Source organism: Glycine soja, chromosome 15 (genome assembly GCF_004193775.1).
Source record: "Glycine soja cultivar W05 chromosome 15, ASM419377v2, whole genome shotgun sequence".
In the NCBI taxonomy this organism is placed as follows: domain Eukaryota; kingdom Viridiplantae; phylum Streptophyta; class Magnoliopsida; order Fabales; family Fabaceae; genus Glycine; species Glycine soja.
In genome coordinates, this window is record NC_041016.1 from 45967136 (window position 1) to 46111314 (window position 144179).

Below are 144179 nucleotides of genomic sequence, written 5' to 3' on the forward strand. Positions count from 1 at the left end.
AGACCATGCTATGTACTCGTGATTGGTCCCTCTCTTCCCTTCGAAGCTTGAGCTCATTGTTGCTGCCCCACAAAGCTCCACGGAATTTGTCTCGGCCATGCTCTTCCTTGTGAGCCCTCTTGGTTTCTTGTTCAAGGGCTCTTGCGATAGCTGCATTTTCTTCTCGTAACTCGGCACACTCTTTCCAGACGTCTATAGCAACTAACTTGAATTTTTCTTTGGCAAGTCTTGCCTTTCCTAGTTCTGTTTTTAGAGCTCGGACTTCTTCATCCTCTTCCGGAGCTTCCAAGTTCTCCTCGTTGATAATTTTCAACTTGGAGAGCCAATCTAACCCTCGTGTGCGAACTTTCAACCATTCATGATAACCACCGATGATGCCATTACGGATGCCCCTAAGTTCTTTATCTTTTATTAACGGGCTTTCCCACGCCTTGTGGACTTTTTGTACAATCTTGAAACTTTGCGCGCCGAAATCTCTCACAAGGAAAAGAGAGAGGCTCTCTTCTGTCGGTGCTCCCCTCATGGGGTACCCTAACTGTCTTATAGCAAGTGCGGGATTGTAGTTAATACAACCCCTCGTCCCTATCAACGGAATGTTTGGGTAGTCCCCACATGAGAAGAGAACTCCCTCATTTCCTTCCTTCCATCGAGGAAACTAGTTGATTGTTCTGCCTCCTATCTAGCCAAGTATTGGTCCCAATCTACTCTTCTCTTTTTGACACACGAGCGATGAATTTGGAGCGGACATGGGTGCCTTATGTCTTGTTGGAATAGGAGCGAAACCAACCATACACAGAGCGGGTAAGCAGCAGATGATCCGTGCGCTACTCTTCTCGCACCTTCGGTCAAATGTATCAAATAAGTCCGCCAAGATAGCTACCACCGGGCTCTCTTTGCTATGGTGATATGCAAGGAACGCATCAATCACGGCTAGATCCACCAAACCGTCCATGTTTGGAAAGAGGACAACCCCAAAGATTAGCAAAGCTAATACGTCCGCAAATGGGACGCACTCCTCTTGATTCGCCATATCTCTTGCCTTGCCTTCCAAGTACTTCCGTGGTAAGCCCACTACGTCATTTCGAGTTTGCTTTACACGATCCAACTCTCTTGCCGAATCCCTGACCACAACTGCAATCTTGCTCAAGGAGGGAAGAAACCCGGAGAAAAGATACGGTCTTCTTCCCCCAAGAGGACATCCTAGAATCTCCTCAAATTCTTCAACAGTCGGTACTATTTGGAAGTCCCCAAACGTGAAGCACCTCAATGGCTGGTCATAGTATTGGGTGAGGGATACAACGGTTTCCGTGAATACCTTCGCTATGGTCAAATCTAAAATCTTTCCGTACGTTTTGCGGAAGGCTTGCATCTGGAGGGGTCCCATCAACCGCCCCAACTCCTTAAGGCTGGTGACATCTAGGCCCTTAATCTTGACTTAATAGAATCTTTTTCCGGTTTGGTTTGTTCCCATCATTTTCCTAAAAAGGGGTGAATCAAGGCTCCGATATGAATGATGCAAGGCACATGTATGAAACGAAGAGAAGAAAAACAAGTGGTAGTTCACATATACGAGAGTCCGAAAAAGATCCACCTTTTTAATACTACATTTTAGGCATTGCGGCGCCCCAACATATGCGTTAAAAAGTGGCGTGCTACTCTAAAGAGACAAGATATCACTAGATATATAGCAAAACTATAATTTGTGATATTCGCAGAAGAATGCATGAAAACAAATGGTACAGAGCGTGCTTGCTCCATGCCCCTATTTGGGGACCTATAGGATAATATCTAGGGGTCTCTCTAATAACTACTCCCAACGATCCATATCTCACATGGCTGTTCTCTAGAGGTATCATCACCCAAGATAATAATATTGCGGCGGTATGGAATACCAGCGACAACACATTATAAAGAGGGAAAGCTCTAGACGAGATTTCACTATTATCAAGCAAGTCAGAGACCTAGCATGACCATAGATCCACCTCCACTCCTTAGATTTCCATGAACCCGGGTGTAAGGCCCCTTTTTACTCAAACCCGTGGGTGCTTAAAATGCGGTGTAAAAAATGTGAAAAAGACATCATTTATTATTTTTACACAGTTCTAAAAACGCACACACAAAGTTTCATAATTCCACTATTTCCTAAAAATAGGCCTAACTCACTTAAAAAAGTTTCCAGTGGAGTCGCCAACTGTCGCAACCTAACCTTTTGCGGGAGGGCGACGCGAGGGCTCACAGGTGCATCTTCCATGGGAGGAAAATGCACGAAGTCGCCACCAACGTTTATTGAGAGGAAAACGTTAGAAAAACCAAAGGAAACCGGTCATAAAGAATATTCCAGATTCGGGAGCTATGTTTACGCTTGAGGAAGGTATTAGCACCTCTCACGTTTGTCCCAAAGGACAACAACCTTAGATTTAGAATTGTGTGAAATCATGTATCTTAAACTTTTGTCTCTTTTTATTTTTTTGAGGTCGACAAAAGCGGGGATTTTGCTCTTACGTATCCTCCATTAAAGAGGAAATCGGACCTACGTAGTTCTCGCGAAAAGCAGTAAAGTGATGTGTTGATTTTATGCTTTTGAATGGTCCATGTTAACCGATAAAAGCAAAGAGGACCGTTTAAGGCATTGGACCTTAAAACGGTTTTCAATGATTTTTGCGGACAAAGCTTGATTTGTGAGTTGATTTTAGCCTTAGTTTCACTTTGGTTATTAGTCAATTCATTCAAGGAAACTTCCAAAGAAAAATGTCCGATCGATTTTTTTTTATTATTTTATTTAAAGATATTTTGATTATTTTATTATTATTTTTCCCTTTTTTGGTTTAACCGAGGTTATAGCGTGAACGATCGGTTAGATTTTGTTTTAACAGTGATTAAACGAGATTACAACGCAAATGATCGGTTGAACTTCATTTCATCATTTATTAGGCGAGAAAACGACTTAAACGATCGGTTAAAACTCGTTAAAAATGAAAGAAAAGAAACTAAAATTGAACGAAATAAAGATCAAAGCCAAAAAAAAACAAGAAATGAATTAAAAGTCTCGGATTTGGAAACTTACCCGTTGAAGAACGAAGAACGGATGAAGAACGGTGAAGAACAGAGGAAAACCTTCACGGATTTGCTTACGGAAACATCTCGAAAGCGTTACAGAAGCACCTCGGCTTGGAATTTCTTCACGAAAATAATTTTTTTCACCCAAAACAGCTGAAATGTATAGCCAGGGGGATCAGGGACCCTTAGAACAACCCATTTTTGCCTTTTTATAAGAAAAAGGGGGAGGAGGTTGCCGCCCAAGCGAGCTGGGTTGCTTCCTCCAGAAGCAATCCAGCTTCGAAAAACACTCAGGAATGCCCAATTCAAAATTTCAAAATTGCTATTTGCACCCCCCCCCATTTATATAAGTTCACCCCCTTCTTTCGTAATTTACAAAAAAGTTACGGAAGCCTATAGGACTTGATTTTCTTCTTTTTTTTCTCTTCCTTCTCACCCATATCAAGTGAAATATGCTTATTTAGGATTATGGAAATTTTACGGAAGCATTACGGGGGTCCCTAAAGCTCTGGAAGCCATTTTTTAACAAAACAGTGGAGGTGGTTGCCACCCAGCTCGCCCAGGCGAGCTAGGTTGCTTCCACCTGAAGCAAGAAAATGCCCAGAAACCTCTAGAAGGGCCCAAATTTGAAAATTGCTACTTGCACCCCCCCCATTTTACTAAATACACCCCCCTTTGCCCTTTTTTTGCTGATTCTTTTCCCATAACATTACGGAACCTCACGAATTATGTAACGATACTTGTTTTCTTTCCATAATGTCACGAAACTTTATAGATTACGCAACCATCCCCTCTTGAGCTTTTAGAATGTTACGGAACTTTACAGATTGTGCAATAATGATTCCTTTCGACTCCCGACATGTCACGGAACTTCACGGATTGCTTAACAATGGTTGTCAAGTTCCTTGAAGTGGTCAAGCGAAGGTTGCATGCCATCAAACAATGGTCCCCGAACGAAATTAGGGTATGACACATGTCTATTTCCAACTAGTCCAAACGTTATTCTTTATAGAGATCAATCCAAAATGCAATACAAACATTGCACACAAAATGAACATCAACTTTATTTCTGCAGAAAATCCAAATAATACAAATATCTGAAAAACATAAGATATAAAACATAAATAGGACTCCCACTAAACTAAGGTACTATTAGGAACTACACCCATATGAGCAGTGTGCTCATGAAAAACTCTAGGTACCAAACCTTTAGTAAGTGGATCAGCTAGCATGGAATCAGTCCCTATATGTTCTATGCAAATCTGCTTATTTTGAACTCTTTCCTTCATAACCAGAAACTTGATGTCAATGAATTTTGACTTGGTTGTACTCCTATTGTTGTTGGAGTAAAGAACTGCAGATTTATTGTCACAATAGATTTTCAATGGTCTTTCAATGCCATCAACCACACGCAAACTAGTGACAAAGTTTCACAGCCATATCCCGTGATTAGATGCCTCAAAACAAGCAATGAACTTCGCAGCCATGATTGAAGAAGCTACAAGAGTCTGTTTAGCAGACTTCCAAGAGATAGCTCCTCCAGCCAACATATATATGTATCCATAAGTGGAGCATTTGTTGTCTTGACATCCAGCAAAATCAGAGTCTGAGTACCCGATGATCTCCAAATTGTCAGACTTCTGATAAGTGAGCATGTAGCCTTTTGTTCTCTTCAAGTAATGCATTACGCGTTTCACTGCCTTCCAATGCTGAAATCCAGGATCACTCAAGTATCTGCCGAGAACTCCTACGAAAAATGCTATGTCGGGACGAGTACAAACTTGAGCATACATCAAACTTCCTACTACTGACGCATAGGGGATCTTCTGCATCTCAGTTCTTTCAAGGTCACTATTGGGGCATTGTTTGAGACTGAATTTGTCTCTTTTAGCTATAGGGGTATCTCCTGGTTTACTATCTTTCATGCCAAATCTATCAAGTACTTTATCGATATAGCTCTCTTGTGACAACCTTAGGATACCTAGAGAGCGATCTCATAGTATCTTAATACCTAACACAAAAGAAGCTTTCCCCAAGATCTTTCATTTCGAAATTTTTCATTAGAAATATCTTGGTCTACTGTAAGAAGCCTATATCTCTGCTAGCAAGCAGTATATCATCGACATATAATACCAAGAATATGTATTTACTCCCACGGAACTTATGATATACACAATCATCAACTACATTTTCCTCAAAACCATATGAGGTAATGACTTGATGGAACTTGTTATATCATTGACGGGAAGCCTGTTTGAGACCATAGATGGATTTCTTTAGTTTGCATACCATGGACTTTGAGTCACCCAACACAAAGTTTTCTGGTTGCACCATATAAATCGTTTCTTCAATGCCACCATTTAGAAACGCAGTCTTGACATCCATCTGATGTAGCTCTAAGTCAAAATGAGCTACCAGTTCCATTATAGTTCTAAAGGAATCCTTGGAAGATACTGGAGAAAAGGTTTCTTTATAGTCAATGCCTTCCTTCTGAGTAAAGCCTGTAGCAACTAGACGAGCCTTATATCTCTTGATATTACCCTCTGAATCCTTCTTGGTTTTAAATATCCATTTACAACCAATAGGTTTCACACCTTTAGGCAATTCGACTAGATCCCATACTTCATTGTCATTCATAGACTACATCTCATCTTTCATGGCGTCAATCCATTTTTGAGAGTTAGAACTGCGCATAGCTTGACAGAAGTTGATTGGATCATCCTCTGTTAAACCAACACCATCCTCATGTTCTTGGAGAAATATAATATAATCATTTGAGATTGCACTTCTCCTCTCTCTAATGGATCTCCTTAATGGCACTTTTTGAGGTTGTTGAGGTTTCTCTAAAGGTATTTGAGGGAGAACCTCATTGTTGTCTTATTCTGGAACAATGTCAACAGTTTGAACATTGTTTTCTATTGCTGGAGTTGTGTCTTGAACAGTAATAGGTACGAGGACTTGATCACTATAAGTAACAGGTTCTTCCTCAAAGACAACATTCCTTATGTTCTCTTCCTTCCCAAACTCAACTTCCTCAAGAAATCTCGCATTTCCCATCTTGAAAAAGGATCTTAAGGTGGGATTGTAAAATTTATAGCCCCGAAATCGTTCAGCATAGCCAACAAAATAGCAGCTAATTGTTCTTGAGTCCAGCTTTCTTTCATATGGCCTATAAGGTCGTGCCTCAACTGAACAACCCCAAATGTGCAAATGTTTAATGCTTGGCCTTTTACCAATCCAAAGTTCATAAGGGGTTTTATTAACTGTTTTACTTGGCACCCTATTAAGGATGTAAATTGCAGTCTTTAAGGCTTCTCCTCAAAGTGACTATGGCAAAGAGGAATGACTAATCATACTTCTCACCATATCCTTAAGAGTTCGGTTTCTTCGTTCTGCTACACCATTCATGCTGGGTTTGCCCGGCATAGTGTATTGTGGAACAATTCCACACTCTTTGAGGAAAAGTGCAAAAAGTCCTGGACGTTGTTCTCCTGATCCATCATATCTGCCATAGTACTCACCACCACGATCAGATTTGACAACCTTATTTTCTTTCCAAGTTGAAGTTCAACCTCAGCCTTGAAAGTCTTAAAAACGTCTAGGGATTGAGATTTCTCATGTATCAAGTATAGGTAACCGTATCTAGAGTAGTCATCTATGAACATAATGAAATATTGTTGTCCATTCCAAGAAGTTGTAGGAAAAGGACCACAAATGTCTTTTTACACTAGTTCTAAGATGTCTTTAGCTCTTTCGACACCTAATTTCCTTATGTTTGTTCGTTTTCTCTTTATTTGCAGTATTTCATTATAGGAAATAACAACATCAAGCATGTAAAGATTATCAATTAAAGAACCAGAACCAACCATATTTGAATTTTGGTAGAGACTAACTTTATTATTTCCAAATGAACAAGAAAATCCGAATTTTTCCATACTAGAAATAGAAATCAAATTCCGTCTAAAAGACGGTACAACAAAAGTCTCAAATAAATCAAAATAAAATCCAGTTTTTAATTGTAATCTAAAAGTTCCAATAGCTTCCACTGCAACCTTCTTGCCATCACCCACAAAGATGAATCTTTCATCATCACTTGGTAGTCGGCTCCACAGGCAACCCTGCATAGTCATACTTATGTGAGTAGTAGCACCAGAATCTACCCACCAAGTATCTTTAGGTACAAAAGCCAAATTAACTTCTGAACAAACTAGAGTAAGAAATTTACCTTTCTTCACACGCCATGCGGCATACTTGGGAAACTCTTTCTTCATGTGTCCCAACTTCTTGCAGAAGTAACAGGTAAATTTCTCATCCTTATTTTGCTTCTTTTGCTGAGAAGTCCCTTCCGCAACACCCTTAGTCTTCTTCCTTTTCTTATTTTGAGAGGTCGAAGTCAAGTGAGCACTTTCAGTCCTATCTCTCTGCAGCCTCTCCTCCTCTTGCACACAGTGAGATATAAGCTCATTGAGGGACCATTTGTCCTTCTGAGTGTTATAGCTCACTTTGAATTGCCCAAAGTGTGCAGGAAGCGAGATCAAAACCAAGTGCATGAGCAAGTCTTCACCAAGCTCTAACTTAAGTGACTTGAGTTTTGATGCGAGATTGGACATCTCCATAATGTACTCCCTTATGTTTCCTTTGCCTTTATACTTCATGGAGATGAGTTTGGCCAAAAGGTTACTTGTCTCCGCCTTTTCATTTTTGGTAAAGTATTGCTCAATTTCGTCAAGGAATTTCTTTGCACTTTGACCCTCAGAAATAGAGCCCCGAAACACCTCTAGAATAGAGCGCTTCGTGATCATAAGACACATTCGGTTGGACCAATCCCACTTCTCAATTTTTACCTCATTAGAGGTTTTCGGAGTGGAAATGGGTCGTTCCGTCCTCAATGCCAAGTCCAAATCCATACAGCCAAGAACAATTTCTACGGCTTCCTTCTATACCTTAAAATTTGTCCCATTCAACATTGGGATAGAATTCACTTGGGCAATAATATTTGTAGCACTGGTAATATTAACCAAACAGAGAATAAAAAAAAAGCATGTTCACAAATAATCAAGCAAGTCATATAAATTATATATAACAAGACATGCAAGTATTTCCTATAACATATCCATCACAAGATACCTAGCACAACATTAATTCTAATCTTTGGACAGAGAAATTAATTTGTAATTGGTACTCTCAACGCAATGATCAAATATTGACAATTAGTTCTGACAAATAATAGCTTTTCTTTGGACCGACTATTATTCTCATGAAAAGAAAAAACTTAATAATTGTCACATATTTATCATCGCATGCATGTTATTATTTGGCCAAATTGTGTCTTCCTTTGGGCCGAGCACAATTCACATAAATAATTTCATACTAACATCCATGCAATTTAATTAAATCAATTTACACAATAGAGGTTACTTTGACAACATAATGGTTCAACCAATTTAATTAAAATTATTGGACACACAATCGAAAGGAAATGATCTGTAATGGTTAAATTTGCACTCAATTGTGATAGCAGTAAATGTTTGAAAAATAACATCATGGTAAACTAATTACGCACCCGAAACAAACATACCATGGTACCATCACAAATTATACTAACCACATGAATATCATGAATTATCAGTTTATCACTGTTTCATAAAAACAGTTGGCCAAAAAAAATAATAAATTATTCATATAAGACAAAAGACCATTGTCTTATTAATGATTCATATAAACAAAAATATATATTTATGAAATTGTGTCACGTACTAAATGCTAATGCCGGATACGTAGAACCTTTATCCCAAATAGAAAAATATGCTAGCAAACATGACACAAACAAAAAAAAATGTACAACCCTTTAAATCAAATGCAGAGGCCTTTTATTAATTCGTAAGAAGAGAAAAACTTTATGGCCATAACACATAAATTTAGGGGTTTTACAATTTTATTGATCAAAATAGTTTCTCCCCAAAATAAAATTAGGATTCATATAACCAAAAAAAAATCTAGATATAATACATATCAAACAACAGCTTTAAATCTCAATAATCTAATAGTAATGGTGGCTCTGATACTACTTGTTGGGAATTTTCAATAAACCTTATAAAATACCAAATGAGCACCAAAACACATTACGTTAGATTATCAAGAGGTTTTAAGGAATACCTGGATCCATGGAACTTGATTAACACATAGCAGAATCTGAAAGTGGTCACGAACAATTGGTTTAATGACCTTCCTCAACCAAATCACCTTCTTCCTTATGGGACTTTCGTTTTCTCTTTAGATGGGGAGAGGAGAAACTGTTTGTTGATTTGGTATATTGGGGACCATAATCATGCCTTATGTTTTAAATCTATTAGGGTTCTCATTATCTCATAATGGGCCAAACTGGTTTCCGCTCATTAAGCCCATATCAATTATCTGTTGGCAGTCTAATGGGTTCACTTAAATATATCACTTTATATTGAACCCATTTAAATGTATATAACTAATATAAATGTTATAATATAATATGTAGCCCATATTAATTAATTAGGAATTATAAAATTCCTAACAGTTGATTCGTTCATATTAATCAATAGTTTATGAATATCTTTCTACACATTTGCCAAAGACTAAACTTAAAACAACTTAGCACATTAAACATAAAGATCATAAAGACAGGAGCCCAAATTAATTGTCCACGAAGTGAAGGAGTAACTAAAACCAGAAACCTTAACACCATAGCAACTAAAAGCTTTTACATGCATGTGCACACCATATTTACTATACTCCGATCAACTGATGCATTCTATTTGATTGAAAAGATAATGTATGCTACTCTTCTAATATAGTCTACAACTATAAAAAATAATCGAATCGGAAATATTGCTTAAGTCATTCAAATCAAGTCATTTTGAATCTCAACATTAGTATCATGCATCTATATGTGTGAAATACAAGCAGAAATACACATGGTAATGCATAACACAACAAAACATTAAAAGAAAACATGCTTTATAAAGCCAACCAAGGTACAAATGTATACATTTTTTGTGAAACAATTTCAAATTTATAAAACATATATAACCGAATAAAAAAGCATGGTGGAATAATCTGACCACATGCACAACACGGACCACACATTATTTTAGAAAACAAGTGGTAAGGAAAAATAATAAAGCACTGTTAATAAAACCGTGGGTGCACTAAGATACCAACGGAGTCATGACAAAAGGAACACACACAGATTTTGAATATTAGAAAACTCAAATTATAGGGCATTTCACCAAACATACAGCTGCAATCCATCTGGCAAAAAAAAGAGTAGATAATGCAACTTGCAGACAAAAAATAAATAAAAGAAAAATGTTTTTCTCTTTGTCATTTACAGAAAAGAAAAAAGAGACACCTGGGTCAATTTTACAGAATAAAAATGCATATTGAAAGGTAGAACAGAGAAAAAAACATGAGACTATAAATTAGAGAGAAAACATGAGTGAGAAAAACAAAGAAAAAAAATTATAGGTAATGAATTTCAAATCCTCCCCAATATTTATTAACGCACACTATTGGTGTAGCTTCGGCCTTGTGATCGGGACTTGCTGCACCAGCAATCTATGCATCCTAAATGGTGTATTCTCTAGGATCAGCGAGAGGCTCCAACATGTGGACAGAAGAGAGGGATTTAGTGAAGAAGGCAATATTGTGGTGGTGTAGAGGTGGCAGCCCAATGGCAGAGTGGGATCGATGAAGAAAGGGAGAAGGAAGCTTCCTAGAATGAAAAATGGAAATGCAGAAATGAGGTGAGGTTGCTCTACATGCAGTTGGAATTGAAACACAAAAATCAGCTGGGGATGTAATAAAAACGCAAAAATGATATTTGGTTGGTGTTGCATGTTAACGTGCAAAAGCTTCCTTGCCCGACGATGCGACCTCATAGGTATGGAGGTGCAGAGGTAGGTACCTCTGACTTAGGAAGAAATCGTAATTGTGATTTTTCAAATTTGAAATTAAAAAAAAAAAAAGCCTAGAGTAAAGCAAAGTTAAAAGCACGTTCACAAACGAAGGATGATTATTTTATTGCCAAAAAATATGTGAGAACATGTGTGCTAAGTGGTCATTCTTTTATTATAGTATGTAGATTTCATCAACATAAAATATAATTTTATTCTAGAACATGGTCAACAACGTACAAGGTCATTTTGTTCTATATAGATAGACAAATTAAAAAAATGGAAATCTTCTAAATATCAGTTTGTTGAAAGGGTGAGGAACTCTTGTTATGCGAGAGCATGTGGACCCCATGCCACGTGTAAATCCCAGGTACCTGAGCGAGTTTGGATTCCACCATTTGGAGCACATCAATCCATATATAACTCCTATGGTCAAATTAAACATCACACATTTGAAGACTCCAAAAAATAGATCCAAAAACAGTCTTATATATTTAAAATAAAAATATTTCTTCTAAACATATATATATATATATATATATATATATATATATATATATATATATATATATATATATATATATATATTAGTGATTTAAAAGATGATATATAGAATACATATCTTTTAATTAGTTTAATATAGCATAATGTCAATTACAAGCATATATACTTGAAATAAATAGAGACGATCGATGATGAGATTTTGCTTACAGTCTAACACATTATCCAAGTCATATGAAAAGTTTTGCCCTCCGTGCCAATAAACAGCTTCAAAATAGACAAAACATAACAATTAAAATCAATGCAAACAATCTCATCACATAAAATTGAAGAAACTCTTTGCAAACAAAGTTTAGATTTTCTTATGTGACATTATACTAACTAGTGAAAATTTAGCCCTTAATTTAAATCTACAGAGAGATCGAGAATTTAAATAATAGAAGAAAAAAAATTATGGAGATTTGATGGTATGGACATTTTCACTCAAAAGAATCTAAGTAAAAATTATACGAGACCTTCATTCCCCAATGCATACCTTCATGAAAACCAAAGAAAATAAAGAGTGAAGTAGTAATATAATCAAACTACTTCATAAAATGCCAAGTAGTTCTGTTGCAAAAATGTGTCCTTACTTACTTTTCAATAATTAGAAAGTGCTTGAATAACAATTAAAAATTTAATTTGGATACAATGAAAAGTTTATGTAGTATAATAAATTTAACAATGCACAATGATACTAATTTGGTGAGTAAGTCTAGAGAAAGTTTAGTTAATTGTTCTTATGAATTTGAAAATATTACTTGAAATACACAAATAGTCTCATGAATGGATGGGCTTCCACAATGCTAAGAAATAAGAGTAAAAACATCACTACTTTACCACAATGACGATGATGATCTCCTGTCTTGTATTATATTATTGCATGCAACTTATTCTTTATCATTGCATATTTTAATTTATTTTCTTTCATTACAAAATGAAAGGTTGAGAAGAGTTTTTTTTTTTAACACATTACTAGTTAGCTTTTGTAGTTGATCTAAGTTGCGTTTACATAGCAAAAAAAAGTTTAGAGAATACATTGGAAGACTCTTGAGCCTTTGTTCTCAATGATCAAGTTGGTAATATCAGAGAGAAGGTCTTGATGCTTTCTTCAATAATTGACAATCCATTTTAGAATACAACGGTTTTCCTAAATATATGATAGAGGCTTCACATCAATAATGTGGACTTATCATTTGCTAAAAGTATTAGGATTCCATGCATGAAAAATTACCACCATATACATCTTGAATACATGTAGCCATTTGCATTTGACTTTTTGCTTAAAAAACTAATTTTCTGTCAAGATGTCCCATATGTGCAATATAATCTTGCCAAAGAAAAATCATATTTTTGTTATATTTTGTTTTCAAAAAGAAAATTTCGTATATAATATTATGCATAAATTAATATGGAGATTGTTGTGTTTATCTTCTTTTTTTTTTCAAATTCTTGTATGTTGAGTAGAATGAATGAATGGCTAGAGATCAATTGGTCATAGGAAAAAGTCAAATGTATTATGATAAAAATCCTAAGGACATTAAACATGACTTTACTTAGCCTAAAGATCCAATTTTGCACACTAAATAAACATGGAGATATACTCACCTCTAGAAGTTCTATATGCAAGTTTATTATTTCTATTTTAATTTATTGTCCAAAATTCAGTCTTCAACATCAGCAAAGTCATGTTTACATCTTTAGGATTTTTATCATAGTATATTTGACTTTTTCCGATTAAGTCATAGATCTTGAGCCATTCTCTTTTTTATTTAGCATGAAAGATTTTGAAAAATCAAAAAATAATTAAACACAATCTCCATATAGATTCATGCATAATATTTTATACGAAAGTTTCTATTTGCATATAAGCTAAAAAGAAAAATATGAATAATCGGAATAAAAGCTTTTATATATACTATGCAAAAATAGGCACGAAGTGCCTAACTGTCTTTTATGGTTTTTTTAATAAACAAAGATAATGAACTGTTTAAGTTTAGGTAGTTACAAAAATAAAATAATAATTTATAAAAACAATTATAAAGACAAAATAATAATTTATAAATATAATTATAAAAAATGAGATAAAAATATGTTCACCAAGACATCCTATAACTATACATTATTATTTAATTATGAATCGTTTGTTTCACTTGCATATAATGAATTACCTTAAAAATTATAACAATAATTTTTAATTAATCAATAGTATACAATGTTTTAATATATATATATATATATATATATATATATATATAAATTAAAATAAGAAAATATCACAAGTTGGACCTACTTGAGTTTAATGGAGTACATGCCATATGTGGTGATAGATGTGACAGCTTTGAAAGTGTAAGAATGTAAGTAGCTTTGATTTTTTTAATTTCCAACTATTTTACAGGCTGACTATAAACACTGGCTAGTGGCTGAAATTGGACTGCCTCCGTTGGAAGAATGGAGAGAGAATATGATAAACAATGCTTTAAGAACTTTATTGGAATGAATGAAAAGTACAGAGATGAATGGGATGATATTTATTGGGATGCCATCATTCATAGTGCTCCGGCTGCAGAAAAATAAAGATGTACATTTTCCCTGCGAGATATTTCCTTTGATTCTTCAATAAATGGGCATATTAGTGAGAATCAATCATTGAGTTTAAGTTAAGTGCTACAAGTGTGAGAAATCTTAGTTTTTTTAAAATTGTTATAGTATTATATGAAGTATTCATCATTTTATTCACAATATATATATATATATATATATAAATTATTAAAAAAATATTTTTATTTATCATAAAGTATATTAGTTAAATATTTACTCATTTTTCACGTAAGTATATGTATTCGTTGATTTATTAATAATATAAGTCATATTTCTTATAGGAAAATTATCTTTTAAATTGTGAGCAGTGTCATCAAATATAATTACTACTTAAATACTATAAAAAATATATTTTTTAAAAAAAATTATAATATTATTAATTAAAATTAAATTACTTATTATTTCTATTGGTGTTTATAAATTAATTAATTTTATATAAAAAAATTATAGGAATTAATTGTTGATTTAGGTTGTCTCAAGAATATAGTTTGAAATATTTAAAAATTGAAATTGAAATAGGTTAACTCAAGAACTTGAAACTGAAAAAGAACTAAAGAAAAGAGTGAAAAGAAAAACTTGAACGGTGAGGGCTTGGATTTTCTCGAAAATAAAATGGAAAGAAAACGATTAAGAAAAGAAAAGAAAATTAAAGGAGTTGCAAAAAATTTCAGGTGGGTGGTAGTACTTTTATAGCATGTTAGAATTTATGGTTCAAAAGTGAGAATTGAGAGAAAAGAGTATAAAGCTGAAAAATAGGCTTGTATTAAAAATGAGAAAGGTTTAGTACAAATGGATTATAGCAAGCTTCACGCATTCACTCATACAGTCAAGATCTGGCGGCTAATTTTTTATTTTATTTTATTAATGAAATAAAGTTGAGGAATGCAGGAAATTCAATTTCATTTTTATGAAGATGGGAAAGGTAGGCAAGAATAAAGACACCGATCCCAACTAAGTTGGCACTGGTAACTTGGTACAGCACCGCAAGACCTCTGAAATAAGATTAATAAAAAAACAAGAGTCATACAAAACTCAAAACTATGGGGGACCAAATCAAACCCATGAAGTGAAATAAACTCAAAACTATACCTATCACTTAGATCTTCATCTTTGGCATATTTTCTCTCTTCTTTTACCAACGAGGACAGAGTTTGAGGGAAGGAGAGTTAGTGAAAAAAGAAGAAGAGGGCAAAGCCATCATGTCAAATCTGGAAAAAGCAACCATGAAAAAAAGGAGGAAGGGGAGTGGATCTTAGATCTGAAAAAAGAAACCATGTTGAGGGCGAAGCTGTATCTCTCGACGGTGGCATCGATAGGGAGAAGATCAAGTGGTTGTCCTCGGAGTCGCAATTGTCAGAGAATAACTCTTTGGCCAAAGATGGGAGGACATGGAGTGGATCTGAAAAAGTCTAGAGTACAATAAAACGACGTCATTTTCTTTGTTTTTTTTTTAAGAAAAATAATCCAACCTATATAAATAGTAGCACCACAGGTTACACGTAGAATGACATATTACACTCCTTCGTGTCTAGTAAGATGAGGGAGCTAATAACTTAGTAAAAATCATCCTCAATTGTTCTCGTCGAGGTGCTTGACATTAATGTAGTTTTGTTGATGACATGTCAGAGTGTAAGAAACGTACACTACTAGAAAAATGATTTTTTACGACGTTGGTATAACATCGGTTAATGAAAAATAGTCTTAGAAAGAAATGGGATGGTATTTCTGTAAATAAATACAATCATTCTACAACGGTTTTGCAAAAACCGTCTTAGAATGGTTTTCATTCCACAACAGTTTTTTGAAAACCATCTTAGTAGAAGGCTAACCATGTTTCTTTCTAAGACGGTTTTTTTTATTAAAAAAAAAACCATCTTAGAAGATTGTCTGCTATTTTTTAATATTTGAACATGTGTCCCTCTAGCTACTCTCTCACACTCTCTAGTTAGAATGTGTATTCTCACTCTCCAAAGACCAAACCCTAAACAAACTTTGAAACCCACTTTCTTCCTCCCAAAGTCTTCATCGTTGCTACAATGGCGGAGCTAAAACTCTCTAAGAGTCGCGATCTGACCCACATAGAGCGCATAGAGCACTAGCACATTCGCAACCTTGGCCTAGACTCCTCCCTGGAGTCGTGTGCCGTCTTGGATTGCATGGTCGGGCAAACCACACAATTGTCTTGGTCGGCTAGCCCGGCACCGACAAGACCGCCATCGCCATGGACAAGGCCAAGTCACCAGGACACAGAGGGCTTTTGATTTGGACTTGGAATGAGGAGTGGTAAATTCATGACGGAGGTCTCCCAATCGGCGATGCCGTCACAGAGGGAGTGGCGGCAGAGGACAATGGGGGATATCCCAAGAAGAAGAGCACAATGAAGCTTAGTAGGATAAACGGCCAAAAGAGGAGCTTGGTGATCAATAATGAGAACCGTATTCGGTGAATGCTCATTCGTTTATCCACCATTGTCGATTCTCGAACAGAGAAAAGAAGAAAGACATAAAATAGATAGGTGGTATGATGCATGTCGATAGCCTCTTTCTAAGTACAGTTATGGGTTTTGTTTCATTTTGGATATCAGATATTAACACACCTCAACTATTATGGTAATTTCTCTTACCAGTTCGCTCCCAATGTAAATTCCATGTTTTTTTTTAGGTTAGGTTAGGCACTTCTTATCCTGTTATCCAAAGAGAAAAAATGCATCGGAAAAAGAAGATAAAGATAAAGTAAAAGCGTGGTTTGAAAAAGGGGGAGTCAATCTCAAACCAGGAAGCACCATTTTGGGATTGGGATGCGGTTGATCTAGGATAGGATAGGATAGGATTGATTGTTGCATGTTCCAATCGCATCTGATTCGCTTTTCTTTCTTTTGGTTTGTATTTATTTGCAAGAACTTATGGCCTAATTTTCCTAGTCAAATAATAAATAAAAACTTAAATAAGTAGTGTGATTCTGATTGTCTTTTCTTCTTCATGATAAATAGGGTAGTACTGGGCAAGTTGGTCAAAGAAATGGTCAAAGGGAAGCTAGTGGTAAGCTTCTCTTCCATTATGTAATGAGGTAGTATTATATTGTTAATTTGACCCAAGGATACTCATCACTAGCCATAGCATTAGTTCTGCCAGAATCAAGTCGTTTAGTTGCTTGTGAAAGACATGCCAAATCTCTTGATGTTGCCAAGAAGTATTATCAGCTAGCTGGTGTTTCACATAAGGTATATGTTGCTTATATGCTTTTGATTTGAAAAGGTTCTAAATTTTTTTTTATCTCTTTGGAATATATCGGCTCATTTTATATTATAATTATGCACTGCCTATATTTTTTGATGTTTTTACATAATTGACTCTAGGTGGATGTAAAACTTGGACTTGCAATGGATTCTCTTGAATCTTTAATTCTAAATGGTGAAAGAGGAAGGTATGTGGATTTTCTCATTTTCGACATCACAATGATAAATTATTTGATATTCACATTTTGTTGTTGTGGATAGGAACTCTTCCACATTCAGAAGGTTGAAATTGTTATTGGTTAGTCTGTTATTGGGTATTATAGAGTTTGTCTTTGTTTCCTTAGCAAAAAAACTTCATTGTAATGTAAAACCTTCTAACTAGTTTGGCATTGCAAGACAGTTGATGCAAAGAATTAAAATCTTTGGAAAAATGAATGTCAACTTGATAGTATTCAAGAGTTAATAACATCTTTGCATGCCTACTATGTATCGTTTGGCATTTTGAGATGCAATTAATGGCATCGTTGTTTCATTTATTTAATTCCTTAGTAATAGTATGTACAAGCACGTTTAGCCAAATAAATGAAGATTAATGCAATTCCTTCATTACTAAGTGAGCAACCATTGCTCTTTTGTATGTAGCTTCTGGAATATATACAAGTTGATCTCAATTACGCCTGGATGAATGTCACAACCAAGGAAGATGGTGAGAACAAATGACAAAAAGGAAGAGGTTCCTGGTAGAGAGGATTATTAGACCAAGTGTTCTCTTGGTCCATCTCTGATATTCTTAATCAAAATCTATATCAAAATTAGGTTCAATCATCCCACTCATAAAAAGTTTTTCTATAGTCTTTGGATTTTTTTTTATGCTATCCTGTCTTTTCAAATTAAATGAGTGCTTAATTTTTTTCTATTTTTTATTTATTTTATTGAATGTTTGATGAGATGTTTTTCTTTCAAGGCTTACAGAACACTGATCCTAACCCTACAGAAAAGTGGTGGGTTGCAATGGGTCATAGGCATGAAAAACTATTCTAATAACGACATTGGTTTTAGCGTAAACTATCTTTGAAGATCAACAATTCTAAAATGATTTTTACTTGAAAATCGTCTTAGAAAAAAATGTTTTTTTTTTATTTTTTAAAAACCTTTTTTTAAGACGGTTTACTTAAAAAACCGTTGTAGATATAATCTTCAAAGACGGTTCAAAATCATCTTTGTAAGGCCCTTAGAACTGACGTTGAAAATCCGTTATTTTTAGTAGTTGCAAAATACGCTATATTTTAAATTTTGACTCTTTTCAATTCAGAAAACAAACATTTGGAAACCTACATTGTAATATATCGAACTAGCTTATTATTCATTTTTATGTTAGGCTATGCTTGTTCGTTTATTTTACCACAATAAGGTTTTAGTACCAAATATAATTTATTATGTGAGATGAGTTTTAAACTACCAAATTAGTACCATGGTATACATGGTTTGAGAAAAACTAGACTTGACTCTCAAGCAAAGTCTCATATTTAAATGTTGTAGATGAAACATAAAAATTAACCTTACAGAAAGTGGTCAATTTCACAATGAAGATTAATTATAACCAAAGTTAGTGGATACTTCACATCTATAACACATTGACAACAAAAAACTCTATCAAATTAGTATTAAAATTAAAACAACACACGGTTGGTCAGTTGTTAAACAAGCCAAATTTTTAGAGTAAAGGGCAACATTGAAACTCTACAAAATCAATTATTGAAAAATGTGTTAATTATAAGTTATAACCTCTAGGGGTGATGATGAGTCCAAATCAATCCAATAACCTGAAGGATTCAAACGAATTGATGAAGGAGAAATCCAAATTGTATTGATTTGGTTCATATTGAAAGATTGCGAATTCAATAATTTTGGTTCGGGTTTTATCTTGACTTAAACTTGATGGAGATCATGGAAAGTCTTCAAGGAAATAATGAAGAGCTTAGAAGAGAAGAATCTCTAACTGGGCAAGGAGGCCCAACAATAAGGGCAAGAACTAAGAAAAAAAATAGGAGTTGCTTGACAAAGAGATCAACACCTACAAGCTTAGGCTTAAATTGAGAAAGAAGAACCTAAGATGCATTTGATCTGAGGAGAATAATTATGTATCTAACTGTTGTTTTTAGTTAATAACAGCAGGCAGAAATATTAAAGAATGAAATGGAGCATAAAGAAAGAAATTGAGACTGCAAAGGCTTGTTTTATTCTGATATGAAGCAACGTATTTAAAAACATGGAAAAGATAGTAACTGCTAACAAAAAGATAACACCACTAACAGATCATGCCTAGAGAATAGGATCAAAACTGCTTTATCCTATCAGTCAACATGACTTTTATTTTTCCTAAAAAATAGAAAAACAATCTTATCTACTATAGTTTGTTAGACAGTTTCAACAGTCACATCTTAACACTCCTCCTTGACTTTGGAACTGCAAACTCCAAGCTTTTGTCTCAAGTATTCAAATTTGGCTTTTGAAAGTGCCTTGGTCAAAATGTCAGCACTTTGATTCTCTATTTTGCAGTACAGTAACTTCACTTCTCCTTCCCTTTGAACTTCTCTTAGAAGAAAAAGCTTTATCTTGAAGTTCTTAGTTTTGCCATGAAACACTGGATCATTAGCAATTGAGATTGCAGCTTGGTTGTCCACAAAAATTTGTGTGCTTTCTTCTTGTTTCATATGCAAATCTGTCATAATTTTCCTGATCCAAAGAGCTTGATTCACTGCAGCAACAGCAGCTACATACTCTACTTCTGCAGTTGATTGAGCTACAACTTCTTGCTTTTTAGAACACCAAGAAAAGACTCCAGAACCAAAGGAAAAACAATAACCAGAGGTGCTTCTCATGTCATCAATACAACCTGCCCAGTCACTATCAGAATATTCATGGAGCTTAAAATTATGAGAATGAGAGTACATTATACCATAGTCTAAAGTGCCTTTAACATATCTAATAACTCGTTTGGCAGCTTGAAGATGAACTTCACTAGCAAAATGCATGAACCTTGAAAGTATATTTACTGCAAACAAAATGTCAGGTCTGGTTACAGTAAGATATATTAAGCAACCAATCAAGCTTCTGTAATGCATTTCGTCAACTTTATCAACTCCATCATCCTTGCTAAATTTCTCCTTTTGGTTCATTGGAGATGTAGTGCTTTTGCAGTCCTCCATATGAAACTTCTTGAGTATTTCCCTTGCGTACTTCTTTTGGTGAATGAGGATTCCATCATGATCTTGTTTCACCTCCATTCCCAAAAAGAAACTCATCAAGCCAAGATCTGTCATTTCAAATGCTTTAAACATTTCAGCTTTAAACTCCTTTATGAGTTTCTCATCACTTCCTGTCATAAATAAATCATCAACATAGACAGCAATAATGATTAAATTTGCATCTACCAATTTCACATATAATGCAACCTCACTTGGACTTTTGACAAATCCAAGATCTTGAAGATGATCATCTATCCTGTTGTACCAGGCCCTAGGAGCCTATTTAAGACCATATAATGCCTTTTTCAACTTGTAAACTTTTTGCTCCTATCCTTTGATTTGAAACCCCTCGGGTTGCTCTACATAAATCTCCTCCTGCAAGTAACCATTTAGAAAGGCAAATTTTACATCTAAATGATAAACTTTCCACCTTTTATGTGCAATCAAGGCAAGTAGCATTCTAATTGTATCAAGACGTGCAACTGGAGCAAAGGTTTCTGAAAAATCCACTCCAAACAACTGAGCATAGCCTTTCACCACCAACCTGGCCTTGTATTTATTTACAGAACCATCTGGATTAAGTTTGGTTCTATAAACCCATTTTACCCCTATAGGTTGTTTGTGTTGTGGTCTGTCCACTAGCTCCCACGTGTCATTTTTTTCGATCATTTTCAACTCTTCCTTCATAGCATTTATCCACTTGTCATCCTCTTCAGCTTCTTCAAATTCTGCAGGTTCTAGGACAACTATATTACTCTTTTGATAAATCTCAGATAAAGATCTTGTACCTCTGACAGGAATGTCATCTACATCATCATCAAGGAACTGTGGGATTTCTGGCAGCTGCTTCCTTATTGGCTCATCCCAACTCCATTGTTGATCTTCCATAAATTTGACATCTCTACTCACTAGAATTTTCCCATTTTGAGGTTGGAAAATTCTGTAAGCTTTGGAGGTGTTGCAGTATCCAATGAAAACTCCGAGTTCTGCCTTTTTATCAAGTTTGTCCCTTTTAACCTGTGGAACATAAGAGAAACAAACACAACCAAAGATTTTTAGATTTTGTAAATCTGGTTTGTAACTAAACCAGCCTTCAAATGGAGTTTTTTTGTGCAGAACTCTTGTAGGTAGTCTATTCAGCAAAAATACTGCAGTGTTTGCAGCCTTCGCCCAAAGCTCCTTTGGCAACTCCTTTTCATGCAGCATACACCTTGTCATCTCCATGATACTTCTATTTTTTCTCTCACTCACACCATTTTGTTGTGGGGTGTAAGGTACGGTGAATTGGTGCTCAATGCCAGCTTCTTCACAAAATTTATCAAAAACATCATTTTTGTATTCCTTCCTGTTGTCAGACCTTATTGTTTGCAACTTGCAATCACTTTGATTCTCCACCAATGCTTTAAATTTCCAGAAAATATTAGCAACCTCAGTCTTGGATTTAAAGAAATAAATCCAACAAAATCTAGTATAATCATTAATAAATGTAATATAGTATTTATTACCATTTAAAGATGATACTCTCTGAGGTCCCCCAACATCTGTGTGAACTAATTGCAGCTTTTGAGTTGCTCTCCAAGTTGATTGAGGAAATGGTTTGTTGACTAGCTTACCATATTGGCAAGCCACGCAATCGGCTAACTTGTCTTCAAGCACTGACACACCTTTCACCAAGGCATGTTTTTGCATGTATAAAAGTCCAGCAAGATGGAAGTGTCCAAGCCTTTTGTGCCATAGTTCAACATTGGTGGTCATGCTTGAAAAAGCTATTTTCTTCTCCTTCATTAGATTTAGAGCATAGCTTTTATCCCTCGTTTTCACCATGAATACGTCTTTTCCTTTTGCCTCTTTGATCAAGCACCAATTTTTTTCAAATATAACTTTGAAGCCTTTCTCTACAAGCTGAGCAACACTAAGTAGATTTTGATCAATGTCAAGCACATATAAGACATCAGAGATATATTTCAAACCTGTCAAGCTTTCAATAGCAACAGTCCCTTTTCCCTTGACTGAGATGAAATCACCATTTCCAATTTTTACTTTGGAAACAATGGTTTTGTCAAGTTCTTTAAAGAGGTTCAGGTCATTGGCATATGGTTTGTGCAGCCGCTATCTATTAACCATGAATCACTGGAACTATTGCTTGTGGCAAAACATGTTGTGACAAAGAGTTGCTCATCTTCTCGTTCCTCCGCAACCACCTTTGCTTCCTCTAATTTGGACTTGCATATTCGCTCTACATGTCCCATATTGCCACAATTTATGCACTTGACATCTGGCCTCCACCAACATTTTCTTTCAGGGTGATTTGTCTTTTTGCAATGCGGACAAGGAGGAAAGGTCTCACCTTGCTGCTTGTTGGAGCCTTCTGGTTTTTTGTTCCTCCATTTGTTGTTCTTCTTGTCTTTACCAACTTTTGAATTTTGTGCTTTCGTATGAAACGCACCTTGTACCACCTCCTCTTGTCTCATCATTCTTCTATTTTCCTGGGCTTGTAGAGCATTTATGAGTTCTCCCAAAGTGATGGCTGACAGGTCTTTAGACTCCTCCAATGCTGATATCTTCGATTCATACTTCTCGGGTATAGTGACCAGGATTTTTTGCACTATTCTTTCATCAGGAAAGTCCTTCCCAAGAAGCCTCACTCTATTTGCTATGCCTAACAGTCGGTCAGCGTAGCCTTTAATTGTTTCAGTCTCTTTCATGCTCTGCATCTTGAATTCTCTGCCCAAGTTGAGTACTTGCATGCCTTTGGTTCTTTCACAGCCTTGATATTCTGATCTGAGATAATCCTAAATCTGTTTGGCAGACTTGAAGTTCATAATTCTTGTAAAAATAATTTTTGACACAGCAGAGAAAAGGCAATTTTTAGCCTTGGCCTTTTTGGTCTTCCTTTCTCTGTGATTCTTCATCTGAGCCACCGTTGGATTTAAAGGTAGTTAAGGAACATCATAGTTTTCTTCTACTGCCTCCCAAAGATCCAAAGCTTCAAGATGAGCGGTCATCCTTGCAGTCCATAATTCGTACTCCTCACCATCAAAAATTGGTGGTGAACCTACTATGTATGATGTTTCTCCCTCCATTGCGATTTCTCTCAACTCGCAGATCCCTTAAAGATAAAAGCTCTAGATACCAATTTGTTGTTTTTTGTTAATAACAGCAGGCAGAAATATTAAAGAATCAAAGGGAGCATAAAGAAAGAAATTGAGACTGCAAAGGCTTGTTTTATTCTGATATGAAGCAACGTATTTAAAAACATGGAAAAGATAGTAACTGCTAACAAAAAGATAACACCACTAACAAATCATGCCTAGAGAATAGGATCAAAACTGCTTTATCCTATCAGTCAACATGACTTTCATTTTTCCTAAAAAATAGCAAAAAGAATCTTATCTACTATAGTTTGTTAGACAGTTTCAACAGTCACATCTTAACACTAACTATGCGTTTGTAATCTGATTTTTTTTAGATTTTATTTAAGTATTTTAATTGTTCTAATTATAACAAAGGGACTGTTCTGATACTAAAGTCCAACTAGGCTTATTTTGTAATTTGAGCCTTAAGCTTGTTCGGATCTTTGCTTATATTTCTTTAAAATTAAATTAGGTTTAACCATTAGCCAAAACGGAAGACATTAGTTGTTTCCTATAAATACCTTTGTAGTCTCTTGTTTTTGGACAATTGAAATAAGATTTGAATTTCACTCATTTTGTGAGTTTGAGAGTTATGTCTCTTAATTGAACCTTTCTTGTTTTTATTAAAGGCTTTCATACCTTTGTGGCAACTCTTCACCGGACTTATCACTTTCTTTAAAGTATGACATCTTCCCCTAGACTTTTGTTATTCTCCATCTTTTGAATTTAGTTTTTAATTTCTTGTTCTTAGTTTCATGTGCTAAATAATTTAAAGTTTTCATCCTTGAATAACTTTCATTTGTTTACATGTATGTGTGTCAATTTCTTTGATTGAATGTGTCATTATTTTAAGGACTAAGAAAGTTTGTTTTAAATTCTTATTGCTCTTTTCTGTTAATTTTGTTAAACACGAATTCACTCAATGAAGATTCATAAAAGCAATATGACTCCTAACGAAACGAGGATCATATCAGAACCTATCCACTCGATTAAATCATATATTTTTTTCTTTTTATATTTTCATTAACCCTTTACAATTCACGCTAATATGGATTTTGTATTGTCAGTCATTGATGACAATGTGCTCCGTTAAGTGTTTGTATTAATAAATGACAATGTGATTGCAATTTTAGTTTTATTTTTTCGCTACCATTACTCATGACTGATTTAATAATAGTAAATTTATATGCTTTATATATTAAGGCTTTCAGGCAGAAAAATACCAACAATGTATAAATGCAACATGATTGAGATAAAAAAAATATTTGCACCAGAATTGGAGATAGCATATTATGAAAAATATTTTTAGTAAAACTGAAGTAGGATAAAAAAAATTAGAAAAATGCTTTTACCGTAAGTTTGAGAAAGTATTTTAAGATATGTATATACAATAAATAAAAATTATATATATGTTAGGAGGAGAGGGAGGGGGAGAAAACTATACTACTTGATTTTGAGGATCAAAACCTTCAATAAATTTCCATGGCAGAACATCTTTTTCCTAACAATATACGTCAGTTATATATATATATATATATACACACGCGCGCGCAAAAGTAGTAGAGTTTGATATTAATTATATTATTTTTAGTAATTAACACACTCATTTCATCCATCAAGATTTATTTTATTACTAAAAATAATTTTAAAATGTCTCGCATGGATCTCAGCCACATAAAATTGCACAGCTTATAACTCAATTTGGACCCCTGGCATGGGACAGATATTTTGCTCGTTACATAGCATATATGACTATGACTCGAGGTGGTGTTTCAGGCAAATTAAGGCCATGGAAGAGTTCTTCAACCCATTAGGGACTTCACTTTTGGTACCATCAGTTCAAGAGTTGGCTAAACAGAATTTGTCTACCGTTCCACATAGATACATTCAGCCTCAAAATGAAGAAGCTATTAGTATCCCTGAGATTCCAATTATTGACATGCAGAGCTTGCTCTCTGTAGAATCTTGTAGTTCTGAATTAGCCAAGCTTCACCTTGCATGCAAAGAATGGGGATTCTTCCAGGTCTCTTTTCTATCTTTATTCTCCAATTTTTTTATGACACATCTTTCTGTTTGATCCTAGACTCTACACAGTTTACATATACATTACAAAATCACTTAAAAGTTAAAACTATATATAAAATTTAAACATGAAAAAAGTATATGTTCGATTAATTTTCATCATCCATTAAGTATTTGATTATCTATTGAATTTTGAAAAATAGTAGATAGATCGTTAATCATCTATAAAATCAAATGGATGGATTGATTTGTCAACCCTATTAATTGATTTGGTTGTTAATCCCCTTTGTAGCTGATAAACCATGGTGTTAGCTCATCCTTGCTCGAGAAAGTAAAGTTGGAGATTCAAGACTTCTTCAACCTTCCAATGTCAGAGAAAAAAAAGTTTTGGCAAACTCCACAGCATATGGAAGGATTTGGACAAGCATTTGTTGTGAGTGAAGATCAGAAACTTGATTGGGGTGATTTGTTCATTATGACCACTCTTCCAACACAATCGAGAATGCCTCACTTATTTCCACAACTCCCTCTTCCTTTCAGGTTCTACTACATTTTTATATGTTGTATTTTATGTTAGACTAAAATTTTTAACTGTGATATTACAAACTTAAAAAAGAAACATAAATTATACCTTCATGCATTGTCATGAAAAAATTGTCTTGTTTTAGTTCTTTCAAACTCTCACATTCTCTAGTTGATATATCAAATGAATTGGAATTGATGAGCTCACATGTATTATATATAAGCATTTTACCATCAATGTATTCAGTAGTCATTACTATTCATTAGTGGTTATTATCATCTATTAGTAATCAATCAATTTGGCTTCTCAATTTCAAAACTAATGGAGTCTTTCATTTTTCAAAATGTTGAGACCAAAATTATTATATTTTAAATGACAAAAATCACACACTATCTAGACATCTTTTGTTTTCCGTGTTTATATATCAACTTGTTTTCAAGACTTTTAGAATGGCTAGTAAAAAGTAAAAAGCTCACACGCATGAGCTTGGGCATTTGTTGATTTGTTCCTCTTGTGCAAGAGATAATAAATGACCCTTGCAAGATTTCCACTTAATTTGTGATTTATTTAAATTATCTTTTAGATATTATTTTGAATTTAAAATTTAAGATCAAAGCTTACATAAAAACGTTGGTTTTAATGTGCCTGTTTTTTAGTTTCATTGGACTTTCTCTCTATTAATCTCTGGGTCAGTTCTGTTGCCTCTGTTTAACGTGAGATTTTGTTTTCTTTAGAGGCTTGTATGAGATACCACGGCAATATAACTCTTGTAGGACAATGATTATATATGTGCATCATGAAGCCATTCTTTATCAGCTTCATGAACTACAATATATATATATATATATATGTGTGTGTGTGTGGCACATGTGTGTGTCTCAGAGAGCTTGCATGCTTACTAATTAATTGCTTTTTGTCATAATGTAGAGACACTCTAGAACTTTACTCACACAAAATGAAAAATCTAGCCATGGTAATTATTGGCCATATGGGAAAAGCTTTGAATATAGAAGAAATGAAAATAAGAGAGTTATTTGAAGATGGGATACAATTGATGAGGATGAATTATTACCCACCATCTCCTCAACCTGAAAAGGTTATTGGACTCACAAATCATTCAGATGCAACAGCTCTCACTATCCTCTTACAAGTCAATGAAGTAGAAGGGCTACAGATAAGGAAAGATGACATGTGGGTTCCAGTTAGGCCCATGCCAAACGCCTTTGTCGTTAATGTTGGGGATATCTTGGAGGTAAAATAATCCATATTCATTGTGTTTAACTTAATATTATTTGTAGTTTTTCTTTTTTAAATTTAGAAATTCTTCCAATTTTTTTTTAAAAAAAATTGGACTTTTATATATTAAAAATTTTGATTTTTTTTAAAAAAAAGTGTTTTTTAAATTTAATATTATGTTGGGCACTTGTAGTAGAGAGAATATAAGTTCAAAAAAGTTAGATCAAGACTACCTTACGTGGGCACTTGTAGTAGTAGAGAGAATATAATTTCAAGAGGCCTTTACAAAAATTTTTGGAAGGGCATATTTTTAATATAACTTATTGTTTTAGCTTTTAAAACTGTAAAATCTTTTATATATTAAATTTTAGAGAAAAAAGATTCCTGTTTTTTTAGAATAAATACTTAAAGTAAATACTATTTGCTTTATCAAAAAAAATACTAATAACTATATTAAGCAATAACGAGAAGAAAATCATATTATTATTTCTTGCCGATGGAAATTCATAGTTATTATGCATGGGATAAAATTGATTTGGTAAGTTATAGCAATAATTTAAAGATGAGTTTGTGAAGGGATAACACTTGTTATATTGACAATGAATTTGTTTTAAAGTTACTTAAAAAATTAAAAAAAACGATATATATTACCTAAATATTAATCTAAAGTTAATATTAATGATGTAATTTTTGGGAGGGGTTTAAGTGACATATTCTTATTCACATTCTAGCTTGTAATTCTACTTGTTCAATAGCATGTGATATAAACATTCCATTTTATTATAAGCAAACAATGTGCGAACTAAATTTTGGTCACTTAGTTTATCAATAGATCATGTAAAAGATTAAGTAAATTCAAAATCCAAGGGCAAAATAATTTTTTATTTATATTCTTAGAAATGATTTCTTTTCATCTTTTTACTTTTCTATGTGGTTTATCCCAAATGACATTTACTTTTAATTTTTCTTGTTGGTATGTTTTGCATGGAAGATTAATACTAATGGGACATATCGAAGTATTGAACACCGAGCAACGGTGAACTCTGAAAAGGAAAGGCTTTCAATTGCAACATTCTATAGCCCAAGACAAGATGGTGTGATAGGTCCATGGCCAAGTTTGATCACTAAACAAACACCAGCACAATTCAAAAGAATCGGAGTAAAGGAATACTTTAAGAATTTCTTCGCCCGTAAACTTGAAGGAAAGTCTAACAGAGATGCCTTGAGAATAGAGCATCACAACTGAACTTATTAAATTAGAAAAATAAAACAGTTGCATTAATTATAAGTGTCAGAAAAGATATAATGATGACCTAAATAAGGTTATCTGAACCATGTGTGTAGTGCAGTAAAAAAAAGTGAGCCATGTGTGTAGTGCACCATATTACTCTAAAATTACAAAGGGAATGTTGACTACATGTATTGGTTTTTTTATTTTTGTTACAATACATGCATTTTTATTTAGGAGATAATAAAGATTTGTAATCCATAATAATAATAATAATAATAATAAAGCAAACTAAAATGATATCCCATGTGTTTTATGCGTATTACACAATGTGCGTACTCCTCCGTTTGTAAGCATTTCTTTAATATCCCCTTATATAAGGATGTTAAGATACGTTTAATTTTGAGTGAATTACACCTGAGGTTTTGTAAAATTATACAAATATTTTTTTTATCATTACAGTAATCTCCCTTGAAGGAAGTGATTGTGTAATATTTAAGGTGTCACTGTAATGTAATATTTAGAATTTTTTCACAAAATAAAAATACCATTACCCTTTTAAATAATCTTTCATATAAGGTCTAAAATATAATTCTTTTATAAATTCTAAAATGTAAAAAAAAAAAATACAGACTAAGTTTATAAATTAACTTTATTTTACTTTTACTTTTACTTTTATTCTTTGACCTACAAAACCTTTTTTAATTAGTAGGCGAAATTTGGTCATTGATGCAAGTAATGCAAATGATATCTGTATAGTAACTTCAAGACTTCAAGTAGAAAATTGCCTTGATATCTCTTTTTTTAGCTAACAATATCTCCTTTATTTTATTGTTTACTTTTCTAACATTTCATTTTTTTCGTAAATAAATTCAAAAAAAAATTAGTAAAAATAAATAAATATAGAATAAATAATAGGTTGAGTAACTAAGTATAAATGCTATGTTAAGTCAGTGTCTCCTCTTTGCCTCATTTTCGTTTTTCTCTTTTCTCCTCTCAAGATCCTTTTTTTTCGCAGCTCACCAAATCTGTTCCAGAAAAATGGCGATCTCGGACTTATTCACCGTTTGATCGTCGTGAAATTTAAGCACCAGGTTCGCAACCCAATTCCGAACATTCTCACCGTTGGGAATTTCAAAATCATGTCTGAGCTTATAGGAAAACCCTTTACATTGTAGTATTTTATTTTCCCGCAGAAACCCAAAACTATCTTGGTAAAACTATGATTCTGGATTCGTTAACTGTTGGATTGTAGTCAAATTTGGATATGTTGTTCGAAGTTCAATTGCACACACTTTCACCATTGGGATTCGCGAGATAATATTCATGGAGAGAGAAAATGAATCGCATGAAGATAGTACAAATGAAGGCTTCAATCATTTCTCATTCTCTCTAACGTTTGGAAACCCTATCAGAACAATTAGAGGAATCTCAGAAACTTGTTAGAGATGTCTCTATCGCTGTCGAAAGACACATGAGTCCGTTTAGAGGTAAGGGATGAGTTATTCACAATTGGGGATTAGTGAGAACATGTGTAGGGATCCTTAGAGTATTAATTAGAATGAATTTTGGGGTGTTTCCGTCATTTTTTTATTCTATCCTTATAATTATAATTGTGAATTATATATGTTTGATGAACCATTTGATGTCCCAATGAGAAATTGTTGTGAAATTAATATGCTATTGTGTCGAGTGTGAACCCTATAAATCGAGCATTTTTCTAATTAGTATGAATTGATGAAATAAAATAAGGAGAAATTTAGAATGAGATATTGATTTTGTTTTTTCCATGTTTCATGCTTTTTAGGTTTTTTTATATATAGTTTAAAATTAATATCATAATTGAAATTGACCAAAGTGTTCATATAATTATTTAGAATTTGTGCATTGAAAGCTTACTTTGAAATTCGTGGTCCAATATGATGTATGCTAGTTTATATATATATAATTAGTTATATATTTATTTATATTAATATTTTGTGTAAATAATATTGTAGAGTTGTTATAGTATGATTCCAAAAATTATTAAGTGTTGGAGTTTGAGAATATTATGGTTAGATTTGATAAACATGTGTATGTTGTACTTTATGAATATCATTAGGAATGTTATGAGATGTTAAATTGTGGGTATGATAATTGGTTGTGAATAAGTGGATGTGTTTAATACTTGATGTTACAATAATGGTATTGTAAGTTGTGAATTATACAATAATCGGACCAATGTTTGATGCAGAAAGTGTAGGTTCCTAATTAGGAACCAATGTTAAAGAGAAAGTGTAGATTTCCTATTTAGGAACCAGTGTTAAATCGTAGCGCAATTGTGTTGAACGTGTTTAAAACACGAGTGTGAGGTCGTGGGTATTGTATAATTCATGAGCTGTGTCTGCATGCAAAATTATTTTAGGGGTTGGACCTGAATCAGGAGGGAGAGCCCCTAACGGACTCTTCGGAGTGTAGGCCTTGGGAGTCACCGGGTTTGAGTGCTCCTTTAAGCCTATGCTGATCTCATATGGTTGGAGCATTCTCGCAAAACATCGTGACCCTGACTAGTCTCCCTATGATCTTACTTAGTGAGAGTGACCTGACAAACTCATTGTGTGGTGTGTCTTGTTATGTACTCCTAAGCACCCCAGGGTGGTTTTTCACTGACATGGTACCACATTGCATATAGGTTTAAGTCTTAGCATAACTGTCTCATGCGCTTGCGAATTGTTTATTATGAAATTAATGTGTTATTATGTCTTGATCAGAGTGTGTGATTCTTGTGTAATGTGATTGATGATTGAAAAGTGTGATTGATGGTTGAAAAGTGAACTTTGAATGACAAAGTGACAGAATTACGTGAGTTACGTGTAAGTAAGTTTTATTTGGTTTATATGATATGTATATCTAGTTGTCTTGTTTCTCTATTAGTTAGGAATGTGATAACTCACTCCCTGTGTGTTATTTGTGTTTGGATCATGTGATGATCTTGAACTTTGTGTTCGGGAGAGCAGATGATTAGGTGAATCGCTTTAAGGAACCTTATGCTGAAGGACGTTGGGATACAATGCTCTGATAGGATGTGATAGTGGTACATAAGTTTTTATATTAATTGCATGATGTTAGTCTATTTTATTTTATTTCACTGATTTAACAAAATATTTTTGTAAATTTTGACAGCCTTATTTTGAGCCGAATATGTTTTAATAAATTTTAATAGTGAAGTGAATGTGAACCTTTTACCCGTGTGAATTTGGTTAACGATATTTTTATATATTTTGTTTATTTATATATACGTCGGGATAGATGATGTCACAACTTTCATGGTATGTGATAACAGGGAATCTAAAAACATCCATAGTCAAATTTTATTTACCCTTCTTATTTGAGCTAAAGTACATTGGAAGAGCGATTCTTTTGAAATTTTATACTTAATGTTTTGACGATCACTAGCATAGGGGGTGGATTTAGTTCACAAGGTGCATGAATTGCAGAACAAAATAGGCATATCAAACAATCCATACCTTCTTTCAAGGATAGAGAGTGCAAACAATGCACATCTTGGGAGTTATAGTTGGGTAGAAAATGTGAGTTTTTAGATAATGCTCAAAATGTGTTCATCTATCCGGGGATGTGATGATGTAGATTGGAGAGAAGCATCGGCTATTAATAAAAGTGGAGGATTGCTTTGCTTTTGGAGAAAGGATATTTTGGAGGTAAATCATACTTTTATTGGTAGTGGCTTTTTAGGTTTAAAAGGTACTTGGGAAGTAGATGTCCCTTGTACTGTTGTGTTGAACGTGTATGCTCCTTGTGAGATTGAAGGGAAAAGAAGGTTATGAGAACAAATTATTTCTTTAAAAGAATCTATTAAACAAGTTATTTGGTGTGTGATAGGAGATTTTAATTGGATGAGATGTTTGGCGGAAAGGGGAAATGGAAGTAATGTATTGGTTCCGAACTAATGTCTATGCAAAAAGTAAGCTTGGATTTCTTGTTTCTAGTCAATGGATTGTAAAATGGCCGAGGAGCACCCAATATGTGATGGATAGAAGTTATTCAGATTATTGTCCTTTGGTTTTGAAGAATTCTATTATTGATTGAGGCCCTAAACTTTTTAGGGTCCTAAATTGTTGGTTCATGGATGATACTTTAATGGAGATGGTGGATCAATCATGGAATTCTTTCCAAGTACAAGGAAAGGCAGCTTTTGTGCTAAAGGAGAAGTTGAAGCTGTTGAAGATGGAATTAAAAGAGGAACATTGAGACGTTTGGAAACTTGCAACAACAATGTAATGATTCGATGGCAAAAATCAACTTCCCGGATTTGAAGGATAAGCTAGATGTCTTGAGTGAAGAAGAATTGCAAAGGAGGAGGGTTTGTTTGGGAGAGCTTTGGAAAGTCTCGAGACACCATGATTCTCTTACCCAACAAAAAGCTAGAGTGAAGCGGTGTGGGAATGTGACGGAGAGATAAAAGTCTGAGGCCAAATGGGTTAAACTTTAATTTCATTAAGAGACGTTGGGACACTTTGAAGGGGGACATTGTTTCTATATGATGATGGAGTTTCGGGAGAATGGTGTGCTTCCTAGGGGAGGAAATCCTTCTTTTATTGCACTTATTCCTAAGAAAGAAAATCCGCAAGGATTGAATGAATTCCGACCAATTTCTTTGGTTTGATGTATGTACAAGATTATCTCAAAAGTCCTTGCAAGGAGGTTGAAGTTGGTTCTTGATAAAATCATTGATGAGAAGCAAAGAGCATTTATGGGTGGAAGAAATATGTTGGATAATATGTTGGTAGCGAATGAAGAGGTGGATGATGCTAAGAGAAGGAAAAGAAGTTGTTTGATTTTTAAAGTTGTCTTTGAAAAGGCCTATAATTGTGTTTGTTAGGAGTTCTTGTATTATATTGATGGGTAGGATAGGTTTTGGAGAGAGGTGGATCAAATGGATTATAGGATGTATGGAATTTGCGTTTGTTTTTGTGCTTGTTAAGGGAAGTCCTACTATGGAATTTTCACCTCACAGAGGATTAAAACAGTGTGATCCTATTGCATCTATTGTAGCAGAAGGTTTGAGTGAGCTTATGAGGCAGGCTTTGCATAGTAGAATCTTCTCAAGTTACAAGGTGGGAAAACATCAGGTAGAAGTCTCATTGTTGCAATTCGCAGATGACACTTTGTTCTTTGCAGAAGCAAATCCTCATAATGTCTTAGTCATCAAGTCTATGTTGAGGTGATTTGAGTTGGTGTTTGGGTTGAAGGTGAATTTCCACAAAATTTGTGTGGGAGGGCTTGGTGTGGACGGAAACATTTTGAGTACATTTGCTGGTATACTTAACTGTAGAATGATGAGCATACCTTTTGTGTTTCTAGGAATGCTTATTGGGGAAAATCCTAGATAGGAAAGCTTAATCGGTTTTGTTGAAATTCAAAAATAAATTGAGTTGTTGGTGCCAGAAAACACTATCCTTTGGAGGTATGATCACTTTGATAAACTTTGTCCTCTCTTCTCTTCCTTTTTTTTTTCTTTTTTTTTTTAAATTCCAGTGTCAATGGTAAGAAGGATTAATAGGATGCAAATGAATTTTTCGTGGGGAGCGCAATGGTTGAAAGGATAGTAGCTTGAGTAAAATGGGATGGTATTTATAGACCAAATGGGTTCTGCCATGGGGAGGAAGAAGCACTGACTCACCTCATGTTCACATGCCCTTTTTCTGAAAACGTGTGGAATAAGTGCTATCAATGGATGGGTATCCATATGGTCCAACACTTGGACTTGAAGTAGCACTTTCATGAGTTTCATCAACATGGTGGCTGGATGTGTACGAAAAAGCTTCTGATTTGGAAGTCTACGTGGGGAGCAGTGACTTGGACTTTGTGGTGCCATGGAAATTGCATCATTTTCGGGGAGGAAGAGCTAGAATTGGACCTGGTGATGGAACTGATTAAATATCGGTCATGGGCTTGGCTTAATGCAAAGTTAAAAAGGCTTTTGATTTTCCTTCTACGAGTGGTGTTCTAATCCAGCTTGGTGCACTAATTCATTTTGATGGTATTAGAACTTATGTGTCGGTGGTTACTTATTTTATTGAAGCCTTGGTATATCTTTCTCTGTGTCTTGGTGTGATGACATGAAAGTGGAGGGAGCCTAGTAGCATAGCATCTTAAAGGCTTATTCTCCCCGAGATCTCGGTACAGGGATGACTTCATTTTAATGGTGTTGGGATATGCATTATGCTTGGCTTTGTTTTGTTAATTATTTGTTCATTCAGTGCATGGTGGGATTGGAGGGTATACTTAGGATAGTTTCTATTGTTAGTATAATTACTGTATCTGGGACCATGAATCTTATCATGAGTTTTGTGATTATCTGGCTACTTCTGGTACCTATTAATGATATTCTCCTTTGGCTGAGACAAGAAAAAAAAAAAAAAAAAGGAAACCTTAACTGCAGTGTGGTCGGAAATTGCCTTCAAAGCAAAAGCCATTTCCACACTCAGCTGACTTTCTTTGTTTTGTAAAAGGGTGTATGAATATGCCTTCAATGTACCCAAAAAAGTGTATGAAAAGGCAAGAGTGATCATGAGGGGGAAGCTTCTATGAATCATGGGTCTTGAATGTTGATGCTGCAATAGTAGTTGCTCACATGAAGGAAGCTCCTATTGAGTCAATTTGTTTGAATTTATTTATTAAAATAAATGTTAATTTTAATCAAACAAGAAGTTTTTATTTTTTTATTGTGATTATCTCAATTGTTTCTGTTTAAAAAAATGCTTATTTTTAAGAAGTAAATTTTATTGGTTTATTTAAAAGATACTTATTTTAAAGCTGGTTTTTGTAAATTTAAACAAACTCACCCATTATATGGAGGATTTTGTTGAGAGAAGGAAGTGGGTTAAAGTCAAAAAGATGGTTCTTTCACCATGTGTTGAAGACATCGAAGTATCCATGGGCCATGGCTAATGCTCTATTTGAGTTCGTCAGATGCTACAACAGGATTCTCTGATGGTAGGTACCATTATGAAACAAGAGGCGTGCGAAAATTCAGTTGCTTTATACCTAACTTGTCGTGTTTTAACAATTTCTAGTACCCATTGTCAGAAATTTCTGGTACTCATGTTATCTCGTTTACAGCACAAGATCGTGCACAAGGCAATAACTTTTTAAAACTCCGTTTGTCAAATTTATTTAACAAGCATTGAATTACAATTTCAATTTTTTTCCCTTAGATAATATTTGCACTAAGAAAGAGAGAAACAATCAATTTTTTTATTAATCAATTAAATGATGTACATGTAATTACAAGGATGGCAATCTGAAAGCAAAAGTGGAAAATCTTACCAGACCTAAACCCGTCTAAAATTTGATCAAGTTCCTTCCTTCCTCCCAACCCCAGGCATTAGATAAAGCATACTAGTTATTGTATGCATCTCTTTTAAACCTAACAACCTATGACAATCCATACTGAAAGCTCCCTGAATGCCTGTGAGCAGCAACAGCTACTGCTGCAGCACCAACTCCACCAAATTGAGATTGTGCCTGCAGTAGTTTTGCATCAATGGAAGCAACAGGATCATTTAAGTGATCACTCTTTCCCTGTTGGTAGTATGGGTTGGTATTTAGATCAATAGTTGGTCTAGCTGGCATGCTACACTGTTGGGATGGGAGTTGATGTTTGCCTTGGGGGATATTCTTGTATGTTTCTGAAGTAGTTTTTGTGATAGTAGGTTGCTGCACCCTATGGAAACAGTGTGGAGAGACGGCTTGAGGAAGCGTGTTTCGGTAGAAGATCCTTTGGTCATAAGTGTCTTTTAAGGTTCTCCCATTGTCATAGTGCAAAACTGGCCCTACGATTCGACCTGGTTTGGCTGTGGCAAGGAAAGAAAACCATTAGTACCTGGTTTCATATTCAGCTTCACTTTATAGTGCCATATCGATTTATGAGCTTTCCTGAGCCAGTGTAATTCATTTTTGTTTCTTTTCTGTTGTTCCACGCTATTCTTGATTTTAAATTCTAATAACTTTATTGAAAGAGTTAGGCTAGCATCACATTAAATATATAGTTTATACCTGCTGGCACTCTTGGCGGAGGTCGCGAACTCCTTAATTGACTTCCGGAATTTGATTCTACTGATCTCGTAACCTTTGATGCCTCTTCTGCCATATGCTTGTTCTCGTATGAAGTAAAAGATGGTTGTGTACTAGGAGGAATTGTACTAGAGTGAACAGTGGACCTTCAAGAATTAAATGGAAATGATTATATATAACATCCATCAGAAAATATTTACTTAAAAAAAAATCAACAAACTCGACATGCGAACCAACATTAATAGCCAGAAATTAAATATCCTAATTAGAAAGCATTTCATGGTTAGTGCAAGTTAGTCTTACCTTGGAAGGGAGACATGCTTCCTTTCTGGAGGTATCACTGGGCCACTTTTACCATGATTTTCCTCAAGATAAGCAAAGTGCTTTCTGAATTGATCTATTGCACTGCAAGAGACATATTTCCGTAAATAATTAACATTGCATATATACATTATATGTTTATTTATGTTACATAAGTAAAAAAAGAAACAGGAATTACGGTTCAACCTAGGGTAAAGGAAGTGAGTGCCTTCAGTTCCATTCATGTAATCTTTAAGCAACTGGGGATGGTATTCCAATATTTCCCGATATATTAGCTCCCTAACATCATCTTTTGTCACTCGTCTCCTCTCAAACTCAAATTCTAATCTTGAAATTGGCTGACAAGAAGGTTCTCTCTCAACTTTGGCCAAACCCTTAAAGAAGGGATCAGCTAGTGCCTGCCAACAAACATGCAGAATGGTTTCTTTCAGATTTATGTTGAATAAAAAAAGATAACTTTCAATACAGAGATCCTGAAATATACTTCACTAGATACTCCTTAAATGGGGCACAATATATGAAAGTGAAATCATAAATAAACAGATACCTCTTGAGCAGTTGGTCGATCCTTTGGATCAAATGCTAAAAGTCTTTGCAATAGGCGAAGTGCCAATGGATCCGCATTCGGAAATTTCTGTTCAAATGGCACAGGAGATTTCTTCCGCATTTCCATCAAGTACTTCCTTGCCTTGTCATTTCGAACCTGCAGAAATGCAAATGAAATTAATTCCCAAATACTTCCAAAATAGTTTTTCGTGAAAGAAACAGCATTAACAGGCACACATGTATAAGATTAAGTGAAAGATAAACATTAAAGAAGAGTGGTCCTTACTCCTGCAATAGTTTCAGGTGGTGGTGTCCCAAGAAGATCAGTAATCAAATCTAATTGATGCACGACACTTTTACCAGGAAACAGTGGCTTTCCTGTCAACACCTCTGCAAAAATGCATCCAATGCTCCATATATCAATTGCTGGTGTATACTGCAAAAAAGATAGCAACAAAATCAGACTACTAAAACAGAAGGGTAATTACACATCCCAACCAAACCACTTCAGAGAAACAGACAAACTGACACGGTTACCTGAAGGACAGATAAAATCAACTTCCAGGAGAGATCAATAGTCCTCCCTGAACAAGAATTATTATAATCTAGGCATTACTGTTTACTATAAAACACACAAAGCATTTCATACAGAAATAATGGCAACATCTTTACAAGTCAGGCAAGCAAACTACATTTCCAATTTCTCCTTTCTGGGAGAAAAAAAAGATAAACAATGAATATTGCTACCATAAAATTGTGTGAACTTTCAAACTATTCTATGCCCAGCAGCAGCCCAAGTCTAATTTCCTCCACATGCCTACCTAGGCTTTAAGACTCAGGCTGTCCTAAAAAAGCTCTCTTGGAAAAATTCACTAAATTTCCCATCATCAACAATTACTCGACTTTTATATTTCATGCTAGACATCCAACAAGAACATGATACTCAACTCCATAGCTCTAGCATACCCTCAAACCACAAAATATAGTTAGACTTTTCTCCTTCAGATAAAAATTTACAGGGGAATCACCCTTAAATCAATATCACACAAGGCCAATTAAGATTATGATATGCAATGATGATGTCCAGAAAATTAGTATTTATTCAAACACACATCTCAATAATAATGTCAATAGAGTAGCTTGTAACTAAAATAACAGATGCCTCCATAGCAGATAGATGACCTAAATACATAAATTTTAGCCAAACTATACCTTTGAAAAGAAGGAGCCACATAGTTCTGGGGCTCTGTACCATCTTGTAGCAACATAATCCTGCAATATGCACCAAAAGAAAAATTGAAAAACTCACATGCCACTAATTAAATATCAAATATACAGAAACGGTCATAACTTCCAAATTCTCTATTTGCAATTAAGTTTAAAAAAAAAAAAAAAACAGTACCGTCCAAAAAGTTGTTGTTGGGGCATCACTGAATGCAACTCTAGCCAATCCAAAATCACAAACTTTGAGTTTGCAGTTTGCATTTGCCAGTATATTCTTGGGCTTAAGGTCTCTGTGATATACATTAGCTGCAACCACACATAAAGATCATTTTAGAAGCAATTTGGTGCAAAAATTTAGGAAATTACAACAGTGTAACAACAATGCATATCAAGGCCACAAAATGAAAGGGAAAAGACCTGTATGCATATACTTCATTGCACGTAGCATCTGATAAAGAAAAAACTGATGGTGTTCGCGGGTCAAGTCGTCATTAGCTTTGATGACCTGATGGAGATCAGACTCCATAAGCTCAAAGACTACATAAATATCTTTAAACTCCCTCTTTGAAGGCGGCAACATGATCCGCTTAATCTCAACAATATCAGGGTGTCTTAAAAGTCTTAGCAACTTGACTTCCCTGAGGATTCTAATGGCATCAGAGATATGTTCAAAAATATCATGAATCTTCTTAATTGCAACCTTTCCCCCAGTGTGTGTATCGATTGCTGAACAAACAACTCCATAGCTACCCTTCCCAACAACTTCAAGAATCTTGTATCTGTTGGCATCGCCATACTCAGTGAAAAACTCTACCTCCTTCATATCCTGCACATTAATAAATCCCTCAATCTCATACTCAATATATCGCGTACCCACCAATTGAAAATAATCAGAATCAAAGCAAACCACATATGCATATACTAGGTTGACAAAATCATTCAGATATACAAAGCAAGACACGATGTAATTTTACAATTACTACTCCACAAATCATCACTTCAAACAAGACACCCTCATTGAATATAATGCTAATTATACAAATACTCATATGGACTCCAATACATGTAATATTTCTTATAAATACTAACAAGATTCAGTCGCAACATCCACCGTTAATCAACAAAACCAATCCAACAGTGATGCTCATTCAAAATTGAACCCTCCAAACCAAAACCACACGAGATCCACCAACCACAAAAAAAGAAAAACCCCTACTTCACATCTAGAAACCAGAATAAAAACAAAAAGATAAAGTTTTTTTTTACAACAAATGCCTCATCACACTCGGTGATTGACACACTCGGTGATTGACCGTTACATTCACAATCCATCTTTTAAACAAAGTTTCTGTTTTTAATTTTTCCATTTCCTGCCACCCCAGTTTCCAATTTTCAATTTTTTCAACACCTCCGTGCGCCACGTCACCTCACAGCACCGTAACAAATTCTGCAGACAAAAGGGGCAATCATGGAGAAAGAAACAACCTTCTTGAGCTGATCTTGCTGCATCTTCTTTCTTTCTTTCCTTGTCCCTTCTTTTTTTTCTGGGAACAGATCCAACAACACCAAGCAACGTCACCGGCTACCTACCGTGTCACTTCACCCGAAACCCCAGATCGAAGATCGAGCTGCAACTTCAAAATTCAGCACGAAAACAGAAAATTTGAACCGGTTAACCAGGTTCGGAAATGGAGATGAAAACCCTAAGTGAGAAGGAGAATAAATTGGGGGTGTAGCGGGAGCAGAAGGGCTTCACTGCAGAGGATCCGAGCTCAGAGGAGACGCAGAGAGAGAGAGAGAGACGCAGAGAAGGACAATTGAGATGAAGGTGGGTCAAAATGTTCTAATTATATAGTTATATAAATTTATTTATTCGTCTTTTTCTGTCTAAAAAACTGAAAGTATATAACAGTATAATATAGTAATTTCTGTTTAATAATTAGTGGCAGTATTGTGTACCGCGTATATTTCTTAACGACCTCACGCGTATATAACTGGACGAATAAAAATAGGTTATTTATTGAAATTTGAAAGTGAAAAGAATTTTATACTACCGGTACATTATCATCTAAACATAGAAAATGATGCTTTTTTGTGAACTTTTATAGCAATAATAATAGTTGTTATTATCATTTTAGAAATTGTTTATTATATTATTTAAAATTTAATACTTATGCACAGAATATATATATAATAATTTTAAATTATCATTTAATAATAAACTATTTTATAAATTATTTTAAAATATTTATATTATAAGTCAATAAATTTATTATGGTAATATGAAATTTTTTACACTACCGTATAATCCTTTTTTGATATTTTTTCTTTCATATATTAAAAAAAATTATATATTAACTGTGTATAATAAGTTCCCACCATCATCTAATTTTATACTATAAAATTTACTATTTAATTATCGTATTTATGTCAACTTTGTTAAGTTTCAAATTTTATATTCATTTTATACCTAATTGAATACATTCATCTCTTTTTATTACATTCGTTATCATATTAATCATTTTGTTTCTTTTCTTAATCGTGAAGTATATAAATTAAAAATATATGAAATATCACACTATTTTACTTTAAGTAAAAAAATGTGCATAGTTAAAAAGTAAATCATATATATATAACATGTGATAATTTTATGGTTTCAACTATAAATTTTACATTGAAACATATGAAAAGTTAATTTTAAAATAAAACAAATGTCAAATAAGATCCAATTTTTTTATGGAGTTTGCGAAAGCTTATGAATACTAAGTTGTGTAAAAGTGATATTTTTTTATTCACCATTCAAATATTAAGATGAACTTCTATTGATATTTTATTTAAATTATAGTTGTTTTGAATTTAATTAAAAAAACAGGATGAATCTATTACATTATTTCAAAAAGAATTTTTAAAAATAAACAAACAAAAACATCTTAATATTCATTATAGAGCAAATTAGAGCACCCCTCTTTTTTTAACCTACAAAAAGATCCCCTACCTTTATTTTTCCGCTACAATGGTACTCTCTATGTTCCAAACGGAGGTAACTCATTTGATTTAAGGGTCATGTGATTGGCACGGTGTTAACTCCATCTGGTCTAAGGGATATCTTCTTTGATAAAATAAGACACTTTCAACATACCCTTCATTTACCTCTCTTTATTTTTTCTATTCTCCCTTTCTCTTTTTTCATTTTCCTTCTTCTCTGGATTTACAAATTAATCTTCAAAAGTAGATCAGTAAAATCGAAAATGAATCCCCCACCTGCAAAATAAATAAAGCAGAAATAGAGCCTTGCATGCAAGCACAACGGAAACAAAACCCTCTCTATCATCATCAGGATGTACTTGCCAAAGTTCTGCACAAAAGTGAGTAATGTTGACGAAATCTACTCGGAGTTGTGGTGCCAAGTTTGTATTCTCAACAACAATGATAACGTAGATTGATAATCCAAATCTAAAATGACGGAGGGACTTCAAGCATCATGCATAATGTTTGAAAACAGAGGTGCGTATGTAATTAAATTGGGAGTAATTTCGGTTTTCAACTTTTAAAACTAAACATAACTTAACGGCATTATACAAGGGAATGTCAAAAAAATACTTTCAAAAACAGAGAGGTAATTTCGGTTTTCAACTTTTAAAACTAAACAAGGGAGTAATTTCGTTTTATTATATTGTAACGAACCATGATTAAATAACAGATTGTTTATATTGAAAATTAGTTTATTTAATATTTGATTAATTTATCTGCTTGGTTGAATTTAATTTTTGTGTTAAATTATCATCACAACTTTAATTTAAATATTATTTAATAGACTAATGGTATTTTTTGTCCCTATAAATTTTTCATTTTTATGTTTGTTTCCATGCTTTGCAACATAAATTTGATATAATGCTTGTGGAAATTTGTCTAAATTAGATTTAAATAAATAAAATCATGTTAAGAACTGAAATTTTATTAATTTATAATTTATTAGAAATGATTTTATTATAAAATATTTTTATATAGTATTTTTAATTTTATTAAAATTAGTAATATGAATTTTTCATTAGATATAATAGTCATTTATTAAATTGATACGTTAAAAAAATTATTTTATCAAAACTAACTCAGAATATATTTTATTAAGAAGCAAATAAAGCACAAGTTATTTTTAGATGACTTATCAAGACGGCAAAATTAAACACAACTATATAAAAAAAAAACAATTATATATTGTGGGCTTAAATATATTTTTGCTTCCTAATATATATTTGACTTTTGTATCTGGTCTCTGATGAATTTTTTCTTCGAATCAGATCCTTGATATTTGAAAAGTTTTGTTTGAGGTTTATGTCGTTAACCAGGATCCATAGACTGCTTACGTGACTGTAAATCGAACACGTTGACATGCGACGTGTGATGTCGAGTGTACTCATTGTTGAGTGGGATTACACGTAGAAAATCTTTTTTATTTTTAAAAAGTTATTATGACATCGTTTGGATTTAGGTTAAAAAAACTTTAATAAAAAAAAAGCAAACATCATCTTCTTCCTCAACCTCTTTTTTGTCCTCTTCCTCCTCGGCCTAGGCCTCCTCTTACATAGAAACCTTCATTTTGTAACACCTCATTTTTCGTAAAATAAATTAAAATGGATTTTCATTTAAAAATAAATAGAATTTTAGAAAAATGAGGAGGTTTTTATAATTGAATAAATAAGGAGAAATAAATTTATTAAAATAATGATTTGAAGAAAAATAAAAAAAGATATTTTATTTATTCATTTGATAAGAAATAAAATAGAGTTCTTGTTTATAAATAATAAAATAAAAAAATAGAGTAAATAATAAGCTGAGAGTACCCTACGTCTCCCAAAACTCTCTTTTTCCCGTATACACCCAAACTTGTCTTAGTAAAATGACGATCCTGAACTCGTTAACCGTTTGATCATCGTGCATTTTTTAGCATCATGTTCAGAACTCATTTTAGAACATTCTCACCGTTAGAATTTGGGAAAGATTGTCTGGCATGAGAGAAATTCCCTTTGCATTGTAGTTTTCTCTTTTCTCACAGAGACCCAAAACCTATCCCAGTAAAATTACGATCCCAGACTTGTCAACTATTGGATCATTGTGAAATTTGGACACTATTTTCGGAACTCATTTTCACACACCTCCACTGTTGGGATTTGCAAAATAATGTCCATAGAGAGAGAAACGTCCCTCGCACGGAGATAGTAAAATGGAGGTTTCAATCTCTTCTCCTTCTCTCTAATGGTTGGAAACCTTAGCAGAGCAACAAAAGGAAAAGTTTGAGAAATCTCAGGAAATTGCTAGAGATTTCGTTGTTGCTACCGAAATACACACGTGAACCTGCTTAGAGATAAGAGATAAGTTTATCGCTATTGGGGTTAGAATGAACATGTGTAGGGATTTTTAGAGGATTAAATTGGAATATTATTGTGTTTGACGGACCAATTGATGTTCTGATATGAATTGGTTGATAAACTTGAGTGCTCTTGATGTTTTTGTGTTTTTGACCTATGATTTTGATTCATTGATTTTAATATGATTGTGTGGAGTTATGCTGAGGGGTTTTACTCCCCATGTTGTGAGAAACATTTTGTATAAACTATTATATTGAGATTATGAAATTGTGATTCAAATTGTGAGTATGTGACAAATTAAACCTATAATGAATGGTCAAATAAATGTGTATTGACATGTGTGTTATTGAGTTATAAGCTATGAATTGTGCAATCATATAATTGTAAGACCCTTTAAGGGCGACGAGTTTTGGTGCAACGAGTATTGTGATGGAATCTACGGTAGAAACCCGACAAGTTGAATCACTTTAAGGCACGACGAGTTAAAATGATTTTAAAAGCAATTGAGTAGTTGTGTGTATTGCATAGTTCATAGGTAAAGTGTATATGATTTATGAGGCATAATAACATGTTAAATTGAGATTATACCATTGTGATTGAGACCGAGTGTATGTGATAAATTGAGTATGCATTGACTTGTAATATATATGTGCATTGACATGTTGTGTACACTGAGTTGTGAGCTATGAATCACACAATCACATGACTATAAGACCCTTTAAGGGCGACGAGTTAATGCATGACGAGTTTAATCATAAGTGCGATGAGATAAAATTATTTTGAGAACAATTGAGGAGTCTTTTGTTTTGTATAGTTCATAGATATAGTATGTGTGCTAAAATGTTTTTTGGGCTGGACCTAAATCAAGAGAGAGAGGAGTACACCCAGTTTGAGTGCTCTTTTAAGCATGTGTCGATCCCACATGGTTGGAGCATTCTTGCAAAATAGTGTGACCCTTACTGGTCTTCCTATGATTTTACCTAGTGAGAGTGACACTTGACTTACTAGTGTATGGTTTGTCTTGTCATGTACTCCTAGGCGCCCGATGTGATTTTTCACTGGCATGGTACCACATTGCATATAGGATTGAGTCTTAGTGTATCTGTTGCATAACACTTATGTATTGATTGATTTAGTGATATTGTGTTTTGATCCTTGAGTACATAAATGATATGAAAACAAATGAGACGTGTTGTGTTGTGATGTGATGTTACATGACAAAGTGGTGGAATGGCGTGAGCTATGTTTAAGTGAGTTGTATTCCGTTTTATATGATATGTATATTTATATGTTGTCTTGTTTCTCTCTATTAGTTAGGAATGTGATAACTCACTCCCTATGTGTTGTTTGTATTTGAATCCTGTGATGATCTCGAACTTTATGTTCGTGGGAGTAGATGACTAAGTGAATTGCTTCAAGGAACCTTGTGCTGAAGGATGTCAGGACACAATGTTCTGATAAGATGTGATATTGGGACATGAGTTTTGTTTAATTACATAGTCTTTTGAGCCAAAAAGTTTTTGACAAGTTTTATTTGGTAATAGTGAAGTGAATGTGAGCCTTTTACCCTTTTGAAATACTTTTATTTAAATGTGTTTTAAAAACTTTTAATTGATTCTGACTTCTTATTCCTTTTATTATTAGTACATATATGTGTGGGGTAGAGGGTATCACACATTTAAATAACCAAAGAAGAAAAATCCCACATATATACTTATAAGAAGTCATAGCTTTGACAAAAACCATTAAAATCCCTAAAACATAAAAAACTTCGTACCCCATTGCCCGGAGGCTCTTCGCTATGCGAAGGTATGGGGGAGGGATGTTGTACGCAGCCTTACCCTTGCATATGCAAAGAGGCTGTTTCCGGATTCGAACCCATGACCAACAAGTCACCAAGGCACAACTTTACCGCTGCACCAGGGCTCGCCCTCATTAAAATCCCTAAAACATATTAAAGTAAAAACTTATAACAATCTACAAAACATAAACCACCATAACAGTAAACGAGCACTTGATGGACAATCTCTGGCGAAATGCCCAGACTCTCCACAACTGTTGCAGCTTCCTCCACGCCACCGCCTCCTCTTCCACCATCACCGTTGTGTCTAGTTCCCTAGACGTTGGTGTCATCGGGGCCAGGGACATCAACAACCTTGGCACGTCCATCAGATTCATATTCAATGGCGAACTCAATGGACTCTCCTTCAGCGAGGCTTCAAAAACCGTCAAATTTGATCTGAGATTGGTGAAAGAAGAGATCCTCACTGGCATTGTCAGGGGTTACGAATCCAGACCCCTTCTGATCATTGAATCACTTCACCTTCCCAGAAACCATACCATTCATCTTGCACCTCTTTTTTTTCTCCATAATTAATTTTTAAAAATTAAAAAAATTCTTACGTATAATCTCACTCAACAATGAGTATACACGACATCACACAACGTATGTCAACGTGTCTAGTTAACGATCACATAAGCAGATAACGGATCTTGATTAAAAGCAGAGACCTTGGATAAAATTTTTCAAATATTAGAGACTCAATTAAAAAAAATTATCAAAATTTAAATACAAAAATTAAATATATATCAGTAAAAAAACACATTTAAATTTATATTGTATTGTGCAAAGAATTACACTTTTATGCGTCTGTATGTCAACAAGTTAAGAATATACTAATTTATGCGTGCAAGATAACTCACCTAGTCACCGTCCAAAACTCAAATGTTTGAAAATAGTACTAGCTAGTAATAATAATCTATTAATCTTAACATTAATTAGATCCGGTCCACGCATGACCATTTGTAGTTGTCTTCTCATTTTGTATTTTGTAAACACGTTAGGTCAGCTACCATACCTAGCTTGCCCCATAGATTATAAATTATAAACTATAAATAAAATAAAATGTCATTTCAAGAAATTGTTAGACCTTAGTAGCCAGTTCCTAGAAGTTGCGGGTCCAATTCGATAATATTCTACTCCCAGGACATAATAATTTAGAAAATGAAAAAGAAAACGAGAATAGATACCTTATCTTGCAACTATTTTTAATAAATTAGATACACTTTGAAAAATTTATAGATATGAATCACTACTATTACATTCAATAATCCAAAAAAATAAAAATCAAATAATAATGTAAAAAAAAATTGCACAGCCTGAAAATCTCGAAATCAATAAATTTTGTAGGGTAAACATATAATATAGTCTCTAAACAAGTAGCAGATTTTTATTTTGTTTCTTATACGTAAAAACTTATTAATTTGATTCCTAAACCTGTAAATATCGTTAATGTCATATCTGTTATCATATTGATTGTTAACTTTTTCTTATGCATTCTTGATTTGGTCTCTATATAGTCTTTGTACGTATAATATATTCTTAATTTGGTATTTTTATATGTAAATCGATAATATGTAAATGTACAGAGATCCATTTTTTTTTGTTAGAAACATATTACGTATACTGATGACGATATCAATTTGGGAACTTACGAAGTCATAGGTGACATCCCTAGCTAAGCCACTCGGGCTACATATATAGTGGATGGTGGGGTGTCAAAGAATTACTAGTACTACAATATAATAATATATTGTTGCCATGGACTCTTTTTAGTCATGCTCCATTAATTACCTTTATTATAATATATTAATATAGCACCTAACTTTCAATATCAGTGGCACCAAATGCTCGCACTACTTTTACACGATGTTGTCATAATGAATATGATTAAGAATTTGATGCAGTTTTTTTCTTCTTTTTATTACAAAATAAAAATAAAATCAAGTCTTCCCAGCACCCACAATCAATAGGATTAATCCTAATCCCAAACATAAACAGACATTTTAGAGTAAAAATCCTTTCAAAAAAAAAATTACATGTACGTACAGTTAATTAATTTCAAACAGTAAATTCATTTAAAAGCAAATATTTCTCTGCTTTATCTTTTTATTCTTTTATTCTCCATTCAACTTTTTTGGAAAAAAATATTTAAAATTAATAATTAATTTTTTAGTTTGATTTGCTAGTTAAACAGAATTATTAAATATAGCAAAAATTCCAACCAAAATTAGTTAATTTACACACTAGTTTAGTGTGATTTAGTTTAATATTCATATTCAATACACATTAAAAAGATTAATTTTGATACATTGTTAATACAATTTATTTTACGCTATTAACCAAATAAAAAGTATTCAGAGTATATTTTTAAAATATTTATTAAAATTTTATAATATATAATGACTTTTGAATGATAATGTAAAAAATATTTACACTATCTATATATTTAAATTAAATTTTTTTATTGAAATCTCAATCCGTAGATCAAAGAGAAGGGATTTTTTTAATAACTTAACGGAATTAATTTATATACTATATCTCAGCTATTATTTTATTAAAACCTCAATCCGTAGATTGTAAATTTGTAATACGATTGCTATTACTATTATATTTCAATATCTCAACTAGGATTTTGTCTTTTGAGTTGAGACAACAGAAAAAAGACAAAATTAGTGGATGTTGGAGTTGCAAAGGAAAGGCGTATGTACCTTAAATAATTTTCAATGAAAAGACACGACTAACCGGCTTCAACCGGGCTTCCTCAACAGTTGAATTTTCATTTTCAAAATTTTCAACTTCAATGATTAGGAATCGATAATGTGTCTGAAAAAATCAGGAAATCGATTAAGTATATTTTATTTACGGATAATTTTTTATTTCAGAATATAAATTCATTAGTTACCAATTATATATATATATAATTGATAATTAATGAATTTATATTTAAAAAAAATTGCTTCAATTTTTGTTGTTCAGTTAATTTTTGCATGTTGGGTATATCATTATTGTCGAATCAAATGCTTATATTCCATTTGCTGATAAAAGACTAATTGAATAAACATAATGAGAATTTTCCGCAAATTGGTAATATTTTTTTTGTAAATACCTAATATATATATATATATATATATATATATATATATATATATATATATATATATATATGATTGCAATTAGATATGCAAATTAATTGGTCGCATTCGGTTGATATCAGTCCGTAACTGTAATAGCAATTCTACAAGGTTATTTTATATATCCTTATTAAAAGGGGTATTGTTACCATAATATTGCATTCTATAGTTTTCAGAATTTATACTGGGTCTTATATTTCATCATTATATATATATATATATATATATATATATAGAAGCGAATTCTATGGGTGACGAAACTAGTTTGCATAATCAGTTTTTGCAGGGTATTTTTCAAGGAAGCGGAACGATATGTCCGTTGTGTATATACTTTATTGTTTTAAATTTTGTGGCTTAAATTGAGTAACTTTTACTTTCTTTCATTTTAAAGTTATGCCTCCTTTACTTTTGAGGTTGTATGCCAATCCCATTTAGATACAAATTAAATTTCTCGCGCGTATTGATGTTGGACGGTGCTAATTTTTTTATATATTTTTCTATTTTTTTTCTTACACTGATTTTTTTCAAAAAAATGGCGTAACAACACAGACTCACGTCTAGTACCATATATTTATTTATTTCTTAGACGCATTATGGGAATATATGAAATCCATTTTTTCTTAATTTATGTCAACCTTGTAGCACTCCAAAAAACGCATAAAACTATTTTTTTTACAGAAAATAGATAAAACTATTAAAAGCATGGTTTAAGACTCACCTTTTTCTTCTGTCTATATTAATTTGTGTGCTTCAATAAGATTCTCCCGCCGACACCATCACATATTAAAGGAAGGGAAAAAAAAATATTTCCATCAAATAAACGTGGTTGGAATAATAGATGCTTTTTTAAAGTTATTCTGCCTCTTGAATATCTTTATTAAGGTAGAAATAAGTTAGAGTAAACTAAAAGTTATCAATTATAAGTCGATCTAATTTTGATTTTTTGTTCTTTTATAACGTTGTCTTTTTTTACAGTCATTTAATTATAACTTTATATATATATATATATATATATATATATATATATATATATATATATATATATATAATAAATTTATTAATTTTTAAAATAATCATTTTAAAATAATTTAAATGATAATTAAATAATAATATAAAATTATTTTATAATTATCATAGACATTAAAGTAAAAAATTACTTACTAAAAAAAATGTCAGAGTATCAATTCTTGTGTCTTAAAATAATTATTCTTGAAGGGATAAAGTATCATTGTGGCTCAATAATCGAAAGTGCCTAAACAAAACAACGCTAAGCTAACAATAATGTATGTTAATATGTTAATTCAAGTGGCCTGCAATGAATTGATTTCTCAAGTAAAGCAACAATCAAGTTTTAGGGTGCGCAACTTGTTAAATTGGCGTATGGTACATTGCACACAAGTTTATGAATAAGGGCTTTAAATAACATGAAACTAGTGGAAAGCCATGCGATGCACGGGTCGGTATTTTATTATAAGTGACATAAATATTATTTGTCAGAGTGTTGTTTGTATCATTAGATTGTAAGTGAATAAATAATATTTGTCACGGTGTTGTTTGTATAATTTTATTGTAAGTGACATAAATACTATTTGTCAATATGTTATTTGTATATAACATAAAGATAATTTGTATGAAGAGTTGATTGTGTTAAAAATATTTTAAAATTGATTTAAATTATATAAAAGAAACAGGAAATAAATTAAAAAATATTTTGTTTTTCAGCAAAAAAAAATTATTTTAGATGTATTTAATTGTGAAGAGGGACTAAATTTTTAAAATAATTTTGTAGCGTTTGTTTAAAAAAATGTTTAGTGGGCATATGAAAGTAATATTTTGATTATAAAAGATAATTTAGACTTATAAAAAAACTATGTTTTAGTCTTTGTTTCAAAAAATGTTTCGGTCTATACAAATAATTTGTTGTTATGTTAAATAATTTTGTTATCTCTATAAATAATAGTATTTAATTCTGATCCTAAATAAATTTTAATTTAATTCAGAAAAAAGATAATTTACTGTAGGCTACATAAATACTATTAGTTATGGTGCTGTTTGTATATAAGATAAATAGTCAGTGTGTTGTTTGTATATAAGATAAATAGTCAGTGTGCTGTTTGTATATAACATACAGATAATTTACAAAAAGAGTTGATTGTGTTGGAAATATTTTGAAATTGATTGAAATTATATAAAAGAAATATAGGAAATTAATTTAAAAATATTATGGTTTTGCAGGGAAAATTTTATTTTAGATGTATTTTATTGTGAAGAGGGACTAAATTTGCATAATTAGTGGGCATAAATACTATTAGTCAGGGTTCTGTTTGTATATAACATAAAGATTGTTTGTAAAAATAGTTGATTGTGTCAGAAACATTTTGAAATTATTTTAAATTATATAAAACAAACATAGGAAATAAATTAAAAAATATTGCGGGTTTGCAGGGTATTTTACTGTAAGGGGCACAAATACTATTAGTCAGGGTTATGTGTTGATATTAGTCAAGGTGCTATTTGTATATAATATAAAGATAATTTGTAAAAAGAGTTGATTGTGTTCGAAACATTTTGAAATTTATTTAAATTATATAAAAGAAACATAGGAAATAAATTCAAAAATATTGTATGCAAACGAACATAAAGACCAAAACGAACCACATACAAATGTGTGGAAAAAAGAACAAAACAGAAACAATAGTAGGCATCAAAACGAACAGAAAGGCATAAATAATAGCAATGTAAATTAGAATCAGACAAAGCTCACGCATATTTTCACTACTTTCAGTCCAAAAGAAACCGAAAAAGATAAACAGACAATGAACACATAACCACAAAAAAAGAAGCAAATGCAAGACAAACCAAAAGTTCACTTTCGTATGAAAATTTTTTTTCCACATTAATATATAGTGGTCTAAGAACACAACATGGTGTGATAGGATTTTTTTTCTGATAAACTAAATCTGAAAACAGATCATGAATATTACACGGTCTATAAAACATAAACACTGGAAGAGGCAACAAATAAATATGAGATCACTATAGCAGGGAATGTGTAAGATGAGCAAAGTAGACAACAATATCGCTTTATCAACAATGTTTAGTTTACCATACCAAAAATTTGTAGTACAACAGTTATAAATTACTAATATAGCAGATTAAATTAAACAGAGTCATTTCATTCAAATTCAAACCATGAAATCTCAAAATTGAGTGATACATTTGTTAACAATGTCATATGACAAAACAAAATCTGAAAGCCAAAATTTATGTGTAACACATGTCAACTGCATCAGAAATATACTCAATGCGCATTTCATTCAAATTCAAACCATGAAATCTCAAAATTGAGTGATACATTTGTTAACAATGTCATATGACAAAACAAAATCTGAAAGCCAAAATTTATGTGTAACACATGTCAACTGCATCAGAAATATAGTCGATGTGCAAAATGCTTAATTGTGGCTCTACCAATAATATTCATGTTGAAAATAAAATAAAAATAACATGTGCATACAATAGTGATTGTATTGTGAGAAGTCAGAAAATAAAATAAAAATGTTTTTATGAACCAATACTCATGTAAGAAAGCATGTACCCACAAAGGTCAGCAGAACAAAAAAAAAACCACAAAATTAAAAATTGAATGATAGTACCCAAAATGCAAAAGCCAAGAGAACAGATGCAAGGCCAATTTTTGATGGGTGTAGTAAAAAAAAAGAAAACAAAAGGAACAAAAGGAGTGAGTGAAAATGAAAATGCCAACACAAAAAAATAAATGTTGTTTCAATTAAATGAGAGGAGAGGGGAAAACATAAAAGACAAAAAGATAGATAAATCAAAGTACATAAACTAAAGCTAATAGTCCCAATTCTTTCTCCGACGGATGACAATTTCCCATATTTTATCAATGGTCCTGTAATAGAAGGAGACTTCATCACCGTGAGAGAAATCATTATCTGCAAGGAATTGATACCATGGTTGTACAACATATTTGCGCCCAACTCCACCATCAACCACGACAACATTCCACTGTAATGGAGGTCCAAATCTTCTGAGAATGGTCATGTGTTGACCGCAGACATTTACATGGGTGATGACACAGTTGGGGAGTCTCTGCATGGGAAAAAAACAGCATGATATATAAGCCTGAATTAATAAGCAACATTGAAGAGGTTTTCATTGTTACCAGTGGTCCTGGTACACCAAGCATTGATTGTGTGATTTCAATTGTCCAAATATGTTGTCTTGACATAACTTCTGGCCTTCCGCAAGTTTGGCAATCCAGTGAGGGAACGAAATAAAGATCAAACATGGATTTGTTGTTTCATGCCAAGAATTTAATCATCACAGATTCAAAAATTGATAAATCTTTTCTGAATTCTTTCAGCCCTTCTGCAAAGTAGACTTTTGCCCGAAGCTGCCTTAGCCTGATTTGGTATATTGTTCCATCATATCTAAAGTTGACAAACTTAGGGTATTCTGGTGCCCATTGTCGGTGGTAAAAAGAGGGCACTTCTATAATGTCCTGCAAATAATCATAGCAAGAAAACAAATATGAAACTATATGAAGAATAAAAACAATTAGTATGTAACATTACCATATCATTGTGTAATACTGCAGTGAACTGTAGGATTAATGGAATTGTGTGAATTGGATATTGAATCTACAGTGAGAGGAAATGCAAAAAATGAAAATCAAGTATGGTACTGAAATAGGAAAGTCCAAAATATCTGGGGAATGACAACAACATAATAAAATGAATGAATAGGACTATCAGTGTTTTGTGGTTTGCTCTAGAATTACAATGTGTAACTATTGTTGAAGATGAGAGATCAATATAGGCCCAAATTCCAAAGTTTAGTAGCATAATTTGCTATCCAGAAACAATTGAGGTAAAGAAGAAGCATAAAAAAAGGGATTGTAACGTGCAAAGTCATGAAGAAACAGAGGAAATAACAATCCTACCAGCAAAATATTATATTTAATTGCTATCTATGAGTGGTATATTCCAAATAAACAGAGCAAATAACAATGGAAATTGTGTATTTGTTGTCTGATGGTAAAAAATGAAGAAAATAATGTTTATAACAGTTGTCAATATTAATGAGTCAAAATATATCCGTGTATGCATTCAAAACATAAAGGAAGAAAGAAGGCTTTGTTTCGTAGCTAGATCAAGATCAGAATAACAGGAGACAAAGAAAACCTAGGTATGACAAAGGTCACGCATTTTTTCAGTATTTCAGTCGAAAGCAATATACATAAAAACCAAATAAAAAATAAAACGATTACATGTAAAGGAAACCAAAAGCTGAGCAAGTAGGAAGCAAAACAAAAACCCATCAACAAAAACCCAAACCGAAAAAGGAAAATAGAGAATGAGCAATGTTCAAAGTAATTTGAGGAAGTAAGCGAGTAATTGGTTTTACATTCACCTTGCTTGTTGCTGATGATGAATCGGAACTGGTACTTGTCTTGGTTGTGCCAGTCGATAACTCTGAAGCCATTCTCCAAGCTGTTTCAGTATTTTATCTTAAAGCAATGAACATTGAATATTTTTCGAAGAAGAGTTTTGTGGAGAATAAATGTTGCAGTGACACAGTGGTTGGTGAAAATGTGAATTGTTGAGCATTCAATGCAGTATGGCAAGATTGGAGGTGGAGAGTCATGTGAATCATTGTGAATCCCTCCACATGTCCTGCCCGGTTTTTTCATGTAAATGAAAATCTGTCTGTTGCTTTCCTGTAATAATTAATTAATATTTTTTTATCTTTTTTCTTCTCTTCTCTTTCTCTCTCTCATAAAATTACTTTTCCAAGAAAACCAAATACATTTTCCCTTCTCTATATTTTTTTTCATTTGTGCACTGATCCCTTTCTCTCACTCCTCATTCTTCTTCTTCCTCTGTTCTTTTCTTACTCTCTCTAGAATTTTTAACCAAATTAGATGATTTATAACTATACATATATGCATGTAAAAATCTTTAACCATTAAAGATGTTTGTGAGAAGTCACCAACAAAAGGAACGTGTACTCATAGAGTTTTGAAATAAAAACCGCAACTTTAGTGTGTTCCTCCACCAAGAACAATATAGAAATCCACTAGGGAGGGAGCAGACATAAAAATCACAGATTTGGTTTTTAAAATCGAAATGTTAGATTTTTTAAAAACACACAAGACAGGTTTAAGGTTTTGGGCTGCAAAAGAATAATTTTTAAAAATTAACCAATGATACAAATATAAACCGAAAATGCAATGCAAGGTGTAGAAGCTCCATTAGCACACAAAAATTTAAACTTTTTGTAGTGTGAAAACTCAGAAAACAAAATAAAGGGAGAACACCCGATAAAAATTAAAGCTTTTGTCTTGGGAAAAATCATAAAACCCAAATTTTTTTTGATGAAGATGAAAAAATTCAACCATAAACCCACAAATCAAAGAAAACAAACTTGCACTCGTGGAGTTTCCAGATAAAAACTGCACCTTTAGTGTGTTCTTCCACCAGTTGTGCATGCAATACAAGCTTACCAAAAACATTTAAGCTTTTGCACTATAAGAAATAAAGAAACAAAGAAAACGTAGACAACAAAAATCAATCAAAATTAGACAAAAAGAAACGGGCCAAAAATAGATAAAAATGAAACCTTTAATAATTAAACGTTAATAAATTGACAATGATTACGACAAAAACAAATAGAAAATTGAAGTTGATTTGAATAACATGGAAAAATTGATAGCGTAATATTTTAAATTGATTGTTAAGTACATACTAATTTTGTAACATAAAATATTTATTAATTTGAAAATTACGATTATTTCCATATCGTAACAAAATGTTTAAAATTGATTGTTAAGCATCGAATAACTTGAAATGGAAACCAACAATAATACGAATAAAATAGCCTCACTAATTAAACGTCAATAAATTGGTGCAAAATTAATGTTGAGTTATATATAGGTAAAAAAGTATGATTTTAAGATAGCTATGAAATTTGAGATAAAAATGACATGTACCTAATCTTATCATCATTTATTACTTCTCTATTTGTTTACCCCGTTGAATATTAGAATCTTTTGTTATCAACCCCTTTAAAAATTTGATATAACGACATTTACAATAATTGTATTTGTGTTTTATTGTTATTGAGATAGCGTTATAGAAGAATTGTTTTATAAAAAAAATATTACTATAATCATAATAAGAGTAATAAAAAGGAAAATGATAATTAATAAGATAATAATATAATCATAATAAGAGTGATAAAAAAGGAAAATGGTAATTAATAAGTATAGAGAAGGAAAGAGGAGAAGATTTCTGAATAGTAACAGAGGAAGAGAGAAAGTAGTAACAGAGACAAAAGAAAAAAAGATAAGAAAAGTAAGAGTGAAAACGTTTCATGAGAGAGAAAAAGAAGAGAGGAGGGACCTTCTAAACAAAAACCTTCAAGATTGAGGAGGGAAACAGATAAAAATATTAATCATATTTTTAGGCAGTTAAAATTTGAGAGAGTTTATAATGATGGAACACATCACTTAATTATTAACTTTTTTATATATGTATGAATTTATATTTATATAAAATATCAAATTAGGATAAGTTACTTTTTTGTTATATTAAAAATAAAATACATACATATATATATATATATATATATATATATATATATATATATATTTAAATTAATTGTCTTACTTAAAAGGCATAATTTAAATTTTAATTTTATAATGTTGAATGAAATAAATTTAATAGAATGAGAATATAGTATAAAATGTTTATGTTATTAAGAATATATAATTACTTAGAAGGCATAATTTAAATTTAAATTTTATAATGTTGAATGAAATAAAATTAATAGAATAAGAATATAGTATAAAAATGTTTAATGTTATTAATAAAATTTAATGGCCGTTTTAATTATGGTCCGTATAAAATTAATAGACTTATACCAACAGAATATGATAATTAATTTGAATATTATGATTATTCTCATATTTGAACAAAATATTTAAAAATGATTTCTAACTTTGTGCTTGATTTGTAGTTGTATAAAATATATATGCTTTAAAATATGATTTTGATTGATTCAAAAATATATTGTGATTCAATTTTGATTGTTTCAAACAATTTGATTGAATGCAGATAATTTGTAATTAATCAAAATAATTTTTAAAAGGGAAGATGACATGTGATAATTGCATGTTTAAATTTTGATTGATTTCAAATAATAAATATAATTTTTTTTGTATTGATAGTAACATAACATTATATTGAATTCAATTATATAATAAATCAAATGTAATAATGACAAAAATATGATACAATGAAAATAAAAGCCTCTGGAAAAATTTTTTTGGAAAAATTTAACAATTTGAATGAAATAAAATTAATAGAATGAGAATATAGTATAAAATGTTTAATGTTATTAAGAATATTTAATTACTTAAAAGACATAATTTAAATTTAAATTTTATAATGTTGAATGAAATAAAATTAATAGAATGAGAATATAGTATAAAAATGTTTAATGTTATTAATAAAATTTAATGACCGTTTTAATTATGGCCCGTATAAAATTAATAGACCTATACCAACAGAATATGATAATTAATTTGAAGACTATGATTATTCCCATATCTAAACAAAATATTTAAAAATGATTTTTAACTTTGTGCTTGATTTGTAGTTGTATATAATATATATGCTTTAAAATATGAATTTGATTGATTCAAAAATATATTGTGATCCAATTTTGATTGTTTCAAACAATATGATTGATTACATATAATTTGTAATTAATCAAAATAATTTTTAAAAGGGAAGATGACATGTGGTAACTGCATGTTTAAATTTTGATTGATTTCAAATAATAAATAAGAAATACAATTAATTTTTTTGTATTGATAGTAACATATCATTATATTGAATTCAATTATATAATAAATCAAATGTAATAATGACAAAAATACAATAAAATAAAAACAAAAGCCTCCGGGAAATTTTTTTTGGAAAAATTTAACATTTTGAATGAAATAAAATTAATAGAATGAGAATATAGTATAAAATGTTTAATGTTATTAAGAATATTTAATTACTTAGAAGGCATAATTTAAATTTAAATTTTATAATGTTGAATGAAATAAAATTAATAGAATGAGAATATAGTATAAAAATGTTTAATGTTATTAATAAAATTCAATGACCGTTTTAATTATGGTCCCTATAAAATTAATAGATCTATACCAACAGAATATCATAATTAATTTGAAGATTATGATTATTCCCATATCTAAACAAAATATTTAAAAATGATTTCTAACTTTGTGTTTGATTTGCAGTTGTATAAAATATATATGCTTTAAAATATGAATTTGATTGATTCAAAAATATATTGTGATTCAATTTTGATTGTTTCAAACAATTTGATTGATGGCAGATAATTTTTAATTAATCGAAATAATTTTTAAAAGGGAAGATGACATGTGATAAATTGCATGTTTAAATTTTGATTGATTTCAAATAATAAATAATAAATACAATTTTTTTTTTGTATTGATAGTAACATATCATTATATTGAATTCGATTATATAATAAATCAAATGTAATAATGACAAAAATATGATAAAATGAAAATAAAAGCCTTTGGAAAATTTTTTTTGGAAAAATTTAACAATTTGAATGAAATAAAATTAATAGAATGAGAATATAGTATAAAATGTTTAATGTTATTAAGAATATTTAATTACTTAGAAGGCATAATTTAAATTTAAATTTTATAATGTTGAATGAAATAAAATTAATAGAATGAGAATATAGTATAAAAATATTTAATGTTATTAATAAAATTTAATGGTCGTTTTAATTATGGCTCGTATAAAATTAATAGACCTACACAAACAGAATATGATAATTAATTTGAAGACTATGATTATTCCCATATCTAAACAAAATATTTAAAAATGATTTCTAACTTTGTGCTTGATTTGCAGTTGTATAAAATATATATGCTTTAAAATAGGAATTTTATTTATTCAAAAATATATTGTGATTCAATTTTGATTGTTTCAAGCAATTTGATTGATTGCAGATAATTTGTAATTAATCAAAATAATTTTTAAAAGGGAAGATGACATGTGATAACTGCATGTTTAAATTTTGATTGATTTCAAATAATAAATAAAAAATACAATTAATTTTTTGTATTGATAGTAACATATCATTATATTGAATTCAATTATATAATAAATCAAATGTAATAATGAAAAAAATATGATACAATAAAAACAAAAGCCTACGGGAAAATTTTGTAGAAAAATTTAACATTTTGAATGAAATAAAATTAATAGAATGAGAATATAGTATAAAATGTTTAATGTTATTAAGAATATTTAATTACTTAGAAGACATAATTTAAATTTAAATTTTATAATGTTGAATGAAATAAAACTAATAGAATGAGAATATAGTATAAAAATGTTTAATGTTATCAATAAAATTTAATGACCGTTTTAATTATGGTCCCTATAAAATTAATAGACCTATACCAACGGAATATGATAATTAATTTGAAGATTATGATTATTCCCATATCAAAACAAAATATTTAAAAATGATTTCTAACTTTGTGCTTGATTTGAAGTTGTATAAAATATATATGCTTTAAAATATGAATTTGATTGATTCAAAAATATATTGTGATTCAATTTGGATTGTTTCAAACAATTTGATTGATTGTAGATAATTTGTAATTAATCAAAATAATTTTTAAAAGGGAAGATGACATGTGATAATTGCATATTTAAATTTTGATTGATTTCAAATAATAAATAATAAATACAATTTTTTTTTGTATTGATAGTAACATATCATTATATTGAATTCAATTATATAATAAATCAAATGTAATAATGAAAAAAATATGATACAATGAAAATAAAATCCTCTGGGAATTTTTTTTTTGAAAAAATTTAACATTTTGAAACAATAATCTATGGTAAAATTGCAACCAATGCATTTCAGAAAACCATCAATTTGCAAGCTCTTTTTACTTCCCAAATCCCGAAATTGCTATAAATTAAAATAGAGAAAAATGGGATAAAAAATTTCATACTAAAGTGAAATGAATAAAATAACTAATATTAAATAAGTCAGTGTAACATAAAATGCATCTGGAAACCATAATGATTAAATTACAACTTTAAACTGTCAAAACAAAGTAACATAAAAATTTCTCCATCAATCAAAATGGGGTCATCATCAGTCTATTTTTCTCAGAACATGGTAACTCTTTTTCACCTCCTCAGTTGCAGCTTCACCATCTTGTCAAAATAAAAATACTGAATGATATAAAAAACAATCTAAGACTATCATAAAAATTGCAAGAAAAACATTAATTTAATAAAGAAAATCACAATTGATAAAATCCAAATATACAAAATTTTGTTTATGAATTGATAACAAAAAAAAAACACTCGATATCATAAAAATATATCAACTTCGTGAAAATGTCTTTGATCACATGGGTACAATAAAATTGACTTCCAGGTCCATATATTTTATTTATGACATTCAAACATTTTTTGATGGAAATCATCAAATTAAAATACAAATTTAAATAATAATAATAATAATAATAATAATAATAATAATAATAATTAAACCAAAAAAAAGCACTGGGTAGTGTTACCCACACATCCTTACCCACAGTTGCAATTCTACATATTGCTCACTGCATCTAGACAAAACAAATGAAATATATAATAGATATTAGTATTTCGAAGGGAAAGTATCAACTTTGATGACAATGATTTAACAAAATATCACAAAAATCATATACCATAAAAATATAGCAACTCTGCCTTGAAAAAGTCTTTACCATCGCCATTATCTGTTTAGTAGCAAAAATAAATCAGCAATAACTCTTACAGCAAAAATGACAGAAGATAATTTAATAAAAAAAGTGGGAAAATATAAAAATGACACCTTTATTCTTCGACACCTTCAGCACTATCGTTAGCCTGTCTTAAAAATCAAACCACAAAATCATAACTCTTGTAGAAAAAATGGCAAAAGATAATTTTTTTTAAAAAGGAAATTAGGAAAAAAAATAACACCTTTATTCTTCAACACCTTGTCCCAAAAATCATACCACAAAAAATTAGAAAAAAAGGGGGAAAATTAGATAAAAATGTAACTCTTGTAGCAAAAATGGCAGCACATCATTTTTTAAAAAATAAACGAAAAAATAGAACAGAAACAAAAAGAAATCAGCAAAACTCTTGTAGCAAAAATGGAAGAAGATAATTTTTTTAAAAAAAGTAAATTAGGAAAAAAGAAAAAAAAATGACACATTTATTCTTCAACACCTTCAGCACTGTCGTTACGAACCTGTACTCATGTAGAAAACAAAATAAAGGCAGAACACCAAAAAAAAATTTAAGCTTTTGTGTTTACGAACTTGTACTGATGAAGTTTTTGGGATAAAAATTGCAACTTTAATGTGTTCTTCCACCTTCTCTGCATACAACATGCAAAAAAAAATATTGAACCATTACACCACCAAAAAAGGACGAAAACACAAAAAGCTGGGTATAGGAAGCAATAAGCACAGTAAAAAAGGTTCAGTAACACAAAAAAAATTTAAACGTTTGTATTGCGAGAAGTCATAAAACAAAATAAAGGCAGAACACCCAAAAAAAATTTAAGCTTTTGTGTTTTCCAACCTGTAGTCATGGAATTTTTGAGATAAAAATGACAGCTTTAATGTGTTCTTCCAACTTCTCTGCATACAACATACCAAAAAATATATTGAACCATTACACCACTAAAAAAGGACGAAAACACAAAAAGTTGGGCATATGAAGCAATGAGCACGTTGGAGAAAGCTCAGGAACACAAAAAAATTTAAACTTTTGTATGGGCAAAGTGCCGTAACCTCGAAAAAGAACAATAACCTCGAGTCCTATTGTTGCAACCCTTGCATGGGCAAAGCGCTGTAACCTTCAACACCACCGTTAGCATGTCCCAAAAATCAAACCACAAAAAATCAGACCACAAAAGATTAGGCAAAAAAAGGAGAAAAATAGATAAAAATGGAACCTTTATTCTTCAATACCTTTATTCTTTAGTAGCCTATCCCAACTCTTCCATGGACAAAGCCTCGTAACCTTCAGCACCATCGTTAGACTGTCCTAAAAATCAAACCACAAAAAATTAGACAAAAAAAGGAAAAATAGAATATTGACGTGAAACAAAATATGGACGGACGCAAAAGAATAAAGGAGGAGAAACAAAAACGGCATAGATGCAAAAGAATAAAGGAGGAGAAACAAAAGCGGAGAAGAAAAAAAGGAGAAGTTGAGGAAGAGAAAAAAGGGGAACTGAATATTGATAGAGAAGAAAAGAGAAGAAGTTGAGGAAGAGAAAGAGGAGGGGAAGAATCTGGACGGATGCAAGAGAAATGCAAGAGAGAGAAGAAAGTTATGGAATTAAGGAAAATTAAATGGTGCGGTGAAATCCGGCAATTAGAAAGTGACACGTGGCTTGGTGGTTGTGGAAATAAGGAATTGCAACAACTGGCACAAAGAAGAGAGAAGGGGCCTTATAAAACACAAACCTTCAGAAAAGGATGGAGCCTTCACGTGGCAATGAGCAAAGAAGCATAAAAGAAGGCCTATAACTGGACAGGTGTCAATAGGACAGAGAATAGGCAGTGGACAGGTGTCAACAGGACAGAGAAAAAAGTAGTCAGGGCCTTGTTTGTATAATTATATAGATTATTAACAATGCCTTCACTTTATGGGAATGAAAAAAATTTCACTTACTTTGAGAATTGGGATCAATTTCAACTACCATGTCAAGAAAGTGTGCAGACAAAGTTTGATTTAAGCATAGATAGGATGTATTAGCATCTCAATATGAAGTGTGTTTCTTTTGTATCCAGTATCAACCAACATGACTAAAACATATTTATTGTTGGTTGATTTTGTTAAGACCATTGTAATCTAATAAGGATGGTTAGCAACTAACTAAATAATTTGTTAGTGGGTCATAACAACTTGCTCTTTAGTTTTTTTATTTTACTTTTCCTTGTGTGTATAAATATACACCCCACAATATAGTTGTGAGTGCAGAAAACAGATTACAATCAATAATATTTTCTCTACCACTTTCCTTTGCTTTACTCTCTATTGTTTGTTGCTTGGTTCTCCAAAAAATTGGTATCAGAGTCTTGGTTCTGCATCAAGAATTCAAGCAAGCCGCATGAAGAGGGTGAATCAACATAGTAGGAACAAAAATGGCAAGCAACAACGGAATTCCTGGAAATCTTCTGATTCTTGATGGCAAGAATTAGGATCGCTGGTGTGCACAGATGAAGTTGTTGTTTCGATTTCAAGATGTTATTGAAATGGTAGAGAATGACATCCATGAATCAAGTAATTCCATTGAGGCATAGAAAAAGGAAGCAACAAATAGGGATGGAAGAGCCTTGTTCCTCATTCATCAATGTGTTGACCTCAACATTTTTTAAGAGATCCAATCTTCCTCATCAGCAAAAAAGTTTGGGATATTATTGCTAAATGTTACACTAGAGGAGACAAGGTTAGAAAGGTGAAGCTTCAAGCTTTGAGAAGGCAATATGAATTGCTTCAAATGGGAGCAACTGAGAGAGTAGCAGATTACATAACAAGAGTCTTGAATTTGGCCAACCAAATGAAGGGGCGTGGAAAGAAGATTACAGAGCAAATGATCATAGAGAAAATTATGAGAACCTTAATTCCCTGCTTTGACTACATTGGAGTTGCAATTGAGGAGTCAAAAGACATTGAAGTCATGAAGGTTAAAGAGCTACAGGGTTCCTTAGAGGCACAAGAACTGAGATTGATCCAAAGAGGTGTTGTGAAACCTGCTGAGTGATAATTGCTATGCATACGTAATTTGAATATTTAAATCACATAGCAATTATCTAATTTTCCTCTCTTTTATTGCTTCTTTTGTGTTAAAACATTAAGAATTTAGCTTCTTATGAATTTTTATCCAGTAGATGCTAAAATTAGTTAATTTATAGTGTTTTTGGGTGTATTTTTTTTTGGTAGAATTACACAACAAGAGGCCTGGAAGAAGGTTGAAAAACTAGAGCAGCACGCTCAACGCGTCAAAACAACCGTTTAGTGCGAGGAGTCAACTTGGAGGCTAGACTTAGTGCGTCTTTGGCGGCTTAGCCCGCATCTGGTGGCTTAGCTCGCATCTGACAGTTTAACGCGTGATCACTTATGTTAGCTGGACTTTGCATATGTGCTTAGCGCCCACATGCAAGCTTAACGCACAATCAATGTCGAAAAACATGATTGTGCTACGTTTTCAAGGAAAAAAAGGAGAAACCAGAGGGCATTTCTTTTGGGGACCAAAATAAGGAGCTTAGGCATGAGAGAAGAGGGAGAACCCACTCACTTGGGGACCCTTCCCTCCATTTTCTTCTATTCTCTTCCACACCTCTTGTTTCCTTTTTGTATTAGTAAGTCTCTCATGACAATGAGAAGCTAAACTACCCATTGTTGGGAGCTCAATAACCAAATACTCTTGATGTAATTATTCTAACTATCTATTTAATACTATTTTGATATTATTGTCTCTTTTCTGTGCTTAATATCATGTTTATTATGGTTTGATCACTCATGCTCATGTAGTGTTATAGGGTTTATGCATTGGAAAATGTTTATCTCCTAAGAACTTGAAAAAAGCATCTAGGTAATCCATGTTTAGGGATAGAATGGTATTATTTAGTCTTATTTATGCATCTTTATTCTTAAAGCAAAATTATTTGATGTAGCTCTTAAGGGATTATGAGTGAAATTAGGTAATTTATGCTTTTTCACATAAGGGATCATGGTTAGGTAGGTTAGCGGATGAAGGTAATCAAAATAACGTTAAATAGTGAAAAATCCTTAATGTTGCGTCAATAGTAGTTTCGGTAGGCTGAGTCCTAACACGTTCCGTAATTCTGCTTCAACCAACAACTCACTTCTCGAGTGTTTGTATGCTATCTCTTTAATGTACTATGCTTAATTATCTTTATGTTGAATTTTACATTTCATATCATTATTCAACCAATATCGAATTTAATTCATGAATTTCTTAAAATTGGACATATACAAACTTTGAGTACAGTCGAAGTCCCTGTGGACTCGACACTCTATCTTACTATTTTAAAATATTACTTGGACGAATTAGTACACTTGCCAATGAGTTAACACTAAGAAAGCCTTGTAGGCTTAGATATTCAAGAAAGGAAATGGTGAAAAGAAGAAGTGGAAGAAAGGAAAAGGAAAACATTCAGTAATTAGCATTCGAACCAGAAGAAAGGAAAGGGTGAAGAAAGGTATGAATGAGTCTTCACAAAAAGGCACTTCAAGATTTGCTAACAGTGATGGAAAAAAGGGTTTTGACAAAAGAAAGTTTCAATGCTTCAACTGTGAGAAATGGGGTCACTATGCTTATGAGTGCTTGCATAGGAAAAGGAAACAAAATAGAAACAGTGGCGAAGAGGCAAATGTAGCTCAAGAAGGCAACTCAGATTCAGATCATGTCATTCTAATGGTGACTATTAGTGGGGGTGAGCACAATTCTGATTCTCGATTCTTGACATAGGTTGCTCAAACCATACTACAAGTCACAAGCAATGGCTGATTGATCTTGATGTTTCAAAAAGAACTCAGATCAAATTAGCAGATACTAGTGCACTAGTTGCTGAAGGAATGTGAAACATAATAATCAACAGGAAAGATGGAAAGAAGGAAATGATTGAGAATGTTTTGTATGTGCTAGGCATGAAGTGTAATTTAATGAGTGTGGGTCAACTAGTAGAGAAAGGTTTTTCAGTGATCATGAAGCATGAATCACTAGAGTTGTTTGATCCATCACAAAAATTGGTGTTGAGGTCTCCCCTCTCTAAAAATAGAACCTTTTAGACGATCATTAGACCTGCTGAAGTGAGATGCCTTGCTATAACAGAAAGTGAACAAGAGAGCTGGTTATGGCATTAGAGGTTTGGTCATCTAAACTTTAGAAGTCTTAATCAATTAGAATCTAAGAAGATGGTACTAGGAATTTCAAAGTTAAGTGAACCTGGAACAGTGTGCGAATCATGCATAGTAGGCAAACAACCTAGTTTGAGTTTTAATCATCACTTGCCTATGAGAGCAACGGCTATTTTGCATCTAATTCATTCAGATGTATGTGGTCCTATGGAAGTGTCTTCCCTTGGTGGCAACCTCTATTTCATCTCTTTTGTTGATGAATATAGTAGAAAGATGTGGATATACTTGATCAAACACAAGAGTAAGAGGTTTGATGTCTTACAAAAATTCAAAGCTATGTCTGGGAGGCATAGTGGCACTATGATCAAGAGTCTAAGGACTGATGGAGGGAGAGAGTATACATCAAGGGAGCTTGAGAACTTATGTGAACAACTTGGCATACAACATGAGATTACACCACCCTATACTCCTCAGCATAATGGCATAACGAAAAGGAGAAATAGATCTGTCCTCAATATGGCTAGAAGCATAATGAAGCAAAAGTCAATTCCGCATTCTTTCTGGGGTGAAGCAGCAACAACTGCTGTATATCTGCTAAACTAGTGTCCCACTAAGAGGTTGAAAGAGGAAGTACCTGAAAAATACTGGTCAGGAAGGAAACCTTTAGTAAGTCACTTGAGAGTGTTTGATTTCCTGTGCTATAAGCATATAACAGATGCTAGGAGAAGGAAGTTAGAAGATAAGAGCAAACCTATGATCTTGATAGGGTATCACATAACTAGTGCCTACAGGTTGTATAGTCCAAAAAAGGGAAAAAAATTGAAGTGGGCAAGGATGTCATAGTCAATGAGAGTGAATCTTGTACATTATCAATGGATTGTCCCTCGGTAACTTAGTTGATAATTTGAGATGAATATTTTTGTTGATAAACTAGTTGATAATTTTTTATAAATATTTTCGTTAGTAATTATTGACAGATAATCCATCGATAACCTAATTGATCTTTACTAATGAAAATATTTGTCGGTAATTATAGAGGAGTATTTTCTGTGGATAATCCTTTAAAACTTACCCGTGAAATATGTAGGAATACCAATGAATTTTTCTTACGACGAAATTACTAATGAAAATTTGTTCATTGCTAATTTATCAAAAATCCATATTTATCAATGGATTTTCCTGCTTGCCGATGAATTTGGGCAGTCGACCATTAAGCTTTCTTTTGTAAATTAGTTTATTTGGATGAAGTAGTTTTTTCCTTTAATTTTTAAAATTACCTATTTAAGAAGAAAATAAGAGTAAGCAAAAAGATGTACAAAATAATTGAAAAGAAATGCACGAAGTGCAAATCAAAGAACATATTAAAGAATGTCTATAAAAAAACATTGAATAATATTTTTTAAACCTTTGTCAATAAGAGGAAATTAAAAAAAAAGTGAATAATGGAGTAATTAAAGAAACTTTTATACAGCACATTACATCAATAATAGTTGACTTCTGAACCTTATTAATATCATTTTTGTGGGTCGGTGTATATAAACCGCATATCAGATGTTCGTCATTATCTCCATGTGAGAAAAACCTTACACCCAATTAGATGCTAATGAAGTATTTCAGCGAATTTTATGCTTTTTTAACTAAAAATATTGTTTGACTGATAGTTAAGACTAACTTCTTTGACCAATAAAAACTATTAAAATACATTATATATGTTTTCTCTTAATAAATTTAACCTTTTTTCTATAAATATGGTAAAAAAATTGAATCCTTCAGCATACTTTTAATCATTCTAATTAGCATATTTAAGAAATTTAATCATTTATTAATTTATCAATTATATCAAACTTTATTGATCCATCAAATTTTATCCTCATATAATAAATTAACAAATAAAAGGAAAAAATATTAAATCACATGACTAGTCAATTTTTAATAAGATCTTTATTTTCAATCACTTTTTTCTATCCATATGAATCAAACTTAAATTCTTACTTATAAGATTTGAACTTAGTTCGACATATTAATTGGTCTAATAAAGAAAAAAATTGAAAGAAATAAAATAAAGTTTGGAAATATTATTTCTGTTACTTATAAAATTTGAACTTAGTTCGACATATTGGTTAATAAAGAAAAAAAATTGAAAGAAATAAAACAAAAGTTTGGAAAATTATTTCTGTGGAACTAAAGTTTAGGATATGATTCGACAAGTGCTCATTCTCAACTTGCGAATATTTTTATACGATCTCAAGGTACAAATCAATAGCAATGTTTTGCCAATAAAATTATTGCACATTCTCTTTCTTTCTCTGTGGTTGGAAATGAAAGGGCACCTGACTGTCCCTTTCGTTAACCTTTCAAGTTTCCAATCAATATTGATATCTTATTAGGTCTTTCATTTTCATCTCTTTTGTGCACTTGTGATCCCAAGTTGTTTGGTATCTCTGACTATCTCACGAGTTGGGGCAGCTACAAGCAGGTGCTCCATGCATATATCTATTTTCTATTTATGTAGAGTTTTAAGTTATGATTATGATGATTTGTTGGTCCACATGATTTTGTTCTATTATATGGTTGTAGGGCATGCTTCGCTGTTCACATCACAACCTTTATCTGCGGAAATGACAACGTAACAACGTATCGTTGATTCATTTCACACACTGAAGTTAGGTATATATTATGGAGGTAGTGTAGAATATATTCACATTTAAAAAAAGTATAATTCGCGAAAAAGTTTACGTTCTAGTTCTAGAAAGCCCAAGATTGAAAAAAAAATTGGACCGAAGCCCAAATGGTAGGAACACTTCTATGACTTTTATTCAAAGTATATAATTGCATTCAAAGAAATATGATTAGGGTGTCATTGGTATTTGAAAGTCTAAATAGTTTTATACTGTTATTTGATTATAAATTAATGTTGGTATGAATATAATTTTTAATATATTTTTTTAAAGTCAACAAATTATCATAAATAATAATTTATAATTTGATAACAGTATAAAATTATTTTATACTATTAATTTATAATTTTTTTTCTTATATTGTTAGTTAATTGGCAGGAAAATTAAGAATATATTTGATAAGTATTAAATATATTAGGGAATATTGTTTTTAAAATTTAAATAATAGTTAAAAAAAAAAAGGTAAGAGTGAGCATGAAAGTTGCTGGAGTTTTCAAGTCAACAATAACTTCCAATGTTTCAAAGGAAAAGTAAGGGTGTGTTTGATTTGTATTTTCGTTTTTTGTTTTCATTTCCTGTTTTTATTTTCTGAAAACTGTTTTCATTTTCAAAAGATTAGAAGTCTGAAAACATGTTTGATTTGACTTCTTGAAAATTGATTTAGGCATTTCATCTATTCAATAAGAATGTATGCTCTGGGAAAATTGGTTTAAGCATTTCAACAAAAACCTTTTTAACCCTAGTACACAAGACTGTGCCATCACCACCCTCCACTGTGTCGTCGAACCATCCCTGTTTGTCGGTGTTGCACCTCACCACCAACAAGCAGTTGAGGACGTCATGAAACCTACCCAGAAGGAAACAAAATCGTTGAAGCTCCAACATAACCACTAACTAGACTAATTTAGGTTGCAATAGGGTTTTGGTGTGATAGGTGACGATGCACAAGGAAAAAATAAATTAGGGGAAGAAAAATATAGTCTGGGTTGAAGCGCGTAAACGCTATCCTTAGAGAGAAAACGCCCCACTGCACTGGTAGGAAAATTTGATTGCGCTCCTCTCCCAAGATACGACAACCCGTTGGTTCCAATCGTGTGCAGCGAAAGGATCTCCGAACCTTCTAAACACCAATGCTCTTGCTCTCACAAAAATAAGTTTTTTATAAGAAAAAGAAAGAGATAACTTTTTTGGGAGAAAGAAACCAAACGTTGCTCTGTATCTTTTTAGAAAGGAGGAAAGAGAATATATAGGCACAGGCCACCTTAAGCAACAAACAAAATCTGACCATTGGAAACTAACCTACAGTTGTCAAAAATAAATATAACAAACTAGTTGACTCATTAAAACAAAATCTTAAGAAAATCTAAAATAAATATTTTATTTTATAAAATAGAATTAATATATATTTATAAATTTCAAATTAAAACACAAATATTTACCAACATTCCCCCACATAATTTAAAATTTTAAAATATATTTTCTAAAAGATAATTTGTATAAAAACATAAGAGAAAGAGCATGTGATATTGTATTTCGGTATAAGTAACCTTCCGGGTTTGAGCCTTATACCTAGTGTTTATGAACTTCCATTCGAGAAAAATGTAGTGACTTGATTGTTTTGAACTACATATTGATTAACCAGACTTTAGTACACAACCCCTACAATATTGGCGTTCAATTAGGTTCTAATTAGTGGTAGCGCGTTACACGGCCTTGCGCTTGTATCTTGTTTCGTGAGTGTCACTTCAATATTAGCCCATATCTCACAGTGGCGGCCCCACCACCACACTCACTAGGTGAATCCTCAAAGAGTGGGCTGTGACCCCCACCCCTACAATAATTGTCATCGGATTCATTAAGAGGTATTTTTTTTTACCAAAAATACACATATATAAATATCTCAACCTTAATATTGCCACAATTTATAATACACCTCGTCATAGGAATGAGAAACGGAACAGCTCCGCCAAATTTCATTTTGGTGTACTTTAGTCAATAAACAATTTCGTTGTTACCCGTTGAACTCCATTCATGGGATCACCAATCACACGAAGACAGGTGTCCATTGTTGTAACTAAATAATGGGCTTTAGTCTCATTCCCCTCGACGAATCAAGTACTTGTTGACGCGTCAACCCTTTTGTGAGCGGATCCGCAATATTATTTTCTGACCTAACAAAGTCAAGAGAAATGACACCATGAGAAATCAAATTTCTAATAGACTTATGTCTCACCCTTAAGTGTCTTCTTTTTTCATTAAAATTTTTGCTAGTAACTTTAGATATAGCAATTTGACTATCACAATGCATTGGAATTGGAGGTACAGGCTTATTCAACAATGGCAAATCACATAACAAATTTTTAAGAAACTCAGCCTCACTAGTAGCAGTATCCAAAGCTATAATTTCTGCTTCCATAGTAGAACGTGAAATAATAGTTTGTTTAGCAAATTTCCATGATACTGCACCACCAGCTAAAATAAAAACATAACCACTTGTTGATTTTGTTTCATCAGAATCAGAAATCCAATTTGCATCACTAAACCCCTCAATTACTGCAGGAAAACATGTATAATGAATGCCATAATGATGGTTCCTCTTAAGTATCTAAAAACTCTTTCTAATGCAATCCAATGAGAATGATCAGGATTATTAGTATACCTTCCTAATCTACTAACTGCATATGCAATGTCAGGCCTAGAGAAGTTTGTCAAATGCAACAAAGAATCGATAATTTGAGAATATTTATGTGAAGAAATTCCTTTACTCAAATTTTTCTTTAACTTGATGGATGAGTCATAAGGAGTAGAAACAGGTTTCACATCAAAATAGTTAAACTTTTTCAATAGCTTTTCAACATAGTGTGATTGGGTTAAAATCATGCCATCATTTTTCTTTATAAGCTTAATACCCAAAATCACATCTACAGGACCAAGGTTCTTCGTATCAATATTTCTAGACAAGAAAGACTTCACATCATTTATGAATTGCATATTACTACCAAATATCAATATGTCATCCACATACAAACATAAAATGACACATCCATTATCATCAAATTGTTTCACATACACACATTTATCAGTATTATTGATTTGAAAACCATACGAAAGAACAACTTGATCAAATTTTTCGTGCCATTGCTTTGGAGCTTGTTTCAAACCATATAAAGATTTAACAAGTTTGCAAACTTTCTTTTCCTTCCCCTGTTCTACAAAGCCTTCAGGTTGACTCATATAAATTTCTTATTCTAATTCACCATTTAAAAAGGCAGTTTTTACATCCATTTGATGAATTTTTAAATTAAAAACACAAGCAAGTGCAATTAAGACCCTAATGGTAGTAACTTTAGAAACAGGAGAATATGTATCAAAGAAATCTACACCTTCTATGAATATGTATTAAAAACTTTGGATATATTTTTTTTCCTATGAGTGTAATAAAAGTAAAACATAAGGAATATGAGTTGAATTTACTATAAATTTTATGGCGAACATCTCTCTTAAACTTTCCTATCCTATCCCTATCTCTCAGGTATAATTAACAGGGAATCCTTTTTTTCGAGGTTGTGAATAAGTGATGACGATTGGCAAAGGATCATCGAGCAAATGTGGACAGACTTCTCATTCCAAGCACGAGGGTAATTTAGGTAATAAAATTATATTGTAATCTCCTTGTCCAATCCTGATCCATTTTCCTCACCAACAAGGATTCTCTCCAGCTCTTCAAGTGGACTTCACTGCCTTTTAATTTCTTTTTCTTTTTAATTAATCTAGTTTAGACTTCCTCTTTACTTTCACTCTCTTTCAATTTCTATCCCTGTCATTCTATTCTACTAAACTAAGTGTTAGGATCCTTCATTTGACAGTGAAAGAGAAGAGAGAAAACATAAAAGGAGTCAAATAAAATGAGATGACTCACATTTTTACGTTCTATTATAATTTAAATTTTTTATCTCTATTTTTTTTTTTATTTCAATCTAAAAGATAGTGCAAATATGTGGGGAAAGTAAACCGAAACAGTACGAAGAAAAGAAAGCAAAAAATCTTGAAACAATTGTTCTCCCACAATGTAATAACAACAAGAAGTCAATAGAAGATATTTATCCCATGTCAAGAGATCGAAGCTAAAGAAAAAAGAAATGAACATCTACGTCGAGGTCGACCTTTTATTCCTTCTTTTTTCTTTAAAGGCACCTTTTATTCCTTATATCATAAAAATTAATGTTTGATTTAATGCATATACTTTTTAATCTAATTTAGTCCTTTTATATAATTTTTTTTTACAGACTTAAACAGATTAAAAAGTGCATGTATAGATATTAAAAGAATCATAAAAAAATGGAAGGACTAAAACGAGTAGTTTTTAAATATCTAAATATTGAGACTAAAGCCATAGATAGTGCAAACATTTTAGTGATTAAGAAATGCTTTACCATGATAAAACATGCTGACAAACCTTTATTACATGAATTACTGTGATGGAATTCTAATTCTAATTAGAGAGTGATACCAAAAGTACTTGAGAAACTATATGTTTTGTCCTTGTTTTTGTCTTTCTTATTTTGAGGCATTTTGGGTGTTGCATTATGTGTTATGCTCTTCTAATGCATGCAGGCTGCAAGGAATGCTGGTGTGCGGGTATTGTTGAATTTTGTTGATATTTTGAGTCCTAATGAAACTGAACTTGCTCGCCTTACTGGATTGCCAACGGAGAGTTTTGAAGAGATTACACAAGCGGCTTTGAAATGCCATGAAATGGTGAGTTTTATTCATAACTTTTGCGAGCAAGGTTTTAAAATTGCAGTCGTGGTTTCGTTGCTATCCTTGATATTGTGAAACAAATGTGATCGATGTTGCCACAATTGCAGCTGCGTTGTGGTCTTGGAGATCCCAAAAACTTAGACGTTGCGACCGAAATTGCAGTTGTGGGCCTTTTTCAAAACCTTATTCATTTTGCTCATTTTGCTACTTGAATGCCATATTCATTGCCTAAAGATGTCTGCGGTTTTATTGTGATTCTCAATATTGAGGAAAATTGCAGACAAATGTGGTTGTGGACCGTTTTTTTATAACCTTGAGGATGTCTTACAAAGAACACAATTTGTCAAAAATAGAATATTTGAAGATGCGATATAACTTTGAGATTTTCTGTTACTAATGATCCTTCCCTTGTGTTGCATTTAAATGCCTGGATAGATGGCATCCAGTGTGTCACTGCAGAAAGAAATGGTCATCATATTGATGTTCATCAGAGATCCTTCTACAAAATTGTCATGCATTCAGGGTCTCGCGGCTCTTACTCCCTTATGTTGAAGGAAATGGAGATGTTTAGTCCTCTTGGCATCTACAACATGCCTGGGAAAATGAAAGGGGAGGGAGATTATAATTTTTATTTGATTTCTTTTCCTTGAATCCAATTAAATGCACCATAAGGGGAAATGGAAACTATAGGGTGGGAAAGGTCACTAATGACCATAAACTATTTGGAGTTTGATATTTCTTTTGTTTTCTCTGTACTGTCTCTCATTGACCGTGCAGTAGATTGGAAGTTGTCTTACAATTAATCTTCAAATGTCTTGGTGGGTTCCTGAAGGTTGATAGAATGATAGATGAATAATGGTTTTATTGTAGTGAACAGAAATAGACTCAATGGTTTTAGTTCTGGTGTTATTAGTCTGAAATTTCAGGGAGCTAAGCAAGTTCTTGTTAAACTTGGGCACAAAGGATCTGCCCAAAAACCAATTCAGCAGCCTGCCATACTTTCTAAAACAGTTGTTGATACAACTGATGCTGGTGATACTTTTACTGCTGCTTTTACTGTGGCATTGGTTGAGGGCAAGTCCAAAAAGGAATGCCTCGGATTTGTTATTGTTGAATGCAATTCTTTTTTTCTCTTTGGAAAAACATGCCTAACTATTATGTTCTGCAACAGCTGCTGCAGCTTGTCTTTGTGTTCAAGTGAAGGGAGCCTCTCCCTGCATGCCTGATAGGAAATCTGTTTTGGATCTTCTTAATTGTCAATGATAATACTTGCAAAAGGTCAATTTTCAGTGAAACACTTTTTCCTTTGTTTCAATTGTTTGGATTTATTCTCCTGTTCTTGCTTAGTGAAGAAAAATCATATTTAGACTTCTAGAGAAAGTGCCTGGTGTCAGTATCATCATTTGCTATTCAATTGTTGTTTTTCTTGCTATTCAGAATCACTTTTCTGATGCCCCTGACTACAATTGAATGGCCCTTGTCACTACATTTTCCTGCATGATTCTCAACTTCATGATTATTTTACATGTGTCCATTCATTAAAATTTTCTTGATCCTGGTTTGTGAACATATTTGTTTCAAAATGCAAAATTAGCGGTTAGTACTTCAATAGGAGAATATGTTAGTTAACTTTCTTATTATTAATTGTCTTACACAGGAGATACGAACCAGTGAAGATTTTGGATCACACATCTTGTTTCAATGACTGATAATGTTCCCACTTTTGGATGTCAGAGGTCACAATTCGGACTATCAGGTGTAAGGCAGAGGGAAAGACCCTTGAAATGGCAGCAAGGAAAGTTAAAATCCTTTTACAGAGTATTTGTACATGATGGATTCTTCATCATAATAGTTTGTTGTCATTGTAATAAGATTAGGCCAAACACTTACCCTTTGGCAATGGAAGGAAAATGAAAAGAGAAAAAAGAAAAGAAAAATGTTTTACATGACCTTGTTTGGTTTAAGAGAAAATGCTACAAAACAAAATATGAAGTCATTAAGAACCTGACATGTGGCAAGAGGTGTCCTGTCAGCAACCACTATAAATACAAGAATATCAGCAACTAACTATGCTCATCTTTAGCTCATACACAGATCAATACTAAGAAACTTCTCTCTAAAATTCTCTCTCTCTTTGCACACTCTCTTTGATTCTCTCTGAATTTAGAACCTTCAACACCTTGTGACGAAGATCATAATAATATCTATCCTGACATATGACTTTATTCATTCTGGAACTTTATTGAAAAACATTATGCCTAAAGATAATTGATTGCTCAATTGCACTATACATAGATTTCAGAGTTAAAAACTGATTATTTTCACAAAATTGACTTTTCTTTTTCATCCTTCGAGGATGATTCTGACAATAGCAGAAAAATTGATTATTGCCTCACGGATATTGATTATTTCAAGCCTAAAAATCTGAAAGGAAACAACAAATTAATGATAAAACAACCTCACAACATCTCTGGTGAAACTCAAGCCAATTTCTTTATGGAGGGATGACAGTGGCCAAGAGGTGTAACAAATTCTCGAGAGTGGACATAATGATTCTATTTTCCAGCCATTACCACAATGCTTGGCAAGGGAGATGGAGATCAATTCAGAAGACAACAAAATCTTTTCCCAACTTATTGACATGTATTGAACTATCAGTCAAAAAGAAAGAGTTTAATAGTTACTATTGTGAGTGTAAAACAGTTTTACACTATTAAACAATAAAAAAGCATCGTTGATATGATTTTTGAAGTAATTATTGTAATTGAATACTATAAGTGCATAGTCTAATTTCTCAAAAAGAAATTGATGTATTTCTATTTTACATGGGAGACATGAATAAATATTAACCACAAAGTGTTAATAGGTAACTGTGCATATCTCGTTTGGTCAGGGGTGCAGCTGAGTTTCTTATCTCGTCAAGTCCAAGAAGCAAATATCTATTTAGAAGATGACCAATGATACGTATTGATGAAATCCATAGGAAAATTAATGAGACTGAAAGTAATTTGTAATAAATCTCAATAGGGCCACTTTCATGAAAAAGAGATAACAAAAGTTTGTTGGACTTCCACTCCTCGTGAGGGAAACAAGGCACACTGTGCACAAGGTGTGAGAGCTTGTACTGACTGACAAATAATCCATGGCTTGTCTTTGGATATCATGTATCTCATCTCTCCCAATTCAGGCAATGTTCAAAATGGAGTCTATTCACTTACTGTACTCTTATCAGGATCAATAATCTTCTATGATCATATCATCATATTATCAATTAACTTGAACCTCAATTTTCATAAGTTGTAAAAGCAAAAGCATATTCGTTCTGAAAAGGCAATTATGCTCTCTAACCTGGGTTGAGCATATGTTTGAGTCAAGTGTACAGTATATTCATTAAGCATGATGTAGCACCATCAGATTCGAGTGAGATTATGCAACACTGTCTTTTTTCTTATATATATAAGTGGGTTTTCATATATTTTAAGTTTTTGTGTCTTTTCATAAAACATTCTTTAATTTCCGCCGTTGCTCAATTCTCTATTAAACTACATGTAACTAAGTCATATTTTACAAAACGAGCAATATCATTTTAACAATTCTCACAAAACCTATCTTTATAAAGATACAGATAGAAAGAGAAGTGTAATACCTAATTTTACAAGAATAAGTGTATCCTACTCAGTAGTATTAGTGGACTAAAAGTTCGATTATCAAACCCTAAAGATCAATTATATTCTTAAATAGTCAAAATTATTAAATAAGCAATGAAGATAATTAAAAAAAAGATTTAAGTATTTTTATGATTTTTTGTTTTAAAAAAAACAAGTAAACAATAACAAAAGAGAGATTTAAGTAATAGTAAAACAACCAAGGATTATGATTCACAAATACTAATTGTGAAACCCTCTACTCTCACAAAAATCGAATAAAAGAAAATAAAATCATGCGAATTTTTTTTTTAAAATGCATTGACTTTAAATTGATTTCAATAGATAAAGGATTCACATTCACTTAATGAAAACATAGTAGAAATTGTTCGAATAAAAACAACAATGTTATCTCAGCTTAAAACAAGGTCGTCCATACTGAATGAATAATAATAAAAAAACTAAAACAAAAAACATAACACAACTATATCGTTTACTGAAAATATAGCATGCGAAGTAAAATCCTATGCCCCAATGTCACACTTATCAGAGCATGTCTCTATCACAGACTAAGTCTCTTCAGCTCTAACATGGAATTCATCATGTGATGGCTCACCTGAACAAATGGCAATTAGCCCAAACACAAACACACACCGGGAATGAGTTATCACATTCATGTATAATAAAATATGAGAGCATGTAAAACATATAATACTTAAAGCTAAATTTATATAATTAACATCACTTCACAAAAACACACACATTATGCACATCCATTCAAGTTCATCCACTCCAAAAAATAACATCAAACCACAATTGTTAACTCAATGAAAGTCAAACACATGCGTTATGCAACAAATACTCTAGACTTAAGCCTACATGCAATGTGGTATCATTTTTCAGTGAAAAATCTCGTCGGGCGCCTAGGATTACATGACAGGCCATGCTTCACAATGGGTAAGTCAGGTCACTTTCACTAAGTGAAATCATAGAGAGACCAGTGAGGGTCACGCTGTTTTGCGAGAATGCTCTAACCATGTGGGATCGACACAGGCTTAAAGGAGCACTCAAACCGGATGACCCCCAAGGCCTACACTCCGAAGAGTCTGTCAGGGCCTCTCCCTCCTGATTCAGGTCCAACCCAAAAAAAAAACATTTGAACACACAAACTCTACCTATGAATTATGCAATGCACACAACTACTCAATTATTTTCAAAATCTCAATTGTATGTATGTATGTATGTATATATATATATATATATATATATTAAAATATATTTTAACTCAGTGTGCCTCAAGTGATTAAACTCGTCGGATTCCCACAGTGGATCCCATCACAACTCATCGCGCATTAACTTGTCGCCCTTAAAGGGTCTCACAGCTGTGTGATTACATAATTCATGGCTCACAACTCAAAACATAGAACATCTCAACAATTATGTAATTCACAATCCATTACGTACTTAATGATTACCACTTACACACAATCTCAACCATAATTTCATAATAAAATAATTAATCGCATCTCATGCATCCTACACATATAATTCAATAGTAACATTTACTTGACACAACAAAAATATAGATTAAATTGAATATATTAATTTAACAAAATAAATAAATAAAAAAACTACAACAATTAATTTGAGATGTAGCAAAAATAATTATGATTAAGCAATAATTTTACGAAAGTATTTAATTTATTATTATACATATATAACTAAAAAAATAAAATAAAATAATAATTTCACAAAATATTTAATTTATTTCTCCAAAGCAGTAAAATAATAATTTCACAACAACATTTAATTTATTATATATATATATATATATATATATATATATGTATAACATGAAAAGTAAAAAGCATGTGTATCCGTTGCTGCACTTACTAGAATAATATCTTTAATGAATAATATCTTAAATATATATATTATTGCAAAGGAATATATAGCTGCTCAAAATCCGTTTCTCAAATCAAGGTGAAGAAAATTAGTAATGTGCATATTCTCCGCACTTTAAAAGGAACGTTTAATACTGGAGTTTATTTATCAATTTAATATGCAGAAACAATAACATATCAAGCATATTTGATGCACTTTAACGTATCAAAGTTTTCATTTTAATTGCTGCAGTTTTGTTATACTATTAAAACAAGCAATTATGTCATTAGTAATAATGCATATTGCACAAAATAAGTGTAATTTAAAAAATATATTTATTTTCAATTAAAGAGAACCTCTATAATAATTAATTTAATATATAGCAAAAATAATTATTTTTAAGAAATAATTTTACACCGTATTTAATTGATTATTATACATATATAACATATATAAATGAAAAGAAATAAAAATAATTTCACAGCAATATTTAATTTATTTCTGCAAAACAATAAAATAATAATTTCATAACAATATTTAATTTATTATATATATATATATATATATATATATATATACATATATAAAACGAACGTGTATGTAGATACCAAGCATGGAATTGCAACTTTAACAAAAGGGAATATACATATTGCATTGTGTAGTGTAGGTGGAAATTGCAGTTTCAACAAAAGAAATATATGCAAAGACACAATACGCGTTATTCATAAATTTTTATTACAAACAAAAAGGAATATAATTATTTGGGTCAAATTTCTTCATTCAAATGATAACAATTCACTGACACATTAAAAAAAAAAGTAATTCACAAGCACAAAACAACAAATATTATACGCGTTAGTTAATATACAAAAAGAATCCAGTAATAACAATTGCCACTTAAAAAAAAAACTTGATATACACTAACACAAATATCATATCAGTATACACTTAGCAGGATCATAGAATTTCATGATAGAAGATATTACACTCAATTTAGCGTAAGAATTATTCAATTTGAAAGAATCATGAATTAACATTTTATAAAAACAACCCAAAATACCCTAAAATTGATCCTCTAGAGATCCCTATACATATTCCTTCTAATCTCCAAGCATGAGTGACTCATCTCTTACCTCGATGTAGTCGCTCAAACATTTTCCGTTAGCAATTGTGGTGTTTCTGATGCTCTCTAGAGCTCCTCCTCCGGTTGCTCTGTTAGGGTTCTTGTGCGTCAGAAGAAGAAAAAAGAACATAAGTGTTTTGTAAAAGTTGCTTTAGGTTAACATTTGGTTTATATAGTGGAAATTTAAGACCTAATTATTTTTTTCTTATTTACTTATTTATTTATTAATTTCTTATTTATTTATTAAAAGTTACGGCGGTTACAATTCCATCCCTCTTAAAAAAAGTTTTGCCCCCGAAACTTACCGGTATCGAATAAGGTAGGATATGCATCACACATCTGACCCTCTAGTTCCCAGGTGGCATCCTCGCCCGAAGCACTTCCCCATACTACTTTGACCAAGGGAATCTCTTTCCCCCTTAGCTGCTTAACCATACGATCATCGATCCTTAGTGGTTGTGTTTCAAATGTCAAGTTCTCTTTCACTTGGACATTGTCCAACTCGATCACGTGCGACGGATCATGGACATATTTTCTGAGCTGAGAGATATGGAAGACACTATGGAGATTTGAGAGAGATGGCGGCAAAGCCACCTGATACGCAACTGGGTCGACACGCTTTAGGAATTCAAAGGGACCAATGAACCTAGGTGTGAGCTTATGGGACTTCAACGCCCTGCCAACCCCAGTCCATGGAGTGACTCTTAAGAATACATGATCACCTACAACAAACTCAAGGTCCTTTCTTCTCCTATCATAGTAGCTCCTTTTCCTACTTTGGGCTGCTCTCATCCTTTCTTGGATCAACTTGACCTTTTCAGTGGTCTGTTGAACCACCTCGGGTTCTAAGGTAATGCTCTCACCGGGATCTACCCAACATAGAGGTGTCCTACATCTTCTACCATACAATGCCTCGTAGGGTGCCATACCTATACTAGAGTGAAAACTATTGTTGTATGTAAATTCTATCAAGGGTAAGAAACTATCCCAACTACCCCTCTACTCTAACACACAGGCTCTCAAGAGGTCCTCTAAGAATTGGATGGTGCGCTCGGTTTGACCGTCAGTCTGTGGGTGGTAAGCAGAACTCAACCTAAGCTTGGTCCCCAAGGCTTTATGAAGACTCTCCCAAAATCTAGAGATAAATCTGGGATCTCTATCAGAGACTATGCTAGAAGGAACACCGTGTAGTCTAACTATCTCACTGACGTACAAGCTAGTCAACCTCTCTAAAGAATATCTGATGTTAATTGGGATGAAGTGGGCAGATTTCATCAACCTATCTTCAATAACCCAAATGGAATCTAAACCTTTAGGGGTCCTAGGTAACCCCACCACGAAATCCATGGAGATGCTATCCCACTTCCACTCAGGTATCTCTAAAGGTCGCAACTTCCCTGAAGGCTTTTGGTGTTCTATCTTAGCTTTCTGACACACTAGGCACCCAAGGACAAACTCATTAACTTCTCTCTTCATACCCGGCCACCAAAACATCTTCCTAAGGTCATGATACATCTTAGTCGCTCCCGAGTGGATACTTAGACTACTTCTATGACCATCTTCCAAGATCGTTCTCCTAAGCTTGGGTACACTAGGAACACACACCTTATCCTGAAATCTCAAGACTCCATCAGTTCCCACTCTAAAACTATTCTCTCTCCCTGCGACTATGGACTCTAACTGAGCTGACAAGAATGGGTTCGACTTCTGACCCTCGCGGATCTCGCTCAAGAGTTCGCTGGTGACTTTCAACATACCCATCTTAATGCTACTAGAGGTGATCTCACATGCCAAACTCATGTCTCTAAACTACTCTAAGAGGTCCAACTCTCTAACCATCAAAGCAGACATTTGAAGGGATTTCCTACTTAAGGCTTCAACTACTACATTGGCTTTACCTGGGTGATAGCTAAGCTCAAAATCGTAATCCTTAAGGAACTCTAACCATCTCCTCTGCCTCATGTTAAGCTCTTTTTGATCAAACAAATATCTACGGATCTTATGGTCACTAAACACCTCAAATTTAGATCCATAAAGGTAATGCCTCCAAAGCTTAAGAGCAAATACTACGGCTACTAACTCAAGATCGTGTGTGGGATAATTCCTTTCATGTATCTTAAGCTGTCAAGAAGCATAGGCCACTACCTGTCCCCATTGCATAAGCAATCCACCCAAACCCATCTTGGACGCATCACAGTACACCACAAAAGGTTCACTCGGGTCAGGTAACACTAAAACTGGTGTAGTGGTCAACCTTTCCTTAAGGGTACGAAAACTACTCTCACACTGGGCATCCCACACAAAAACTTGACCCTTACGAATAAGCTTAGTCAAAGGTAAGGCTAGCTTAGAAAAACCCTCTATGAATCTACGGTAGTATCCTGCTAAGCCAAGAAAAGTCCTAATCTCAAACACTGACTTAGGACTCTCCCAACTCATCACCGCCTCTACCTTGGAATGATCTACTGCTATCCCTACCTTGGATATAACATGCCCTAAGAAGCTCACCTCCTCTAGCCAAAAATCAAACTTGGACAACTTAGCATACAGTCTATTGTCTTTGAGGGTTTGCAACACAACTCTCAGATGCTCCTCATGTTCCTCTCTAGTCTTAGAGTACACCAAGATATCATCTATGAAGACCACTACAAAACTATCTAGGTAGGGATGAAAGATCCTATTCATATAATCCATGAAACACCAGGGGCGTTGGTCACACCAAAAGGCATAACCAAGTACTCACAATGACCGTAACAGGTCCTAAAGGCAGTCTTCAGAACATCTTCAGGCTTCACTCTAATCTGGTGGAAACCTGACCTAAGATCTATCTTACTGAATACACAAGCCCCCACTAATGATCCATCAGGTAATCTATCCTAGGCAAAGGGTACATATTCTTAATCGTTACCTTATTCAACTAACGATAATCTACACATAACCTCATAGTCCCATCCTTCTTCTTAACTGACAACACTGGCACACCCCAGGGTGATACACTAGGCCTCACAAACTATTTCTCTAAGAGTTCCTCTAACTGTTTCTTAAGCTCACTCAACTCTACAGGGGACATCCTATAAGGTGCTATGGATATGGGTCCAGTACCGGGCACTAGGTCTATTGAGAACTCGACCTCTCTCTCAGGTGGTAATCCTGACACTTCCTCAAACACCTCTAGAAACTCTCTCACCAATGGTATATCACTCACAGGGGTTTTGGTCTCAACACTCACACTAGCTAAGATCATGTATACCTGTGCATCCTCCCTTAAAGATGCATCAACTTGGTTAGCAGACAAAAACATATCACCTTCACTCACACCAAACTCAGGAAAGAAAACAAATTTCTCAAAACAATTTAATAAGACATGATTGGAAGATAACCAATCCATACCAAGAATAACATCAATCTGACTCAAAGGTAAAACTACTAAGTCAATAAGAAATTGTCTATCAGAAATTAAGATAGGACATTACAAACACACATCAGAAGTTAAAACAGACCCACTAGCAGGTGTATTCACAATCAAGTCAAATTTCAAGGAAGACACAGGCAAGGCAAGCTTTTCAACACAGACACAAGAAATAAACAAATGGGTCGCACCTGAATCATAAAATACATCCAAGGGAACTTGACTTATGAAACACATACCTTGAATGAGATCATCAGACTGTGCGACATCAGCACCACTAAGAGCAAACACTCTCCCTGTGGTCCTTGGTCGTCCGTTCTGGTTATTCAGACTTCCACTCATCTTCTCCCTCCTCGGATGTGGGCAACTGGTACTGAGGTGGCCCTTACCTCGATAGTTGAAAAAATTCATGTCACTATCTGGGCACTCACAAGCAAAATGACCCATCCTACCACACTTAGCACACCGGGTTGGCGTAGCAGGTGTAGCAGGAGTACCACCACCACCTCTACCAACAGGCTAAGACACTCTGCTAACTGGCTGAGAACTCCCACCAGCTAGGTGATGTCCTCCACTAGTCCTATGTCCCCCAGAATGGTTATCATATTTCCCAGGAGGGGCAGAATATGGCTTAGCACGACTGTGAGTCACAGGCTTCTTCTCTTTCTCATGACTAGCATTGGCATTCCTGTAAAAAGCAGTCTTCTCTTGTTGATCTTCATCAAAGATTCTACACATGTTGGTCAACTGTGCAAAGTTGTGAATACCGTGATAATTTACCATCAACTTTACTTCTGGTCGGAGGTCATTGACAAATTTCATGCATTTGGACCTCTCCCCAGCTTCCCCCTGATAATGAGGAAAATACCTTACAAGGTTCTCAAACTTCACTGCATACTCTGCCACCATCATACTCCCTTGTTTTAGCTCAAGGAACTCCATCTTCTTCCTATTCTTCACATCTTCTGGAAAATACTTCTCCAGAAAAGTCTGTCTGAAGGTCCCCCATGGGACAACAGCACCACCTGCTCCCTCCAAACGTGGGCGAGTGTTCTCCCACCAATACTCTGCCTCATCTGCTAGCATGTGAGCAGCAAACAACACCTTCTGATGGTCCTGACACTCTGTCACCCGGAAGATCTTCTCAATCTCCCTCAGGATCATAACCCCCTTTGAAGGTAGATGAGTTGTTCCTCTAAAAGCGATCTAAATCATGGTACATAGTTACTCCTCCAACGCCTCCCTGATTGGCCATAACTTGCGCCAAGTTGTTCAAGGCCTTGGTAAGGAGTTGTTCTCGCTCATTTCTCCCAACCATTACTTCCTATGTCACGCAAGCAACAAAACTTTGAAAAGAGAAATATATATATATATATATATATATATATATATATATATATATATATATATATATATATATATATATATATATATATATACACACACACACACACACACACACACACACACCAACACAATAGAGTACACTTCTAATCAAACAAAACAAACACAACGCATCAGAGTACACAAGGAAACACAAAAATCTCATAACACACATGGCCGAAAGGTTCGACCTGTTCTGATACCACTAAATGTGACACCCTCTACCCTCACAAAAATCAAATAAAAGGAAATAAAATCATGCGAAATTATTTTTTTAAAACGCATTGACTTTAAATTGATTTCAATAGATAAAGGATTCGCATTCACTTAATGAAAACATAGTAGAAATTGTTCAAATAAAAACAAAAAAGTTATCCAGGCTCAAAACAAGGTCATCCATACTGAATGAATAAAAAAAAACTAAAACAGAAAACATAACACAACTATATCGTTTACGGAAAATATAGCATGCGAAGTAAAATCCTATGCCTCAATGTCACACTTATTAAAGCATGTCTCTATCACAGACTAAGTTTCTCCGACTATAACATGGAATTCATCATGTGATGGCTCACCTGAACAAATGGCAATCAGCCCAAACACAAACACACACCGGGAATGACTTATCACATTCATATATAATAAAATATTAGAGCATGTAAAACATATAATACTTAAAGCTGAATTTATATAATTAACATCACTTCACAAAATCACACACATTATGCACATCCATTCAAGTTCATCCACTCCAGAAAATAACATCAAACCACAATTGTTAACTCAATGAAAGTCAAACACATGCGTTATGCAACAAATACTTTAGACTCAAGCCTACATGCAATGTAGTACCATTTTTCAGTGAAAAACATCGTCGGGCGCCTAGGAGTACATGACAGGACATGCCTCACAATGGATAAGTCAGGTCACTCTCACTAAGTGAAATCATAGGGAGATCAGTCAGGCTTAAAGGAGCACTCAAACTGGATGACCCCCATGGCCTACACTCCGAAGAGTTTGTCAGGGTCTCTCCTTCCTGATTCAGGTCTAACAAAAAAAAAAAATTTGAACACACAGACTCTACCTATGAATTATGCAATGCACACAACTACTCAATTGTTTTCAAAATCTCAATTTTGTGTGTGTGTGTGTGTGTGTGTGTGTGTGTATATATATATATATATATATATATATATATATATATATATTTTAACTCAGTGCACCTCAAGTGATTAAACTCGTCGGGTTCCCACAGTGGATTCCATCACAACTCATTGCGCATTAACTCGTCGTCCTTAAAGGCTCTTACAGTTGTGTGATTACATAATTCATGGCTCCCAACTCAAAACATAAAACATCTCAACAATTATGTAATTCACAATCCATTACGTACTAAATGATTATCACTTACACATAGTCTCAACCATAATTTCATAATAAAATAATTTATCGCATCTCATGTATCCTACACATATCATTCAATAGTAACATTTACTTGAGACAACAAAAATATAGGTTAAACCGAATATATTAATTCAACAAAATAAATAAATAAAAACATCTACAACAATTAATTTGAGATGTGGCAAAAATAATTATGATTAAGCAATAATTTTACGAAAGTATTTAATTTATTATTATACATATATAACTAAAAAAATAAAATAAAATAATAATTTCACAATAATGTTTAATTTATTTCTGCAAAGCAATAAAATAATAAGTTCATAAAATATTTAATTTATTTCTCCAAAGCAGTAAAATAATAATTTCACAACATTTAATTTATTATATGTATATGTATAACATGAAAAGTAAAAAGCATGCGTATCGGCTGCACTTACTAGAATAATATCTTTAATGAATAATATCTTTTATATATATATATATATATATATATTATTGCAAAGGAATATATAGCTGCTCAAAATCCGTTTCTCAAATCAAGGTGAAGAAAATTAGTAATGTGCATATTCTCCGCACTTTAAGATGAACGTTTAATGCTGGAGTTTATTTATCAATTTAATATGCAGAAACAATAACATATCAAGCATATTTGATGCACTTTAACGTATCAAAGTTTTCATTTTAATTGCTGCAGTTTTGTTATACTATTAAAACAAGCAATTATGTCATTAGTAATAATGCATATTGCACAAAATAAGTGTAATTTAAATAAAATATATTATTTTCAATTAAAGAGAACCTCTATAATAATTAATTTAAGATATAGCAAAAATAATTATTATTAAGGAATAATTTTACACCGTATTTAATTGCTTATTATACATATATAACATATAAATGAAAAGAAATAAAAATAATTTCACAGCAGTATTTAATTTATTTCTGCAAAACAATAAAATAATAATTTCATAACAATATTTAATTTATATATATAAAACGAACGTGTATGTAGATACAGAGCATGAAATTGCAACTTTAACATAAGGGAATATACATATTGCATTGTGTAGTGTAGGTGGGAATTACAGTTTCAACAAAAAAAAAAAATATATGCAAAGACACAGTACGCGCTATTCATTACAAACAAAAAGAAATATAATTATTTGGGTCAAATTCTTTCATTCAAATGATAACAATTCACTGACACATTCAAAAAAAAAAGTAATTCACAAGCACAAAACAACAAATATTATATGTGTTAGTTAATATACAAAAAGAATCCAGTAATAACAATTGTCACTTAAAATAAAACTTGATATATACTAACACAAATATCATATCAATATACACTAACTAGGATCATAGAATTTCATGATAAAAGATATTACACTCAATTTAGCGTAAGAATTATTCAATTTAAAAGAATCATGAATTAACATTTTATAAAAACAACCCAAAATACCCCAAAATCGATCCTCTAGAGATCCCTATACATGTTCCTTCTAATCTCCAAGTGTGAGTAACTCACCCCTTACCTCGATGTAGTCGCTCAAACATTCTCCGTTAGCAATTGTGGCGTTTTTGGTGCTCTCTAGAACTCCTCCTCCAATTGCTCTGTTAGGGTTCTTGTGCGTCAGAAGGAGAAAAAGGAACAAAAATATTTTGTAAAAGCTGCTCTAGGTTAACATTTGGTTTATATAGTGAAAATTTATGACCTAATTATTTTTTACTTATTTATTTATTTATTAATTTGTTAATTTCTTATTTATTTATTAAAAGTTACGACTATTACACTAATCTCCCCTAATCCTAGTTCATATGAAATTCCTACCAGAGTTAACTTCCAATTCCCAAAGTCAATCAAAAGTTTATGATTAAGGTCTAATGATGCTCTTTGCTTTAAATTAATGCTTCAATTATCATAGATATATTGATTTAAGTCAAAGGATATAATCAATTTCAGGGATGACCAATTATGGATTAAGTAATCTATCGAAGATTATCCAAACAGTTTGATCATATAATTTGATGTAAAACATTCTCTGCTGAGGTCTACTAAATATACGCAAATAATTACCATAATACATTTGATAAAACATAAGATTGATTAGTTTCCAAATAAACAATAAAAATGAGAAAGAGAATTAATTAACATAAAACACCGAGAAATTTCATTAAGAACAGAGAAAGGGTACAATTTGACATTTACATAATAACCCTCAGACTAGGGTGACTAGTCAATTATAATCAAAGCAAAACTAGAAAGTCTAAAAGAAATTAGCATAGACATTCCTCAAGGTAGGAATGATAATCACGATCTGTTCTCTCATTGTTGTCCACACTTCATAAATTAGGTAAAAGATAAAAAGATGAAGAAAACAACCCTTATCTATAGCTTTCTAAAGATATTAGTCAGAAAGGCACATTATGGTCGTACTGAAATCCATCGCGGTCCTATTGAATGCACCACGGTCGTGGTCGGAAACTATGACATTGAAGTTCTTGAACGTTGTGGAATGACCAAAACATCGTGGTGCTAACCACATCCATGGTGAATTCACGTCTGTCGTCATTGAAAGATTAACGTTGTTCAAAAGGAAAGTCATCATATTATCATGGTCATACCGCTTATCATGGTTGTGTTGAATGTACTATGATTGCAATCAAGTAACAAAGTTTTTCAAATCTTCATAAAAATATGTAATTTTCAACTTTCACTCCATGGAGCAAATATGTTTCTGTAAAACAAAACTAGTGTCCCGACATGAATTCTACCAAAAAAATACATACAAATAGTACAAAACTTAGACAAAAAACTTAGACAAAATATTGCAAAAGTGATTTATCAAAGTGTAAGCGATAAAATAAGTAATTTGATAGAGAAAACTAATAAGAAAAGGATGATAAAGCAATCACCATATAAGTACATAAATTAACTAAAGTTAATAAAAAATTATTCTAATTTAACTAATATTCTTGATGAATACGCAATTATGCTAGAAACTCGGAAAGAAAGCTTAATCACTCGTAGTAATCACATCTAACTAGAACAAGATTGTGAATATACATGCGAACTAAAAAATGACACTGTAATTTATGGCATTTATCATATTTTATCACCATTGAATGAGAATAGTTGCTCTTATAAAAATATTTATGTCATGCCCATTGACCCCATTTGATGTTGATGATAATGTAGCCATGCAGGGAAAGTAAACCGAAATAATAGTACGAAGTAGGCATAAAAAACTTCAAACAATTGTTCTCCCACTATTTAATAACAAGAAGCCCCAATTTTGTAAACACTACGTATATACTCCAGTAAACAAAAGATATTTAGTCCTCAAACTTTATCCCATGTCATTGTATGGTATATTCTTAATTATGTTTGTGCAGCGGGGTACCCTCACATCATATGAATTTCTCCTTTTGTTTTATGCCTCAAAACGTGTGTTTTCCTTTAAATTGTCATAAGCTAACAAAAAAAAAGCTAGCTAATACTTTTTCTCTAAACCCGCATGTTTAGCACTTTCATGAAACAAAAACTATGAACTATTCTTCAGGCTTTCTCATCTTTTTTCTTCTGGTATGCCATTTTTTCCCATATTCAAGCTCAAGCATGAGAATAATAATGATTCAGCAACTCACCAAAGCAACAATAGAAGATCACCATCACATGGTAAGTGCATAATTTCTTTGATGTGACCCATAACCACTTTCTTTTTCTTCTATAAGCAAGAGGAGCTTAATTTTAAGTCATTCTTATCATGTTTTCTCTCGTGCCAGTCAAGAGGATCTGAGAGGGATCATGTTCAAAGGAAAGCATTGCATGAAGTACATTCAGGGCCTAATCCTATCAGTAATTGCATTCCACAGCAAAAATTGAAGTTCGATACACAAAGAAAACATTAGGTCTTCTTTTGGATGTTAATTATTTTTTTTTCCTTTTTTTAATAGTAAATTCTCTTTTCCCTTTTCTGTTCTTTGTTCTTTCTTTCCCTCCCTTCATCATATTGCTATACATATTTTATGAGTCAGCTTATTGAATCTAAATTCAGTTTGATGTAAAACTATAACAATTAGCGTAGCCATCTTCAGTCCAGTTCTTCACTCTTTTCATCCACTTGGGTTGTGTTATATAGTGTTATCCCTCCCTTCCTCCTTTTTTCTTTGCATATAATTTCAATCATCACTTGCTAGTTGCTATATAGCATTTTTTTTTGCATTCTCAATATATATGTGAATTTAATATCATTAACCGTGGAAGGAATTATGACTGGTTATAATTAAGCTCATTCAGGTTAAATAGAAATGAGAGTCATGCTGTTTAATATAAAAGTTAGACTGATGAATCCATTTGGAGGATTTGGTTTTGAAGTTTAAATTACTATTTTCGATTGCATTTTCCGGGACACATGAAACAGAAATGTTGGGGAAGGAGTATAGATTTTAGTTTCGTCGGCAGAAAATGAAATTGGAGTAGAACTTAATTTATTCGAAGTGCAAGAAGCACTTAGGAAACAATGATTGGTATCTCTCTATTGCTGAGCATAATTATGTAATTAATATACTAATGAGTATATATGATATGCAAGGTGTCAATTTCTATACTTCATTTCACATTATTTATTTTTATTATTATTATTATTATTATTTGTTGAAGAACTAAGTGTTTATTGATTTGACAATCAAATTATTAAGAGTCGCCCTACATTGGTTCAGGCATCAAATTTTTATTTGACAATTTGATTAATTCAAACACTTGATCCGATCATTCACCTTTTTAAATATTCTTTTTTCTTTATTATTTTGAATATATAGTAGATCCACGTTAAGATAGAAGCAATTAACAAATAGTTATTTTTGTGTTTTTTTTTTTCTTGTTATTAATGTGGAAATCCTACTAAACACACGGATTCAACTTGTATACAAACATAGACTTGTTGATTCTTTAATCACTTCCCTTAAGACACTTTCTAACAATACATTCACTTGTTTGGTTTTGAAAGATATTATTGCCACCAAAATAAAAGTAGATTATAAAAAATTGTTGATAAAATCATCAAAGATTTAGAGATAAATATTTTGTCTATGGATATACATAGTAACAAAACACTATCATATTGATCCATATGTAGCTGATCCATGTGTTAGGAAAAGATTTGATTGTTATTGTTGTATTTGTTTGACTTATTGGAAGCCTATGTGCATAAATGTGCATTGCGTGTTGAACCTTTTTAGTGGATCTAGATTCATTTGGGGATTTTGATTTTAACCCTACTTTAGTAAAAGCTATAATGACATTTTATCTCAAGAAAGTACTATTATTAGCTAGCTAGTACAAGATAGAAAAGCAATGTGAAATTGTCACACATCCTTACTTTCTATACCTAACCAGTCAAATTGAAGCAATAGAGAGTTATAATTAAGTGATATATGTTATTGATGATTTGTTCTTTGTAGCAATTTACATGATTGGTAATTTCATAGTTGATAGTTAAATCCTAGTTTTCATCCCTTCGTTGCCTCTTTCGATACCACCAAGGGAGCTGATGAAGATGAAATAGAAACAGATCATAGATTCATGATTATTTCGATGTGATGTTGAATGAAACTTATCTTAGTTGCTTTCATTAACCACAATAGCTCCTAATCATCAGAAAAATGAAATCATTATGAAGTTTCCACCATTGAATTTTTTATTAGAAATCTTTGAGACAAAATGAAAATAATTGATAACAATTTATATAAAAAAAATTAGTTGACAAGATAACTATGTCTATAAATTAGTTAATTAAAAAGTGATGTGACCTAGGAAAAAGAAAAAGAAAACATGAAGAAAAACAAAAAAAGCAAAGCCATGATTCTATTCCCTATAATTGGCCATCCTCTCACGTACCAAGTTTGGCATCTTGCAGAGCGTTACGCAAAAAAGGACATCCATTTGTTTCGAGGTCTTTTGAAATGCTAACTCACCAAAAGATTGCATTGGTCTAATGATCCACCAAAAGTTGAAAAAGAAAGTCCAAATAGGGGTCACCATGAAAAGCATCATTGTACAATTTTTTAGCTGAAAAAAAAATAAAGCTGATTATTATTCGGTTTTCGGCTATTGCCTTTAGGAAAAAGGGTAGCATAGTGCAGTGAGATTATTATATTGACTTGTTTGTATAGTAGGAATAGAAGGATTGTCATACAAGACTGAACGTGCGACCGAGTGACAATAGAATCATGCAGTACCGCATGACTATTGGAAGTAAGATTAGTGTATGACGCTCATATCATAATTAATGCCACTTTTTGGTCAAGTTCACACTTTACTCTGCAATTCGCCATTTTCCATTCAAGTTCCAGCATATTCTACTGACTCATTTTAACATCAGACACTTTTTAAGCATAACTTATTATCTTATAAATTATAGAATTAAATAAACTGTTAAAAGGAATCCAAATGAAATGCTCCGTTTCCGTTGTTTTTGCTTTGGTGGGGGCCTATATATTGGATTATTGGTGGTGTCACTAGACAAATATAATGGAATACAGATTACTGAATTTCTTTCCTTCTTTCGATAATAGCAATATTCATTAGAGACTTTTAATTTTAATTTACTACTAGGTGAAAACATTAGCTTTTTTTTGTATTTTTAGATTTTTTTTTTCTAAATGTCACTTTTGATTTATTATGTTTTAGTATTTTTGTATTTTAGTATATTAAATTTTAAAAATTTTATTTTGATTATTTGTGTTTTCAAAAGTTTTATTTTAATATATTAAGTTTTAAAAAAATTATTTTGATCTTTAAGTTTTTAAACATTTCATTTTGATTGTTTATGTTTTCGAAAGATTTAATTTAGTCATTTATTCTAATTTTTGTTAGCAAATGTTTTGTTAATCTTTAAATAATTAATTTAAAATAACACGGCTAAAAATTGAAGGAAAACCCAAAATTACCTTAGTGACGTTAAATCTATATCTTCTCATCGTTGTTGAGACCCAAACGTTTCTGATCTATGTTAGTATTAGGTCGCGGTGTGGTTATGGGGTGGCACGATTGTGTTGCTTGGTGAACGGTTGTTGTGAATCTAATTTATTTGTTAGTGATGGTTGTAGTGATGAGGAGATTATAGATTTGAGAGGATAATAGTTGCATTGTTTATGTTCACGTGGTTATGGAGTTTGAAAAAAAAAAAAAGATGACGAAGATTAGAAAATAGGCGGCTGAATGCATTTTAAAAAGATAATGATGATTTTTAACTATTATTATTTTAAATTAATTATTTCAAAATTTAAAGTGAATGACACATTAACATTTGTTAACGAAAATTAGAAAAAATGATCAAAATAAAACTTTCGAAAACATAAAGGATCAAAATGAAACTTTTAATTTAATATACCAAAATAAAAATTTTAAAAACATAAAGAATCAAAATGAAACTTTTAAAAACTTAAAAGGACTAAAATAAAACTTTTAAAACTTAATTATCAAAATAAAACAATACTAAAATATAATGATAAAAATTACATTTAGTCATTTTTTTATTCTTTAGTTTTGGAATTTGGTCAGTTCATTTTTTTTATGCTTCTAAAAGTTAAAAGAGAAGAAAAAACAAACGAAATCAGACCCTAAGGTGAACAACAACCCATCCTATCAGCTTACAAAAAGGGTGCTAAGTAGGGAGGACATAAGGACATTGTTAGATATGACCATAAGATTCTAGCGAGAACAGCCATGCTTCGCGAGCCAATCCGCGAAAAACGCTTCCCTCACGCAGAGAGAGTGTTGAAGAGACCAATCTAACTAAATGAAAACCTTGATTATCTGAATTAGAGGAAGATACCTATGCAAATTGTTGGAGTTTTTCTTAATCAGATATAGAGTGACTTTGGAGTCTGATTCACAAATTTGATATATGTGAATGACTTAAATATGAAAATTTTAAGTTGATGTATTTTTTTTCCTATAATTTTTTTTCGGTTTCAATCTCTATTAATTTATTTTTTTTAGTTTTAGTCTCAACCATTAAATACTATTACAAAAAATATTAATAATTATATCATCATGAGTCGCGTAAGCAAAAGATAATATTAAGATGATATTATCATATATCATGTTAGTATAATGTCGTATTTTTTTAAGTTAATGATGTAACATTGTGCTAATATAATATGTGATGATATCATATTTTGCAAATGTGGTACATAATGATATCCAACATGATATTATCATTAAGAAGATGGAAGTAAAAACTAAAAGTCAAAAAATGTAAATTTATGTCGATTATAACTATAAGAATCAAAAATAAAGAAAAAAGGTCAATTTATTGGATATATTTTCATATTATTATTATTGTTATTATTATTATAAGTCATATAAACTTTTGAAAATAAAATTTTAAAATATAATATTAAAAATATTATTTTGTCACACCTTTTTCAATTTAATTAAAATATAAATATATTTTATATTGTGATTTAATTATAAATTATCATAAGATAATATTAAGGTTTTTTAAAATGATGATTGACTGTATAGACTAAAAATAGAAAAGCACAAACTTATGTGAACTAAAAAACAAAAAAAAATTATAAGAACCAAACAAAAAAATTCAACTAATAAGGTTTGTTTTCACATTTAAGCAAAAATAGTAATAATGTCATATAAAAATTTGAAAATAGGAATTAAAAACAAAAAAAAAAATCTCAAATCAAACATCTCCTTATCTTTTAAATTTTAAAATGTTTGTGACACCTTTTTTAATTTAATTAAAATACACAGAAAATGTAAATATATTTTATATCATATGTGAATTTTGTTAATTTTTATGATAATTAACTAAAAAGTTATCTTTATTATAATTTTTTATTTTTTAAAAAAGCAAAATATTTCATATAAATTTTCGTAAATTAAGAACTACTTGTGCCCAACTCAAGACATCAAATATTTCTCTAAAAAAAGACATTAAATATTATTTTTTTATTGATTAATATAATAGTATCAGTAGTAAATGGTTTTCTTTCTAGAGTTTAATGAAGAAAAGAAATAAACCATGACAACTTGCGGAGATTTTGTCTAAAGATACGCATAGTCATTTTTGAGAATGTAGCTCTCCTATATTAGGAGTTTTTTTTTTAAATTTAATTATTATTTGATATTTAGCAAAGTGATATTGTCATTTTTTTTGTTTCCTAGCTTAGTTTTTTTTTTCCTTACACATATTAAATTCACATCTTATAATTCATAAGAGTAATTTTTTATATTATATGAATTTTTAATATATTTTATTTAGTTCAAATTTTAATAAATATATATTAACAGATATGTAAATAAAAAATATTAAAATAAATTGTGATGAATTTAAAAATTTTAAATTATAAATAAATATATAATATTCAGTAAATATAAAGAATAAATTAATATTAATTTAAATTATTTTATTAGGTAATTAATTAAAATTGTGCACGTGTGTATGTTTCATGATAATAAAATATATTTTTGGTGAATTGATTTAAATTTTACCCGTGCAAATTAAAAAATAAAAAATGATCCTTTTATTAGTTGTGTTCATGTAAAATTTACTTTTAATGATAATTATTATATTTTAAAATATACTTGTAATACAATATTTTTTCACATTTTTACTTTCATCAACAAAAAATATACAATATGAATTTACACGTTTTTTTATCAAATTTACACTGCTTTACTGTCTATTATATGAAATTCAAAAAAAATAGAATAAATATAAAATTTGAAGATTCTGGTTAATATGATTCTTATATACTACAATTGATTTAAAATTATATTTGAAATAGAATAAATATAAATTTTGCATTAATTGAATTATTTTTGAGGAAATAAATATGGAATGTGATGTGGCATCATCTCATAGAATAAAACATTCTTTAACATATACGCTAGCTTAATTTTACTGTTTTGCAAGAGTGTTAAATTAAAATTTTATAATTTATTTGAGTAATTTTTGTATTATTTTAAATTTTAATATATTATTAATTATTTAATTTAAATAATAATAAATGTATGTTATTAGATATGTCAAAAAATATTTAAATATATTTTTATAAGTACACATCCTCCAAAAAATTGTTTTCATTGGGGTTTCATCCAAAGTAGGATTTCATTCACTTTAATAAAGTCTTACAGGTTTATTTTGGTTTTGTTTGCAAAAAAGTTGATTTAGATCATTTCTTCTTCTTTGTGGGAACCATGTTATTGGTGTGCAACATTTAGTAATTATATCAATGATCTTAAAAAAAAGTAACATTTGTTCACATAGCAAAACTTGTTTTATAGAAATTTTTTAAATTTACTTAATTAATTTAATATGTTAAAGTTATCATATATGTACAATATATTATAAGAAGGAAGGTCAATTTATTAGAAATAGAGATAAAAATTAATAGAATCATTTAAATATATTATACGTATGATGCAATTTAATTTGTTTTTTTTATTTGGTTTAATTAATAATAATATGATTAGTAATTTGTAAATTGATTCAAATCAATGTTTATTTAATTTTTATAACAATACTCAGTTAACTAGAATACTTAAATTAAAGTTGTTAAAATTTTAAAAATATATTTTTAGAAGAAAAAAATGTATCAAATGAAAATGACTGTATTTGAAATAATAAACAACAATTGAGTAATTGATCAATGCTTGATTTGGGATAACAAAAATTGAGTAAAGTTACTTTTTTATTTAGTTTATCTTTTTAAACTTTATAAGTCATATAAAAATGTTTAAATTGTAAAAAAAATATCAAGTAAACTTTAAATATCATATTTGGATAAAATTGCATTAAAAATTATAAAAAAAATCCCTTTAATTTATTTGCCTTATAAACCACTTTTTAATTTATTGATTTCTTTATATAAAGTTTATAATATAATTTTGATATTTTAATGATGGATTACTTTATGTAGAATTTGATCTAATAGGAAAGACAATTATATACAAAATTAATATCATGTGACAAACACTGATTTTAAGCATCTAAATTAATATATTAAATCAAATGTTCACTCGAACTATTTTACAAATAATTCATTGAGTTATGAATAATTATTTAAATCAAATTTAAAAGATTTATAATATTACTTAAATCAAATCAAACTACCCGTGAAACATGTAATATTAAGAATTTGATAATTAAAATTAATTAAAACAATTTAATGATAAAATAGTAAAATGATTAAAACAAAATCAGAAAATCTCATAAGTTATCGTTGGAATTATAACAACTATATATTAAATGCCTAAACGATAATTTGTTGTTTACGTGCTCTATATATATTCGTATGACGTGAGATTTTTAAATTTGATTCAGTTTTAAATTTGAATTTGAAAATACATTTGTATTATATTTCAATTTATTTGAATAAAAGTGTATATATTTATGTCACTGTAATGTATAAAACCAATCTATATTTAATGTTTTAATTCATAATTTGAATGTTCAAATCATAAATTTTGCTAATTATCTTAATTTGAATATGATATAGCTTTTTTCTTATCCATGGAAATCAATAAAAATATCGGAAAATTTATAATAACTTATGCATTTTATTCAATTAAGTTAGAAATTTGAATCATCTCAATAATTGCCACGAATGTCATCAACCACCTCACCAACCTCCTTTCATCCCGTCTTGCATCATTCGTCGTCACCACTTTGTATGCTCACGACCTCCCATGACTACCGCAAGTGTGACCTCGTCGTGTGTGGAAATATTTGTTATAAATTATTATAAATATCTCAATAAACCAAAAAAAAATATCATTGCTAACTCAAAAATAGAACAAATATAGTATATAATAATTTTACACTTGTATGATTTAAGATTTTATAATTGATTTAATTTATTCAAGATTCTATTAGAAATAAAATAAAATAAAATATGTATTAATTAATTGAATTATTTGGAGAGAATAAATATGAGATTGTCACAAGTCAGTAAGTAAATATTTATTTTATAATTTAAAGTTTATGAAAATATGTTATTCATATTAATTTTATTTTATATAAAATAAACTATTTATTTCAGAATCTATCACGTAAAATTAGATTTTCTATATTTTTTAAGATTTTACGGTCAATGTAAATTGTTACGTATTTGTTACGTTTGTTTTGATATTTGTAAGTTGGTTTTCAACGGTCAGAATTTTTATTGTTGTATAAGGGGGGTCTATACGTATATATATCTCTTTTCTCTTCTTTAAAAATGATACTCGTCTAGAAAATACACAAGGAGAACAACAATTTGATTTCTTTCGCCGTATAATTTTTTTTCCTCCTCTTATAAAAACTTATTTTTGAGAGCAAGAGCATTAGTGTTCAGAAGGTTCGAGGATCCTTTCGCTGCACACAATCGGAACCAACAAGTTGTCGTATCTTGGGAGAGAAGCGTAATCAAATTTTCCTACCACCAGTGCAATGGGGGCATTTTCTTATAAAAGCCGATTTTTTTCAAAATTGTCTTCTGGTAATCAATTATTAGAGCCTTGGATGTCTTAGAAATACTTTGTTTTGAGGTAAAACTTGATTTTGAATTAATATGTCTTTTGGTAATCGATTACACTGTCTGGTAATCGATTACCAAAGCCTTGATCTCTTGGAAATTCTTTGTTTTGAGGCAAAAACTTGATCTTGAATTAATCTAAAGCAATGCTTGTTTATTGAAACAACCTTGTATTAATCTCGAAGCAATGTTTAACCTTTGAATGTTTGTTGAAGTAATCTTGAAAGCAACCTTGTTTGATTATTCTTTGGCAACATCAAAATCATGTATTCATACATTCACATTTTCTCCCTTTTGATGATGACAATCATTATCAAATGAATTCTTTTCAACATCATCAAAACCTGCATGATTCACACTACTTTTTTCTTGCATAGTCTTTTGTGCAGTAGCATCTTGTTTTACCAAAATATATGTCATGAATATGATTGAGTCCCTTTCTAGTAAGCCTAAAAAATTAATGGATGTAAATGCAATGTATTATGCTCCATTAAAAATGTTTTATTATATTATTTCATTTCTTTAAATTTTAAATTAGTGGGTGATTGTTGAAAAATATTTTCTTATAAATTTGAAATATAAAATTAAAATATATTTTTTTATCAATTATGTTTTTTAAAGATAAAATGCTTTTAGAATTAGTTTCCGTGAAAAACTAAAAGCATCTCACTACTTCCATTCCTATATTAGGAAACTATCTTTTAATTGGTCAAATTCCTTCGTGAATGTTACAAGTCTTTAAAATTAGATTGTTGTTTGGTTTTTAATTTCTATTGTTTAACGTTATTGTTATTGCTGCAAGTATTTTGTTGCTACACCTTAGTGACTGGTTGCTTCTATATATGTAACTCCTTGCTAAAATAAAAATAAATAAACATGTGAAAATACAACACACAATACAATAAAATGAACACTTGGGTGAAACTTCATATTCTGCATGTTATATTCTTATTAGGGTACCTTAAAATTTTTTTTAAAAAAAAAAACCCTTTTTGAGTTATGAAAAAAAAAAGAGAATTACATCTGATATATCTTAAAGTGTGGGGGTGTCTAGCAAAGGTTAACATTCCTATTAATAAGAAAAGGAAAGTTGGACCAAATATTGTTGATTGTGTTTTTGTTGGATATTCTTTGAATAATACTAATTATAGATTCTTGGTTGTTGATTCAGGAGTGTCTGTAATTTCTAATTTATCATTTTGTAATAATGTTAATAAAGACATTGTTTTTGAACTAAATTTTGTTCTATTGATGAACCTTTGTGAAAAGAAGCTATTAATGATAAAATGAGTTCTCTTAAAACTAACAAAACTTGGTTTCTTACTGATTCCCCATGGTTGTAAAAGTATAAGTGATAAGTGTGGGTTTTCCGAAAGAAACTAAGAACTGATGGATCTATAGAAAAATTTAAGGCAAGACTTGTTGTGATTGGTTGTAAACAAATAAAAGGTGTAAGATTTCTTTGATACATATTCTCTTGTTTCTAAAGTTACTACCATTAGAGTTTTAATTGCACTTGCTTGTGTTTTTAATTTATAAATTCATAAAAAAAACTATTTTTTTAAATGGTGAATTAGAAGAAGAAATTTATATGAGTCAACCTGAAAGCTTTGTAGAATTAGTAATTGAGGGGTTTAGTGATGCAAATTGGATTTCTGATTCTGATGAAACAAAATTAAGAAGTGGTTATGTCGTCAAGGGGAATGAGACTATAGTCCATTATTTAGTTACAATAATGGACACCAAAATAAAATTTTGCAGAGTTGTTCTGTTTCTTATTCCTATGACGAGGTGTATTATAAATTGTGACAATATTAAGGTTAAGGTATTTATATATATGTATTTTTGGTTAAAAAAATACCTTTTAATGAATCCGATGACAATTGTTGTAGGGGTGGAGGTCACAAACCACTCTTCTAGGAATCACCTAGTGAGTGTGGTGGCGAGGCTGCCACTGTGAAATATGGACTATAATCTCTAAGTGACACTCACAAAACAAGATACATGCACAAGGTCGTGTAACGCACTCCCACCGATTAGAACCTAATTGAACGCCAATATTGTAGGAATTGTGTACTAAAATCCAGTTAAAGAAGATGTAGTTCAAGATAATTAAGTCATTACATTTTTCTTGGGTGGAAGTTCATAAACACTAGGTATAATACTCAAACCCGAAAGGTTCTTTATACTGAAATACAATATCATATGCTCTTTCTTTCTATACAAATTATTTTAAAAAAAAATATTTTAAAATTTTAAATTATGTGAGGGAATGCTAGTAAGTATTTGTTTTATAATTTAAAATTTATAAAAATATGTTACTCATATTAATTCTGTTTTTATAAAATAAACTATTTGTTTTAGAATCTGTTACGTAAAATTAGATTTTCTATATTTTCTAAGATTTTGCTTTAATGGGTCAATGCAATTTGTTAAAACACACAAGCAGAACAACAATTTGATTTCTTTCTTCCTAAAATTTTTTCTTTCTCCTCTTATAAAAACTTATTTTTGAGAGAAAGAGCATTGGTGTTAGAAGGTTCGGGGATCCTTTCGCTGCACATATCGAAACCAACGGGTTGCCATATCTTAAGAGAGGAGCGCAATCATACATATTTTTCCTATGAGTGCAGTGGGGGCGTTCTTTCTCTAACGATAGCGTTTGCATGTTTCAACCCAGACTAATTATTTTTTTCCCTAATTTATCTTTTCTTTGTGCTTCTTGTATGATACACTGCATTGTCGATTCATGTTGTTATGCTAATTAAAGTTATTTTGTTACTATTATTTTATTATTTAATTCAAGGCTTTACATTTTCTTCTTATTTATTTCTTTTATCTTATTTTAATTTTCTAACAATTTTCACGTGACATTATCCTATATAATCAATTAGCCTTGAAAATAATCATCTATATTAAATTAATTGTTCATTTTAAATTTTGGTATACCGAAATAATAATGTTAAATTATTTTAATGTTTTGACTTTTATTTGAAAATCTGTTAAATTAGAAGAAGAAAAATAAAAGTATAAAATAAACTATAAAAAATTAATTAATGATAAAAAAATAAAATAAAAAGACATTAGACGAAGAAGACAAAAAAAAGGTGAAACTATACAAAAATTATTTACACCACTGGTATATTTTAACCAATAGTGTTGTGTCAATTACTAATTTTAAAAAATAAAAATAAAATTTAAAGAACATCATAACTAATTTTAAAAAATAGTTCCCTTGAAAAAATTAATCAATGGAGGAGTTTTTTTTCTAATGCAAGTAGGAAAACATTTAAACAACGTGAAACAAAACAAAAAAAAATAGAAGTACAGACATGGAAATTATTAGAATAAATTTGTAAAAAAGAAAATTCAAATAAGAATTAGAAAAGATAACAACTTACATTTGATAATTTGTGTTTAATTCTTGTTTGCATTTATCCTCCATTAAAATCAGATAAAAAAGAATAAAAATATTAACATTGACTATTCTAAAAACAAACAATATAAATGGTAAAAAAAAACATAGATACTTAGAAAAAAGAAAAATCATATAATATTGCCTTAGAAAAAAAAATCAAATGAAAAATAATGAAAGATAAATTGTTTGAAAAAAAAAGAAAGAAAAATTTCTGTTAATGAAAAAGTAAATATATAAATTAAAAAATAAAATATAAAGTAAGCCTTCAAGTAGAGAAAGAATAAAAAAAAATCAATGCATTTGTTCCATTAGAACTGAATAAAATAAAATAAATAAATAAAAATGTCAGTAATTAACTATTTAAAATGAAAATAATAATAGATTGAAAGTGAAGAAAATGTAAAATAACACTAACAAATAAATTTTCAATACTAAATATTGAACAAATTCTATATAAAAAACATTCAAATAAAATTGAAAAAGATAAAAAAAAAAAAAAAAAGAACTTACCGTAGATGAAGAATAAAAAGGTCGATATGTGTTGTGTTTCTTGTTTGTATTAATTGATCTCTCCATTAAAACGGAATGAAATGAAAAGAATACAAAATATCAGCAATTAGCTCTTTTAAAAGAGAAAAATAGCAATGGACACTCAAGTATTTATAATTGAAATTCAAATCATGCAAGATTTTTTGAAGTTCTAAAGAAAATGGATCATAGGAGTATGAAATACCAACATATGGTAGAGTTGGCAAGGATGGGGAGGAAGAAGGAAATGACAAATGGTAAAAATGAGAGAGAGAATTGTGTGATTTTTGTTTAAAATTTATGTAATAATTAAATTATTATTATTGATCAACCCATTATTATTTGAATTTTAGTATTTGTACATGAGTTACAAAATAACTATTTTTCTATTATGATAAAAAATCATTTTAAGATTTAAAATATATCAATTTATTAATATATGAATTAATCAATTATTATAATTATTAATTAATCATGGAATTAATCCATCAATTATATTTTTTCTACTAATCAGTTATATATATGAAATTTTAGGTAAGTAGGATAATATAATAATTATTTTTATTATAATCTACAATTAGAGTACGTATCAAAACTTAATTTGTTTATTAATAATTGAGTTACACTGAATTAATAATATTTATTTATTTATATCTTTAATAATAATAATAATAATAATAATAATAAAGGTAATCAATTTATATTTTTGATAAAATAGTTATTTACATAAATAAAATAATAATTAAATAATTCCTAGAATAAAATAAAATTTATTTATATAATGAAATAATATTTATTACCAATAAGTTACTTATTCAAGTGGTGTTAAACTTAATTCTTTTAAGCAAATGATTCGATGGATAAAAAAATATGTAAAACGGGTAAATATTTCATACTAATATTATCGTAATAAAAAAATTTATATATATATATATATATATGAGATAATAGAGTATATTTGATTTTCGGTCGTTATTATGGGGGACCACTTCTACAAGTGGTTTTATGTACTGTTAGAAGAATCTACTCTATACGTCCACACTTATTCTTCTCCCAACTCCTTCCGCACTACTCCCCAAAGACTAACGAAGATGGAGGGGTGCCACGACTAGCGTTGACAGTGAGACTCACAAATATGAAGGGACACCGCGCCTGTGACAGCTCTGCATTGCTTGATAGCAAAATGTAACTCCATGCAACATCGCTTTGGAAAAATCCCCAAGATCTCAAATTTTGCTATTGGACTAGAACTACAGCCATCAAAAAAGAAAAAAACAAGAGATGGATCAAATCTGATTGCTTTCTAACTGTTTTCTTCAAATCGAATCGGATTTGAATCTTGACATCTCATTTTGCAGAATTCACTATGGATTTCATGAAGGCTATATCGTTATTCATTTACTTTTTGCTTCTCCTTTTTGAAACAAAAAAAAAAATCAAAATTTATTAGTATGTTCCATTTGAACCTTACTTGACTTTGTTTTTAATTTTTTATGGCTATGATTGCCTTTGTGAAAACTAAAAGAGAAAATGAATCTGAAGGTGCTTCAAGGTATGAAGCACCACTTGAGAAATTCGTTTATGGCCAGATTTAATATTCAAGTGATGCCATGTAAAAAAAAATTTCGTTTGAAGCTTGAATTCGATGATTGCAACAAAGGAAGGCTTTAAAAAAAATTATGCTTTTCTAAGTCTTATATTTTTATTTGCATACTTGTAGTTACAGTAAATGAAATGTGATATTTTATAGATTTCTTTTGAAGGAGGGGTCAGAAAGAGAGGAGGTTGGAGGCATGCCAACAGCTTGATCGGAGAAGATTATGGTAGTGAAAAAAAATATAGTATGAAATCTTAGAGAGAAAAATTATTTTTCACTTTTTTCTTGCATAGTCTTTTCTGCAGTAGCATTCTATTTTATTAAAATGCCCGTCATGGATATGATTAAGTCCCTTTCCAGTAAGTCTGAAAAATTTACGGGTGAAAATTTTTTCTGTCGACAACAACAAATGAAATTCTGGCTTACTGAATTAGATTTATACTCTGTGATTTTTAAAAGAGAAATAAAAACTTCAACTTCCTCTACTGATATAGTTCAAACTGATGCAACCATTAAACATGATGTTTCTGTTAAAGATATTTTATGGCATGGACGGATTTTAAGTGCTTTGGCTGATAACATATATAAGATTTTTTGTCATACCAAAACTTCTGTTGAGTTATGTGAATCACTTGAATTGAAATATGGATCTGCTGAAAAAGGTTTAAGTCATTACTCTTGTGAAAAAAAATGATTGAGTTTCAAATGATTGATGGAAAATCTATTTCAGATCAGATCCATGAATTTGAAAACATTGTTTATGACATGAAATTGAAAGGAATTGTTTTGCCTGACATTATGCTTGTGGCTTTCATGATTTCAAAATTGCTTGCTTCGTGGACTGATTTTGCTCGAAGCCTAAAACATAAACATGAAAGTTTTACCTTTGATGATTTGCTTGTCTGTCTCCGCATTGAGGATAAATATCGTTCATTTCAAAAACACTTGCAAAAATCTGATTCTCAGTCTAAGGCCTATCTTGTTGAGAGCTCTAGCAAACCTTTCTCTAAGTCCTTCAAAAGGCATGGGTTTAACAAAAATAAATTTGGTAGAAAGCCTTCCTTTTCTAAAAATAAGAGCAATGCTTTTAATAACAACAATAAGCCTAAGGATAAAAATTCGGGGAATGAAATTTTTTGCTTTATTTGTGGGAGCTAATCATTTGGCTAAGAATTGTTTTCAACGTCATCGCCAACCCACGTCTTTCCCTAAACCTCAGGCTAATGTTGTTACCACCAGTGTTGTCTCTGATTCCCCATTTGATAGGTACCATGTCACTAGCCCTGAGTTAAATTGTGTTTTTAACTCAAATGATTGGTTTATAGACTCCGGGGCTAATGTTCATGTGTGCTGATAAAAAATTATTTTCTTTATATCAGGAATCAAGCACACGTACTGTGAGCATGGGGAATGGGAGTATGACACATGTGTTAGGAGAAGGTCAAGTGAAGCTAGAGCTATCTTCAGGAAACTTTATTGTTTTAGATGGTGTCTATCATATTTCTGATATTAGGAAAAATTTAATAAGTACTTCTTTGTTAGTCCAACAAGGGTACAAGGTTGTTTTTAAATCCAATAGAGTTGTTATTACGAGACATGGTAATTTTATTGGTAAAGGCTACATTTGTGATGGTTTGTTTAAGTTAAGTCTTATGTCTCAGTCTATTAATAAAATATCAAATATTTCTTCTTTTGTTGCAAATGTTGAATGTTCTAATATGTGGCATGCTAGACTTGGACATGTGAATTTGAATTCTATCAAAAGAATGATGTCTCTTAATCTTATTCCTAAGGCTTCCATTGATTTAAAACAAAAATGTGAAACATGTATTCGAGCAAAGCAACCTAGAAAGAGTTTTACTACATGTATTGAAAGAGAAACTAACTTGCTTGAATTGGTTCATAGTGATGTATGTGATAGTAATGATGTGTTAGCACGTGGTGGTAAGAGATATTTTATTACTTTCATTGATGATTTCTCCAAATATTGTTATGTGTATTTAGTTAATCACAAAAGTGAATTATTTGATAAGTTCAAAGTATATAAAACAGAAGTAGAAAATCAATTAGAAAGAAAAATTAAAATTTTACGTTCCGATAGAGGTGGAGAATACACATCTTTAGACATGAGTAAATTTTGTGAAATGCATGGTATTATTCATGAAGTGACACCTCTGTATGCTCCTCAATCAAATGGTATTGCGGAAAGAAAGAATCGTACATTGCTTGATATGGTGAATGCTATGCTTGTAAGTTCTGGTTTACCAAGTAATATGTGAGGTGAAGCTTTGTATTCTGCATGTCATATTCTTAATAGAGTGCCTTATAAAAATTTTGAAAAAATCCCTTATGAGCTATGGAGAAAAGGAGAACCAAACCTGAAATATCTTAAAGTGTGGGGGTGTCTAGCAAAGGTAAACATCCCCATTAATAAGAAAAGAAAAATTGGACCAAAAACTGTAGATTGTGTTTTTGTTGGATACTCTATGCATAGTACTACTTATAGATTTTTGGTAGTTAATTCAGAAGTGTCTGAAATTTTTAATGGTACTATTATGGAATCTAGAGATGATAATTTCTTTGAAAATATTTTTCCTTTGAAAAATAAATTGTCTAAATCTGTGTGTGATACTTCTTGTTCTAATTTGTCTTCTTGTAGTAATACTAATAAGGACATTGTGTTTGAACCTAGGAGGAGTAAAAGATCTAAAAAAGTTAAGGATTTTGGTTCTGAATTTTGCTCTTTTTTGCTTGAAGATGATCCTAAAACTTATGGTGAGGCCATGAGGTCTATTGATGCACCTTTTTGGAAAGAAGCTATTAATGATGAAATGAGTTCTCTTAAAAATAATAAAACTTGGTTTCTTACTGATCTTCCCCCTGGTTGTAAAAGTATAGGTTGTAAGTGGGTTTTCTGAAAGAAATTAAGAACTGATGGATCTATAGAAAAATTTAAGGCAAGACTTGTTGTGATGGGGTGTAAACAAATAGAAGGTGTAGATTTCTTTGATACATATTAGTTTAGTAGAATAGAATGACAGGGATAGAAATTGAAAGAGAGTGAAAGTAAAGAGGAAGTCTAAACTAGATTAATTAAAAAGAAAAAGAAATTAAAAGGCAGTGAAGTCCACTTGAAGAGCTGGAGAGAATCCTTGTTGGTGAGGAAAATGGATCAGGATTGGACAAGGAGATTACAATATAATTTTATTACCTAAATTACCCTCGTGCTTGGAATGAGAAGTCTGTCCACATTTGCTCGATGATCCTTTGCCAATCGTCATCACTATTCACAACCTCGAAAAAAAGGATTAATCGTCATCACTATTCACAACCTCGAAAAAAAGGATTCCCTGTTAATTATACCTGAGAGATAGGGATAGGATAGGAAAGTTTAAGAGAGATGTTCGCCATAAAATTTATAGTAAATTCAACTCATATTCCTTATGTTTTACTTTTATTACACTCATCGGAAAAAAAATATATCCAAAGTTTTGATTCCTAAATTCCCATAAATAATTTGAACTTCAAACCACATAACAACAATAATCAATTTTAGCTCAAATGGTTGTTGGATGAACCCAACCTTTTCTGATCCATTCAACACATGCAATTTCTTTTCTGACATATCCTGTATTTTGTATTTAAACTCCTTTTGTACCTACTTGTTTAGTTAATTCAATCATTTTTTTATTGCTTTATGAAATCAAACTCAATATTTCCATTTTTATCTCACAAAATCCTCTAATTGTTTGTTTCATTTTTATTACACTAATCACTCCTTTTCTTGAAATGGTGTTCGATCAGTTAATAGAATTCAGCACATGATTAGTATGTGATGGATTTATGTTTTTTTACATACAAAAATTATCCCTATCTCCTTCCTTCATCAGTTTCAAACCTAGATTGGGAATGTAAGAGAATGTTTGGGAAGTTTGCAAGATCTTAGAAACACGACCAAAATCAGAAAAATGCAACTAGGATTATGATAGGAACCAAATTCGCAATGGGCCTTTGGAGCCTTTAGTTCATGAGATGCAGAAAGGCCCAAGGGAATGGTTAGTGTATTCTCGTGGAAAGAAAAGAGGGGTAGAAGAGGAATAAGTTAGTGGACAGTTTGTTATAGGAGAGAGTGGGCAATTGGTTACAGGAGAGAGTGGGAGAGAGTTAGTGGGCAGTTTCCTTTCTGTTATTTAGTAGGTGTAGGGATAACTTTTGGAGGGATCTTTTTTGTTTTTTGGTAGGAATAGGACGAAGTTTAAAGAGAGTTAGGTTCATTCACTAGAGGGATCTTGGTTTGAGTAGTTTCTCAGCCTAAGAACACTAGGATAATGTTAAATAGAGAAAAATACACATTAAACATCAAGCGTAATTCAATAAAACGACCCAACGTACTTTACTTGATAGTTTTCACCTTCATAACTTTAGATATTTATTTTTTGTTCAAATAGATTTTAGTACAGAATCCAACTTGATATTTACTTTGCTTTTAATCCATACAAATGTTTGCATACTGAATGTACATGGTCTGAGTGAAACAAATTCCCTCAGCATACGATACTCGGTCTTACCATCTTTTGCCATTGTCTTTCACTCAAAGCTATTTCTTCCTTGTATTGAGAGATTTCATTTCTTGTAATGGAAGGCTAAGCTTCTTTATTGGGGAGTTCTGCTAGTGAATTTCCTTCCAAGTATGTAGGGGCACCAATGTTGTATAGCCAATGCCACTGCCATTAACTCTCTTTCTTAAGCAGATTTAGTGACATTTCTACTACTTAAAGCCTTGCTAAAGTAAGCCACTGGTTTCCTGCTTTGCATCAAAATGGCCCCAATTCCTAAATCGGATGCATCACATTCAAGCTCAAATTCTTGTTCAAAATTGGGCAAGGTTAGGACAGGGGCTGAAGTAATCTTATTCTTTAGTTCCTCAAAAGCCTTTTGAGCCTGCTCATTCCACCCAAAGCCATCTTTTTTTGTCAACTCAGTCAAAGGTCTAGCTATCTTACCATAGTCTTTGATGAACTTTCTATAATAGCCTGTGATACCAAGGAACCCACATACTCCTTTGACATTAGTGGGAATTGGCCAATCCAGCACGCTCTTCACTTTGTTTGGGTCCACCTCTACCCCTTACTTTGAAATGACATGTCCTAGGTACTCTATGCTTCTTTGGCCAAAATTACACTTCTCCTTGTTGGCATAAAGTTGTTGCTTCCTCAGATCTTCCAAGACACCTTTCAATTGCTCCATATGCTCCTCCCATTCATTAGCCCAAATGGCATAACTAGATACTCATAATGTCCCTCATGTGTCCTGAAAGCAGTTTTGTGAATGTCATCCTTCTTCATTTGAACTTGATGGTATTTGGACCTCAAATCTAACTTGGAGAAATAGGTGGAACCATGTAACTCATCTAGTAGTTCTTCAATCACCGGGATTGGGAATTTATCTGGAATCGTGGCCTTGTTGAGAGCTCTATAATCCACACACATCCTCCACTTGTTTTTCTTTTTAACTAGAATTATCGGACTTGAATATTCACTTTGACTTGGCCTTATATGACCAATCTCCAACAACTCTTTCACTTGTTTTTCTATATCTCTTTCTTTTGATGGTAGGGATATCTATATGGCCTTACATTGATTGGATCATGTCCCAATTTCAGGTTAATTGTATGCTCCTTCACATGAACAAGAGGTAATCCCTTTGGTTTCACAAAGACATCATCAAAACTGGTAAGAATATCTCCCAAAGCTCGTTGCTGCTCACTGCTCAGCCCATTCTCCTTCTGCTCTTGTCTTTCATCAAGTACCCCACACAAAGTGGCAAACAAAGGCTCTTCTTGATTTACTCCTCTCAAGTTTTTCATTCCCAATTCTGTTTCAAACTTCATTATCTGTGTATTCCAATCTACCATCATTACCCCTAGAGTTTTTAGCCAAGACATACCCAAAATAACATTAATATATTCCAAATCGAACAAGACAACATCAAGTGTGAACCTTCCTGCCTTTGTCTCTATTTTGATTTCTTTACACATACCATTGGTTTCAGTCACGTGGCCATCCCCCATCAAAATTTTCATTGATTTTGTCTCCTCCCATGTCCAACCTAAAGCTTCAACCAATTTCCTTGAAATGAAATTATGGGTCGCCCCGCTGTCAACAAGAAGAAGAATGGAAATTCCACTTATCTTCCCTTGTAGCTTCATGGTACTATGGCTCCCCGTTTTCTCGTCGTCCATCCCCCTTAGAGATAAAGCGCTACATTCTCCATCCAAAAACCACGTAACCTTCCTCCTGGGCATCCTCGAACGCATTTTCTTCTTCGCACTCAACCTGCAACTCATCATCAGCTACGATGAGACAAAGCTGTTTTACGGGGCACTGATGCAATGGGCCATAAGGTCCACCACATTTGAAACACAGACCCTTTTTTCGCCTGTCAACCAGATCCTAATATGCCAAATGCTTGGCCGATACTATGCCATAAGGAAATTCATTGTCTATTCCGATCAAAAGAGTTTGAAGCAACTTCTCCAGCAAAGAATTACCACGGGGAGCCAGCAAAATTGGCTAGCTAAGTTGTTGGGGTATAATTTCGAGATTGTATACAAACTGGGTTTAGAAAACAAGGGGGCGGATGCATTATCAAGAAGCATGGGGGAGATGGAGCTTATTTCCTTAGCATACATACTTGTGTGGTTGGACTACCCAAATTTAATAACTGAAGTGCATGAAAGTTCCACTTGGAGGAAGGTTATTGAAGACTTGAAGCAAGATCAAGGAAAGCATATCGGTTTTGAGTATAAACAATGTGTGTTATTCTTCAAAGACAAATTAGTAGTTGCTAAAACCTCAAGTTGGATTCCTAAGTTAATGGAAGAGTTTCATGCCACTCCCCAAGGAGGACACTCTGGGTTTTACCGTACTTATAGGCGTCTTTCTTCGAATCTATTTTGGAAAGAAATAAAGGGAGATATTATGAGGTTTGTGCAGGACTGTGATGTTTGTCAATGCCAGAAATACTTAACAACAAGCCCTGGAGGTTTATTGCAACCTTTACCAATACCATATCAGGTATGGGAAGATATATCTTTAGATTTTATCACGGGGCTCCCGAGATCCAAAGGGTTTGAGGCTATTCTAGTCGTGGTAGACAGGCTGTCTAAATATAGTCATTTTATTCCATTAAGACACCCTTACGCAGCACGAGCCATAGCTGAAATATTTGTGAAAGAGGTGATAAGGCTTCATGGGGTACCTAATTCTGTTGTGAGTGATCGTGATCCGTTGTTTATGAGTCTGTTCTAGAAAGAATTCTTCAAACTACAAGGTATAACACTCAAGATGAGTACAACCTATCATCCTCAAACCGATGGTCAAAGCGAAGTCACTAATCAGTGCTTGGAAACATACTTGAGGTGCTTTATCACGGATCAGCCAAAGGGATGGGTCATTTGGCTTCTGTGGGCTGAATATTGGTTCAATACCACTTATTAGGATTCAATAGGCACTACGCCATTTGAGGTAGTTTATGGAAGAAAGCCTCCAATGATGGTAAAGAGTATACAAGGAGAAGTGAAGGTGGAAGTAGTTCAAAGGGAATTGCAAGATAGGGATGAAGCTTTGAGACAATTGAAGAATCACTTGGCAAGAGCACAAGAGAGGATGAAGACACAGGCAGATAAGCATAGAAATGAGAGGAATTTTGAGATAGGTGACTTGGTGTTCCTCAAATTGAAGCAACATAGGCAACATTCTGTGGCTGCAAGAATCAGTCCGAAATTAAGCGCTAGATACTATGGGTCTTTCGAGGTGATTGAAAGGATTGGGGAAGTAGCTTATAAGTTGAAATTGCCTACAAGTTCCAAGATACACCCAGTTTTCCATGTGTCCTTGCTCAAAAAGCACATGGAGATTACAAAGTTGAAAGCACACTGCCTAGTGGATTGGAGGATGACCATGAAGGAGAAATTGAACAAGAACTGGTGTTGGCAACTCGTAGTATAATGAAGAGAGGCGAAAGAGTCAACTAGTGGCTAGTCCAATGGAAGGGGAAAAACGTAGATGAAGCAACTTGGGAAGACAAATTGACATTGAAGAGCCAGTTTCCAGAATTGAGTCTTGAGGACAATACTTTACTTCAAGGAGAGGGTGTTGATAGGAACCAAATTCGCAATGGGCCTTTGGAGCCTTTAGTTCATGAGATGCAGAAAGGCCCAAGGGAATGGTTAGTGTATTCCCGTGGAAAGAAAAGAGGATAAAAGAGGAATAAGTTAGTGGGCAGTTTGTTACAAGAGAGAGTGGGAGAGAGTTAGTGGGTAGTTTCCTTTCTGTTATTTAGTAGGTGTAAGGATAGCTTTTGGGGGGATCTTTTTTGTTTTTGGTGGGAATAGAGAGAACCTACGAGGTATTCTATTTAGGAGCTCAGCTCTAGGACAAGAGGGACCTTCTCCTTTGTAGTTTTTATGATTTCCAGTCTAATGCTGAATTACTACTTCTCATTTTCCTGAATTCTCTGTTTTATTATTATCTGTTCTGAGGTTCCGTATTAGATTATAAAAAGAGAAAAAAAAACAGAAATACGAAGAATATAAAAAAACAACACAATCAGGATTACAAATTGAAAAACAAAATTTCAAATTAAAAATTAAAAAAACAAAACAAAACCAAGATTACAAATATTAGAAAAACAAAAATTTTATTGAAATTTCAAAGGAACCACACAAAGTTTTCAGATTCAGGTTCATGAGTGCAGGTGTACAAGAGAGAGAGAGCCATATTTGATTTTTTTTACTTGATTTTGGCGGATAAAAGCTACCAAAAATCTATTTTGAAATTTAAATTAAAGCCCAATTTCTAGCAATCAAAAATCACTTCAAATTACAAATTCATACTCCTCGTTTGGTAAACACTACTACCATCTATGGAGAGACTAAAAAGAATAATTTTCAAAATCTAGAAGATAAAATAAATATATTTAAATTTGAGGGACCAAAAATAACAATGACCTGAATTTGGAAATTAAACCTTTAGAAAATACATGACATAAATACCATATACACATATCTTTAAACATTATTTTACTATAAAAATTTATGCAGATCAATTACTGGCTCATCAAGGATAAAATTTGAATTATTGTCATCAATTTAAATCAATTTGAATTTAAATCAAAGGATCAATAATCATTGCTAGAATATGGCAACAGGATCATATGAGAATAACAAACTAGTGGGATAAGAGTGTGATTTTTTATTACCAAGGATAAGAGCATGATAAACCCTATTCTTTTGTAAAAAAATAAATAAATTATCCAATGTTTATGTATGGTGTAGACAGCAAGATAACAAACCAATATCATACAATATAAAAAAATTTAGTCCTTTCAATTTGAGCAATTATTTTTTAATCCTTTTAAAAAAGATTCTTTTTATTAGTTCCTTAAATTTTCAAAAAATTGCTTTTAGTCTCTTATTCTTTATGTTAATAGTGTCATAAATCATCACCGTAAAAAAATATTTTTAATTTAATTTCTTTAAAAATGATTTGTGACCATTTAAAACAACCAAAATATGTAAAAAAAATCACGATAAATTTATATTTATCTTTTTTCTCTCTTTAAAACCAACAAAATGTATAAAAAAATTATTAAATCATGAGTAAAATATTTTAACGGTTTAAAATTGTTAGAAATCATTTTTTTAAAAAAACAAAAAAAATAAATTTTGATGGTTAAAAAAAAATAGAGTCTGGTAGCATGAAAAAAACTCTCATGGATGTAACAGAGCAAGCATTTTGAGGTTTTTCCTTAGTTGTGCACCCAATCCATGTATCCAACCAAGTCAGAATATTAAACTACTTTCATAGATGTTGGCAAGTAGAGAAAAAAGATGAAAGTGCACGCAAAGCCGAAAAAATGCCCGCTGGAGCATCATTATTTTTAAGTGAATCATATATCTCTCTCATGTCATAATCAGTTATATGTTATACTTAACTTATTATGGCTAAAGAATAATTCCAAACATACTGTAGAGTTAATGAAACCTAATAATAATAATATTACATTTTTATTTTATAATAAATTCCTTTTTTACCTATCAAATCTTTAATTTAAACATTTCATTTTTTACACTTTTTTTTTTTTTATCTCAATCAAACAATCATACTTTCAACTCTCTTTTCACTTTCTTTCATATCTTTTCATTCCTTTTCATGCCTCACACTTTCATCTTTTTTTTATCTCTACCAAACACACTCTTAGGAATCATTCCAAATTTTAAACAAATCTTTAATTAAGTTACACTGGTCACCGAAAAGGTGTTAATCGTGTTTTCTCCTCAAATCTGTTGGTGAATCCTGTTGAATTATAAAATCAAACAAACATATAACATTAAAACAGTGGCTTTTATTATTCATAACTTGCCGGCATCTCTCCGAGGATAACATTCAATCAAGAAAAGTGTGTAACTTAGTTTTTATGTAGACACAATACAAGCTTCAAGTATTTAATTGCCATCGCAAGTTTTAGCTTGAATCTAAGTTTCTTGAAGACTTGAACCCAAATCATTATTTACCGTAATAGGTAAGCACAAATCAATATACAGGTATCGTATGTCTCAGTATATTGACTGCATCATATACTGGTCAATCAGCAAATTTATAATTTTTTTAGGAGGATAATTATTTTATAATTAGGCCAAATTTATTGGATAAATAATGTCAAATGCCAGTTAGCTAGAAGCGGATAAGGGGGTGAAAGCCATTTGGGATTGGCTCTTCGTTAGAAGAACAATTCTGAATACAAAGGAACATTGGAGTAGGAAAAAAAAAAACCATCCTCGCCTTGTGTCATATCACCTTGCTTTGGCGTAAAATCACCTTGTTTTCTCTTTAATTTGTATTTTCCTTTCAAAGTTTTAGGCTTGAAATAATCAACTTAAGTGAGGCAATAATGGATTTATCAGATATTGTCATAATTGTCAATTTATCATAAACATGGTCGAAAGAAGAAAAAGAAAAAGAAATTTTTTTGAGAAAGTAATCACTTTTTGAGAATTTTTTGGGATTGGCATAATTTTTTTAATAAAGGTCCTGGAATGAATAGGGTCATGTTTCAAGATAGATATGTTTCTCGGTTTATTAATTTTTTCCCACTTTTCTCACCGAAGAAAGACGAAGTTCCTTATTTTCTTGCATTGCTTCTTCTCTTATTAAACCAAACCTGTCAAACATTATTTTATCTTCTCTTCGTTTTCTTTCCATTGTCAAAAGTGTAAATGTTTGGCCTAATCTTATTACAATGACAACAAGCTATTATGCTGAAGAATCCATCTTACAGAAATGCTCTGTAAAAGGACTTTTGCTTTACTTACTGCCATCATCCAGGGTCTTTATCTCTACCATACACAGTTATTCCGCTCCTGATAGTCCAAATTGTGACCTCTGACAACCAAAAATATTATCAGTCATTGAAATCAGATGCGTGTTTCAAAATGTGTAAAACAATCAATAATAGGAAAGTGAACTAACAGATTCTCCTATTTAGGCATTAAAACTGATCATTTTCCTGTTGAAACAAATATGTTCGCATACCAGGATCATTAGACTAGAGAAATTTTTAATAAATGGACACGTGAATTGTTCTAGGAATGCATTATGCATCAAATGAAATTAAATAATAATTAAAGTAGTTTTAGAAGCATGCAGGAAAATGTAGTGACAAGAGCCATTCAATTGTAGTCAGGAGCATCAGAAAAGTGATTCTGAATAGCAAGGAAAACAAAAATTGAATAACAAATAAAGAAACTGATACCAGGCACTCTCTAGAAGTCCAAATCATGTTTTTTCTTCACTAAGCAAGAACGAGAGAGTAAATCCAAACAATTAAAACAAAGGAAGAAGTGTTTCAGTGAAAATTGACCTTTTCTGAGTATTCTCATTGACAATTAAGAAGATCCAAAACAGATTTCCTATCAGGCATGCTGGGAGAGGCTCCCTTCACTTGAACACAAAGACAAGCTGCAGCAGCTGTTGCAGAACAACATAGTTAGGAACATTTTTCCAAAGAGAAAATTCTAGAAAGAAAAAAGAGTTGCATTCCACCATACACACCAGCAAATCTGAGGCATTCCTTTTTGGACTTTCCCTCAACCAAGGCCACAGCAAAAGCAGCAGTAAAAGTATCACCAGCACCAGTTGTATCGACAACTGTTTTAGCAAGTATGGCAGGCTGCTGAATTGGTTTTTCTCCTTCTACAAAAAGCGCGGATCCTTTTTCCCCAAGTTTCACAAGAACTTGTTTAACTCCCTGAAATTTCAGACAAATAACACCAGAACTAGAACCATTGAGACATTGCACTGTTCACAATGATAAATGCCAAAATGTTCATCTATCATTCTATCAGCCTTCACCAATCAACCAAGACATTTGAAGATAAATTCTGAGACAATTTCAAATCTATTGCAGTGTCACCGAGAGACAATTCATAGGAAATAAAAGAAATAGAAAACTCAATTGTTTATTGGTCATTAACTACCATTTCCCCCTATAGTTTCCCCTTATGATGCATTTAATTGGATTCAAGGAAAAGAAAATGAAATAAAAATTGCAGGCAGGTTGTTATTGCCAAGAGGAGTAAACAGCTCCATTTCCCTCAACATAAAGGAGTAATAGTTCAAAACCTTGTTTAGAAGATAATGCCACCAAATAAAGGCAGTGAGAACCAGATAACCGGAGGTATCAGATTCAGAAATCAGAATACATGACAATTCTGTAGAAGAATCTCTAATGAACATCAATATGATGGCCATTTCATTCTGCATTGACACTGTGGATGCCATCTATGCAGGCATGTAAACACTACACAAGGGAAGGAGTATCAGTAACAGAAAACCTCAGAGTTACTTCAGATTTTCAATTATATTCGAAAAATTGTGCTTTCTTTGTAAGACATTCTCAAGGTTTTACAAAAACAGTAGGCAACCGCAATAAAACTGCATTTGTCTATAATTTTTCTCGATATTAAGAATTGCAATAAAACTGCAATTGCAACTGCATTTCTATGCAATTTTCCTCAATATTAAGAATCAGAATAAAACCACAATCTAAAACCTTGTCTATCCATAAGCAACGAATATGGCATTCAACTAGCATAATGTGGAGAAGCATTTCATTGTGAACCCTAAAGTCACTACTTGAACTCACCAGTTCATGGCATTTCAAAGCAGCCTGTGCAATCTCTTCAAAACTTCCTGTTGGCCTTCCGGTAAGACGAGCAAGTTCAGTTTCATTAGGACTCAAAATATCAACAAATTTCAATAATTGTGGCGGAATTGGCCCATCCATGCCCCCAGCATCCATCACTACTGGTACACCAGCATTCCTTGCAGCCTGCATGCATTACACCATTACACATAATGCAATACCCAAAATGCCTCACAAATAAGAAAGACAAAAATAAAGCACAAAACTTAGATCCCGAAGTTTATTTAACTACTTTTGGTATCATTCTCAAGTCAGAATCAAAGTTTCTGTTCGTAATTCAGGTAACAAAGGTTTGTCACAGCATATTACTGAGATGAAACTCTAATTCCATAATTCCAGGTAGAAAATATGTTTAATTATTCACTTGATCCCTAGACTTGCACAATCTTACAATTTAGTCCTTACACCTTGAAACCACTTAAATTAGTCTTGATGACACATACACTTTTTAATTCATTTTAGTACCTGATGTCCAAAATTATAGGACTAAAATAGCTTTAAAGTGTAAGTGCAGGAACTAAAACCAGTTTCTAAATGCAATGTCTAAATATTAATACATAACACAAGTATAGAAACCAGACGGAGAAGTTCGTTTCATTCTTTCTAATTTATTTTTTCTAGAAGTGTTTCCGAATAAATTTATCTAAAGTCTAGAAAATAATACTTATCAACAGTACTTAAGAAATTACGTCAAAGATTTTGTTCTAAAAGGCTCGGCCCGGCCCGGCCCAACCTGTGCGACTTGAACGTTGACAGCATCAGGGATCTCCCTCTGCAGCAAAACAATGCCAGCTTGGGCCACAAGGTCCAAATGCTGACGTGGCAAGGTGCTGGGCCAGCAGCTCATGTTGGCGCCGCCAATGATGATGATGGAGTTCTGGCCGTTGGATTGGAGCATGACGACGGCGTGACCCGTGGGAGCCGACGCCACCACGGTGAGGCTATCGAGGCGAACACCACCGCCACGGAGCGCGTCGGAGAGAAGGGTGCCGTAGGCGTCGTCGCCGACCTGCCCGACGAAGTAGGTCGGGTAGGAGAGCTTGGCGGAGCACGTGGCCTGGTTGGCGCCCTTGCCGCCGGCGAGGGTCTGGCCGGACTTCGCCGCGAGAGTCTCGCCTTCGTGTGGGAGACGGTCGATCTCCACGTAGATGTCGGCGTTCGCGGAGCCAACCACCACCACCGGCGGCGGCTGCTGCGACGGATTCGAAGAGAAACAGAGGACTCTGAGATTGTGAGTGTGATTGCGGAAGGAGAGGAATTGGATTGGGGAAACGGTGTTGAGTAAACTGGTTCGGGTGTTGGAGTGGAAAGAGTGGTGTGGTGTTGTTGAAAGTGTTGTTCCGATGCTCATTTTGTTTGTTCTTCTTTTTTGGCTTCGATTTCGTTCGTTCGATCTCTTCTCGCCGTAGCTATCTAAGTATCTATCTACTTGTCAAGGTAAAGCAGATGGAGCTAATTACTAGGAAAAGGTGACGTTTTGGGACTACCTTTTTGCTATTTTGTATATAGGATTATGGTTGCAACTTGCATTAGGTTTGTGAATAAATTAATGTTTGGGTTAGGATAGGGGAATAAAATCACTAATTAATATTTCTTTTTCTTCTTTTTTAATATTCTTAATTGTATTTTTTACTTTTTTTATGAATTTTACATCCAAGAAATTATTTTGGTGTATTTTATTTTTATTTTTTTTTGAAAAAACATGTAAATTTTATCTTTCATCAGTGCTAACATGACATGCTAGACCTAAGAATAAAAATCTGGAAGAAAATTCATCAAAGACTAAAGTTTTGAGTAAAATTTATCAAAAAAAAAAATTAGAAGTAAAAAGTATAATTATTTTAATTTTTCACGTCAGTACAATAAAAGATAAAATTTATAAGTTTTTTAAAAAATTAAAAAGTAAAATATGTCAAATTAATTTATTAGAAATAAAATTTGTAAAAAAAAATAGAAATATAAAATGCAATTAAACTTTTTTTAATAAGTGAGGGAAGGATCCCCGACAAAAACACTAGAACCCATGATAAAACACAGTAGACGATACATCCTAAAGCGTAAAACTTCGTTAGAAATAAAAGAAAGAACAACTAACTTCAAAAATCCTAAACTGATCACTGATAAATATGGAAACAAATCACTGTTAATAGAAGTAAATACTATTGTGAGAAGAAAATTAAAGAATATGCATTGATAACGTAAATCTTCTGGTGATTGAATAATCATTGACTTTTAAAATAATAATTATTGTAGAAATTAATAAATTTATTTATAATTAATCATTGACTTTTATATTATATACATATAATTATTAAACTCTATTATTAAATTATTATCAAGATAATGTGATATAATTGATATATAATTTTATTTGTTAAATATATGATTAAATTTGTATGTATGTAAAAAATTTGTTCAAGAGTTGAATCTCTTAATGAATTTCATACAATCTAATTTGGTACTAACAAAATGTTAGAAATATAAGATTTTAAATTCAAGGAAAAGAACATAAAAAAAATATTGTAGTTAATGTTGTTAAAATTAGCAATATATTTTAAAAAAAAATAATCTAAATCTAAAATTTAAATAGGAGCATAATTTTTTTTTACGAATCTATAGGTATCTTTCATAAAAAAATTTATTTGAATTGGATAAAATTATTTTATGCAGTATAAAATTTTGTTTAAATATTTAACATATATTTAGTACACAAGACTAATAATTAAGTTAAAATGAATTTGTTTAAGGTAATTCATTCATTAGATGGCTACTTAGGAAAATTATACTCATAAGTTAACTAGATGAGATGTAAATTAAATACTTATCCACCTCACGCTATATGTTTGTTTTAGTATTTTTATGAGAATATCATGCCGTAATTTAGAGTGTATTTAGTAAGTTATTTTAATTAATTTATTTTACATTTAATTATGGTATAAAATTATTTCACAAATATATAAGCGTTTGATAAAAGAGCAGTGATGTCTATAATAATATTTTAATTATAAAACTTTACATTTATAGAGTTTCATTTTAAAATTTTAATTGTTTTGTTATTGGTTTATACTTGTTTGGGTTTAGAGGTTTTTTTTTTTTTTCCTTTTGTTCTGAGCCCGTTACAGTGCTGGTCCATACTGATAGAAGCCTTTATTTTTCTTATTCCTTTATATTTTTGCATACCATGGGTTGGTTCACACTCCCCTGCTTACACACTCCCTTTTACAATTTATTTTAAAAAATGTTCTCTTTCAAAAAATACACTATGGTGTTGACAGTTCTGGAAAAATCATCCACCCCCAAAGAAACCCCCCACACAACTTAGAGTATCTTCAGGTGCAGGTTTCTTCCCTAAGTGCTTAGTGGGAAGAAACGATTTCTTAATTTTTTTTGTTTTCACTGAAGCAAACCTTTCACTATTGAGAATCATTTTTTATATAAGAAATCATACTTAACAATTAAAAAAATAATTTTTTCACACAGAACAAATATCTAACCATTAAAAAAATGATTTTCTCACACAGAACTTGTTTAACAAAAGAAAAAATAATTGTCCAAGAGATGAATAGTGAACAAAAACTCGTTGAACAACCACAATAAATCCCAAAAATCATCAAATTTGAAAAAAAAGTGATTCAAACCCAGATTCAAGCAACAGTAAAGGTGGAAACCAGATGCCAGCGAAGGTGACGGCAGATGCCCAATGACAGAGGTGTTGACGCCAAATGCAACCATGGCCGAAGACGTGACCATGACCGGAGGTGTTGATGCCAGCGAAGGTGACGCAAGACGCTTCCATGGTCGGAGGTGTTAACGTGAAGCGAAGGTGAGGCCAAACGAAGATGTTGCGAGATGCTACCATGACAACGGGAAGGAAGAAGATAGAAAGGTGTTGCGAGATGAAGGTGTTGCGGTGGTGGTCAGAGGTGTTGACGCTAGCGAAGGGACAATGGCGGAGAAGAAGAAGATAGATAGGCGCAGAGGGGAAAGCTTTTGGAGAGATAGATAGACGCAAAGGAAGGAACAGATTGTGAAAGAGAGAAAAGTTTCTCTCGAGAAGATAGAAAGGCACAGAGAGGGTAGGTGGTGAAGTTCAGAGAAGCTTTTGGACCCTTTTGTGAACGTAGGAAGGTTGTGGACGATTTGGAATGTTCATTTTATTAATGAGGATGAATATGGTCATTGAATAGCTTAGGTAATTAATGGGGAAGGATTTGGAACGTTGATGCAAATGTTACCGTTGATTATTACCATTGATCTAAAAATGTTACCGTTAAATGTGCAAACATGATCGTTGTGTAGCATTTTTTTCACTGTGTTGCACTATTCACTATAAATCTGTGCATCGCTGAGAAGATTGTAAGTCATTTTCAACTAACCATTATAATTATGTTTGAATATTTTGAGAATGCCATGTACCACTGTGTGTTTTCTGTGCAGGATTCGTTTGAGGAGCAGGCCACACAGGGATCGTTCGTCCCCCATGGACGTCAGGATGTTCTGGCCGCTGCTATTGGACGTCCAGAGCACCCTGGACGTGTCCGTGCTGCTGAAGCCGGTGTCACCATCAAGCAATACTTTGGATCGGCTCCACGGACATCCCGCAGCGCTTCCTCCCTGCCTCCTGACGAATTACAGCAGTTGACTCAGCAGATCAGGGACCAGCTAGAGGAGTCCATCACAGAGAAAGTGACGAGGTAGGTCATGGCATCCTTCAGCCAGCTTCAGTTAGAGATGCAATCTCAGGCACCTCCTAAGCCTCTGGTTGGTCCTGGTCCCTCCGGTCCTCGGGTGAACACAAAGGGGAGTTGTGTTGATCCCTCAGGAAACAATCCTGAGACGGGTGACTCTGACAGGTGCGACTTGTGCATAGAAGCAGATCCTGCCCGCCTGGTTGCCGTGGGGAGAGTTTATGAGGGATCCACTCTTGTTCATAACACTCTTTTGTTGCCTGAGGTTTCCTTAGTGGGGCAGACACTTCACACCTTCCTTGCTTGGCCGACACATCTGATCAAGTCTTTATCACACCAGATACTTATTGTCCTTACTATATGTTTCTTCTTTTTAAATTAATTCATTAAGCGTGCCTCAAATTTGACTATTTAACTTTGTTTCATGAACAGGTAGCTGTGTCTCTGCCAAAACCACCTCCGAAGCCCGATCCGGAGGTTGATGATCCGCTTTATCTGATGACATTGACCATCCCAGAGCTTTTCTTGAGGCCTTATCAGGTTAGATGGGATGCCACCGTGTTCGGGGTCATTAATCCAGATTTCCCCCTGTACATAAAGCACGAAGACCTCTCCGAAATCGCACACGGTGGTCAATGTCTCAGCATATCAGTGTTACAGTTGTGGATTCTGTAAGTCTTTATATAAAAGGCTTTTATTTACCTAAGTTATGGCCTTCAATTCATAAATATTTAACTTTGACTTAACATAAACAGGCATCTCACTGAAACATGTATGCAAGCGGGGAATTCTGATATCTATGGATTCCTCGAGCCTCAGTCCATTCAGAGGTCTGGGCAATCATAGTTTGAATCTGAAAGTTACATCAAGAGTTGGATGCAGAGTTCACAACGCGATGTGTATCTTGGAGCCTACCTAAACGGGTAAGTCACAAAATAACAAAATTTAATTAATGTTTACTAATGTACTAACCCATTTTAGGTTCCACTGCAGCGGACATTGGCAGATGCTGGTCATCCTGCCCAAGGAACACTTAGTTGTCTGGTTTTGTTCATTGCATAACAGGCCAGACAACTACCTTAAGGGGATTATTAATAGGTTAGTGTTCTTTTCAATACATTTGCATTGTAATACCTCAACGTACAACACCAGTTTTTAATTGTTACTCATATGGAACAGTGCTATCAAGGGTCTTGATGATGCTCCATGTGACATCCTGGAAATTTCTACCCGGAATTTTGTGAACGTTGTGTTTTGAATGATTACATATAAGTATTATTCAGTGTATATGTATGTATACTCCTGGTAGAAGTAGGTATATTGGGGGAAAGATACGCGGGTTAGGCTGATTAACGAAGCGAAATCCATAACTGGACAATTATAGGTTAATTCTCAACTAATTAGTCTAAAAATTATCGTTTTGCGTGCAACTTAAAATTTAACGAAACCAACCTCTGAACCGCGCTCGGGGTTTCATTCTGAGCGTTTTGATATATATATATATATATATATATATATATATATATATATATATATATATATATATATATATTGCCTACTTTCGAAAACTGGCCCCGACGGGTGCAGAGAAACGCGAGGGACTAGAACCAAAGAAACGGCACACAAATCGAGGTAGGATTTTAGCTTTTCAAAAAGGTCAGATTTTTCTCTTCTTATGACTAAGTATGAGTCACACCAAAAGAAAAAGTGGGCCCCTTTTTGCTCCACTCAAAAGGAGACATGTGGCATACTCTTTTAAAAAAAGAAAAAAGAAAAGAGGAAGCCTTTTAAACTAAAAAGCAACGTTCCCTCTCTCCTCACTCACTCAGCCAAAAGTGCATAAGCTTTTATCCCTCTCTCTCTCACGTTGCTATTCCTTTCTTCTTCCTCACCATTGAAGCTCCATCAAAGCTCCAACCTTTGTACACCATTTCTGCTCCAAATCGCGAAAGGAAGCCATTTTCGGAGTCGTGAAGCGCACCTATCCATTGTGGGACTTCACATTTCAGGTTTGGGTAGACTTATTCTCACATAAATTTTCGTGGGTATTGGGTTTTGGGAGTTATGATGGGTAGTTTTACTAGGTTTATGCCTCATGATAGTTATTTGTGAAAAAATTTGATAAAAGCATGTTAAACTTGTCACGTGTGGTATGAATCAAGCTTACCCATTCTGTTTTAGGGTTTTTATGATGATGCTTGTATGCTGAAATGGCTGATGGAAAACTGATAGAGATGAAGGGTAGAATTAACCTAGGGTTAAAAGGTGAGAATGTAGTGATATGAGTGGAAAAGTGTGATGCTTTAAGGCTTTGAAAAGCCAAATCTGGATTTAGTGGTAATTGGAGGTTAAAGTGAGTTAATCCTAGTTTGAAATGTCATTTAGGACTGTGGGAAAGCTTGGGTTGTACAAAGGAGGAAAATGAATGACCAAAGTGAGGGCAAGAGCCATTTCTAGGGTAAATTGGGTGTTGAGGAGTCAAATTTTGATTCGGTAGAGTTTTCGTCGTAAAACCAATTTGAGCGAGTTTAGATTAATGTTATAGACTTGTGTGAGATGAGAGTTTGCTCCAAAGTTACCCCATTCTCATTTTCACCTCTGAAACCTTGAAAATCCAGTAAATTGAGGGGTTTTAGATACCTAGATTTTGAGTTGCTTTGGTCTGAAGCTTGTCTTCGGTTTAGATATGATTTATACTTGATTTAGGACTTGTAGGATCCAATTTGGGAAATTTTGGATGAGGGCAAGGGTGATTTCGAAAATCTGCACTTATATGCAGAATTTTGCTGTTAAAGTGTGCAGTAGAATTTTGAGTTTGTGCAGAAAATGCTTATGCATGGCTGGTTGTGGAAAGGGTTGTACATACTGGGTTCTGGACGTTTTCTAGCAGATCCCAACGGTCAAAATGTAGATTTATGTACTAGGGACCTCCAGTAAAATTTTCGAGTTGATCCAACGGTGAACGAATAGGAACGAAGAGAAGGTTACTGGGGTATTTGAGTAAGAAAAGTTGTGGTATTGGTTTAATGTTTTGGGCAGAGTTTTCTGCCTCTGCCCTGTTTTTGCTTGGTTTTGATAGTTCATGATGTTTGGATGTTGAAATTGCTTGGATGTTATGGAAGCTTGGAGGGATTGATGGGGACCCGGTGTTGAGAGGAACGAGGATAAGGGCTATGTGGGAGTACTTGAGCTCAGTTAAAGTTGGGCTACTAGGAATGGTGGATTTATGTGTGATTTGTGAATGTGGATAGTCGACTTGCACCATCGCCCGGCCGCCACCTAATACCACATGTGACGGGTACCCCATAATCCTACAAGCTTGAAGTGAGGAAGTGTGGAAGGGTGAGACTTCTTACTTTTATTCGTTGACCACAGAGTGGTACCTGAAGATATGTCGCGGGGATCAGGAGACCTTGGGGATGTCAGGTGGGATGCTATTGCCCAAGTCCAAGCTTGACCAATCCCGACCCAACCCGAGCATAGTCAGTCAGTGAGAACCTGTGATGTACCTAAACAAACGAGCTCCTGGCAGTCAACCGATAAAAGAACAAAAACCACAAAGCAAGGAGGCTTGTGTGGTGGCTGGCCAGCTATAGATCTTGAGTAATATTTGGAATATGGCCTCTGGTAATCGATTACCAAGGGTGGGTAATCGATTACAAGGCTTAAAAATGAAGACAGGAAGTTAAGATGGTCTCTGGTAATCGATTCCCAATGTTTTGTAATCGATTACCAGGCCTAGAGATGGGATCAGGAACGTGAGAGGGCTTCTAGTAATCGATTACCAATGCTGTGTAATCGATTACCAGGCTTAGAAATGGAGACAGTATGTTGTGGAGGCCTCTGGTAATCGATTACCAATATTGTGTAATCGATTACACAGAGTAACAGGCCACTGGTAATCGATTACTAGTTATGTGTAATCGATTACACAGTGCATATTGTAGGTTTTATGTTCTGAAGCTGTGTAACTCGACTTTGGTCTCTGGTAATCGATTACCAATGCTGTGTAATCGATTACCAGAGGAGAAAAGCCTTGAGGCACACCTTTTAATTGCATGTAATGGTTATGGGATGCTTTGTGTTGCTACTGTAGCTAGATCTCTCGTGAAAGAGTCTACCCCTTTCTTTTCTTCCTTGCAGATCGTGATGGCAGCGCAGTTGATCCATGACCGAGTGGAGATGGAATGCCTAGAGGGAGTTTGGGAGACCCTCGAAGGCAATGCGAGGTGCCGATTCCGTGGCACGATCCGACTCACGGCTACTTCGTTGGTACATCCAGAGGAACCAGCACGCACGCTTCAGCGCACTGTGGAGTGGATATTACCTACACCTACTCCATATCTACTAGTGGAGCCAGTCCAAGTGATTGAGGTGACGTCATCTGAGGAAGACCCCGAGGAGGACCCAGAGGAGCTACCTCCTGAGCCTGCTATGGATGCTCTTGACTTTCTAGAGAGTGATGAGGACCCACTCCCTGAGGTGGATTCTCCCGAGGACGTCATGTCGGCATCTGAGGCAGACTCTATGGAGGAGAGCGGTCCCGGAGGGATAGCGACTAGTGGAGGTTCTTCATCATAGCAGACGGCTCCTTAGACTAGGATTATATACTTTTTGGGGGTGGGTGTATCTAGTACAGACAGTTAGGTTTACTCTTTTGTTTTTGTATGGGTAGACCTATTGTATAGGAATTTGATGAATGTATACATGTGGCTGAAGCCACCACATTGGACACCTTTGCTCTGGATGACACTATGTATTTTGCAAAATTCCCATATTTTGGACAGCTTTAGATGATGAATGTATTTATGTTTAATCTGTTATTTGAAAAGAAAGCATTACCAAACTTTATTTGAAAAAGAGTTCACCGACCGTATTTTATTTTATTATTTTCAGGTGACGATCTAAAGTAATGGTTGATATACTATTATTTTTTGAAAGAGCAACATATTTTAAAGGTTATGTGTGATCAGAAAGAAATGACTCCGAATAGAGTTGTGAACTGGCCATTCAGGACTCTATAGTGATGATTTTCCTTCTGAACTTAATTAATGCAAAGAAGAGAAAGAAATGAAAAAGAAAAAAAATTTTCCCATGGTTTTTGTTATGTAAATCATTACTATTAAACCAGTCATTATTTAGGGACGCCACACTCCACAGCCTAAATCAAAGGCTCCTGCTAGGTGGATTGTCGTCAAGGTACGTCATTTACATAAAACTTCCACTTATATATATTTCTTTATGTGTCTGTACACTAGTTGTTTAATTAATATCCAAATTTCATTATGTATTTAGTGTAATAGACAAAAAGGAACTACTGAGTGCGGCTACTATGTCATGCACTGGATGTCCACCATCATTTTAGGAAGTTTTAGAAATAATTGGGAAGCGGTAAGTTTATTTCAAAGAAAATCGATTTATTTATAATTTGTATTACATTATTAACTTAATATGATTTATTTAATCATGTTGTATTTGAACGACCCTAGACCATTGGAGCCTGAGAGATTAAAAGCATTGTGGATTCAGTGGGCACAGTTTTATCTCCGAGTTAGAGATCGGGCCTAGGATTTAGGAACATTTTTTAACATTTTTTACATTTTCTATGTAACACGAACATTGAATTCATTTGTTGATTGTTCTTTATAATATATAAATCAATTATTTGATGTTTATTATCATTAAAACTGCTTGAAAGCAGAATAAAATGTTTATTTGCTGTGAATTGGGCCTCCTGAAATTTCATTTGACAGGTACAATTTTGGGTTTGCTGTAAAAACAAAAAGTATATATAAAAAACATATTTGAAAACAACATCGGTTATAATAGAAAACTGATGTTAACGTTTGTATATTAACATCGATTTTTTGTGTATAATCGATGTCAGCCTTTGTATTTTAACATCGGTTATCTGTAGATAACCGATGTCAACTAGTGTACATTAACATCGGTTAATCATAAATAACCGATGTGAATATTTGAATAGTAACATCGGTTATTTATAATTAACCGATATTATACACAAAGAATTACACCAAATAAGTGTAAGCATCATCAACGTTGACATCGGTTTTCTAGAAAAACCGATGTTAACACCGATGTTAACAGCATACATTAACATCGATTTTTCTAGAAAACCGATGTTAAACTAACATATTAACATCGGTTTTACTGGAAAACCGATGTCAATGTTCATCATGCGTACACTTTTTTTGCTGTTGTTCATTGTGTTTAACATCGGTTATTTAGAGAACCGATGTTGTCATATGTATATTAACATCGGTTCTCCAAAACCGATGTTAACATTCAAACATTCAACATCGTCACTTTCAACATCGATTTTAGAACCAATGTAGAATGTTCTAAATAATCGATGTTGAAAGTGTATTTTCTAATAGTGATTTCCAAGACCTCAATAATTTGCTTCAATTACTTTCAGGATTAATGACTGTCCCCACAAACCAACACGAGACTTTTCAGTGTGCTTTGTTCTCACTCGCACATTTTTCAAGAAACTTCCTAGAAGGTCACCCGTCCTATAATTACTCGAAGCCAAACACACTTAACTTTGGAGTTCTTAAGTGAGAGGCTATCAAAAAATAGATGCATCTTGTTAGTATGAGTAGTACCAATTAATTCTTTTAAGTCACACTACTACAAAAAACACTTTTTACGTCGATTATTTTGTGCTTTTTACGTCGGTTATTAACCGTCATTGTAGGAGACGTCATAGAAACTTTACACTTTCTATGACGGTTCCCTGGAGAGTAGTCTTAGAAAAACATATCATTCTAGTACAATTCTTAGTTAAAAATCATCTTAGAATAGTACCTTTCTAAGACGGGTCTTAGTAAAAAACCGTCTTAGAAGGGTACACTTTCTAAGACGATTCTTCAGATAACTGTCTTAAAATGATTTTTTTTGTCGATTCTAAGGCGATTTTCTCAAGAACTGTCTTAGAATGTTTTTACATTTAAGACATTCTAAGACATTTTTTCAAAGAATCGCCTTAGAATATGTTTTTTTTTTTAAAAAAAAAACGTATGAATAGCAGAAAAAAGGACAATCTTAGATGCCAATACACACGCATGAATAGACATTTATCACAACACTACAACATTTTCCCTTAATGCTCCATAAGAAATACAGCCCCACATTTATAACACTTAATGAGTGAAATCAATCTTAACTACCATATATACTAATTATAGATACAGTTAAAAAATTCATAGAGTTAATAATTTATCATCAAACACTACGGTATCAATGTATGACAAATTTTCTTTAAAAAAATAATGCTATTGCAATCAATACTGAATAGAACGATTAAGAACAATAGCCAAATGATTAGGTATCAGCTGGATCTTAGTAGTAATTGTAATTCAATTAATTTTATTGATGAAATAATATTTGTAACTAATCTTACATATATTTAATTATGAAAACATGTATTGAACTTGAATAGTTGCCTTGCCAGGTGAATTCACCAAAAACCACATCCTCATCGTTGTGTAATTGAGTCTATCACTAACAATGTGGAAAACATGTTTTGAGGCATCCTGCAAATTAATTAAAAAATATATCATTATGAGCAAGTGGTGTCAATAGGAAATAAAAGTAACATTTGCATCAACGATATTGATACTTTTGATGCTTTTAGTGGCTTTATTTTTTGTTTTATTAAATCTTTTAAAAACTCAAGCCAAAAATGAAATAGAAACAAGTTTTTTATTACTCAAACTAGATAGATGAAGTGTAGTTACACCAAAATTTTTTGATGTTTCTCAATGATCTTGGTAACCAAAAACACGTCAAGAAAATTTTGTACAAATATGATGATAAAAATAAATAAGATAAAGCAAAATGTAAGGCACCAGGGGAGAGATATGGGGTATCAATACCTGTAAACTCACAAGAAGCCAGCGCTATACAATGAGCTAAATCCCCATTCCCCAACATTATTTTACTTCAGCTCTATAGTCTCTTCTAATACTTAACATTTGATTAAATAATGTTCATCCAATTTTTGTCATTTTTTTTTTATAAAAAAGAACAAGTTTTGTACCTTATCTAATATGTTTCTTAAGATAATCGGAGGGTAGGTTGTAGGGGTGTTGTGGGATAAGTTTATCTTTAATCCTATTTGACTTGAAATTTTAATAGAGTTATTTATTAATTTGAACTCAAACTCGACCTAATTAATACTTAAAATATATGGAACAAATTTGAGTTAATCTGATTTGTGATTATCATATAGCAATATTAACATTATGTATATAGTTTTTTTTTATGAATATTATATATTGTAAATTATAAAAAAATTAGACTTTGGACTAGGATGTAATTAATCACCGAAGTACAATTCAAACTAGTTCTCAAAATACATCATATTAATGTTCTAAACCTAAATGTCTCAAAATTAACTTAATACGAAATGGGCAGAGCTATAAACTAACATTCTAACAAGTTGATCTGCATGTTAGATAGCTAGCTATAACTTTTAACTTACGGAAAATAATGCAAACTCTTAAATTTATTAGAACTAATATAATAAGCTTAGCCATACACAAGTATTAACTTTACAATATATAATTTACTTTGATTATGATTTTCATGTATTTTCAATTATTTTATTTAGTATAATTATATATTAGAAGATATGTATATAAATATTTAAAAATATATAAAAATCATTATCAAAATTAATATATATTCAAATGATTTTATATTCACACATGTCTTGCATTATGTTAATTTATGCAAACATTTTTTTTAAAATTATTATCTTCATAAGCATATTCGCATTTGCATATGACTTATATATATATATATATATATATATATATATATATATATATATATATATATATATATATAATTTTAATAAGAAATATTAATAATAAAAAATATATTACATTTTGTAATTATTAATTTTATACTCCTATCATCAACAGTAACTATTATACTTGGCCATGTCATATTTTAAATTGTGGCTTGTTAGCCAACGCTACAAGGATTGTCTGCCCACAAGGCTTATCCATGATCGATACCATTAGTTTAAATTTCCTGGTCCATATCAAGCAGATATTGAAATATACATGTTAATTGTAGACCACCATCATCATTAATAACAATTGTAGTAATCCCTCCAAAAGGAAAAAAAAATAAACTAACTTTCTACAAGGAAATTATCATAAGAAATAAAGTAATCTTAAGCACTAATGAAGCATTAGGACGATATCTTATCTGAAATCAATTAATGTAGAAAAAAAAGCTATCAGACATGAATAGATCTATCCAATTGACGGTAGTAAAATAAAGAGAAAAAGTTAAGGAAATACAAGGATGCAACTTTACCTCTAAGGCTTGAAGGTCAATCCTGCCTTTGGAAGGCCATGAAAATGGAGGCCAGTTGTCCTCCACAATGGCAGGAGGCTCTTCTGGAAGCTGAATGAATTGCTTGATTCTCTCAACAGAGATAATATAGTTTAATAAGTTGCAATACCATCAAGTAAAAAATATTTGGGTTCCTGTCAAGGTGAATGTATAAGAGAGAGACAGCCCTACAAGGCCTGCACAGACCAAGAGAATTACCAAGAATAATAAGCTTTTTAATAGCTTGCACAAAGCTTTACCTTGGCAATTAACCTTTCATGTAATTATTACCTGGGGACATGTATCCCTAAGGAACTAGAACAAGCAGCAAAGCTGCTGTGATGACTGTCAAATTTTGAAGAGCTTCAATCCTTAAACCTAACCATTCCATGGCCGCATTAGAATAAAAGAACAGTGCTGCGTCTGTGTCCACAAGTTTTAGGTAATTTTAAAAAAATCTGTCTGCCATATTAAATGCTCTTACAGTAACCAATCCAAGTGATGTCTCAGCTGCAAAATTCATGACAGGAGCTTTTGTGGTTCCATTAATCCTTATCAATTCCCTTGCTGAGGCTTGATAATATCCCTTTCAAGGAAGATGATTAAAAGTTTGTTAGTTTTATGAACCAAGCAAGGACAAAAAATAGAAAACCAAGAAAAACTAGGAAGTGCGTAAACCTGAACATATTTTGATGCAACCATTCCTGGAACAGCAACAATGAGAACTTGCCATGTTACGTAAACCATTATACCAATTATCATCAAAATTTCAATTGGAACAAAAGCTACAAAAGTGATGGAAAAGGGTATATCAAAGTCCAAAATAGTTAAATCTGATGATGCCTGGGAGAGAGAAAAACATTATCAAAATTTTGAACATGATTGAATACTAAATAGTAATGACGGGAAATTGTTTAGATTTTCTTTTCTAGAAGGAATGAAAAATCTTACGCGGGTTAAAATCCTTCCTAGAGGGGTTGAATCAAAGAACAACATAGGAGCATTGAAGATAGAAGTAGTGAAACTTAAAAAGAAGGCTGTAGAAGCTTTTAATCTGAGGTGTGCACCAATGCTAGTCCTTAGAAATGCAAATGTAGTACCACCAAATGAAATTAATGAGTAAACTCCAATCAAGGTGACACTACTTAATTTTGGAATTTCAATGGCTTGAACAAGCCAAAACGTTGATGCAGCCTGTAAAACAACAAAAGCAAATTGTCCCAATATGATCCAACACAGCATCATTGAACACCTGGAAAATGAAATATAATCCCAGATTGTCTTCCAGCCAACATCACCAATCTCTTTTTCTTCTTCTTGTGTAAGCTGTACCAAGTTGACCCTTGTAAGAAATCTCCCCCTCACTTCGGTTTTTAATGAGATAAAAACCTTGAGACTCTTTTGTATGAGTTTTGTTTCATTATTTTGTTCCAACTCTGTAATTGCTTCCTTATGAGCGCTCACAAGTTGTTCAAAGGCTGTCCCAGATGTCAAGAGATTCACATAATTACCTGCTTGAGTAACTTTTCCACCTTCCATTACCTAGAATTTGAGCCATAACACTTCATGTTAATTATATATGAATGTAATGTAATAGGCATCCAAGTGAGATACTTTACCAAGATTGTATCCACTTGTGAGAGAAACTCCACTTGATGAGTGACTAGAATGACTGTTTTCTCTCTTAGAGCCATCATTACAAAGTCCTGTACGTATGTAAATGCAAATGGTTCCATAAGCTTTTATGATTTGCGTCTTAGACAACCAGATGAACTCTTTAGCACGTAGGTTCTCAACCAAATTCTTGAATTTGTCCTCCCAAGATTGTAACTTAATGATTTTCATGCTATTCAGAATTTCTGAAGTTGATCTAAGACGCTCATCCTGTGAAATCATGAATTGTGCCATATAATGTTGTAGGATCTTAGCAAATGGTACATTGATAAGTCCACATATAAAAAGTGGGACTAAACCAGGAAGAGCACCAACACCAACAACACCAAAAAGGACACCAACAGAGAGAACAAGTTGTACTGCAGAAGTCCATGATATATGAAAACACCATGGAAATTCTCCCATACAATACGTGTCAACAACAATGTAATTCACAATTTCACATGTTGAGTGCCTTCTCCTTGCCGAGCTAGAAAGCTTTAGTTGTTTTTTATACACTGCCACCATCAGAGCTAATCTTATCTTTAATCCTGATCTCCTGGAATCAAAAAACCAATGTCTCTGGGACACAGAATCAACCACTCTGGAGAGAATAAGAAAGCCAACTATGGAAAGACCTTCTTTGAGATTTGTTTGCTTGGCATCCCTGCTATTTAAGTAGTTGACAAAAGCATAAAGTATTAAAGGAGAAACAATCATAGCTATGGTTCTAAGTAGTGCATAAAAAGCTATGAGTATGTTCTCGTTTAAGTGAGTTCTAACAACAGACCAGAGAACCAAGTTTTCATCATCGTCTATTGCAATATCTGGCTTTTATGGATTCTTACGTTGGAGATTAACTGGCTTTTATGGATTCTCTTAAAGAGAAAGGAGGAGAGAGTCCTAGAATCTTCTTCACTCTCTATCAAATGATACTACCCTCCCTTAGTGTATCTTTGGAGACTTCAATGACCTACCGACCAATGATGAGAAAATTGGTTTGGTGGACCACCCAAATTGGCTTTTCAATGGATTCAAGGATGCACTTTCAGATTGCAATTTACATGATGACCTTTCAATGGAGGGATGGAGGGATACCAATTCACTTTGGCAAAGAGATGAGGCAAGTGATGTTGTAGAAGAAAAGCTAGATTGAGGACTAGCAACACTTGACCGGATCAATCTTTTTCCAATTTAATTTAGGTATTTGTATTAGATGTGTCTTTAACGGTAATATTTTTTCAAATTTGCCCTTAATACTAATGAAAATCTTATCTGATCTTCATAGAAGAGAAAGTGATAATTCAAAATAACATTTAATTACAGATTTAAGATAATTAATGCACTTAAGAGAAATAAAATGAAGTCTTATAATAAGGTAAAAAAAAATTATTGACTATGTCTTGTCTTGTAAACAGAGATGAGGGATACAAGATTCAACAAACTCAGACCTACATTCAATCTTGAGAGGCTGTAGCGTGGAGTTTTTCAAAGGCAAATGAGAGGTTTCTGTTCACAGAACCTCACAAGCTAGGTTATGAGCATTATTCATAAGAGGACTCGTATGGAAATAAAGCATGGTATGAATTTGTTGTTGCATCATATTAGACTGGTTGAAACAAGGCTTGCAGGTTGAACTTTCCTACCAAACTTTATGAGTATGGAAATAAGGTGGGAAAGTTATCAAAATGGAGTAATTTTATTTGTAATTTGTTACTACTTCTGATAACGAAATCATACAAAATGGACGACTTTAGTTTTTTCTACTGAAGTCGTAAAAAAGTGAATGATTTCTGTTTTTTTTTTTTAATTTTTGTGTGAAGTCGTAAATTGCTTTAAAGTCTTTTTATTTTTTTAAATATTTATTTGAAGTCGTAAATCAATTAACGACTTCAATGACCACAATTTTTTAAATTAATTTTTAACGACTTTAAATTAGTTTTAATTTTTAATTTCTAGCATTTTGGTTCCAATGTTTTTAATATTTTTGTTACTAATATTAACAAAAAAAAATATTAACTTAAATTTATCAAATAATATTAAATTCTTTTTAAATATTTTTAATTAATTTTATTTGATAAAATTATTTTAATATTAACAACAGAAAATAATTTAATAATAAAAGTAGTTGTTAAAATAAAAACAACATAATACATTAATATGAAATGAACAATACAAATTAAACCCAACATAAAATTGAAAAGTAAAAATAATATTAGTCGTCAACTTTTTTGTATGAACAATTAATACAATCATGTCCTCTAGTTCTACACCATGAGTATTTCTTAGATTTATTTAAAATTGATTCGTTCATCTCATTATGTATAAGATCAGTAACCTTTCCATTGTATCTCATCGCTTCGAATGATCATGCATAAAATATAGACCAATATATGTGTAATACATTTTTATTTTTATTTAAATTTAAGTCTTTTGTTTACACTATTTTTCTAATTTAAAAAGAAATAACAATCCTTAACATTAGTAATAAAAATATAAAAAATATTAAATAAAATAATATAAAAAGTATAAAAAATATATTAAATAAAATAATATACAAAAATATAGAAAATATTAAATAAAAAGTAATTTAAAGTAGTTGAAAATTAATTTTTTAAGAAATTAGGATGACTTTGAAGTCATTAATTGGTTTACGATTTAAAATAAATATTTAAAAAAATTAAAAGAATTTAAAGTCATAAAAATTTAATAAAAATAAATATTTACGACTTTACATAATAATTTAATAATAATAAAAAAAAAAGAAATCGTTCATTTTTTTATGACATCAGTAAAAAAAAAATGGATCATATTAGAAAGGTAGAAACAAGACTTGTAGGTTGGACTTGGAAAACAACTTCCTGTAGAAAATTGGGTTCTTGCACCATCATGGCTGAGAAAATATGGGGTGCCTTAACAATCCTAGAACATGTCTGGCAGATAGGAAAAATGGTTGTATAGATTAAAATTAATTCATTATTAGTTATGGATTTGTTGACTAACAGCTCCATGAAGCAATACTCTTATAATGGTCTCCTCAGACATGGTAAATCCCTTATGCAAAGGGACTGGAGGATTAAGCTATCACATATCCACAAAACGGGAATTTTATAACTCATTGGTTGGCTAAGTTGTCTCAGATTTAATGACTCTTTAGTTTATTAATCTTTCCCACCATTGGAATGTATGCATCTTGTATATATGGCAAGATTTTGTAGGAGTTTCATTCCCCAAAAAAAAAAGTCATATATATAAGAAAAAAATAACATTTTCTTGATTCTAACTATAAAATATATAAGATTACTTTATTGTTAAATTTTTTTTATCTCTAATTAATTGTGAGATCTATTAATAATATATATATATATATATTCTCCATGAAAGTAGGCAATTGAACTATCAACAAATAAGCTATACACATTGATTGAATTTGAAAAAAAAAAATTATAACAAAATAGGAAGTGAAAATGGTGAATAGGGAGGTGGTGAAAGGCAAAGGTATGTGGAATACACCACCTAGGGGAAACATAAAAGTTAATTTTGATGCATCAGTTAAGAAGAAAGGTGGTACCTGGATGTGGGCTATTTTTAGGTACTTTGAAGGAAATATTTAGGCCTCAGCTACGAGCTAGGATGAGCAGTGTTATACTCCACAAATTGCATAAGGTTTGGCGTTTAGGTGGTGTGTAAAACTTGTCATTAAACTAGGGTTACAAGGAAAATCTCTTTGAAACAAATTGTAAAGTCCTATCTGGAAAAAACGGTGGAGAGAAGTATTGTTCTTACCTTGCGGATATTGCACGAGAGAGTGCAGAAGCATGTTGGAAGATAGGCCTAACATTTCTTTGCTTTATGTAAAAGAGTGTTTTCTGGCTCTTCTGGTGTTGTCAATTAAAAATTAATCATTAAATTAAGAAAATCACTTTTATTAATTTAATGAATTAAATAATTATTTCTTATACATAAAAAAAATATGAGAATGAAAGATTTGCTAAAGTCTCCCAACTTTAATTCAAAAATGCATTTAGCATGTCATACCTATATATCTTGCAAACTCTATTTGTCAGTTGTCAGAATTATAAATTAATATTTTTATAAGTTCCAAATCCAACTAATTAAATTATTTCAATCACCATACTTTGCAAACTCACAACAATACAGGGTCCTATAAATTCCTTCTACACGGTGCGCATTTTTTCTCAGACTCGAAAACCAAATCGAACAGCACTAGAAGAAGACGATGGAGAAAGAGGAGAGCACGGAACAGCGAAAGCAAGCGATGCTCGCCATTATGGAGCTCGCTAACATGATAAGCGTACCGATGGCGTTAAACGCCGTCGTTCGCCTCAACGTCGCCGACGCCCTCTGGCAAGGTGGCGCCAACGCCCCCCTCTCCGCCTCCGAGATCCTCCCCCGCATCCTCCCCGGCGCCGACGGCGCCGACGCCGAGAACCTCCAGCGGCTCCTCCGTATGCTTGCCAGCTACGGCGTCTTCCGCGAGCACCTCGCCGCCGGCGAACGGAACTACTCCCTCACTGAGGTTGGCAAAACGCTCGTCACCGATGAACAAGGCTTGTCATACGCACATTACGTGCTCCAACACCACCAGGTTAGTTTTTAATTTTTAAATAATTGGTATTTAATAGTGTTTATTCTGTATAATAACTAAAATTTAAAATAAATAAATAAATATTTTTAAACATAAAAATAATATTTTAAATATATGAAAATAACTTATATTGTGATGTAATTTTTTTTTAAGTACAGATGATTTTTTTTAGAAAATGTTTAAATTTAATTTAAAAATAAAAATATCAATTAAAACATTAAAGTTGATAATATAAATTCACAACTAATAATTTAATAACATAATTACACAAGTCCATGAATAAGTTTTGAAATGGAAACATAAATAACATCAACATAGTAACATCCATAATTTAGATCCAAGGAGTCAATATTTGATTAATTTAAGTAATTCTTCTCCATCAAAAAAATGACTCTTTACCAATATTGTTTTCATTTGGATTAACATCTTTCATGGTGTTTTCTGGTGGTTGTGACACATCATCATCTTCTTCATCCAAATTTAATTTATCTATGATAACATCATTATAGATTCAAATTAGCAATTAACATAAGTACATAAGTGGTATCTAATAAATACTAATGTTATTAAGAAACATACCAACATCATTGAAGTTGATTGGATGAACATGTTTGCTAGATCATTACATAAAACCTCCACCTCTTCACAAGTTAAGAATGGTGGTGACTCCTTCAACGCTGAATTAGAATGGTTATCAAGGGTTCCCAAATTGATTGGGTCATAATTTTGTGTTAATTTCTAAATTCATCAAAATACTCATATATCAACAATAGAAAAAATTTCAAGCAAAATAGGTAAAACAATCAAAGAATAATCAATATAATGATACCATATGAGAATTTCAAGATTTCTATACAAGTGGATCTTCCCCAAATTCAATTCCCTCAAATCCTATATGCAAAAGCAAAAACAAATTGTGTGGGTAAAGGAGAACTCACCAAAACGACTTGCAGTGCAGCGGTGGTTGAGTCGAGCGGCGTGAAGATGAAGAGAAGGGTCAAGACTGGAGCGTAAAGATGAGCCATTGAGGTTTTATGATTGATTCAAAACGACGTCGTTTTCGAGCGTGATAATTTTTTTTTAACATGTACAACCTTATTTGGATTTTAAAAACGGACTAGGTCACCGGGTTTTCTCAAAACTAGGTAGGTGATCCCAGGCCACATGCATAAATCGTCTAATAGTAAAACCGACCGGTTAGACTCATTGGGCCAAATTGAGTTTTACACCACTAGAATAAAGATTTTATATTTATGAAAAGTGAAAATTTAATAAATATGTAACTTTATCATAAATCATGTGAGGTGACATAATTAGTAAATAATTTTGCTTCTCAAGTATCCAGAAGTTTGATTCCTTAACTTGTATGCATAAAAATGTTTTTTTTTGGATAAATTAGTATCTTAAATGAATCTTAATAAAAAAATATTTTTTAATTTTTGACTAAAAATAACTTGAATTAAACTAAAAAAATTTGTAAAACATTATCACATCATGATCAAGTTGCATTGATATAATAGTCATGACAATTCGTATGAGTTTCTAAGATCACTTGGTAGTTGTAACATGGAAGATAAGGAATGTTTACTGAGTGAATTAACGGTAAAAGTGTGTAGTAAACGGTAAAGGTGTCATCTTAAGAAAAATAACAACTCCACAAGCAATTGAGAAATTGCATTACAGTATGATATATATTATCTTACCTATCTTTATTGAGGTCATCTTATAGTATTTTTTTAAAAAAAATTAAAATATATGTATATATATATATATATATATATTTTTTTTTTTTTTATTTTTTTTTCTAAAAAAACAGATATAATTTACTTTTTTTTAAAAAAAATGGCACAGATGAATTTTAAAATAGTATCTTACAGGATGCGTTGATGCGAGCGTGGCCATTGGTGCACGAGGCAGTAGTGGACCCTACAAAGGAGCCCTTCGAGATGGCCAATGGAGAGCCAGCATATGGGTACTATCTGAAGCAGCCAGAGATGAATGACCTAATGGTGAGGGCTATGTCAGGGGTGTCAGTGCCCTTCATGAGGGCCATGCTAGAGGGCTATGATGGCTTCCAAGGTGTGGAGAAGCTTGTGGATGTGGGTGGTAGTGGTGGAGATTGCCTTCGTATGATCTTGCAAAAACACCCCACCATCAAAGAAGGGATCAACTTTGACCTACCTGAAGTTGTGGCCAAAGCCCCTCAAATCCCATGTGAGCCTCTGTTATGTTTTGGTTTATATGATCTTTGGTGAGATTTGGTTGTGGGGGTCACATGTGATGAATTATTATGTGATTTGTAGGTGTAACCCATGTTGGCGGTGACATGTTCAAGTCTATTCCCCAAGGAGATGCTATCTTCATGAAGGTCAGTCATTACTCCAAAATACTCTCTTCTTTACGACATATTATAAGATATATAGTTTTGAATCATTTTGCATTTATAATCTTTAGTCAATTTTTATGTAATATGTATAGCTGTTGCTTCTACCTCTTCAAGTTATTTTCAAAAACACATGTACTCATGTATTTAATTTACAAGAAAAAATTGATAATACCCATGTCATGAGAAAATTAATTTAAGATATGATGATCTTCATCATGTAATAATTTTTAAAGTCCTACCACTTTAAAGTATAGTAAACTTAGAAGAAAATAATCCTGAGACTTTAAAGTCATAAATTTTTAAAAAAATTATAACTTTAAAGTTGTAAATTAAAAAAAAAAATTATAAAATATTTTACGACTTCAATTAAAAGTAAAAATGGTAACATCCTTTAACTTACCCATCGGATGATTAATTTGAAATCAACCCAAATGGTAAATAACAAAAAGTTTACCCCATATGTCCCATTTTACATCAAGTCTCTCTGTATCTTTTAATTTTATGGAATTTGTGGAGAGCAATATTATTTTTTTCTAGATACTAAAGTCATAAGAAACTTGACGCAATCAATACTCGACACATATAACTGATAATAACTTTTTAGTATTCATCTTCACCATCGTTCCCTCTCAAATCACACTGCCTTCCCTGCACGGAGTTGGAAAACATAAAATTGCTTTGCTGAATTAATTTTTTATTGGGTCAGTTTGTTAAAAGAATGTGGTTTTAATATAAAATAATTTAGTAATTATTTTTTTAGAAAAAGAAGAATCATTAAAAAAACTAATTTTATGAGAAATTGTTTAAAATGGATTATGATTTTAAGAAGACTTTAAATTCTTTTCAAATTTTATTATTTTTTTTTAAAAAAATAAAATAAACACGAATTTTTTTAATTTTTTTTAAAAAAGGTAATTTTCTTCTGAAAAATATTGTAACATACTAATCAACAGAGCTATTTATTATAAACATGTTTTATAGTATAACTTATAGGGATCAACCTAGGATAGAGACATAACCTGTGTTGGATTGATTATGACCAGTTAGGATTTTTCATCAAAATTCCCCTAAGATCATTGGATGGACCAACAACTTCATGGCCAATAAAATTGAAGTGGGTGCTTTTGTAGTTTAGCTACATAATTACATAATCTTTTTTGTTTGGCAGTGGGTGCTAACAACATGGACTGATGAAGAATGCAAGCACATAATGCAGAGCTGTCACAAGGCACTCCCTGAGGGAGGCAAACTAATAGCATGTGAGCCAGTGCTGCCAGAGCACTCAGACGAGAGTCACAGAACGAGGGCTTTGCTTGAAGGTGACATTTTTGTGATGACAATCTATAGAGCTAAAGGGAAGCACAGGACTGAAGAACAGTTCAGGCAATTAGCCATTGATGCAGGCTTCCCTCGTTTCAGAGCCTTCCATGTTGACCATTTCTACACTGTCCTTGAGTTTCAGAAATGAAATAAAATGAAGGAAACAACTACTCTGCTCTGTTTCAACTTTGAATTAAGTGGTTATTTATTGGTATGTGATATTGGAACAGAGTTACTTGGAGAAATGGGGCAGAATTTTAGGTATTGATTGTCGGGTTAGTAGAATGCTTAGAGATGCAGAATTGAAGACACAAAAATAGTAGGAGACCCGCTTAATTAGGTCCCTATCATGATCATGTGTCTAAAAATAAGAATCATACCTTTACAAAAACTACTACGAGTAACGACAGAGTAGTACCCTATGTACCCTAAAATTAAATAAATATCTGTTCAAGAATAAAAAAAACTACTATCCTTTTTTATTTAAGTTATTACCTTTACTTTGTCAAATGTCATGACAAATAGAGTGGAAGAGATACTCTCAAATGAAAAAATAAAATAAAATCATAGTTTCTCCGGTGTTAAATCGTTAAAGATTTTATTTTCTTTAAAATTTTCATTTTATAATAGAAATATATTATACTAATAAAATTTAGTAAAGGGCTGAGATCTCATTCAGTAATAATGTCATTCTTTTTACATAATCGAACAAAATTATATTAATATATGATTTAATTATATTTTTTTAGGCTTAATGATCTATTTGCCTAGTCACCACTAGAACTGATATTGTTGTCTTGCCACTATCCACACTACAACCATCATCAAGTTACCATCATCATTGACATTACAACTAATTTTTAATATGATTGAAACTTTTAAAATAAGTTTACCTTAAAATTGAAGTATCAGAAAAATTAAAACTAAATTTTATAAACTGGTTTTTTAATTTTTGAAATTAAAACTAAAAATTAGTTATTTAAATAAAAAACTACAACTATCATAGTTACCACCATAATTGATATTATAACTAATTTTAATATGATTGAAACTTTTAAGATAAGTTTGCCTTGAAATTTAAATTATCAGATAAAAACTAAAACTAAATTTTATAAACTTGTTTTTTAATTTTTGAAACTAAAACTATAAATTAGTTATTTTTTTTTTAAAAAAACTTGCAACTAAAACTAGTTGTCCTTAAATAAGAAGTCACACCCACCAAAATCTAATTGTGACCACTAAGGTAACTTAATTTACTTAAATGCAATTCTATTTTTAATCTAAGGTAACTTATATAAGTTTAGTAAACGCACGAACACAATTTTGCTGCTAATGATACAATTTATTCAACACCAAAATTCAGAATAAACCATTTCTATTTAACGGGGTGCAAATTAGAATAAATAATAAGATACCCGAAAATACAAAATACATGGTAGACCTAATACCCCAAAACACAAAACATCTAGACCTGTACCCACTTGCTTCTGGAACCTAATTAATCATATGAAAATTCAATAATAGCACAAAAGAAAACTTTCTTAAATGAGAATAGCTTCTCTTTAAATACTTATATAACCTTCGATTTTCCTAGGGAATAACTGACAAGGTAGAAGCTCATCCTCTCCGGCACTAAACCTTTTTCCATCACAAATTTTGCGAAACACAGCTCATGCTCAAATCCATGTAGTTTATGAAATTTTACAACCTGTCAAACACTCGGGCACAGTAGCAGAATTCAAAAGTTCTTTGTCAAATTTAGATATTTCTTGTATTACTAGAAAAATGTTTTTATACGACCGTTGTTTTGGACATTTTCTATCGATTACTAACCGTCGTCCTAAAAAGTCTTTATTTTCTACGATAATTTCTTAAAAAACTGTCTTAAAAAAGGTATTCATCTAAAACGGTTCTTTGATTTTTCAGAGAACTGTCTTAAAATGTATTTTTTTAAATGAATAAAATATATTGAGGATTCTAAGATGGTTTTTTAGATAACCGCCTTAGAATGTAGAGATTCTAAGATGACTTTTCAGATAACCGTCTTAGAATGTATTTTTTTAAAAAAATATTAAGGATTGTAAGACGATTTTTTAAATAATCATCTTAGAATGTGTTTGTTTTTTAAAAAATAATTTAAAAGACCATTACAAATGAATAAAAAATTAAACTTTGAGAAGAACATGTCTAACTCTAAATTAAACCAAAT

General features: G+C 32.2%; 6 protein-coding genes and 4 long non-coding RNA genes across 10 annotated transcripts; 4 read left to right on the forward strand and 6 right to left on the reverse strand.

Moving 5' to 3' along the window:
* The first annotated feature begins 25474 nt into the window (after window positions 1-25474).
* LOC114385661 (protein SRG1-like) lies at window positions 25475-28958 on the forward strand. Its single transcript, XM_028345668.1, has 4 exons — window positions 25475-25766; window positions 26058-26305; window positions 27216-27540; window positions 28516-28958. Exons 1-4 carry the CDS (start codon window positions 25533-25535, stop codon window positions 28768-28770), a joined length of 1062 nt encoding a protein of 353 aa, XP_028201469.1. The 5' UTR covers window positions 25475-25532; the 3' UTR covers window positions 28771-28958.
* A 7030-nt stretch (window positions 28959-35988) lies between these two features.
* On the reverse strand, window positions 35989-40428 carry LOC114385660 (mitogen-activated protein kinase 19-like). Its single transcript, XM_028345667.1, has 10 exons — window positions 40405-40428; window positions 39337-39745; window positions 39098-39225; window positions 38908-38967; window positions 37982-38131; window positions 37697-37852; window positions 37336-37547; window positions 37132-37233; window positions 36811-36974; window positions 35989-36608 (listed from the first exon to the last, which is right to left on the reverse strand). The coding sequence occupies exons 1-10, from the start codon at window positions 40426-40428 to the stop codon at window positions 36190-36192; spliced, it is 1824 nt and encodes a 607-aa protein (XP_028201468.1). The 3' UTR covers window positions 35989-36189.
* Window positions 40429-60436: 20008 nt separating this feature from the next.
* Window positions 60437-61383, reverse strand: LOC114387572. Its single transcript, XR_003661349.1, has 3 exons — window positions 61099-61383; window positions 60963-60996; window positions 60437-60580 (listed from the first exon to the last, which is right to left on the reverse strand). It is a non-coding gene; the product is annotated as an uncharacterized LOC114387572 (long non-coding RNA).
* Window positions 61384-61984: 601 nt separating this feature from the next.
* LOC114387686 lies at window positions 61985-62591 on the reverse strand. Its single transcript, XR_003661378.1, has 3 exons — window positions 62377-62591; window positions 62197-62261; window positions 61985-62043 (listed from the first exon to the last, which is right to left on the reverse strand). It is a non-coding gene; the product is annotated as an uncharacterized LOC114387686 (long non-coding RNA).
* Window positions 62592-73511: 10920 nt separating this feature from the next.
* On the forward strand, window positions 73512-75686 carry LOC114386429. The gene is made up of 3 exons (XR_003661083.1): window positions 73512-73734; window positions 74909-75015; window positions 75395-75686. It is a non-coding gene; the product is annotated as an uncharacterized LOC114386429 (long non-coding RNA).
* A 2264-nt stretch (window positions 75687-77950) lies between these two features.
* LOC114386208 lies at window positions 77951-81315 on the reverse strand. Its single transcript, XM_028346185.1, has 2 exons — window positions 80694-81315; window positions 77951-77997 (listed from the first exon to the last, which is right to left on the reverse strand). Exons 1-2 carry the CDS (start codon window positions 81313-81315, stop codon window positions 77951-77953), a joined length of 669 nt encoding a protein of 222 aa, XP_028201986.1.
* Window positions 81316-84316: 3001 nt separating this feature from the next.
* LOC114386209 lies at window positions 84317-84961 on the reverse strand. Its single transcript, XM_028346186.1, has one exon. The coding sequence runs from the start codon at window positions 84959-84961 to the stop codon at window positions 84317-84319; it is 645 nt and encodes a 214-aa protein (XP_028201987.1).
* A 4784-nt stretch (window positions 84962-89745) lies between these two features.
* LOC114385783 lies at window positions 89746-90797 on the forward strand. Its single transcript, XR_003661014.1, has 2 exons — window positions 89746-90266; window positions 90374-90797. It is a non-coding gene; the product is annotated as an uncharacterized LOC114385783 (long non-coding RNA).
* A 25032-nt stretch (window positions 90798-115829) lies between these two features.
* LOC114385679 (ribokinase-like) lies at window positions 115830-119438 on the reverse strand. The gene is made up of 5 exons (XM_028345698.1): window positions 118673-119438; window positions 117880-118065; window positions 116787-116982; window positions 116596-116702; window positions 115830-116117 (listed from the first exon to the last, which is right to left on the reverse strand). Exons 1-4 carry the CDS (start codon window positions 119288-119290, stop codon window positions 116611-116613), a joined length of 1092 nt encoding a protein of 363 aa, XP_028201499.1. The 5' UTR covers window positions 119291-119438; the 3' UTR covers window positions 115830-116117; window positions 116596-116610.
* Window positions 119439-137820: 18382 nt separating this feature from the next.
* Window positions 137821-142457, forward strand: LOC114387576 (caffeic acid 3-O-methyltransferase-like). Its single transcript, XM_028347773.1, has 4 exons — window positions 137821-138264; window positions 140142-140478; window positions 140568-140632; window positions 141819-142457. Exons 1-4 carry the CDS (start codon window positions 137896-137898, stop codon window positions 142116-142118), a joined length of 1071 nt encoding a protein of 356 aa, XP_028203574.1. The 5' UTR covers window positions 137821-137895; the 3' UTR covers window positions 142119-142457.
* Window positions 142458-144179: the final 1722 nt, after the last annotated feature.

Excerpts from the sequence above, each read along its gene's own strand:
- LOC114385661 (XM_028345668.1), top strand. The coding sequence starts at position 25,533 with ATGGAAGAGTTCTTCAACCCATTAGGGACTTCACTTTTGGTACCATCA. Across the intron at positions 25,767-26,057 it reads AAGAATGGGGATTCTTCCAG|CTGATAAACCATGGTGTTAG; the intron begins GTCTCTTTTCTA and ends TCCCCTTTGTAG. Across the intron at positions 27,541-28,515 it reads ATGTTGGGGATATCTTGGAG|ATTAATACTAATGGGACATA; the intron begins GTAAAATAATCC and ends TTTGCATGGAAG.
- LOC114385660 (XM_028345667.1), bottom strand. The coding sequence starts at position 40,428 with ATGCAGCAAGATCAGCTCAAGAAG. Across the intron at positions 37,853-37,981 it reads CACCTGAAACTATTGCAGGA|GTTCGAAATGACAAGGCAAG; the intron begins GTAAGGACCACT and ends GCATTTCTGCAG. Across the intron at positions 36,975-37,131 it reads AAGCATGTCTCCCTTCCAAG|GTCCACTGTTCACTCTAGTA; the intron begins GTAAGACTAACT and ends TAATTCTTGAAG.
- LOC114386208 (XM_028346185.1), bottom strand. The coding sequence starts at position 81,315 with ATGGCACCCTACGAGGCATTGTATGGTAGAAGATGTAGGACACCTCTA. Across the intron at positions 77,998-80,693 it reads TCCTACCTTATTCGATACCG|GTGAGCCATCACATGATGAA; the intron begins GTAAGTTTCGGG and ends CCATTTGTTCAG.
- LOC114386209 (XM_028346186.1), bottom strand. The coding sequence starts at position 84,961 with ATGATCCTGAGGGAGATTGAGAAGATCTTCCGGGTGACAGAGTGTCAG.
- LOC114385679 (XM_028345698.1), bottom strand. The coding sequence starts at position 119,290 with ATGAGCATCGGAACAACACTTTCAACAACACCACACCACTCTTTCCAC. Across the intron at positions 118,066-118,672 it reads TCAACGTTCAAGTCGCACAG|GCTGCAAGGAATGCTGGTGT; the intron begins GTTGGGCCGGGC and ends TAATGCATGCAG. Across the intron at positions 116,703-116,786 it reads GGAATGCCTCAGATTTGCTG|CTGCTGCAGCTTGTCTTTGT; the intron begins GTGTGTATGGTG and ends GTTCTGCAACAG.
- LOC114387576 (XM_028347773.1), top strand. The coding sequence starts at position 137,896 with ATGGAGAAAGAGGAGAGCACGGAACAGCGAAAGCAAGCGATGCTCGCC. Across the intron at positions 138,265-140,141 it reads ACGTGCTCCAACACCACCAG|GATGCGTTGATGCGAGCGTG; the intron begins GTTAGTTTTTAA and ends AGTATCTTACAG. Across the intron at positions 140,633-141,818 it reads GAGATGCTATCTTCATGAAG|TGGGTGCTAACAACATGGAC; the intron begins GTCAGTCATTAC and ends TTTGTTTGGCAG.